The sequence below is a fragment of the Rosa rugosa genome, chromosome 1 (genome assembly GCF_958449725.1).
Source record: "Rosa rugosa chromosome 1, drRosRugo1.1, whole genome shotgun sequence".
Classification (NCBI taxonomy): Eukaryota; Viridiplantae; Streptophyta; class Magnoliopsida; order Rosales; family Rosaceae; genus Rosa; species Rosa rugosa.
Window position 1 is genome coordinate 49,065,103 of NC_084820.1, and position 144,179 is coordinate 49,209,281.

General features: G+C 37.8%; 6 protein-coding genes, 4 long non-coding RNA genes and 2 pseudogenes across 20 annotated transcripts; 6 read left to right on the forward strand and 6 right to left on the reverse strand.

The window, feature by feature from the left end:
* Positions 1–1,852: 1,852 nt before the first annotated feature.
* Positions 1,853–2,680, reverse strand: LOC133739851 (uncharacterized). The gene is made up of 3 exons (XR_009860851.1): positions 2,339–2,680; positions 2,151–2,228; positions 1,853–1,978 (listed from the first exon to the last, which is right to left on the reverse strand). It is a non-coding gene; the product is annotated as an uncharacterized LOC133739851 (long non-coding RNA).
* Positions 2,681–15,944: 13,264 nt separating this feature from the next.
* Positions 15,945–18,464, forward strand: LOC133725242 (uncharacterized). Of its 4 annotated transcripts, XM_062152409.1 has the most exons (5): positions 15,945–16,147; positions 16,228–16,278; positions 16,453–16,572; positions 16,837–16,917; positions 17,711–18,464. In XM_062152409.1, the coding sequence occupies exons 1-5, from the start codon at positions 16,060–16,062 to the stop codon at positions 18,184–18,186; spliced, it is 816 nt and encodes a 271-aa protein (XP_062008393.1). In that variant the 5' UTR covers positions 15,945–16,059; the 3' UTR covers positions 18,187–18,464. The 4 variants fall into 4 exon arrangements, with proteins under 4 accessions (XP_062008393.1, XP_062008395.1, XP_062008394.1 ...); XM_062152411.1 differs by lacking the exon at positions 16,837–16,917; XM_062152410.1 differs by lacking the exon at positions 16,228–16,278 and having other exon boundaries at positions 15,947–16,147.
* Positions 18,465–32,227: 13,763 nt separating this feature from the next.
* LOC133739858 (uncharacterized) lies at positions 32,228–35,401 on the reverse strand. Of its 4 annotated transcripts, none has more exons than XR_009860854.1 (8): positions 34,871–35,401; positions 34,671–34,796; positions 34,146–34,223; positions 33,786–33,846; positions 33,493–33,582; positions 33,147–33,204; positions 32,958–33,022; positions 32,228–32,517 (listed from the first exon to the last, which is right to left on the reverse strand). It is a non-coding gene; the product is annotated as an uncharacterized LOC133739858 (long non-coding RNA). The 4 variants fall into 4 exon arrangements; XR_009860858.1 differs by having other exon boundaries at positions 32,958–33,032; XR_009860853.1 differs by having other exon boundaries at positions 32,958–33,040.
* Positions 35,402–55,736: 20,335 nt separating this feature from the next.
* LOC133718774 (uncharacterized) lies at positions 55,737–56,828 on the forward strand. 2 transcript variants are annotated; one of them, XR_009850567.1, is made up of 3 exons: positions 55,737–55,809; positions 56,452–56,527; positions 56,602–56,828. It is a non-coding gene; the product is annotated as an uncharacterized LOC133718774 (long non-coding RNA). The 2 variants fall into 2 exon arrangements; XR_009850575.1 differs by having other exon boundaries at positions 56,626–56,828.
* A 6,119-nt stretch (positions 56,829–62,947) lies between these two features.
* LOC133739866 (uncharacterized) lies at positions 62,948–66,811 on the forward strand. Its single transcript, XM_062167684.1, has 6 exons — positions 62,948–63,813; positions 64,895–64,997; positions 65,155–65,210; positions 65,302–65,637; positions 65,809–65,931; positions 66,172–66,811. The coding sequence occupies exons 1-6, from the start codon at positions 63,151–63,153 to the stop codon at positions 66,235–66,237; spliced, it is 1,347 nt and encodes a 448-aa protein (XP_062023668.1). The 5' UTR covers positions 62,948–63,150; the 3' UTR covers positions 66,238–66,811.
* A 19,497-nt stretch (positions 66,812–86,308) lies between these two features.
* Positions 86,309–95,159, forward strand: LOC133725244 (golgin candidate 5). Of its 2 annotated transcripts, none has more exons than XM_062152413.1 (20): positions 86,309–86,473; positions 86,588–86,796; positions 87,236–88,437; positions 88,827–88,898; positions 89,813–89,887; positions 90,069–90,183; positions 90,260–90,321; positions 90,421–90,468; positions 91,045–91,329; positions 91,446–91,505; positions 91,601–91,684; positions 91,793–91,858; positions 91,932–92,030; positions 92,112–92,330; positions 92,871–92,985; positions 93,103–93,323; positions 93,419–93,478; positions 93,585–93,698; positions 94,563–94,637; positions 94,740–95,159. In XM_062152413.1, exons 2-20 carry the CDS (start codon positions 86,643–86,645, stop codon positions 94,770–94,772), a joined length of 3,159 nt encoding a protein of 1,052 aa, XP_062008397.1. In that variant the 5' UTR covers positions 86,309–86,473; positions 86,588–86,642; the 3' UTR covers positions 94,773–95,159. The 2 variants fall into 2 exon arrangements, with proteins under 2 accessions (XP_062008397.1, XP_062008398.1); XM_062152414.1 differs by having other exon boundaries at positions 86,596–86,796.
* A 3,378-nt stretch (positions 95,160–98,537) lies between these two features.
* LOC133725245 (probable plastidic glucose transporter 3) lies at positions 98,538–106,093 on the forward strand. Of its 3 annotated transcripts, none has more exons than XM_062152417.1 (15): positions 98,538–98,745; positions 99,259–99,400; positions 99,634–99,739; positions 99,847–99,914; positions 100,001–100,133; positions 100,817–100,916; positions 101,019–101,131; positions 101,273–101,366; positions 102,045–102,198; positions 102,290–102,433; positions 102,536–102,609; positions 103,309–103,397; positions 103,854–103,968; positions 105,145–105,329; positions 105,898–106,093. In XM_062152417.1, the coding sequence occupies exons 2-14, from the start codon at positions 99,313–99,315 to the stop codon at positions 105,325–105,327; spliced, it is 1,461 nt and encodes a 486-aa protein (XP_062008401.1). In that variant the 5' UTR covers positions 98,538–98,745; positions 99,259–99,312; the 3' UTR covers positions 105,328–105,329; positions 105,898–106,093. The 3 variants fall into 3 exon arrangements, with proteins under 3 accessions (XP_062008401.1, XP_062008399.1, XP_062008400.1); XM_062152415.1 differs by lacking the exon at positions 98,538–98,745 and adding an exon at positions 98,775–98,922; XM_062152416.1 differs by lacking the exon at positions 98,538–98,745 and adding an exon at positions 98,775–98,922 and having other exon boundaries at positions 106,046–106,093.
* A 2,966-nt stretch (positions 106,094–109,059) lies between these two features.
* Positions 109,060–110,425, reverse strand: LOC133725246 ((R,S)-reticuline 7-O-methyltransferase-like). The gene is made up of 2 exons (XM_062152418.1): positions 109,508–110,425; positions 109,060–109,415 (listed from the first exon to the last, which is right to left on the reverse strand). The coding sequence occupies exons 1-2, from the start codon at positions 110,285–110,287 to the stop codon at positions 109,116–109,118; spliced, it is 1,080 nt and encodes a 359-aa protein (XP_062008402.1). The 5' UTR covers positions 110,288–110,425; the 3' UTR covers positions 109,060–109,115.
* A 13,555-nt stretch (positions 110,426–123,980) lies between these two features.
* On the reverse strand, positions 123,981–127,191 carry LOC133739880 (uncharacterized). Its single transcript, XR_009860872.1, has 4 exons — positions 127,049–127,191; positions 125,823–126,610; positions 125,588–125,720; positions 123,981–125,490 (listed from the first exon to the last, which is right to left on the reverse strand). It is a non-coding gene; the product is annotated as an uncharacterized LOC133739880 (long non-coding RNA).
* A 2,001-nt stretch (positions 127,192–129,192) lies between these two features.
* On the forward strand, positions 129,193–132,001 carry LOC133739886 (cytochrome c-type biogenesis CcmH-like mitochondrial protein). The gene is made up of 4 exons (XM_062167709.1): positions 129,193–129,349; positions 129,589–129,751; positions 131,280–131,411; positions 131,508–132,001. The coding sequence occupies exons 2-4, from the start codon at positions 129,608–129,610 to the stop codon at positions 131,709–131,711; spliced, it is 480 nt and encodes a 159-aa protein (XP_062023693.1). The 5' UTR covers positions 129,193–129,349; positions 129,589–129,607; the 3' UTR covers positions 131,712–132,001.
* Positions 132,002–132,462: 461 nt separating this feature from the next.
* On the reverse strand, positions 132,463–135,409 carry LOC133739897 (sulfite exporter TauE/SafE family protein 3-like; annotated as a pseudogene).
* Positions 135,410–141,739: 6,330 nt separating this feature from the next.
* LOC133729608 (probable jasmonic acid carboxyl methyltransferase 2) lies at positions 141,740–142,613 on the reverse strand (annotated as a pseudogene).
* Between the last annotated feature and the right edge of the window lie 1,566 nt (positions 142,614–144,179).

Below are 144,179 nucleotides of genomic sequence, written 5' to 3' on the forward strand. Positions count from 1 at the left end.
CAAGCTATTTGTGGTTTCGAAAAAGAAGTTGAAAGTCTGTTTGTGATGCAGGAGACCTAGACAAGCTGAAATTGACAATCTATATCAGTTTTGCTATTTCTGCTCAGAATTTAGCATCCCGGCAGCTTTTGATGCAAAGCTACCTGGACAAGCTCGCCGCGCAACTCGATCTGAATTACAGAGATTAAATGTTGAATGGTTGGTTCAGTTTGTGGAGTGAAATGTCAAATTTAGCCCTTTAAGTGGGCCTATATATGGCAGCAGTTTGTCAGTGCTAACTCATCACTTAACGTCCAATTTGGATGCCTGAGAAAATTTTAGGCACGGTTGATGGAAATTGAAAGCACAAGGGTGTTGCTGATGAAATTAAAAGAGGAGGGACTAACATGATGTCGAGGTCAAACATAAGGGTAGTAAACTGAAAATTTTCCTTATTTGAAATATGAAGCATAAATTCGTCTATGGGCTTCTCGATGTGATTTGGGCCTCAAAACAAAAATTACCGTCAAAAGTCAGATTCACGGGCAGTTTGACCTTCTTCTACTAAATCGACAATAGCTTCTTCTAGAAAAATGATATTGATAAGCGGTAAAAAGCTCTGGAGACTAGATATTAGAGGCTTTCCATATAAAGATCATCATCTAGTTCGTGCTGAGCTGCTCTCAATGCTCTGTCGAAGTTGACTGACTTGCACATGCAGATTTCCTAATTTGGCCTTTCATGCGTCTTTTCTGCTAGTGCTCTCAGGTTTCCTAGCCCTATTAGGACTCCTTATGTCTTCAAGAGTCGTAGTCAAACAAGGACTCTTCACATGAAATGTTCTTGAACCTTCCACAATCTTCTTATGATTTCCTAGTTCAACTGGGACTCCACTACACCAATTTTTCAATCAGACGACAGTTTTTCACTGTCGTCTGATTATAGAGTTTGCTGTTGTCTATCTCAATGCCGTCTGATACATAATCAGACAATACCAAAAAACTGTCGTCTGATAAAGTTTACTACAACAGCGACTACTATATTGTCTGTTGTCTGAATACCACGAAGAACAACAGCAATAATACTAAAAACTGTCGTCTGATAAAGTTTACTACAACAGCGACTACTATATTATCTGTTGTCTGAACACCACAAAGAACAACAGCAATTTGTACCAGAACTCTTGTGCAAAGTAATTTCAGTTGGCAGACCCTGGAAGAATGTTGACGTGTAATGAATATTTAGAGAACATTGATTTGTACAAAAACTGTTGTCTGAATGAAGCTTGTAGATCAGCAATGTAATTGAATACTATTGTCTGACTTTGAACAAGACAACAGGAAAACTATTAAAGCTATTGTGTGTCATTGCTTCAGACAACAGTTTTTTCTTTCTTTTTTCTTTATGTTCGTTTGTTAGACAATGGTTTGCGATTGGTATTGAATTGTCTGAGATAGAAAAGAAGATATACACAATTGAACAACATATCCTTGATTCCAAAAACCATTTCATTCCAGTATTCGTCCCAACATTTACACAGGAATTAACCTTGCCCAAGTGCCTATATCTTTTTCATTAGCTTAACAAGCTTTCAAGTTTCATGAGCTTTACATGATAATAAAAAAGAATACAATTTGCTCGATCTCTCAAGATATAGTTGTAAGCAAAATCACTGCAAGCTTGAAGCCTATTCCTTTGGTGTTGTACCACTAAGATAGTTGTAAGCAAAATCACTGCAAGGAAAGAAAAGTAGATGCAATTAATAAATTGTCAAGGTATTGAGAGCATCATGATCAAATACTAAAGCTCTTATAAAAAGTAGATTGACACAAGTCAATCAAATAGTTTACGTGCACTCGGGACTGATAAACTGGAAAACCCGGAATTGTTATAAACTACTCAGAGAAAGACAGGAGCCATGACCAGCATTTTTGTAGCAAGCATTTTAATAAGGACATGAAGTGAAGGTCCAGCTGTGTCTTTGAATGGGTCTCCCACTCTGCAAAACAAACAAGAGGATATCATTTTTGAGAATTCAGAGACTGGTAAATGATTGACAGAATATTAGATAAATCATAATGACGAAAACAATAAGAACTTGGTCAAATCTACTGCCACAGTACCACTAGACATCTCCAAATTAACAGAAAAAGGAGGACAGCAGGACTTACATGTCTCCTGTAATTGCAGCCTTATGACAATCACTTCCTTTGCCTCCGGATAGTATCCAAATATCCGGAACGCAATACCTGCAAGGGATTCAAGCAATAATTATTCCTTCATGATCTAATTAATATGGAAGCAACAACAAACTTATCTCCACTCCATGCCCAAATTTATAAAAACATAATTGACCCACCAACTGCTATAGGTGAAATAATAGCCAAGGCACCAGGTTTTATCATCTCCCTCAAAGATGCATATGCTACAATAGCAACACAACGTGCATAATCTGGCTTCTCCTTATATTCCTGCAGCAACATGTTAGAAAAGGCATTACTAAAAGGAATGCAAAACATCAAAAATTCACACTGTACCTTGAGCAATAGGTGAATAGGCAATCAAAGTGATCCCAAGTTCGTCACAGGTAGCCTTACCTCCATTCTCCTCTGGTGCCTTGTATATGAGACTGTAATTCACTTGCTTTGATGCTAGTGGGATACCTCTCTTTTTGAGTTTCTCGTATGCATCACGCAATCTCTTTTCTAAAATAAGGAACTTTATGCATCATGTTCTAATTAATTAAGGAGGGCATGCAGTTTCGTAAAATTGATATCTTTTCAGTGTGCCAATATCTTCTATACTTACTAAACTAAAGAAGAAAATAAAATAGACAAGATGCTTATAATGTAGAGAAAGTATTTCATTGTTCGTTCTGCTAACTTATATCAATAAGAACAAAACAATAGACTTGTCTTTCTTTGGAAGAAGCACAAGATAATATATAGAAGTCATAGAACCATGACAACTACCAAGAGCACTACCGTCAAATTCAATCAATCTAATGCTTTTATACATCAACAAACCCTGAAAATTTCACACAGCCACTCATCAATATCAACCCGATTATAAGAAAATAAAGGGGAGAGAATACCAACATTAACAATCAGAACCAGCACAAAATCTAAATCAGGAAGGAAGAGAAAGAGGGATTGGGTACTTTTTCGTGGATTTTCCCTGGCTTCCACTGCCTTTATCCTTCTTCTGAAGGAATTGTTGAAGCTGATGATAAATGTACAGGGACCAAATATTAAAAATCAGATCGATCATTTGTCTCTCTCTAGTCGTTTCTATAACAGTTAACAAAATGAAAGAAAACACCTACAGGCATTACAGGATTTCCCTATCTATCTAAACTATACCTAATAAAAAATATACCTCGACAAGTTACAGTTCAAGTGTGTGGCAAATGAATTAAACCCTTGAGCTCTATTTGCTAACACAGCAGCCGAATTACGAAAGCTAGTGTGCTATGAGCCAATGTGTATGTACCTTTTTACGGCCAGCAGCGAGCAGATCGGTACGGCTCTTGTCCTTGTCCATCCGATCCACTCCATTCTTGCTCCCCACTGTGACTCCCCAGAATCACCGCGGCCACGTCTCAATCACCATTAAACTCCGCTTTCTCCACCTTCAACACAAACACCATTACATTTGCATAAACACTCGATTTGTTCATTCATAAAAATGCACAGAAATAGCAGACAACCATAACTTAAGCTGAGCTTCGTGCTCAAAATCACAACAAATTAGGTTTCAATTCGATTGGAACGTAGCATCAATATGAAATCTGATTCAGAAGATCTAGAACCTGATTCGCAAACTGAATCAAGGAGAAAGGTGTACCTGGATTTAGCACCAGCTCGATCTCGTGGTTTTGGTGCGAATTGCTTAATTGCTAGTCTCTTAGGCCCTTCTCTCTTTCTCTTCTCTCTTGTCTCTGGTTGGGACTGTGGGGACGTGTGGTTGCTTCCCTTGGATCCAACGCAACCTTCGTTTTCCCTTGGTCCGATGATCTCGATCGATGGAGGGGTGGCTGGGGTTTTATTCTTCATCGCTTGGGCTATCTTTTGGTGGTGGCGGTGTCAATAGTCGACGACCGGAAGTCGAGCTTTCCGGTGTGACGGATAGAAGGTGAGAGGAAGAGAGAGAGCAGAGAGAAAGAGGCATGTGCGGCTGAAAGAGGAAGAAGGAGAAAATGAAAAAGCCTAGGGTTCTTTTCTTTAAATACTAAGTCGTGAAATGCAAAATTTGGTAGAATGGAGGGAAGTGAAAATTGAAACTTTGGCCAAGTCTTGAAGTCAATTAATTAGGGCGCCAACATGTTGAATCCTAAGGGGAGCGGCACCATGCGCGGATAAACGTTGCAGAATTTTGACATCCGTAAGTAGACCCCCTACCCATGAGAGTGTGGGAGCTGAAAGATCGAAAAAATTGAATTGCCAAGGACCGGTTAAGAGCATATTTGTTTTATGTTCTATTTAGGGTATTGAGTTGACCGGGTAGATCGAGGTCCAACCGAATGCGGAAATTGCTGAAATTTCTACCACTAACATATATTCATATGAAAACAACATCTAGCGGTTCATTTTAAAAAATTCCATTTCGTCCCCCATTTTGCTCATGGAGGGTAACAAGTCTAATAAACTAGTTATACTACATTACAAGACATATAAGGATTATGTGCGATCCAAAAATTTTGAAATGAAAATCGATCAATCGGAAAATTCTTATATGTTTATACAATAGTGATAGGTATTGTGTAAAGAAATTAGGCCGATCCGCCGTGAATAAGCCACCTAACGGAGCGGTCAACGCTTTGCACAAGCAAACTTCCCTAAGGGGAGCGGCACCATGCGCGGACAAACGTTGCGGAATTTTGACATCCATAAGTAGACCCCCTACCCATGAGAGTGTGGGAGCTGAAAGATCGAAAAAAGTGAATTGCCAAGGACCGGTTAAGAGCATATTTATTTTATGTTCTATTTAGGGTATTGAGTTGACCGGGTAGATCGAGGTCCAAAAGAAGGAGGAAATTGCTGAAATTTCTACCACTAACATATATTCATATGCAAATAACATCCAGCGGTGCATTTTAAAAAATTCCATTTCGTCCCCCATTTTGCTCATTAAGAAGTTAACATTACATTGGTAAAAAGGTTTCAACTCGACCAATTGATTATTTTTAGTTATGTTGATTACTTGATTTATTTCAAAATTGGTATTACATGAATATATTGTCCAATTTGAAATAATAGCTTTGTAATTATCACAGTTAATTAGTTAACAGTAATTATTGGTAAATATTAAAATACCCATAAGATTATATTAAAACGGCGGCGTTTTTGCCGAATTAACGGTTAATTCTTTAAAAAAAATTTATTTTTTTATTCTCAAAATATGGCTCAATTTAAAAGACTCATTTCCTAATATGGCAGATTGAAATAATTTTCTACACTTCCATAGTTTTATACATATAACACATGTAATAGAAAATAACAAAAATAAAATATAAATTTTAGGGCCGGGCTTTAAGGGCCGGGCCGGGCCGGGCCTAGCCCTTACAGGCTCAATCGGGCGAGGCCGTAGGGTAGGGCCGGGCTTTATTTGTGTGACCCATACCCTACCCTAAACGGGCCGGGCGGGCTTAGGGCCCAAGGGCCATATGATGAGGCCTAGGGGAATCTAACTTCAGACAACAGCATTTAGGGTGCATTGTCTGAAGATAATGTGACAACAGATGAATAAAAACAGTTGTGTGAAACCAAATCAGACAATATCTTTTAGCAAGTATTGACTTAAAAGTTATTGCACAACAGACAATGAATAACAGTTGTGTGATTGAACAATCAGACAACATCAAAAATCAACCATTGTCTGAATAAACCTTGGACAACATTGAAATAATAACTGTTGTCTGAATTGATCCATTCAGACAACATCAAAAATCAACCATTGTCTGAATAAACCTTGGACAACATTGAAATAATAACTGTTGTCTGAATTGATCCATTCAGACAACAGCAAAAAAATCAACCATTGTCTGAAATGCTATTGCACAAGAGCCAAGAAAAAACTGTTGTCTGATTCAAAAACTCAGACGACATAATATTTCTTGCTGTCGTCTGATTAAATCAGACAACAGTTAAAATGTTTGCTGTCGTCTGATATGTGTTGTCTGATTCCGAAATTGGTGTAGTGCTCCTTGTATCATTAGGATTCCTTTTCCTGACATGAACAGCCTAGTCCAACTAGGACTCTGCATTTTTTGCCATTTTTCTTCATTTTTCCGAACATGCATCCTAATTGACCCACGATTCCTACTTTGACTGGGATTCTTAGTTGGACCAGGAATTCTTGGTTGGACAAGGAATACTTCATTTCAGCTCATTTCTGCATCCCTTGTACCTTACCTATGTCATTTCTAAATTTTCCTTTGCTTCTCATGCTCTTTTAAGCTCATTTCTTCTTCATCTTCTCCAATGTACCTAAAAATAGAAACTAAGTTTTTGTACCTTACCTTTGTCATTTCTAAATTTTCCTTTGCTTCTCATGCTCTTTTAAGCTCATTTCTTCTTCATCTGCTCCAATGTACCTAAAAATAGAAACTACGTTTTTTTTTTAGACAAAAAATAGAAACTAAGTTAAAAACCGATTTAGTTAAGGAAATAACTAAGCAAAATATGAGGAATTGACTATTAAAACGTTGCATTAAAATTCTCCTATCTTCTCGGTCAAACAGGTATGGTGATGTGGATTTTGTGTTCAATTTTGACTAGTGGTTATTTGGTGAAAATAAGAATTGTTATTCATCGACATGTGTGCTTATCATCTCAAAATGAAACCTTCTTTACATGATGAATTACTCATAATAAATTAAGAAAGTTTAAAACAAACTATTATATCAAAAAAGAAAAAATATATTGTTTTGGAAACTAATAAAGAGATAAGAAGAAACTTTTGCAGGATATTCTTTTTTTTTGAAGGGGTTTCTGCAGGATATTCAAAATGACACCAATTGGGATGGATATTGAAGTGAGGAATTCAGACAATTAATTCGTTCATTTTTTTTCCACAAAGAAATTTATAATTTTCATGTTTAGAATGCCAACCGATGTAATTAATGTTTAGGAATTATGAATACCTCATGTTCGTGTTTAGGCATTTAAATATTTGGTAGATAGATAGACAAAATATATGCACAAAATAAGGAAAGAAAACTTTGATTAAATTATCAAAAAGATTTTGATATTCCATCACTAGAACCTTTATTGATAAAAATACTAGATACAATAGGGTTGTCTCTAAAGCATTTGTGGCATAACTCCATGATCCCACTAGATTTTTTACTCACATTGCATTATCGTTAAAAGAATCAATATATCATCTAATTTTATATGTAAACATTAATATTAGTATGTACATGCATGATTGAGTGATTAATAATAAGAAATTACGACGGTGATTGATACTAAGAATACGGTCCAGTAACTAATATTACAAATATTATGTATGTATTAAGGAGAATATCCAAGAAGTCGATCAAGATTAGTGCAATGGAATGGATGCTGATGGTATATACTTAATTAGATATAGAGATTACTAGACTTAATTTTATTGTACATTAATTTCTTTACGTGTTGAATTTATCGGTATAAAGTCTTTATCCTTGTCATATGATCTTTATTGGTTCGAGCATAGTGTCTATGTACTATATAGAATTATGTTTTAAGGTGAACAGTGTTTTAGCACTAGGTAGGTCACCGACTTTATGTGGATACATATTTGAACATCAGTCCTGATCACTGACCGTCCGATTGAGATCGGACGGTTGACAGCTCTCATCTTAAATCTCATTACTTAGCTGTCAACCGTCTGATCTCAATCGGACGGTCAGTGACCAGAAAATCCATGGTCAGCAACTGACCATGTGATCAGGATCGTTTGAACATATAATACTACATTAGAATTATGTTTTAAGGTGGACGGTGTTTTAGCACTAGGTAAGTGAACGACTTTATGTGAATATATATTTGAACATATAATACTACAATGACGTACTATATCATGGTTGTGGCTATAAATATCTCATTTCAAATAACAAATCTTATGTGTGATTAATTTTGAGGGTGAATGGGAACCACGGCGACCAATTCTTTGTCCAGAATCACCGTTCTTCCCAAACGCTTGCGCTTTCTAGTTTTTCTAGCTTGAGATTTTTTGCGAAGGCTTCCCCCAAAGCCAATGATTCTTCCTCAGACTTGTTTTCAATCTGCATGCTCGCTAAGCACGTACTCCTATTGGCAGATGGGCTACAATGTGATCTTTTCTAGAGCTGCTGTCAAAGCAAAATGTGTATATGTTTGAAGATAAACCAGAACATGTGCCTGAAGCAAAAAGTGGAATGTCACATCTTCCTTATATTTTGAATTCTGTTTATTTGATGGGATGCGGCAAATGGATTGTGATAAGCTTGTGGAGTTTGTCCATCAGATGAACTGTGTCTGTCAGACTGAGTGTTTGAAGTTTAGGGAGTGTTTGAATCTTAAGGAAAGTTTGCAGATCAATGAAATTTTTAAGCAGAAGAAAGTTATGGAGTGTCTTAATCCCATAAGGTGTGTGTAGAGGAAGGAGTGTTATAGAATGGTGGATTGTATGTTTCAGAAGATAACTACTGAAAAGAAGAGTTTTTCTTTAAGGAATTGGTTAAAGGGAGTCTTTGTCTCAATGTTGACTGCTCTGGAGCCTGTTACATAGGCAATTATATTTGTCATATCCTCTGCTTTGACGTTACCTGTTGGTATTTTTTTTTCTATTGGCTTCTAAGGGTGTGATGAATGTATTGTGGTTTTGGTATAAGCCCACTATGTTTACATCTAACTAGTGTGGGAGGAAATTTCGGGATTATTGTGAGTTTTTGATGAGATTAGGCAGGAAGTATGCTCCTTACTTTCTTGAGATGGTTGTGACTTGATTTGATTTTGTTAGACTTAATCCTGCTAGGGTTGTTGTGTTGATTGGATGGTTTTTGACTCTATGATCATCAGTCACATTCGCTGCATTAGTTTGGACCTTTACCTTTAGGTCAGTGAGGTCACTACTATTTTGGTTGGCCAACATAATGATTTGATTCTACATCTTGCTTCAAAGACTCTATTGTTTGCTTCCACGATCCTATTGACATGACTAAACTTGACGGAGAAGCAATGGTCTATTTTAGAAGCATCATCATTATCTTCTACAACGCTTTACTACCCTTCACCTATGAAACGGGAAATATGATCTTGAGAGTTTCTCTTTTCTTTATGTTTGTAGGATGTTCAAGAAACAATTTTGAATTGTTCCTCTCATGCGCACAATCATTAGTTGAAACTTTGTTTAATTTAGTTTAACATTGTAATGTCTACTATCGCAAGCTCCAATTTGTCAAATTTTCTATAGGCACTTGAGATAGTGTTGATTGGAATAAAGGAAAAAAAATATATATATATATATATATATATATATATATATATATATATATATATATTTGAGGGTGAATGGAACTAGAATATTGAACTAGGTTTTACTTGCAAATTAAGTTGCATGTAAATTAATTAAAGTCACAACGATGATTAGTTTGATGAAATTAATTTCCTATTCATCGAATTGAAAATGTAAAAAAGTACATAAATTAAGCCGTTCTATTTTTTGGTTGGAACGGAAAAAAAAATTATTATGGTACTCCATGTATAGAAATATCAGAATCCATCAAACTGAACAAATAAACCAACCGCTACTAGGATGACTAAATACTCAATGGAAATACAAATTACACTTTCTAGCCATGAAAGGACTAGGGTTGTAATTGGCCGTTGTGATCAACGAAATCCTTTTTTAAGTTACATGTGAACTGAGAATACGTTCCTTATCCAATTTACTCAGAATCTTGTCATAGAGTTTGAGATTGTGGTATTTTAATGATAGAGTCGGAAAAGAATATTGTAATCAGATGATGATCTAACATCGTTGTTGTAGTTGATGCCATCATTGTCAATATGCATACATTTAGGGCTGCACACGAATTGGGTTGGATCAGTTTTGACTCCAAACCGTCTCTATGCCAAAGTGAGCGGTTTAGGCATTTTGGAAAACCGGTCATAAAAAAAAAAACTCAATCCAACCCAATCCAATCTAATTAAAGATGGTTTGGTTTGGTCGGTTAGGCGGTTTTCACCTATATAATATTAACATGCTATTTATGAAAAAATTCATAGTAAAAATTCAATCTCAAGAATTGAAATTATGTTAAATTATCTAAATTTAAAATTCAATAATTAAAATCCAAAACATATAGTCCAAAACTAAAACCTAAATTAGATTCAAAGTGATTCGGTTATTTAACGACTTAGCCATCAATACTAGCTTAATATGATAGTATTAAAGGTCAAGGAATGAGAGATTGAGATATTAGAGATGTGATATGAAAGGATCAAAAAAAATTGTAGCGATTATATACTAAGGTTTTAGGCCTTTGGGCCTTGAATTCAATATGATAGTATATCATTTGAGAATAAAGTTATAATTGGAGATTTAGAACTTACTTAGAACAAACCTGACAAATGAATATATTTTTATTATGTGTGTATATATATAAAAAAAAAAACTTTTTCTCTTATATTTCAAACATATCGGTCGGTTCGGGTTCCACGGTTTAAGTACAAGAGGAACCAAACCAACCCAGTTCATAAATGGTTTGGTTCGGTATTGAACTAATTTTCAATTTTTAAAGTTAAAAATTAACCAAACCATATTTATCGGTCGATTTTGGCCGGTTTGTACCATATTTTGCACACCCCTACATACATTACTTATGTTCCTGCTTGTAGTATTTTGATGATAGAGCTAGAGAAGGATATCATAATTAGATGATGATCTAACATCGTTGTTGTAGTTGACGCCATCATTGTCGACATGCATACATTGCTTATGCTCCTGCTTATGATTCTTTTTCTCGATTTACATTTGATTGAATTACACATACCTCACCATTTCATAACTCCTCATTCAACATTGCTTTAGAAACATATTTTTGTTTTTACTCTTATGCGTTAGGTAAGCCCGTAGAACATCGAGGATGACAGATTAGCAATAAAGAGTTGATCAGTAACATCATCTAAATTGAAGCATTGGTACTATTACCCAATTGGTAATTTGACATGAGTTGACAAAGTCAACTATAGCTTTAAAAAAAAAAAATCCAAATATCAATTTTGAAGGTATGAATAGAAACCCCTTATTTAAATGGGTATTTTTGTTAAATTGCTCTTGAATATAGGTCATGTATCATGCACATGTTAGTTTTTAACAGAAGTTAGTGATTGATACAATTTAAAATGAAATCGAAAAGTTTAGGTACCGGTTGGGATTATAATTAAAGTTCGTGCACCATTAATTAGATATAGGATAAGTTTAGGTACCATTAATGATAACTAGACAGGTCTCACACACTTTGTGTGTGAAAATGTATATTTTTTTATACAGTGAGTGGGAATTTTTTATATAAGAGTTGGTACGTAGATTTTTCTACATACTTATCTGTTTCTTACTTTCACCATTTTTTCAATTTATTTTTTAAATGACTATATTACCCTTATATATTATATGAGTTTTAATTTTTTTTAATATTTCATGGTCATTTCGGTATATTTCGGTATATTATATGAGTTTAGGGGGCGCGAAGGTTGACTTTTTATACGTTGAGTTTCTCCGAAAAATTCCTTCATGTTAATGCTCAAAGTCCGGCTGTAGCCGAACCTTCGTTTAACGCGGGTCCGGTGGGCGGACCGCTACTCTGTAGACTCGGTGATCTCCGCTAGCTGTCAAATGAAAGACAGGGCGTCAGAGGGAGACCGCGTTGGGCGGTCTTCACTTCTCCGATACCTAAGTCAGTCAATGCATATAGACAGCATAACAATAAATGAGTAGTAAATGCGTAATTAATGAGAAGAGAGGAGAGAACCTTTTATAGGTGAGGAGAAGGCTGATCTTCTCCTTGTTTTCGATGTGGGACTGATGTGCTTCAGCGTCAGGAGCTTCTGATGCTATCTTGGCACGGCGCATGGCGGCGCGTCGGCGGCCATTTGGGGGTGATCCGAGGCTCAGGCGGTAGCTCGCCTGGCTGTGTATCCGTAGGCTACTCCTTTGGCGGGAATCAGTACCTCTGGCGGTACCATGAGCGTAGCCCAATATAGCTAATTATGCTTGTAAATGTACATGTATGTACACTTCACGAAAGTCGTAGAGCGCGTCAATATGAGTTAGTGGACATGCGGTACGCAGAAATCGGAGTTCGTATGTGAAAGTTATGGTCAGCGGAAAATCTACTATTTTCGGAAATTTACTATAAATAGGGGTTTTTTGAAAAAGGAAATTACTTTCCTTTTTCGTCAGTTTCCAGAAATTTCTAGAAGCTCTGTTCTCTCTCTTCTTTTCGCTCGACTCAACCTGAACCCGCAAAACTCGACCTGGCCGAAACTTGTAACTCTGGCGACAACAGACCACAGGACCAACCCAGAACCATTCAAAGCTACGTCGCCTACCTCCCTTTGGTGGTGGTTTGCTCCGATTCTTACGCACGGCGGCGGATCAAAGCTCCAAAGTTTGGCAGCGGTGAGATCTAACCAGAACTTTCTCCTTGGGCGACGGCAGCGGCACAAACTTGGCTTATTGAGCTCGCAGCAGCCTCCTCCTTCGACCTATGGTGGTAGTTTTGATCGATTCACGTTGGAATCGGATCAACTCACGGTGAATAGTGCGTGGGAGCTTATGATTGCGATAGGCGGCGATCTAGGCCGAGTTGGCTTGAACCCCAAGTATTAAAGTTTCTCTACTTGGTATTCTTGACATTTTGGACGGTTGGATTAATGTGGTTTTCAGTTTTGGCTGGTAGTGGTTGTGCAACCGCCTGTGGCAGTGCTTTGACGGCATTCCGGCCATGTAAGGGACAATTTCTGATTTAATATATCATTTACTCGTCGATACGAGCGTTTTGATATATAATACGTAATATTTGGAGATCGTATGAATATGTTATGATTTTTACGGTTTCGAACCGTTCGATTATTCGATCCGTGAGGATTTGAGTGTTCGATAGACTTGTGGTTTTGACATATTGATCGTAGAGGTATTCCAGAGACTTTGGGTGGTCTCGGATGTGGTTTCGCCTCGATTTGCGTCACTTTTGTGGTTTTAGTTCAAAACGGGGGTTTCATACTTTAATCGCTTGTGATTCGTGTACTAAGTTGGAACCGTATGTGATTAGATACTTGACAGAGTTGTGTTGAGCGGATTGGGACGATTGTTCTTATCTTGGTTAGTGTGTGAAGACGCAGCGGGATTCAGAGGTGAGTAAATCTCACGATATTCGTTATGAGTAGAGTTAATTACCATATTGTCTTGGAGTTATTAGTTTAACTGTGACAATAGTTGGTATTAGTGGCATTCCTGAGTGAATGACTACGTGTGTGTGTGTGTGTGTGTGTGTATATATATATATATATTTACGTGAAATGTATTGGTGGCTTCGTTGTGATGTGAACAATATTTTGAAATCAATTTATTATTGTTCGAGAATGGTGAAAATTGTGTATTAAGTTATGATTGTAGAATCTCATTTGTTGAGATACCATGAGTCTAGTATGACCATCTTAATTGGTGCTTTAATATATAGTAGATTGTGTAGGAATATTTGTGTAATGATCGGTGAAATCAGTGTGATGAATCTTTGTGATGATTGTCACGTAAAGCTTGTGTAGGAATATCTGTGTAATGAATCGGTGGCATCAGTATGATGATTTTTGTAATGATTGTTGTGTAAAGCATGTGAGAATATATGGGTGATGACCGGTGAAATCTGTGTGATGATCAGTAGGACGATTGCTATCTGTTTGATGACCGATGGAATCTGTGTGATGATCAGTAGGATGATTTCTATCTGTGTGATGACCAGTGTGATAACTGCTCTGTAGAGGAATTTAATTGTTATTAAGTTAACAACGATCGAGAGGACTGCTATGATGGTCGGAGCTACCTACAAATGTCAGAGTATGGGGTTGTGATGATTTCGATGACTTGAATTGTTTGTTTTAATGTAACCTCCTGAACTAAAACTATACGCAGGGGTTACTATGAATTGTTCCACATTGTTTTGAATTGTGATTGCCTTATTTTCTTCTTAGTTTTATTTGTTGATGGTTTGATTGATCTTAAAGGTCATAGTGGTGACGATTGTACTCTGTGGTAAGGATCGGAAGGTGATTCATTCATTTTCACATTTGATGTCATGTTGATGACAAAGGCTTCTAGTGGGGAGGAAATGAGTGTGATTTTGGAATTCGCCGTAGTGCGTTAAAATGGTATCAAATATTGCTCGAGGAAGTTTTGTTTGACTGAAATTTGTGTAATTGGATGCTAGGTTGAGAATCTGAGCATGTGGTTTTAGTCATGAGTTGACGTATGTAAGCATGATATGGAAGGATATGAAATTGATGGTTGTAGGTGTGAGTTATATATGTGCTTAACGTTGTTTAGGATGAGGTGACTTAAGAATGTGTTTCTGCTTTTTGGTTTTGAGTTTACTTATACAAGCTTTCATAAGCTTACCGGGTTTGCTGTGTGACAACCTGGTGCACTATTCTATGGTGTAGGGGTTAATCTTGCAGATCAGGGTAATCGTGGCTGAAGCTGAGGTAGCGTGCTGGCAGCTTTACGGTAGGAAGCCAATTTTGTGACTTTACCTTTGTTAAGACTTCCGCTTGTAGTAAGCTTTGAGGAGCATTTACTTATTATTTTGTTGTGGCAATTTAATTTGTAAACTTGTGTAATATATGACTCTGCGTAACGAGTATATATTGACATTGTGGTTCAGGACATCAATATGTACTTGGTTTAAAAAGAAAAAGTTTTCTAGGTATTTTGTATTGATGGCTGAATCATCACGCATGTATAATTATGAGATTATATATTGATTTTTAATTCTGCGTAATGTTTTGGAACGACCTGGAGGATGTAGCCTTTTCTGATCACTTTCATTCAGACTCCCATCACCATCTGCATTACAATTTTCATTATTTCTAAAAAAAGGAAAACACAATTGAGTATATAAGAATTCACGAAAGGCAAAACATGCAGGTACTGAATCCATTACGCTCTTCCTCATACCAAAATCCATTACAGCTGGTTTCAACATTATAACAAAAAATTAAGTTTGAAGTCTGATTCAACCGAGAGTGAACAAAAACAAAAAAACTTCAACAAAACATTACAGCTGCATGAAGGCTCAAACCCGGAAAATCAATCAAAAAACCTGACGACATGAAAAAAAAAAAAAAAAAACACCGAAAGTGATCAAATTGAAATGGGTCAAAATACCTGAAAACATAACCAAAGAGAGCGTAGCTTAGCGGAAGTCGAAACGGATCGAATTGAAATGGGTCTTCTCTCCCTATTGTTCTTCACCTCTCACCCTCTCTGTACTTCTCCGGAGCAAAGACGCAAAGCCTTTGAATATCACCTCTCTCTCGATCGTTCTTGAACTCTCTTTGCTCTCTGTTCGTGCAGCAAAGAAACAGAGCCACGCGGAGTCCAACAGGAGACGAACACCTGTCTGAGCCTCTGAGGTACTCAAGTAGAAAGGCATCGAATGGAAGGGCAAAAGAGTCACGACACTGTATTACTGTTCATCACTATTCATTGAACAGTGACAATCCCATTTTACTTTTGTATATTTATAATAATGATGAGAAAAGAGAGAAATTTAAATGAGGGTATTTGAGACTTTTAATTCCTTTATATGGTTATTTTTCAACTTTTTTGAAAAACGTAGTTAAAAGTCAGTTTGAATTTGAATGGTTAAAAGTTAAAACAGGTTATTTATCAAAATTTTGCATAAATAACCCTCCGTGAAAAATGAAAATATCTCAAAAAGAAAACCGGCCCAACGCCACAACTAAATAAAGTGAAATCGACGATACACACAAAAAGCGAGACCGAGACGGCGGAAGAAACCCTAAATCCCTATCCGATTCGATCTCTGAAGACATGGATAGCAATTTCTCAGGGGCGATTGCAAAATTGAGAGGAGCGTCGGACGATGAGATCTCGATGGGGCAGCCCAATAGCTCCGAGGGTATGAAAACTCCTTCCTCTTCTCTTTAATCTTGTGGTTTATTTCGTTGCCGCAATCAGTAATTTTGTGCTATCCATCAGCCAAAACAAAGGTCTCACCGATCACCGATCATACTGATTTGGTCCTGGAGGGTATGCAAATTGCTTCGTTTCTATTGTAATATTGAAAATATATTTACTTAGCATGTTGTTTATTATGTTGTAGAATTTCGTTCCTCAAGCGCTACAATATTTTCGTTTCCCAGAAAACCCCCTAATCCTGTGCAACACACACTTGATTTATGTAGTAGAATTTTGTTGTTGCAGAGCCAGATCGCCTAGGGAAAAAACCCGGCAAGGACATTGCACACCCCGCAAAACCAGACATCAGTGCTGCTGCAGCCAGTCTCAACCCTAAATTAGCCGCCCTTTCTCTGGGAAACAAAGGTACTTCCTTCTCTTTTTATAGTAAAAATATGTATGATGCTTTTGGTTTATGTAGTAGACTTGGTTTCTGGGAGATATGTTATGCCTAGAGAGCCGAAGCTCTAGCTTTTTCTAAGAATGTTGCATATATTGTAATTTTATTAGTTTCTAAGAATAAGTACGGGCAGATTTGAGAATTTTACGTCTTTGACTTTGTTGCCCATGATTATGTTTATATCATTTAAGCTTCCTTCCTATTAATTTTGAAGTTCATCTCAAATAAAGGGAAACGGTTGTGCTCTGGACCAAAAGGTCGTATTTCTCGAAGGCGCAATCGAAAAGATAAGGGAGCGTCCATTGGTCTAGGTATTATCAATGGACTGAGATTTCAATATAGTGTTATGTTTTTCACTATTTTGTTGGCTATGAGTGATAGATAAAGATTGACAATGAAAAAGTCCCATATCTATATGTTTTACTTTATCTTTGGCCATTATTGATGGTTCAAAATTTCTGTGTATTCCTTGCTTCATTTTTGTCCTTGATCAATGACTTGAGTTAAGAAAGCTTGTTGATCCATTTGGTTATTCAAGTATAATTCTCGATCAAACATTGTTTTTGTAAGTTCCTTTCGCACATCTGGACAAACTAAAGTTATAATTGAGTTCTCTTGTTTGTACAAATTGATTCATAGCTTTGCCATTAATAACCTTGAGGTAGTACTGTCTCTGTTTGCATTATTTGAATGAGAAAGAACAATTCGTAAAAGGGCCTTTATTTAAATGGGTGAGATGACATACTTGGCAGTGTATGGATCATTAATAACATGTGCTCTCCAGCCGGGGGATTATTTCCCAGTATTTCTCTAATTGGCCTATGTTTTATAAATGTATACCAGTATACGTGCAATTGGTTTGATTTCTTGGGCAGTTTCTGTTTTCATTTATACTGGGTGTAGATGTAACATTACTTTGATTTTTTTTTTTTTTTTGTTTGGGGGGGGGGGGGGGTGGGAGATGTGTTCTTTGATGTCATTTTTATATCCAGCAAAATTAACAATTTATGATAAATCAAGTTGCTAGTAGGTACTGTTAGCAGCATCAGAATTCTTTCTTTTATTTATTATTTGGTATCTAACAATAGAACCTCAAATTAGCAGGCATCAAGTCCAAAGAACCAAAGGCTACTGGAGTGTCAGACAAAAACAATAAAAAAGTGGCTGCAGTTGCTTCTTCTACTTCTGTCGTCACCGAAAGAGGAGGATGTCAGATCTGCGGTCATGATCACCAGCACATTCGTTGCCCATACTTGGAGTTGGTTCCACCTGGCGGAACTGTTGGCCCTGACTATCTAGTAGTATGTGGCGAATGTGGTTATGAGTTAAAGCAGCCTATTCCGGCTTGTTGTTGGTCGTGCGGTTATTGGGGAGGACGTGTGGTGGGGGTGTCTACCTTTGATTATAGATTTCGTTACTACCTAGATGAATTTTATATAGAAGAACCAGTTACGGCAGAGTACATGGACCCAGACAAGTACCCAGAACAAAAACCTGAAGAACCAGTTACGGCAGAGTACATGGACCCAGACAAGTACACACAACAAAAACCTGTAATGGCACAGTCCTCCTCATTGTAAGTTATTTGTGCAAGTAAATTTGCTTCACTAGTGATATGACTCATGACAAGTTATTTATGCGGGCATGTAATTAAGTTTCACCAGTGGGAGGATGCCAAGAGAACATGGCCTCTGTTTTAGTTGAGCTTTTAACGATGTGTTGGTTGCTCTGGTTAAAGATATTGGCTCCAGAAGGGGATTTGGTTGCAGTAACTTAAACACTACTTGATGGATGGACCCTTCATGTAGTTTTTATTTTTTACTCTTTCTATAATGGTTGCAGGATTTCATTTTTTGCCTATGCAGTTTTTCTGTTTTCGTACACATGTTTTGTCTTGATATATCTTTTTCTTTTATCTTTGGTTTGACTTTGGTCTGAAATTCATTCATTGAACGAAGTTCAAAGGCACAAGTCACTGTGCAATTGAAATATGAAATGAAAAATAGCCAGGGTTGAATGTCCTCCTTTTAGTTTGAAATTCACTCGTTAAGAGAAGTTGAAAGGTAGAAGGCTGTTATACAACTGAATTCTAAAGAGAAATCCGTGATCTAGACTATGTTATAGGTTAAGCTGCTACGTCTGAAAGAAAGAGAAAAAAGCACGAAAAAAAAGGGACACTAAAAAATAAAAATAAAACTTCCACTGTAGGGGGGAAAAGAAACGTCTTCTACTGTTCAACGTAGTTCGCACTTGTAGTAAGGGAGGTTGAAAGTTGCAAATTGCCAAATCAAATTGAAAACTGGAGGTTACGGTACAGCTGAGATTTGGAGATTACAGTTCAATAAAAATAAGCTTTTCCTCCCAAAGTTGTTGAAGCCTTTGAACGTGAGAATTAAGAAAGCTTGAGCAGAATCTCCAGCCAATGGTTGAATTCGAAAGAGGGAGAGTCCAGTGGCGGATTCATAAACTTTTAGCAGGATGGGCGAGACTAAAATTAAACGGTCATTCAATAGCAAAAGAATATTACTCTTATAGGTGAAGATCAATAAAAATTCATTGATCACAACATATATATATATACAGATCATATCCAGAGCGGAGCTCCGCTTTGAAATTAACGTGTGAAGTTCGAGTTTTTGGTCACTTTTCGGTCGCATATCCACATCTCGACCGTTCAGTTTTTAGGTACTATTGTATAGATCATCTCTGCAAATTTTCAGCTAAATTGATGATCGTTAAGGTATCTAAATCGCTTAAACCAATTGACAGACTGAATCTGTCAACCTGAACCGTACTAGCTTTAAGGGAGTTATCAATGCCTTAATGATCATCATTTTGGCTGAAAATTTGCAGAGATGATCTATACAATAGTACCTAAAAACTTAACGGTCGAGATGTGGATGTGCGACCGAAAAGTGACCAAAAACTCGAACTTCACACGTTAATATAGGATATGTATATACATATACAGATCCTATCTAGAGCGAGGCCTCGCTCTGAAATTAAAGTGCGAGGTTAGAGTTTAGGGTCACTTTTCGGTCTCATATCCACATCTCAACCGTTCAGTTTTTAGGTACTAATGTATAGATCATCTTTGCAAAATTTCAGCCAAATTGATGATCTTTAAAGTATCTAACTCGCTTAAACCAGTGGACGAACTGAATATGTCCAACCTGAACCGTACTAGCTATAAGGTAGTTATCAATGCCTTAACGACCATCAATTTGGCTGAAATTTTGCAGAGATGATCTATACATTAGTACCTAAAAACTGAAAGGTCAAGATGTGGATATGAGACCGAAAAGTGGCCCTAAACTCCAACCTCGCACTTTAATTCCAGAACGGCCTCACTCTGGATAGGATCTGTATATATTTATATATATATAATTTACAAATAAATATTATTTACTATAATTCAAAAAATTCTTTAAGAACAAAAAAATAAGGGTGCGGCTATTGCCACCCTACCATTTTCTTTGTTTACCCTACAAACATTTGAATTATTGAAAGACTATATTACCCAAGTGCAAAATGACTAATAAGTACACTAATTTTCTAAATCTAAATATGTAAGAAAAAAAATAAATGTATAAGTAATTAATTAAATACAAAAACTACTTAATTTCTCATTGGATAGCATTAATCTTTATCTTCTCAATCCAAATTTGAATTTATTACTATTTTTTTGTCTTTTTGTTGCCTCGTCATCGTTAATTCGTTATTCAACTCACAAAACCATTATCTTTAACTTCATCAAAATCTTTGCAAAATTCTTTATGAACACCGAAAATAAAAATTTAAAACACGAAGAAAAAAAAATCAATCTCTTCTTCATTGATCATAGTTGTAAATTTACTAATCTTTTTACATAAATTGAAATAGAGAACATTGAAATTCCTGATAAAAAAAAAATAAAAAAAACATTGAAATTGAAAGAAATTTTTTTTTTTAAATGGGAGTAAATTAGATTATGATTTTATTAGGAAACTTTAATAAATTTTAATTTTTTATGAGTATAAATTAAATGAGAGATTTTCGTTAAAAATATTTATTTTTTAATTGGATATGTCATATAAGGATATTTTTGGAAAGAGAAATGAGTTAAATAAGTAAATTTAATAACTGAAATTAAAATGTAGGGTGTAATGAGCAAGTAGGGTGAACAAAGAAAATAATATGTTGGCAATAGCCGCGCCCAAAAATAATCAATGAATCTCGATGAGTTGATGAACATCCATCAGCTTCACTTGATTCATTAATTAGGATAAGAAAATAAATTTGATAAATGAAACCTGCGCACTTGGAAGGAAGAAAAATAAAAACCAATAGCAATAGAGAGAGATAGACTGTGCCTTTGAATTTTTTTATAATTAATTTTTCAAACAGTCCAAAACGACATTGTTTTGTTTAATGAAACTATTTCTAAACGGCATCGTTTCGAGGATCTCTTTTCCAGGAAAAGAAGAGAAAAATTCAGGTACCCTCCCCAAACTATTCTGCCAAAGCCAATTTGATACCCGAACTCTCAAAAGTATCAATGTGATACCCGAAGACCTAAATTGGCATCAACGTGATACTTCCGTCCAAAATCTCTAACGGCTCCGTCTGTTTGCTGACGTGACAAGCACATGGGCCCAAAAAAAAGGGCTAAATAGACTTTTTATCCTCTCTTTTTTGGCTAATTCATTTTTTTTTTCTTTTCATTTTTTTTTCTTCTTTTTCTTCTTCTCTTATTCTTCTTCTTCTGGGATTTTCTTCTAGCCCAAATCAGGCAAATCCAGACTCGCAAAGAACCATTTATTAGAGATTGGTATCTTTGTTTGAAACTCATCCAAGCATTAGCAATCCTACAAATCTCAATGAGGAAATGAATAAAGAACCTGGAATTGGAATGATTGTACCATAAATGGAACAGCCAGAGCAATTAGCAGAGGGAATCAACCCAAACAAGCAATTCCATGAATCCTTAATGCCCAAGTAAATAAGCACCCAACTCTCTCATTATCGAATCGATTCAGACAATTTGTGCGCCGGTATCACCTGCCAATCCAACAAATCAACAACAACATTCTCAGCCACCCCCTTTTCCTGATACTACCACATTATCTTCATCAGCTGCTGTCATCTCAATATCCATCTTTTCGGGTACAGTTCCTCCATTATCAATTGTTTCCTGGACTTGTCCAGATTCCACAGAATGAAAAGAATCATCCTGCCCACTATTCTCGGTTTTTCGAGCACTATCTGAACCATAAACTGCTATATCCTCTCCAGTATCCTCCTTTTCCTTGGGAGGAGCAGAAAATCACCACTGTGAAGCTAAAAGCAAAGAAAGCAAACTACATTACTCACAAACTAGAATTTCACCCCTGTTTTGTTCTAAAGCTTTAATCTTTATCACAAAAATTCGAAGCAATACAGAATGAACATAATTGGGGGCTGAAATTAGGGAATTTGGAAAGCTCCATACCTGGTTTGGAATCAGAGAAGACGAAGGCTTGAAATCGTGGCCTGATGATCGTATACGTACGATATGAAATTTGGTGATTTATCGTTTACCGCCGGTTTTGAAAATCCCTCCCTCTTTGATCAAAAGAGGATCTATCAAAGCAATTGAAGACCAGTCATCGGCAAGTTTCTGACTTTGAAACACGAAGGTGATCCAGCCTCTCTCCATGGAAGCCGTCGCTTGCTCTCCGTCCAAACCCACACCGTCTCTTCGAGCTCCCAAATGAAGTCGTAGAAGAAGCAACTGATGAACTCTGGGTGGCTTTAGTTTCCATTGGGTGTTTATTATGTAAAGAAATCAATCTGCAAATGTTACTCCAATGATCTGTACGGGTAGAGAAGCAGCGGATTCCGGCCAAAGAAGCAGAGTGCGGCAGAGCCATAGTGAGAGAGAGAGAGAGATTGGTTGAGAAATTCAATTTAAAAAGAAAAAAAAGAAAAAAAAAAAAGAGAAGAGGTTATTTTGGTCTTTTACCTCTTTTTTTTATCTCCATGTACTTGCCACGTCATCAATTTGACGGGACCGTCACGGAAATTGTACGGAGGTACCTCGTTGATATCAATATAAGAATTTAGGTATCACATTGATACGTCTGAGAGTTTGGGTATCAAATTGGCCTTGGCATCATCTTCTTCTTCCTCAACGCTGTTATTCATTTCTGCCTAATTTCTGCCATTTTTAACAGACCCAAAGGTCTTCTTCGCCTTAAGCTTCTTAACCAGCTCAAAAGATTGAGGTTGGGCAACTGCCAAACCTTGCCACCCCTTGAATCCACCCCTGGGAGAGTCTGAGAGTTGTCTGTTAGATAGGGGTAAAGAGATAAATTTTACTACTTTTATGTTGAATGGAGCGACGGAACACCTGTTTTTCTTTTTTTTTTAATAAGGTTAACTTTTAAGGAAAATTTGAGGGATTTTGATCCTTGTACAGTTAGTTTATTTCATATAAATGAGTGACCAAAAAGGTCTCCAATTATAAATGGTTGAACTGCATGTGATGAAAATTTACGCATGAATTGCAAGGGAGAGAATTCTTAAGTTCACCAGAATTCAAAGAGAGAAAAATGAAATAGCAAGCAAAAGAAACTAGTATTTTCAATGATGATGGCTGAGAGCTAGAAAGCCAGCTCATATACGCAAGCTGATCGAGTAGCTGGATAAGAACACGCACGTGTCCCTAAATGAGGGACCATTTAATAGAAACCCTAGCGCATATCTGTAGGGTTTGGATGAGACAGAGAGAGGTTTGGCGGGATTTAATGATATGATATTATGATATAAATTTTTTAATTTAAAAATAAAAAGTACATGTTTTTTTTTTTTTTTTTTTTTTCAATAGAAAAGAAGCAAAGAAAAAAGAATAAAACATTAAAAATAAAAAAGACCTACATGTTCTAGTTTGATTAGGATTTCCAGTTCTAGTTTGATTAGGATTTCTAGTTCTAGTTTGATTAGGATTTCTATTCCTAATAGGATATATAGTGTTATGTTTTGTCATATTCTTGTCTATAAATACCTACCTCCAAGACAGGAGGGAAACAAATCATATTGCAAGAGACATTCACCCGAGCACCAAGCCCTTAGATATGGACATTTCTGGAATCACAGCGAGATCAGCAGCCGGCGGTAAGGAGAAGGCGAAGGAGAAGCCAGAAGAAGGGTGTCGGATTTGTGGTGATGACCACCAACACATTCGTTGCCCGTACTTGGAGTGTGTTCCACCTGGTGCAACTGTTGGCCCTGACTATCTAGTAATATGTGACTTGTGTCGTTATGAGTTATTGCAGCCTACTGCGACTCATTGTTGGATGTGCGGTAAGTGGGGAGGACGTGCGGTGGAGGCGTCTACCTTCGATGAGAGCTATCGTAACCACCTAGAAGAAGATTACATAGCAGAACCAATTGTCTATGCAGAGTACATAGACTTTGACAATTACACAGCACCAGAACCAGAGCAAGTTCAGAAGACAGAACATCAGGATCGCATAAAGAAACATCATACAAAAATTAAAAGTCGGACTCAGAGGAAACACAAAAATAAAAGCCAGACTCTGAAGAAAAAGAAATGATATTATGCCGGAGATCGACGTTGCCACTTGAAGATCATTGCCTTTCTTTGACTCAGAAGATCTTTGCTATTGTTCTATTCTATATATATGTATATATATGGTCTTGTATTGCGTGGGTTCTATATATATTTTATACTAGCAAGGAAACCCGCGCGATGCTGCAGGATTGACATGTTTTTCTGAATTTATACGTAATAGAGTAATTCATAATCTAATGAAAAAAAAAAAAAAACGCTTTATCATTGATCTAAGAACCATTCTAAGAGTCTCCAAAACATGCTGCAACTGTAAGACCTAATTTCGATTTTCTATACCAAAGAGAACGAACATTGACAGGATCATAAAATATTAAATCTGAAAGTGAATTCAAGCTATTCAAATCCAGTGTACAGAAGAATGTGAAATAGCTAAATAATCGCATGCAACAAAAAGTTCTCTATCATTCCCATAAATGAATGCCATCTTCATGTGAATCCCACCTTCAGGTACTGCTATATCTAGAGTCTTTATCTGCTCTCCAGTAGTTTCATTATCTTCACCATATTGCTTTTTGAGGTTTTTTCACAATGTTAACAACTTTATCAATGTTAGCACATTCTTCTTGAGAGAACCCATATATGCCATTGGAGCTGGTCTACAATTTCTTCCGAGTCTGCATTAGATTACATCTCCCAAAAGTCACAATATCAGTGTGCTTACCTTTGTTTTCTTATATTTGGAATCTGATTTTATCATGTAAGAGCAAAGTTTCAAGTAAAATTTTTACATTACTTCAACTCCAACATATAAGCTATCATATGAAGATAAACTTGCAGTCAATACTTCCTATCAATCTATCGATACAGTATTTATGTTACATTATGTTACTTGAACACACTCGATAACCAAAAGTTTGCATATATAATTGAATTTTGTATACCAAAAGAATAACTGCATTATCCACTCAAACTGACAGACATACTTTTTCCAAGAAAAAAGATTAATCATGTTCAATCAAGATCTTAGCCATTCATTAAAATTTAAAAAAAAAAGTACAAAAGAAAAGAAAAATCACACAAATGGTTGAAATCAAAGCTTAATTTGAATTGAGAATTTACCATTCTCCACATGAAAATGTCCCAGGCAATAGTAAATTGGCATTCAGCTGATGAAATGAAAATTCTCAAAAAAGGACTAAAACACACAATTACAGCATCAACAAAGCAGATTTGTTACATGATAGACTAAATCTTCCATTATGCCTCTTTAGGTTTTATTATGAAGTTAACTACTCTATGCTTTCACATTACATCTAGTGGTTTGTGTTCTATGGCAGAGTAATGATACGAATAATAATTCAGATCCGGTGATGGCAGGGGGAATGGAGGCTGTTTTGGGGGTTGTTAATCCCGATCCGGTATTCAGTTGTTCGGATCGGGTAGTCTGGGCAGCCATCGAATAGATCGGATTTCCTTTTGTTTTGGATCTCGATCTATGTCGACGGCTTGTCCCATTAGTGTTTGCGTTAGGAGGAGAGGCCGCGGGTCTGTTGTGGTCCATCGACGGCGTTGTCGGCTCTTGTTCGGGGATCAGAAGGCTAGCAGCAAAGGTTGGAGGAAGGTGATGGCAGATCCGGATTGCGGCAGGGGTTTGAAGCGAGTTTAGGCCGATGTTTGGGTTAGGTTTAGCTGATTTTGGATCTGGACTCTTCTTTGGATTCGGTTTCTGGAATTAGCTTGGCTCTGATCTAACTTGGGTCTGGACCTGGCGTGTGCGTTTTTTTTTTTTTTTTTAGTTTCTAGTTTAGTTTAGTTTTCTGTTGTTGTTCGTGGTGACCCTTTTTGGGTCTTGTTGTGCTTCAATGTGTCCATACACCAACGCCTATTGTGATGATGATCCTCTAAACATATTATATTCCTTCTTGGGTCTGAGTCATGACACTAGCGGACGAGGCCGAGATGACTGGTGCTCATTCTTCCTTCTTGGGTCTGAGTCATGACTCAATTGGTATGCCGGCGTTGGCTCGAACCATGCTGTGGCCCATTTTGCTGGATTGTGGTCATTTGTCTTATTGGTGTTTTGGAGAGTTTTAGCTCCATTTTTTGTTTTTAGAATTTGGAAGGTATGTCTAGATCAGTTGAACGGACTTGAGTTAGAAGTAGGTCTTTTGGCTGTTGTACTATATTGCATTCCTGCTTGTAACTTTTCTTTTGCTGGAATGAAGTATGGATGATGATTTGATCCAAAAAAAAAAACTCATATCCTTCATATGATGACGGCTGATTTAGATTGCTGATACAGTATCAATCCTTTAATGGGATTTGGTATATAGATTGATCGAATTTATTGTTATGCATCATTCTGCTGGTAAATACCTTATGTAGCTCTTTCTTGATTCCCAGTTTGCAGTGTGCTAGGGTTCAGAACTAAAAGTACAAAAGAATACTTCAATTCAGGGTTAATTCGATAATTCTATTCATCCCACAATGAGGGTATATATACAAGTACAAAGGAGTAGTCTAACTCTAATAGGAAACAAATTTTCCATAATTACAGGATATCCTAATTAAATAAAATCCTAATTACATACAGATTTACAGCGATTCTACACTCCCCCTCAAGTTGGTGCATAGATGTCTATCATGCCCAACTTGTCAACCGAGCTGTCAAATACCTTCTTGGACACTCCTTTAGTAAGAACATCAGCTAATTGCTCCTTTGAGTTTACAAATGGAGAGTGAATAACTTTTCTGTCTAGATTTTCTTTAATAAAATGACTGTCAACCTCCACATGCTTTGTTCTATCATGCTGAACTGGATTATGTGCAATCTCAATGGCAAGTGTATTATCACAATACAAATCCATAGGCTTTTTATGCTTGTAACCTGGGTCTTTCAAGACATTACAAATCCACAACATTTCACAGACTCCATGTGCCATACCTCGGAACTCAGCTTCTGCACTTGATTTGGCAATGACTTTCTGCTTTTTGCTACACCAAGTGATAAGGTTCCCTCTAACAAAAGTAAAGTACCCAGATGTAGACGTCTGTCAGTTTTATCACAAGCCCAATCTGCATCTGTGTACCCAACAACTTCCAATTCATCTTTTTTCTGAAACAATAACCTTTTACCTGGCGCCATCTTCAAGTACCTCAAAATACGAAAGACTGCATTCATATGTTCTTCACTAGGAAAATGCATAAATTGACTAACAACACTCACAACATAAGCAATATCAGGTCTAGTATGTGAAAGATAAATCAACCTTCCTACAAGATGTTGATACCTCCCTATATCAGTTGGAACTTGATCAGGATAAATAGCAAGTCTGTGATTCATCTCAATGGGTGTCTCCATTGGTCTGCAGTCCAGGATCCCCGTTTCAGCAAGTAAATCAAGGACATACTTCCTTTGTGAAAGCAAAATCCCCTTCTTAGACCTTGCAACTTCAATACCCAGAAAATACTTCAGTTGTCCCAGATCCTTCATTTCAAAATCCTTTGACAGATACTTTTGCAATTCATTCATCACTTTCAGATCATCCCCTGTAATAATCATGTCATCAACATACACAATAAGAGCTGTAATCTTACCATTCTTACGTTTGATAAACAAGGTATGGTCAGAATTGCTCTGTCTGCATCCAAAGACTTTCATGGACTTTGAAAATCTTCCAAACCAAGCTCTTGGAGACTGCTTCAAGCCATACAAAGACTTATTCAATTTACACACCTTGCCAACGTCACTTGGGTAATTCTTAACACCTGGGGGCACATCCATGTACACTTCTTCCTCCAAATTCCCGTTAAGAAACGCATTCTTCAAATCAAACTGGTGCAAGGGCCAATCTTTGTTTGCTGCAAGTGAGATTAGAATCCGGACAGTATTAATCTTTGCCACAGGTGCAAAAGTCTCCTCATATATAATCAATCCCATAGCGTTGCGTATATCCTTTGCCAACCAATTAACCTCGCCTTATATCCATTAATAGTTCCATCTGCATTATGCTTCATAGTAAATACCCAACGACATCCTACATTCTTCTTTCCAACTGGCATAGGTACTAGCTCCCATGTTGCATTCTTTTGAAGAGCTTCCAATTCTTCATTCATCGCCTTGGTCTATTTTGGATCGGTCAATGCATCCTGCACGTTACTAGGAATAGATACAGTAGATAATTGATCAACAACAAGTGCATGTGACCCAGAAATCCTATGGTTAGACATAAAATTAGCTATAGGGTATTTTGCTTTGGCTTCGATATTTGGTTCATATTGTTTCTTAGGAATTCCCTTGGTAACCCTTTGTGATTTCCTAGGTCCGACACTCTCTAACCCAGAAGACTCATTAAAGTTTAGGGGTACCTGAGGTGGATCATTCTGACCGGGATCTTCAGTTGGTGATGCAGAAGAGGGAATATCTTGTGTGTGAGCTTCAAATACGTCTTGATTTTGATTCAAACTATCCAGAAAAGTCGTCTCTTCTGTCTCAGAATTCACAACGCTCTGTTCGGCAATTGCATTTTCTATTTTGGAATTCACAACACTCTATTCGGCAACTGCATTTTCTGTTTCAGAATTTCTACCTTTAAATCGTTCCTCCAAATTTTCCAAGTCTTCAAAGTCATCAAAATCAATAATAGAACGAGGATTTTCTTCACAACCTCTATCCCCCTGAAGGGAAGACTGAGAAGCTCCCCCTGAGTAATAAGGCTCGGATTCACGAAAAGCAACATCAAGAAAGACATGTATAGTGCCAGTAAGAGGATCATAACATCGATAACCCTTCTGGAATTCAGCATAACCAACAAATATACACTTACGGGCATGGGGATCAAGCTTACTGCGTTGAGGCTTGGGAATATGAACATAAGTTGTGCACTCAAACACCCGGGGCTCCAAATTAGGCATAGAAGGGATGGTCAAAAGTGTATGAAGCTTCTGATGAGGATTCTGAAACTCAAGCACCCGTGAAGGAGTACGGTTGGTAAGATATGCTGCTGATTTCACTGCTTCTCCCCAACAAGACCGAGGTACATTCATGCCAAACAAGGAAGCACGAACAACTTCCATCAACTGCCTGTTCTTCCGTTCTGCTAAACCATTCTGTTGAGGATTATAAGAATTGGAGGTTTGATGACTAATTCCATGTGACCGACAAAACTCAATCATAGGGCCATTCACAAACTCTCCACCATTGTCAGACTGAAACACTCTGATGGATTGTTGATACTGAGTTGCCACCATTTTGTGAAATTCAGTAAACGTTCCAAATACATCACTCTTATTCTTCAGTAATGACACCCATGTCATGCGAGTGCAATCATCAATAAACGTCATAGAATACCGAGCTCCAAAAAGAGAAGGAATTTTCGCAGGACCCCAAACATCAGAGTGAATCTTCATAAAAGGAACATGACTTTTATTAAGACTTGGTGAATATGAAATACAGTGACTCTTGGCCAGTTCACAAATGTCACCGTGGAAATCCAAATCACTAACAACTAAAAACAAATGGGGTTGCAGCTTCTTAAGATAACTAAAGGATAGATGACCTAAACGGCGATGCCATAACCATACAGCTTCCTTCGTATTCTCTACCCCGTTGATCTGATTAGCTTGTCCCAAAAGATGCTTCTGTTTCTTTCCAGTCTCTGTCAGATCCATATAGTATAATTTCCCCCTTCTAACACCATAACCAAGAATCTGCCGAGTCAGAATGTCCTGAAACACACAGAAAGACCGATATAAGGTCACAATACATGCAAGAGCTAAAATAATTTGACCAACAGACAGGAGATTATAATCTAGTGATGGAACAACTAAGATAGATTCAAGGGTTAAGGTATCAGATAAAGCAATAGAACCTTCTCCAGTGACAGGAGTTGGAGTACCATCAGCAGTAGAGACAACGTTTTGAGGGGAACGTCTAAGGTTTTTCACAACACTAGGGTCATTGGTCATATGGTCAGATGTACTTGTATCAATTATCCATGTACTATTAAAAGTAACCTTACCCTTCATATCTGACTGCGCTACATTAGCGGAGGCATTGTCTAGGTAAACTTCCTCTGTAGTAGTAACAGCGGCCTTGCCCAGATTCTTTCGCGGTTTATTGGTGAAGTCCCACCAATCAGGGTAACCAATCACTTCATAGCACCGTTCCTTGCTATGACCTAATTCCCCACAGATAATGCACTTTTTGTTTGCATATGGATTTGGTTTACCTAGAGGACGGCGTGGAGAAGGTCCTGAGAAGCCTAGAGGAGGACCCTGTTTGCGTTGAGCCATAACAGAAAATTCGGTAGTTACCCAATGCCCCATAGCCTGTTTCTCTGATTGCCCCATTGAGGAATTCAGGATTTTCTAGGGTTTCAAGATGGATATGAATGTTTTGGAAAAAAAAGTTTTTTTTTTTTTTTTTTTTTTTTTTTCTGCTTTTTCTGAAAAAAGGTAGAGTGATGGTGGTTTGAAATTCAGGATGGTTTGATTTCAACGGTGGTGATACGCAACGGTTTGTGGTGTTCTTCGGGATTCAAGATTCAAAGGATGCAGTGCAAGTTCAAAGGATTGAACCTGCTCTGATACCAAGTAGAAAAGAATACTTCAATTCAGGGTTAATTCGATTATTCTATTCATCCCACAATGAGGGTATATATACAAGTACAGAGGAGTAGTCTAACTCTAATAGGAAACAAACTTTCCATAATTACAGGATATCCCAATTAAATAAAATCTAATTACATACAAATTTACAGCGATTCTACACTAAATATTAACAGAAAGGAAAAGTAGAGAACTTGGAATACCGGGATGATTCTAGAAATGTTATTGTTAAAACAATAATGCACATTGGAGTTCTCTAAACCATTTTGTAGCTATCTAGATTAGTCTAGACCATGTTTTGAAGTACTCGGTCAAGATTAGTCTAAAATGATCATGTAATTATACATCTAGAGTGTTCTAGTGTTATGTGCTAATGTGTGGTTAGCAATTAACCACATGAAATAAGGTTGGTGGTGCAAGTCGGTTATTAAGTTGTATTATTATTATTATTATTTTAAAACCCTTAGGCCTCGTTTGGTTCACGGAAGGGAAATCAATTCCCTTGTCTTTCCTGTGGGGAAGGGAAACTAAAGTTCCTGTCAGATTTCATTTCCTGTGTTTGGTAAAGCAGGGAAAACATCCAAGAAATACCATTTGATTTCCCTTCCGATGTTTGGTTGGTGCAGGAAAGGAAAGTAAAAATATATCAATGTTTCAATAATATACCCTTCTATTTTAAAATAAAAACAACATAGAATGAATTTTCAACACTACCAAGAGTACTCAAGCAATTAATGTTGGGGTATTATTGTCCAAAATTATTGTAATTAATGCTGGGAAATGGGATGGGAAACTCAATCCCATGAAGTTTGAGTGGAATGAGTTTACCCCCAACTTTCCCTTATGTCAGGAAAGCATTTCCGGACTTTGTGGTTACCAAACAAAGGAAAGGAATAACTTTCCTTTCCCAAGTCCTCAAATCCACGAAACAAACGAGGCCTTAGTCCACCCCTTCCATACATAGTAAGAATCACTATGCCAAAAACCTTATCAAACGACAGAAGAAAACTGTTGTGTGATTTGGAGTGCCACCGTTGTAGAGCGAGCCGTTGTCTGTTGAAAATTCAGACAACGGTGGAACACAGTTGTCTGTTGAAAATTCAGACAACGGTGGAACACAGTTGTCTGAGAAACACATAGGCAACGGTTATGTGTTATAACTGTTGTGTGATAGCTCGACAGATGCCAGGTGCAGCCCTGCGCGGCACTTGAGATGCTATCTTCAGACAACAGAACTTGTTTAAATCCGTTGTTTGTTAAGACTTGTCAGACAACGGAGTTCTAGCGTTTTCTGTTGTGTGAGAGTAAAGTAGAAGACTTATTTTTTGAAAAAACCATTGTCTGATATACGAGAAATCTGTTGTATGATCATTTAAACATCCATTTTACCTAATGAACAGTAGTGATCAAATGGAAATAAAATTTGATGCAAACAATCAAATGAAGATAATACTCCAACCCATATTTTAAAATTCAAAAATACATTGGAACCACCAAGATACAACTCGTATTAGTCATTGTTCCACAAAATCATGAATCGGTGACAATTTATTGTCTAACATTGCATCAGGGACAAAAACATTAGTGTGCTAGAAATGGATTAGTGTTTATTGGACTATTTATGATTGCTTGCCCACTTTGGCCATGACTAATGCTTGCTCTTGCTGCTCTTTTTTTTTTTTTTTTTTTTTTTTTTTCTGCTTCTGCCACCACATCAACTTGTTTCAAGAAGCTGTATACAGTACTCCTACATAAAAAGCCACAGTGCCACACTGTCCATGAGTAACATAACAATATAGTCATGCCTTGACAGCATACCTGAATTGATAAGTTAAAGTAGATGCGAAACAAGATATATACTAGAAAATTGTTACTCTTATGAAAGTTTTTGAAAAATGTAATTAATAGTCTGCTACACTCAAGTACTTAGGCATTGCTATTTAGATTTGGCTTGGAATGTAATCTAGTCTATTGAATAATAGAAACCAAGTTTCCAATCTCATACCAAAAAAAAAAAGCAATAACAACAATACCATTTGTGCAGCTGGATACTTGTAAGATGTTACTGTTGAAATGTAAAATCCCATGATTTCAATTAGTTGAGCTGTTTACTTGTGGGAAAATGCATTTATCACTCACTCAAACCCCAAATATCATGCAAAATATCTCAATTAGGATGAGACTTACTTTGATACCAGAAGCATGACAGAAAAAAGCTTCAGGAGATTGTGAGTGGTAATGTCCACCATGGCCTACAACACCCTAGGGCACTGTTATGGTTAAGCCTAAGAAGTTATACAAGGAACTGATCATGAACAATAACAAGAGGACTGGCGTAAGTAAGCTTCAAAGCAATGAAACAAGTGAAGTTTTCACCTCCACAGTTAAATTGGTTTCCACTTGGGTATCTGAATTTTGTAGCTTCATTGACAATCTGCAAAGTTTGAGTCCCTCAATTAGTCATCAATGTGAGTGTATATGATAAAACCTAGTATAGGAACTTAGGAAGTGATTCATGACTGATCAAAAGCAGGAAAAATATAATCTGCAAATTGGATTTCTACAACAGCTCGATTGCCCTATCAAAATGAAACCAAGAATTCATGAGGCTTGTAGGTATCAAGACATTAAAACTAAAGTAAAATCTAAATCTACTCAGTAATCCCAAATTTCCAATACTAATCATTTGTAATAACAGAAAGCTAATTGGCTCACTAAATACCTCTGTGTTATCCCTTGCTTGCATTTCAGCAGTCAGCTTCTATTTTGGACAGGGGAGATGCACATTATAGGATTAATCAAGTCATAGTATCTGCATAGATAAATTCCACAGTTTTGGTTCCAGAAACTTTATGAAAGTGTGAATACAAAAGCCAACACTAGAATAACAGCACCCAACATATACAACTACTTATTTGTTTAAGCTCTGGTGCCCATTAATTAGGTTCCCTAAGATGAGATAAACAAAAGGAAAACTGACTCATACCCAATCAATTATAAAGCCGCAATTTTTACCTGTGGTGGAGATGAAGATCAATGTTGGTGCTCCAAAATTCCTTTACTTGCATATTGGTGCCTAACATAAATTCAAGAAATTTACAGAGGTCAAACAAGCACCCTAAAAATACTTGCTATGATATTTTCAGACTCTTTCCAAGACAAAAACAAAGACAGCTCAAGTTATAGCAGAATCCATTTAACAACGATTGGAAACAAATTTAGCATACATTTTTAAAATAACATATGTCCTGGATACATTTTTTCAATAACATATGTTTCTTCATTGATGCATATTAACAAATTATTATAATTCAGAAAGCATCAAAGCTAATACAATCCTATTTAGGCACCTAAATGGTTGGAAGTGTTACTGACCTTATCATTGAACTTCACAATAACCTCGTTTCTTTCATCTGAGGCTGACCTTGACAAACTGATCAGATTTTCCATGCTCTAAATGGCAATTAAAAGTAAATAAAAAAAACGTCCTTGATTAGAAGCACTTATATGTGAATACAACTTGCCAATGTGTAGCAGCTACAAAAATGAATGGTATATCATTAGGAAAAACTTAAGAAATTATTTTACTGAATAGCTTGAATATGAAAGAGTCTTGAGAAAAGAGAAAAGAACAAAAAAAAAACAAAGCAAAACAGACAAAGAAAGCCACAAAAGTGTTAATAAACTGCCTTTGGGCTAAATTGCTGCCAACCTAATCAACTATCTGCAACGAAAAGCACTAGAATCCAGAATTCTAAATTAACTAAAACACAGCTTCAGTATCATTTCCTGTCAATTCCATTAATTATAACACAAACTCCAAAACGAAGCACACATCAATTAAAACTTGACAAAAAAAGCATCAAATTTCGAAAAGGAAGGAAGAGAGCTAGTATATACCGGCGGGTTTGGACAGTGGTGGCAGGTGAATTGGGTGAGGCAAACGACAGAGCCCTTCTAAACTAGTCCTCCCTGTGATCTTCAATATTGGCCCCTCCGTTAGGCTCATGTCCATCGCTGGAGAAACTGAAGGAAAAATTGTAACTGAAATTGAATATGAAGACAGAGAATTGAAAGATAAATTGAGTGGAGAACCTTACGGTGTCATTTCGCTCCTTTTCCCAAATTGAGCGCCGCCGTCTTGATCTCGTCGAATTTCTTGGATGCCCCGGCCAGTGACTCGTGAGATCTATTGGAGGTTTCGAAGACCTAACCTTCACATTCCTTGATCAGCTTCTTCTTCCCAGTGAACCAGCAGATCGAAGAACCTCCTTTTTTCAGTATTAAGAACCCTAATCTCAAGTCTAAATAGCGGAGAGAGGAGAATTACATGCCTCTTGAAATTCAAAAATCGGAAATCGAAGAAAAGAGGGCTTAGGGTTTGTGAGTCAAAGAATCGCAGAGAGGGGAATGAAATGAGAAAGAGGGGAATTGTGGAAGTTCTTTTTGGCTGAAAAGTTTCGAGAAGAAGATGGGTTCGATTCTTTAAGAGAAAAGACGGGTTCTGCTTTCAGATGCTAGAAGAAGATGAGTTTTGCTGTTTTTCTCGAAGACCAGCTACCCAAGTGTTGAAAATGGCCAAGTACGTGGGAGACAATATGCTATTAAGTTTGTCAGAGCGGCAGACTGTGTGCATTTAAGTTTAGTTTTTGATTTGTATAACCAATTCCGACAACATATAAATTACTTTTGGTTGTCTGATAGTATACACTGAAACTTCAACATAGGGATCCAACAAGCAAATCTCCCACCTAGTGCAAATCACAAACTTATTTTTCCCGCCTAGGATTACCATCACACATTCATACAACAAAAATAAGTCATTCCGTTGTAGGAGCTTCTAATCATTTACTAGCATTTTACCCAAAAATTGGCCTTTTTGGGGCTAATCACTCTCATTTTGAAGTACATCTGATTTTCTTCCAACCTTGCACAACGGAAACAAAAAATGTGTTGTTTGTTATTTTGCAACTTACTCTCATACAACATATACAACTGCACTGTTGTGCAATGTGAGTCAAAATTTCGACCCACATTTGAGCAAGGTGAGGGGGGAATTTTTTTCTCATTCAGACAACAGACAAATCCTTATAACTGTTGTACAATAATCTTGGACCCAAAAAAAATTGATTCATGACCTCCTTATACAACTAAATCTCATTAAACCTGTTGTGTGAAGCAGTTTTAGTGATCACACGACGGAAATTTTTTTTTCGTTGTCTAAAAAGTGTAGTGTGATAAGGATTTTGGCATAGTGAATTGAACCTATGACCTTTACAATGTCGTAGTTATAACTTACCAACAAGTCACAGTACTCTTGTAATGATGACTGAATTAAGAAGTATCAAGAAGAAACAATTAAGCTAGAAGTGCAAAGCTTTCTCTCTGCTGTTCCAATCTCTTCTCCTTTTTTTCAAAGTTGTTGTCATACTAAACTCCTTCTCCCAAACTCTAGGTCCAAAATAATTTGTCCTAGAAACATTGTCGTAGCCCATCACAACTAGGGGTGGGTTCGGTTTGTTTCAGTTCGGTATTGAGCCTAAACCGAGCACCGAACCGAACTTGAATTTCAGTTCGGTTTTGCTTTTTTCAGACTCCAAAATTGAAACCGAATCTATCAGTTCTGTCCGGCCCAATTTCAGTTTTTTTTTTTTAGGACAAATTTCAGTTTACTACCCTCTGGTTTGCACTCAACATCATGTCAGGCTCTTTCAATTTGATCAGCAACACCCCCATGCTTTCAATTTCAATCAGCCGTGCCCAAATTTTTCCGAGACATCCAAATCAGACGTTAAGTGATGAGCTGGCAGCGACAAAGTCAGCGAGTGGGCCCACAGAAAGGGGCAAACTAGACATTTCACTTAATTTCCACCCAAACTCAAAAAAAAAAAAAAAACCCAAATTTCCACCCAAACTCATAACATCAAGAAATTTCCAGGATTCCACTCAAACCAAATAAAAATAATTACAATTAACAACTATAAATTTAAGCTTGCTAATCAATCATCTCAGACCAAACAAAAAAGCTATTATTAGATCAATTATGCAACATAGTTGGAACAAGAAGAGATAGAGAGAAATGGGTGGGATTGCTATGATATATATGGGCTTTGGCAGAAAGACTCAGAGCCAAGAAGGTGCAGAAGAACAGATGGTAAAAAGTGGAGGTGTTCAAATGAAGCATACCCAGATTTCAAGTACTGTGAGAGGCATATACACCAAGCGAATTGCCGAATAGTAGACTTCTTCCCATCTTCTCCAATTGATGAGTTTTGAAACAAGACCTGTAACTTTCTTTTGAAAGAAATACCTAGATTTCAAGTATTGCGAGAGGCATATACACCAAGCAATTCTCATGAACCAATTAACCAGGAACAAATTGAGTTTCAAAATTTTGAATTTAGGTATACAGTGAAGAACCCATATTAGGTGTAGAAGATGGCTATATCTGACAAAACTCAAACAACCCAAATCCAAATGAACAGCACAGAGCATAATTTATTCATACGAACTCTGATTTTAGGTTCGGTTTTAGGTTAATTACTACCCTGAGGGTTCGGTTTTAGGTTTATGAAAATTATGTCCTTGTTCACAAATTTCCCAAAAACTTTTATACTAAAATGGAAATGTCTTCTAAAGTTCATAATTTATTCATACGAACTCTGATTTTTGTGTTCTGCATATGCACGAACTCATATCGACGAGCTCTACGTCTTTCATGAAGAACGTTTTCCCAATTTCCATACGTAGAAAAAGTCGATTTCTAAAAATTGACCGTTTCGAGCTTTTTGTTATTTCAAAAAATTTCTATTCCTTTATAAATCTGAAAGAGCAAGTCATCGAGACTAAAATTCGTTCAATTGAACTTTATTGATTCCACACAAAAAACATGAAATTAAATTGAAAATCGAGGTCATTACAAGCAATTCTTTCTCATGAGTTCTATACATATTCAATTTCCATATTAGAAAATTTAGTTGCCGAGCCTTTCAATCAATATGACTATTTCACCTATTCAATTCTTTCTAGACATTCACTTACAGTATACACCTACAAAACATAAGGCAACCAAAATATTATCTAAGAACAATAAAGTAAGAAGTTTGGCATGAGATCAGAGCGCTTGAAGAACGCCTTACTTAAAAGATTTAATAATTTGCCTACTTTGAAGAGAAACTAAACCAATGGCATTTAGTACAAAATATGTGGCAATTTGCCTATTACATCTCTTGGAAAAATAAAAACTTAAATAGAATTGGCGATCTATTGATCCCAGCCAGATTTGAAATCTTCAACCCTTCACTCCAAAGGTGTAGCTACATACAGGCTCCGGTGGGCTACAGCCCACCCCAAATTTTGAAACAAAACATTAATTTGTAGCTTAATTTTAGTTTAACAAATTAAATATTAAAAATCAGCTCAACCCAAATTTTTTAAACTTAGCCCATATGTGGTTTATTTTTTATTTTTTTGGTCAGATATATGCTATTTCTTTTGAGAAGCAAGTTGATTATTTATGAGTCTGATGTACCTCATCATGATGTGCAAATACTACTCTTTCTGAGTTATGTTGAGAATTTTTTGAAACAAAAAAAATCACAGAGATATGAAATTATTGATCAGTTGATCCATTTTGTTTTGACTTTGCTGGTTTCTACAACAACTATAGAAAGAGCATTTTCAATTATGAAACATATCAAAATAACATTGCGCAATAAGATGGAGAATGACTTTTTGGCAGGTAACATGATTGTCCACATTGAAAAAGAGTTGGCCGAGAATTATGATATAGATTCAATAATTAAAGATTTCGCTTCTAGTCAAGAGCGCAGTGTACAATTTGAGTATATGTTCTTTTGTGTTAGACTTTTGTTATCGAATTTTTATCTTATCAGTTAGCTATATGATTATTTGATATGTGTTCAATTTATGATGTAGTTTAACAAGTTACTTGTAAAACGTAAAAAAAAAAAAGATTAGTGAACTTTTTATAAATTTTTTTTTAGCCAACCCCAATCTAAAATCCTAACTCCGCCATTGCTTCACTCTAGATGATCTTCTTGATGTTCTTGTTCTACATAGTGAGCTTCTCTTGCTTCACAATATGCTTTGTAGGCGGTGACAATATCTCATGAGCTTTACAAATGTGTGACACTTCGCATCGAGAACATACATCTCTATGCTCAAACTCCATTGATTGAGGCGCTTTGAGAGCGTCATTTGGATGGCTCTTAGTGTTGGTGGCGCCACCAACATGGCCAGAGGCATTGCCTCCCTCTCTCTTTCCATGTTGACCTCTTCGGTTCTGTGTCCGCCTATTTTGGCGATTCCTTCCTCATTAGAGCGAGACTATGGAATAGAAAGTCCCGAATTATCCCTGGATTTAAAGTTTTGCTCTTGGCACCCTCCTTTAGGGGCGCGACTATAATTGGACTCCGGAATAGTCAGCACGAGTCTCGAATTATAGTTCTTCACAAGTATGTTGTCATGCTTTTCAACAACATTCATGGCACTAATTAGCTCATGAAACCTTGTGATCCATCATACAATAACATCGATTCGATAGTTCTTGGTAACCATCAAAGCAGAGACGGGGAAGGTAGAGAGAGTCTTCTCAATCAACATCGCATCTGTGATATCTTTTCCACAGAATTCCATTAAGGATTTAATATGAAGTGCTTTCAAGTTGTAGTCAAAAACTGACATGAAATCACAGAAGCGAAGGCTATGCCATCTCACTTCTAGGTCAGGAAGCAGGGAGTCACATACATTGCCAAATCTTTCTTTGAGTGAGACCCACAGCCTTCTAGGGTCTTCTTCATTCATATACTCGTTCTAGAGCGAATCATCTATATGATAAGTCATTAGGATGATGGTTTTCGCCATATTTGCCTCCAAGGCTGCGCTATTTGCTTCCAAAGCTTGAGCTTTAACACATCCTGGCTAGGCTCAAGAATCATATCCAAGATTCCTTGGGCCTTGAGATGCTGGCGGACATCACGAACCCACCTCTGATATCCAGAGTTAATTGTTCCCAATGGAGCAAAATCCAGTTTGTTCAGGTTATTGATCCTAAAAGAGAACAAGAAAAAGTCTTAGTTTCGGAGCGGAAAAGGCTACCATAAAAACAATAAAAATTTCTGAGTGTAGTTGCTTCCAAGAAATTAAGAATTTTCGAGCGTAGTCGCTTCTAAGAAATTTGATTCCAATAGGGATTGGATTAGATCAAAACAATGATGTGTGTGGTTGATCATATATTCTCTACAAACTTTAAGTTTGGAGATCTCAACAAGTTCCAAGCTTAGAGGTAGCATGAACCCCCATAGTTCGGCTAAGGTCTCCCGATGAAAAAGAAAGGGGGGTAGAAAAAGGGAGGTTGCAAGTCCTCGAGAAAAAGAAGAGAAATTGAAAAAACTCAAAAACGGAAACTTTTAGTAAAAAATACCTCTAAATAGTGGTCGGAAAGTTGTTGGAAAAAGTCATCAAAAAAGTCTGCCGGAGGTGGCCGGAAATTAGTGACGATCGGTGGTGACCGAAGGTTGGCTGAGGATGGCTGCAAGCGAGGCTAACAGAGCTATTGGTGAGGCTAATATGCTCGGCAGCATGTGCGGGTGATGTGTAGGGCTGCGTGGGGGAGGCTACTAGGCGTGGGCGAGAGCTGCCAGCAGGTGTCGACAACAAATGAGGCTAATTTGTCGATTCTTAGGTGAAGAAAACTGAAGGCAGGCTACAAGGCTGTTGCGCAGGTGCTAGACGTGTGCGCGCGGGGGGAGGGGGGGGGGTTGCACAACTGCTACACTGGCAAGGCTAACAGGCTAGCACGCAGGGGGCGTTGCGCGCTGTCGAAGAGAGGGCGAGCGAGGCTAAAAGAGGGCTAGCGAGGCTAACCGAACCTGCTCAGATCTTCCAGTGGCCGGTTCAATGCTTTTCCAGCCAGCTCCAGCGGTTCCGCCACCGCTTCTGGAATCCTTGGACTGAGGGTTTCGATATATCCAACGGTGGTGCTAGGGTTTGAAGGCTACGGTTTTAGAGTTTCAAGGATAGGGCTTCGTGCTGATAACGTGTTTAAAGAAAACTGAAATTGAGATAAAATTGAGTCGTGTTTTCTTTGATAATAGGGACCTATTTATATAGAGAATTACAAGCAGAGATTTAGAGTTGTATAAGGAAACATAATCGTGCATGGATTGGATATCTACGAATATATCTCTGAGAATATCTCTAATATTAACCCTATTACAACTAGAGTAAGTAACCTCAAGTTTGAATCAGACACATATTCAGAATTTATTTGATCCCATTTGGACTGCATTGGTTGTGTTTTTTGTTTTTTATTTTTATTTACTTGAAAATCTTTAGAAGTCATTCATAATAAAAGTATATAGATTTTCTAGAATCAATAAAAAGTCTGTTGCTAATATCAATGGTTTTAAGATATCAATAGCAATCTATCAACTTTTTAAAGACACTACTAGAAAAAACCCCCATCACACACGGATGAGAATCCATGTGAAATCATAGTATTGCACATGGAAATCCGTGTGAATATGTCAATACAAGCGGTACAACGACGGATAAAAAATCCGTACGTATTACTGGCGTTGCTAATACTACTTACACACAGATTTTTTGAATCCGTGTGAATGCATTTAATGGGTCCCACTTAAATCACAACTCCAGCAATTATATCCCATGACCGAAAAGATCCGTGTGTACCAAATATAATATATTTGATTGAATTTTATTAAATTATTTACAATTACATATTTATTTTTTGGTCCCTCAGTTTATTGTCCTTTCAATTCCCAATACCACTACATCTCCTGTCACCAATACCACTAAATCTCTGGTCCATTTGAATTCTTTATACCACCAAATCCATGGGGCAGAGCCAACTCGTCCGATTCAAATACTAATCTCACAGAAGAAGCAAAACAGATATACTCGCAAGTCTGTAATGCATGAGCTGATATACAAGTTTTCGAGACAGGAAATCTAGTACCCAAAAAGCAGGAAATTGACCAAATCTAGAAGCAGAACCGAAGTGAGTGGGTTCGATTTTGATCTGTTACGGATTCTTCTGCAGGCACCAAATCGGGAAAAATAACAAATCTGGATCAGAGAAGTAGTAAGAAGTGCAAAAAATCTAGGAAGGCAATCACAATACTGTAAATTGGGGAGAGATGGAGAAAGAGAGACTTACAGTGTGTTTAATTTGTTGAGAAATATCGAAACTTCTTGGCTCAATTTTCTGCTGGGTTTGAAAGATCCTATAACAACCAACAACATCAGGCTGATCTACAAGATTTATTAAAGAGAGAAAATTGAAACCCATGTTACCTGGGGATTTGGCATCACGAGTTCATATATGAGGTTAACTGAGGGAGAGAGCGATCTGAGCATTTTCCATCAGTTCTCCTTTTTTTTCTTCTCATAGCTCCTACTTGCGGTGGTGACGGAGGAGATGAGGAGTCTGGCGGTGGGGGTTGAGAAAGGAGGGGTTGGGAGAGAGAGGGAGACTGGGAATAGGTGATTGGAGTGAAAAGAGAAGAAATGGAAATAGGGACTGGAAGTGCATTTGATAGTCTGCAACCCAGTTTTTGAGTCTCTGTTTGGCAGAATTTGAACTTCGAAGGAGCCAAAGAGATATTTCCCTCTTTGGCAACAATTGTTTACAGCCCCTTCTTAGCCACTAGTAAACGATAATATATACCAACCTAAGCAGTAAACGATAAGAAGGAAGTATGAAGCTCTTTATCAAATAATATAGGGTTTTTTACTTCAACAGTGTCTGAACTCTTCGAGGACTTTTAAAAAGATACCTGAACTTTCAAAGTTATCAATGTGATACCTGGACTCATTTTTTTGTATCAACGTCATACCTACGGGCAATTTCCGTCACGAAACCGTTAAATTTTGCACGTGTGACCCACGTGAGTCACTTAATGAGGGTAAAAAGACTGATTTGCCCTAAAAAAAAAAAATTTTGTTTTTTTTTTTAATTGTTTGTTTTTTTAATTTTTTTTTCTCTCTCTCTTCTTCCTCACTAGTTTTGCCTGTACGTTTCGCCGGAGAGAATCATCTCCCAAGTTGAACAAGTTTCCTCTGTTGCCATGGCCGACCTGAAATCCATAGCCGAATGCATAATCTCCTCCGATTACGCAAAGGTGTGCGTTCATATTTACAAAATCATCAGAAGCTCGGAGTGGAAGGATTCGCCTCTTCTCGGATCCATAAGGAGGTCCTCGAGCTTTAGAATCTAAAGAACCCTAATTTTCTAATCTTGTTCAAGAATTCAAGGTCACAACTATTCAATTGTCTATAGAGAATTGAATGTCAAACCAGAATTGTGACAATGAAATCAAAGAACCTTAATTTGAAGATTTGCCCAAATTTTTTTCACTCACCGAATGTAATTGCTCAACCCCAAAACTGCACAAGCCACCATTAATCCAATTGGAACTGAACGCAGAGGCTCGGAATCGTCGCACCAGACTTCCACCCCGTGATGTTGACGCCGGCAAGCATAACTGCTCTAGAAATGGATAGGTGCTGTGGTGTTAGTTTTATATCCCGAGTTAGTCACTCCCTTCGTTCGAACCTCGGAGCAATCGCGTAACACAAAGCTCCCAATTTGAACTAGCACGGCGATCTAAGCTTGAACGGGCACCAGCTCATGTTTTAAGATGTCAGCGATGCATCGATGAAGCCAGGAAATCCGCCGGCGACGGTGGTTCCGACAGAACCCGTAAACACCCAAAAAAACTGTTGGCCTTCGATTTCCTCTCCACGGTCGATGAATGGACGAACCACGACCACAGAGATGTCTGCGATGGCGAGACAAAGAGATTGGGACCGGTGCGTTGCCGTGCGGTTGCCGGAATCCCCAGTTACGATCGGGTTATGCTTTCGCGTATTTGGGTAGTCAACCGGATCGAAGATCCCAGAACATCTCCGGCAAGCTGCACAAGAAGGTCTGGATCGCCGCCGGCGATATTCTCCTCTCTCTCTCTCTCTCAGAGATCCATCTGTGTGGAATCTCAGGTGGTATAGTCTGAGGTCTCGATCTCTCTCTCTCAGAGATCCATCTGTGTGGAATCTCATGTGGTATAGTCTGAGGTCTCGATCTCTGTTCCAGTTCATGGCTGAAGGGCTTGTGCAAAAGTCATTTTTACCCTTATTTTTTGCCTCACGTGCGGGACACGTGGTCACAGTTAATGGTTCCATGACGGAAATTGCCCGTAGGTATGACGTTGATACAAAAAAATAAGTCCAGGTATTACATTGATAACTTTGAAAGTTCAGGTATCTTTTTAAAAGTCCTCGAAGAGTTCGGACACTGTTGAAGTAAAAAACCCAATAATATATACCAACCTAAACTCTATCCACTCATGCTTTAAAGAGAAAAACAATAAAATTCAAAAATTCAAAAGAAGTTAGGAAGTTGATAAATTCAAGTTAAATAATGAGGAATATTGAAATTTGCAGGAAAAAAATTCCCCCAAAGAAAGAGAGAAAGGTGTTCAATTATGAGATAATGAGAAAATATTGAAATTTGCAGAAAAAAAAAATTTACACAAATATCTGTGTAAAATCAAATACATTTATTAAATTTTATGTATTTAATTTGTTTTAGTTTTATTTTGAAATACAATTCACACAGATTTTTGTGTGTTAATTTTAATTTCACACGGATATCCGTGTGAATTTTTGCGGTCCCACTTTTAGAATTTTTTTCACACGGATGACTGTGTGAATATAGTTTTCACACAGACATCTGTATGTATTGTAGTGTTTCTCACACAGATTTCTACCCGTGTGAATATCTGTGTGGACTTCATCTGTGTGAATTGGCTAGTTTTTCTAGTAGTGAGAGTCTGTGTACTTTTCAAAAAGTCTGTCATTTAAAAAAGTCTGTCACAAATTCAAATCCAATACACCCTCGAAAAGCGAGACCAGGACGGCGGAAGAAACCTTATCCGATTCGATCTCCGAAGACATGGACCAAAATTTCTCAGGGTCGACTGCAAAATTGAGAGGAGCGTCGAACGATGAGATCTCGATGGGGCAGCACGGGGATTTGATGAAGCCCAATAGCTCTGAGGGTATGAAAACTCCTTCCTCTTCTCTTGTCTACTTTAATCTTGTGGTTTATTTTGTTGCCGCAATCAGTAATTTTGTGCTATCCATCAGCCAAAACAAAGGTCTCATCGATCACCGATCATACTGATTTGGTCCTGGAGGGTATGCAAATTGCTTAGTGTCTATTGTAATATTGAAAATATATTTACTTAACATGTTGTTTATTATGTTGTAGAATTTCGTTCCTCAAGCGCTACAATATTTTCGTTTCTCATAAAACCCCCTATCCTGTGCAACACACACTTGATTTATGTAGTAGAATTTTGTTGTTGCAGAGCCAGATCGCCTCGGGAAAAAACCCGGCAAGGACATTGCACACCCCGCAAAACCAGACATCAGTGCTGCTGCAGCCAGTCTCAACCCCAAATTAGCCGCCCTTTCTCTGGGAAACAAAGGAACTTCTCTTTTTATAGTAAAAATATGTACGATGCTTTTGGTTTATGTAGTAGACTTGGTTTCTGGGAGATATGTTATGCCTAGAGAGCCGAAGCTCTAGCTTTTTCCTTTTTCCTGCCAGAATTGAATTTTATTCCCAAAATCTGTGTAATCTTTTCTTTTATCTTTTTTTTTTTATCAAGAAGAAACTTCATTACTAATGAACTGGATACAATGAGTTTTGGTAACATCTCATACATAGAGATAGCCACTGGACTTTACACTCGAACTCCAAAATGACTGACTGATGGAGCCAAAAAAGGCCCCAACTTAACTAAAGACTAAATACTTGCACAACAATTAAATAGCAGAGACAAAATGCGCAAGAGCAGTGAATCCATGACACACAACTTTGTCAACACTAACTCGCCACTCAGAGTCCTCCTGATCTGCCTTTGATCAACCAAGTCGACACTCGTTGTGACTTTGAACCCGACCATGGTGAAATGCTGGACCGTTAGACCTGAGACTAAATGTTGGACCCTAATGTCAACATCGTCAATCCACAAATGCTCCAAATCGCCATCACCTTTGAACCAAGATCAGACAGGAACAACCCACTAGAAGGCCAAGGATGATGGTCTGTGCCAGTATGCCACCGCCAGACATTCTCGCCACCACTGCTGACCCAACTCCAGAACAGGAACGCCCACGATATCGCCGAAAAGAAGATTGTTTATGCTAAAATTGCAATGCACCCGACCCAACAACTAATACTTAAAACAGTACCTTGAAAGTGACTTATTGCTGAAAAACAAAACAAAAGAAACCCAACCCTAAAAACTAGTAAAACAGCCCACCAACAAACATTAAACCCGGCCCAACCCCCCTTCGTCCCAGCAAGGGACAACGTCGCACCATCAAGCCCACCTCGCCGCCACCACTTCCAGACCCCAACCGCCGTCAACCAACATCGCTAGCCAATCCACCCAACCCTCTCGACCCATGTTAGCAGTTGCACCGTCGCCGATGCACGAGTCCCGACGTCAGACCCTCACCACCCTGTCGCCGACGGGACACCAGAGAAAGGTCTCAAATCTCATCCTAGCCCCAAGTCTGCGTGGCTAGAGACCAGATCGAAAGTCCAATCTGATAATCCGGCCAGCACGATCTTCTTCCTCCAACCCACCACCAAACAAATATCCGGATCTACCGATCTGAAATTGTACTGTTGCTCCCAATCCACCGCCATGCATCCACACTCCGGTCCGGCGAAAATCAGCTTCCACTCCGTTTCTCCCACCAATCCACCGACCCAGCGATTCGATCCCTCTTTCGATTCCGCCCCATCCTCCGGCCACCATAAAACATCACCATTAAATCCCACTCGTCGTCCACGATCAGATCTAAGGCGGAAAGATCCCGATCTCGCCATCCTCCCTCCAAGCCGCATCTGTCTTACCCCAACAAAGCCTGCACTCACTCGGAACAAAGTCGGCGGTGATAGATCTTCAACCTGACCTCTGCAATCCTCCTTCCAACCCCAAAACCTATTAAGAAGGCAAAATAACTAGAGAGACTAAGAAAAATTGAGGAAAACAAAGCACCCCTCCCAGACCGAGACGCAGTGGCAGAGTCGCCGGCTACGTCCGGCCGGGAGAGCACGAAGGCTAGTTTTCTTTTTTTCTCTGGCGCGTGAGGCGCGTTCTTTTTTCTTAGGGTTTTTTTTCTTTTCTTTTATCTTTGTAGTGAACATATTTCATTTATCGGCATATTACAATGTTGCATATAATGTAATTTTTTTAGTTTCTAAGAATAAGTACGGGCAGATTTGAGGATTTTACGTCTTTGACTTTGTTGCCCATGATTATGTTTATATCATTTAAGCTTTCTTCCTATTAATTTTGAAGTTCATCTCAAATACAGGGAAACGGTTGTGCTCTGGACCAAAAGGTCGTATTTCTCGAAGGCGCAATCGAAAAGATAGGGGAGCGTCCATTGGTCTAGGTATTGTCAATGGACTGAGATTTCAATATAGTGTTATGTTTTTCACTATTTTGTTGGCTATGAGTGATAGATAAAGATTGACAATGAAAAAGTCCCATATCTATATGTTTTACTTTATCTTTGGCCATTATTGATGGTTCAAAATTTACTTTATCTTGCTTCATTTCTGTCCTTGATCAATGACTTGAGTTAAGAAAGTGGTTGATCCATTGATCAAACATTGCTTTTGTAAGTTCCTTACGTACATCTGGACAAACTAAAGCTATCATTGAGTTCTCTTGTTTTTACAAATTGATTCATAGCTTTGCCATTAATAAGCTCGAGTTAGTACTGTCTCTGTTTGCATTATTTGAATGAGAGAGAACAATTAATAACATGTGCTCTCTAGCCGGGGATTATTTCCCAGTATTTCTGTAATTGGCTTATGTTTTTTAAATGCATACGTGCAATTCGTTTGATGTATACTGGGTGTAGATGGAACTTTACATGTAAAATTACTTCGACATTTTTTTTGGGGGGGGGGGGGGGGGGGGGGGGGGTGAAGGAAGATGTGTTCTTTGATGTCATTTTTATATCCAGCAAAATTAACAATTTATGATCAAATCAAGTTGCCGGTAGGTACTGTTAGCAGCATCAGAGTTCTTTCTTTTATTTATTATTTGGTATCTAACAATAGAACCTCAAATTAGCAGGCATCAAGTCCAAAGAACCAAAGGCTACTGGAGTATCAGACAAAAACAATAAAGGATTAAATTATGTTTAGTCCCTGTACTATGACCTTTTTTTTTTGTTTCAGTCCCTGACATTCTCAATTAATCTGAAAAGTCCTTAACGTCAAAATTTTCGTCTGATTAGGCCCTCCCGCGTCAAATTAGAAGTTGGCTTTAGGTGAAATGTCCAATATACCCCTATGTTATTTCCTTTTCCTTTTCTCCTTTTTTTTTCTTTTTCCTTTTTAATTTCTGTTTTTTCCTTTTTTTCTTTTTTCTTTTTCCTTTTTAATTTCTTTTTTACTTTTTTATTTTTCATTTTTCCTTTTTAATTTCTTTTTTTTCCTTTTTTCTTTTTTCTTTTTCCTTTTTAATGACCATCGTATCCTGTTGCATCGGTAGCGCCACGTCGGCGAACCAATCCAGATCGACCTAAAACCCCAATTTTTGTTCTCCACGCCGGCGACCCTTTTTTTTTCTTTTTTCTTTTTCCTTTTTAATGACCATCGTATCCTGCTGCATCGATAGCGCCACGTTGGCGAACCAATCCAAATCGACCCGAAACCTCAATTATTGTTCTCCACGCTGGCGGCCATTTTTCTTTTCCATCACTATTCTTCTTCTTCACTTCTGGTTTTGGTCAACTTGGCCATCAAAAACCATCATTTCAACCAGACCCAAAATCCAAATTACCATTTTGAGCAAGACCCAAAAACCTCAGGGTCTGAAAAAATGGTAGTTTTCAGTGAAAAGTTTCCAAATTGAGGTTTGATGTGGAGAGAGAAAGTGAGATTTGAGTGGAAGAGAGAGAAGTAGGTTGTGAAAACAAGAGGGAAGTGGTTAAGCGGCAAATTTTCGAGCTGATTGGGATTTGCTTGTGTTTGGGAGATGGCGTCGGCGACGATGGAGGCGAGGGCGGATCCCAACAGAGGAAGATGGCTTCAGAAAAGGTGAAGAAGTGATCAATCAGCTCCTACCCTCTTGCTTTTGCTCGATGTCCATCTCTGCACCGCCAAGCTAGGTCTTTGCTGGTTTGGTTTCAATTTGGGGAGAGAAACAGATGGGTTGTGGAGTTTGATCGGAATGGGATTGGTGGGTTGAGGAAGGAGAAAATAGACAAAACGAAAAGAAAAAAAAAATTAAAAAGGAACAACAAAAAAAGAAGAAAAAGCAAAAAAGAAATTAAAAAGGAAAAAAAAAATTAAAAAGGAACAAGAAAAAAAGAAGAAAAGGCAAAAAATAAATTAAAAAGAAAAAAAATTAAAAAGGAAAAAGAAAAAAAAAAGGAGAAAAAGAAATAACAGAAGGGGTATATTGGACATTTCACCTAATGCCAACTCCTAATTTGACGCGGGAGGGACCAATCAGACGGAAATTTTGACGTTAGGGACTTTTCAGATTAATTGAGAATGTCAGGGACTGAAACGAAAAAATGGTCATAGTACAGGGACTAAACATAATTTAATCCAACAATAAAAAAGTGGCTGCAGTTGCTTCTCTCGTCACCGAAAGAGGAGGATGTCAGATCTGCGGTCATGATCACCAGCACATTTTTTTCTTCTTCTTATTTTTAAAGAGGATCAAAGGGTTTCACTCCTGCCCCCATGGTGACTCAAACCCATGACTTCGTACATAGGTAATGAGTGCTCTAACCACTGAGCTAACACCACTTCGTCAAAAATAATTGCCCATACTTGAAGTTGGTTCCACCTGACGGAACTGTTGACCCTGACTATCTAGTAGTATGTGGCGAAGGCCAATTCTTAGGTCTGGGTAGCCGCACCACGTGTACAGTGCGGCTGCCCAATCAAATCTCAGAAATTTTTGTCTTTGTTTCGAAATTGTCCCTGATTTTTAATGTAAAATACTCAAAATACCCCCTACTTGGACACTGATTGGTCAGCCGCACCACCACACGCAAGAATCACTCATGTGGCGAATGTGGTTATGAGTTAAAGCAGCCTATCCCGGCTTGTTGTTGGTCGTGCGGTTATTGGGGAGGACGTGTGATGGAGGCGTCTACCTTTAATTATAGCTTTCGTTACTACCGAGATGAATTTTATATAGAAGAACCAGTTACGGCAGAGTACATGGATCCAGACTAGGGGTCGTCATTTGGCCCGCGAGCCTAAAAGCCCATGGGCGCCCGCCCGGCCCAGTGGGCAAAAGCCCGGCCCGCAGCAAAGCCCATCTCGACCCTGCCCATTGGGCACGAGGCAGGGCTAGGGCGGAGGGTTCATAGCCCAGGCCCGGCCCGTTATATGCCCATTAAAGCCCGCCCGACCCGGCCTTATAAGCCCGCCCGAAAGCCCATTCAATTTTTGTATTAATATATTTTTATGTAGTTATATTGAACTAATTATTGCATTAGGCCATATGTTTTTTTAATTTTGTATTTTATTTTGTTCAATCATTAACATATCATCATTTTTTCTTAGCTTTTTGTATTTTTTTTTAACAAAATAATATGACATATAAATATAATGGGCTCGGCCCTGCCCGGCCCTAAAAAACCCGTAAGGCCCTGGGCCGATGGGCGGCCCTGGGCCTTGATTTTTAAGAGAAGCCCGGTCCTACCCGATCCGAAAAATAAAAAAAAAATGTTTTGGCCCTGCCCGGCCCGAGCCCATTAATTTTGGGCAGGGCTGCCCATTGACGACCCCTAATCCAGACAAGTACACAGAAGAAAAACCTGTAATGGCACAGTCCTCATTATAAGTTATTTGTGCAAGTAAATTTGCTTCACTAGTGATTTGACTCGTGACAAGTTATTTATGCGGGCATGTAATTAAGTTTCACCAGTGGGAGGATGCCAAGAGAACATGGCCTCTGTTTTAGTTGAGCTTTTAACAATGTGTTGATTGCTCTGGTTAAAGATATTGGCTCCAGAAGGGATTTGGTTGCAGTGACTTGAACACTACTTGATGGACCCTTCATGTAGTTTTTATTTTTTACTCTTTCTATAATGGTTGTAGGATTTCATTTTTTGCCTATGCAGTTTTTCTGTTTTCGTACACATGTTTTGTCTTGATATATCTTTTATCTTTGGTTTGACTTTGGTCTGAAATTCATTCATTGAACGAAGTTCAAAGGCACAAGTCACTGTGCAATTATGAAATGAAAAATAGCCAGAGTTGAATTTCAACTGAATACACTCGTTAAGAGAAGTTGAAAGGTAGAAGGCTGTTATACAACTGAATTCTAAAGAGAAATATGTGAACTAGACTATAGTTAACATAAAGTTAGTTAAGCTGCTACGTTTGAGAGAGAAAAAAAAACACGAAAAAAAAAAAAAACTTCCATTGTAGGGGAAAAGAAATGTCTTCTACTATTCAACGTAGATCACACTTGTAGTAAGGGAGGTTGAAAGTTGCAAATTGCCAAATTGAAAACTGGAGGTTACCGTACAGCTGAGATTTGGAGATTACAGTTCAATAAAAATTATAGTAATTGTTAGAATGATTAACAAATACCACAAAACGCTAGCAAAACACTTCTAATATCTAAAATTCTAATGAATTTAAAAATTGAGGAACACCCACCATCCAAAAGACTTCTTATATCTTTATCGAAAAGAAAAGACTTCTAATATCCAAAATTCTGATGAACTTAAAAATTGAAGAACATCTACCATTAAAAAAGAAAAAGAAAACTGAAAAACACTCAAGTTAATTATACTGATCAAACCGCAACCTGCATCGATGGAATGCCAAAAATTGATTCTGATCACCATAGAAGAAGAGAAGAATATAGGAGAGAGATTTGAGAAGAGGTAATAGGTGATGAAAATGAATTGCTTGATTGGATAAACATTATAATCCCAAATTTGAATAGAAAATTTGTTTGTTTTCAAAGTTTTGGAGAAAGTTAAGAGACTCTTAAGATTTTTTTTGATATAATTGTGTATACAATTTTCAAAGTGAGGAGAAGAAAAGACAGTTCTAGAAGACATGACTTTATTACAATCGAGGAAGTTGAAACACTACGTTTCGTGTAGGTAGCGACACAATCTCTTCCTTTGGCCCAACCATGTAGGCAACGCCGGAACTATACTAGAAGGAGGAGTTAGCATTTTGTGCTTTAGAGTGGCTGGGATGAGGATCTGATGACGATGACTTACCCGGTTGGTTGTGGGAGCATGTGATTTGGGGCGGCATTCTTCTAGGTTTCCGGATTTGCAGAGGCGATCAAGTGATGTTGTGAGCCCAGGAAAATATTTGAGTGGAAGTGTAATTAGTTGAGATTGAGTTTATGGTCTCGGTAATTATTATAAGGCTTGGGAATAATTTTTGAAATTTTTACAAAGTGGAATCTTCAAGTTAAGAGTCCTTTAATAAAATACGCGCCACGACGAGTTTGTGAGAATTTTTAGGGAATTTTTCTAACTCCCAAGCTATAAATAGTGACTTTCGGAAGTTTTGAAAATATTTAAAATATTATGGAAAAAGTAAAGAAATTGGACGGTAAGATCTAAGCCGTGTAAAGCTGCACCACTTCATCTAGGCCGTCAAAAATTAATTGGGAAGAGGCAATAAATGGGGCCAGATCGAGATCGACGCCCCAAATCAATCGAGAAATCTTGATGCGGAGACCCGATCGCGATACCCGGAAACGCAGCGACCGAACCCGGCCACCTCAGCTAGGGGGGCCACAGGCGTTCGAACCCTCTCCTTAGCGCAGACGTCATCCTGGAAACGTATTATCCAATCGACGACGGACGACGACGAAACGAGGTATCGTCAGAGAAGCTTCTACTGCTCCGGCGGATTTTCTGGCGAGACCGGCGATCGATTGAGCTGCATGTGGTATGAAAATCGATCCCCTCGTTATGCTCTACACGATTATGTAATTGGTTTTCAAATTTGGTTGGGTTTTGATAATTTGTGTTTCTGGGTCGGACTCGGGTTCGACGTCATTGTTGCCGCCGGCGACTTTTCTGGTTTCATCTGGTTCACCTACCGCCTTGCTACCACCTGTTGATGCACGTTGACCTCGGCTGGAGTTAGAATTGGAATTTCTGGGTTGTGGACGTCGAGGCTTGGATTACCGGTTCATCGTCGGGTTTTAGAAAGCTATTTCCGAGGCTTGCGTTACACTACTGAAGGTAAATTCGAGATTTGGACAGAATGTTGTTGATTTATTTATGTCTTGGAAACTTGGTTAGTTGAAATTGGAATCTTCTCGTTGTATGTTAAGTGATATCAAATGACCTTCGTCGTGATAGCTTGAGATCGATGTTTAAAATTTAAATTAAAAGACGAAAATGGTTTGGAAAGGGTTGCCTGTGTTGCATATGCTTACTGCAACTTCGTGTTTTTGAGAATGGTGAATCTGTGTTGAAGACTAGTGTTTGGTATTATAGCTTGAATTGGAATTATGTCGTGGAAATTGGAATTAAGGACACCTATGAGTTTTTTTTTTTTGACTTGAAATGACCATAAAAGACTTCAAAGTGGGTTAGATCGTCAGAATTAACGTCCAATTTGGACGGAATCTGAGAAATTGGACATGATTGATTGAAATTGAAAAGTTTGGGGGATAAAAATTCAAAATTGAGAGTCAAGGAGGTGACATGATAACACCTCCAAATCTCAGGGGGGTAAACTGAAATTAATCCAAAAACTTTTGATTTTTGATTTTTTTTTTTTGGGCAATCAAGTTGAATACAATAAAAAAACATTTTTTCTTTTATCTGCTACAAAGTTGAATGCTCCAACCACAACATGATTTCCTTTTTACTTTGTCTCAAATGTCGTATGCTTCATACAATGAAATACCATCACTACTACAAAAATCGAAACACACAACACTCATCACACAACGGAACAGAAATCCGCTGTTGTGTGTTAACACAAACTCTGTCAGACAACGGTACAATTCTGTTTCTGTTGTGTGAATGTAAGCAAATTGAAAAAAAAAAATTAGGAAGATATCACACAACTGAGTTAAGACGTTTTTGTTGTGTAAATGGGAAGCTGATTTCCCTCCATTCTGAGCTCATAATTCCCTCTCAGAACAAGCTCACCAACATGGAATTTGAACTCTACACACAACAGTTTTTTCTTATTCGTTGTGTGATTGAATGTTGTATGAAGTTCGAAAAATCCTACTAGGTGTACCTTGTGCAAGATGCACAAATTTGTACAACAGATTGTTAAAGATCTGTTGTCTGATCATGGAACTTGGTTGCAGAGCGCGGCAAAGTTTCACTCAAATCAAACATATGTAGGCATAGGCGGCAATTTTCCCTCCCCTTGTTTGTCTAAATTTTTACCTATATACATTCACACAACAGATTCTTAACCATACATTGTCTGACAGACTTCTCTGTTTCAATAAAAATCACTAGCTTACCCACGACCACGTTTCAATAAACTTCTCTGTCTTCCCCGACTCTCTCTCTCTCTTGCCCTCTCTCTCAATACTCCATTATCTCTCACTCTATCCTTTCCCTCACACCTTCGCCACCTTCCTCTCCAGGAAGATGTCGTCGCTAGCCAAGCCTTCTCTCACCGCCTCCTCCACTCCTAGGTCCGCCTACCCCAACTTCCTTGCTTCTATTCTTTATCTCCTGAAATCCAAATCCTCTTTAGCGATGGAGGAGATAGAGTGCCCTAGATCCACTTTCTCTCTCCTCCTCGCCTCCAAATCCAAAGATATGCAGAAGACTCTTCAGTTTCTCCGATTCTATAGAAAGAAAGAAAACAAAACCTCTCTCGACCATCTCTTAACCCTCTCAGTCATCTGCTTCACCACTTTCTCTTCCGCTTCTTATACAAAATGAAATTCCTGTGCCCTCCTCACTTCTAATCCAAACCACTAATTCAATCCCTCAATTTTCCCCATTTTCCTCTCAATTTTTCGAAATCCATACCAAATTTTTCCTGAATTGAAAAAATTGGATTGCAAATTGAACATTCTAGGGTTCCAAGTAATCGAGCAACAGTGAGATGAGCAACAACCCGGAGAGTTTAAATTTTCGATTCTGGCGTTGAGACGGGTTGAGTCTAGCCATTCGCTACTCGACTCGTTTGGGGAATCTTGAGCCTCTGGTCGTCTTCGTCGAAGACCTCGATGTGCAGCAACAGATTCATTCCGTGTCGGTCGTCGTCCAGGCTCCACCAGTTTGGGCTGAACGACAAGGCGTCGCCGGTGAAGGACGGCGGGAACGAGGCCTACGAGAGTATTTTGATGCCGAATCTGGATCAGCAAGGCCACCTCCAGAAGGTATGTACTAGCTTATCTCTTCCTTCTTTTTCGAAGTATGGTGCTTTTTTGGTCAAGTTTTAATTGATGTGTTAATTTTGGATTTTGTGTTGTGATTAATGGAATTGAGAGGAAATGATACTGAAGATGTGTTTTAGTTAATCTAGAATTCACCTTCAGTCTTGCGCTTCCCTCATCAAGCTTCGTCACTCTTCCTCTTCTGGGCACTCACTCTTTTTCTTTAATGTCGTGTTTAATTGCCAATAATTGCAGGAAAAGAAAAAAGTCTAGACTTAAAATTTTAATTTGATTTCAGTGTTGCTATAGAGAAGCAGAGCTTGATGCCTGGAAAGCATTCAATAGATGGTGATGTCTCTTCATTTTTGTCCTCTGTTTAGTTTATATATGAGTATCTGGAGCAGTCGTAGTTTCATTAACCAAAAAGCTGATCATATATACATTATCAGAACTGATTGCAGTTACTTGAATTGAGATTGTATCTGAATACTTAATGAGCTTTTGTTCTATTGGTCAAGGACATGTTGAAAACTCAACGAAATCACAGGGCTCTTCTCCTTGCAATGGTTCTTCGGATGATGGTACCTCTCTTTTTCTTTTTTGTTTTACTTTTTATGAGGGTCAATTGTAGTTTTTTGTGTCAAATAACTTGTGTTTGATCGTTCTGCCATTGTAGGAGAGGTAGATTGGAATTGTTTAATCAATTGCATAAATTTGAATTGTTGGAGCTTTACTTAGGAATTGCATTCAATCTAGTTGTTAAGCTTTTAGGGTTTGTTTCAAACTATATTACCTCATTTCCATTCAGGCCCTTAGGTTGCAGTGATAATTTGATACTTTACATTGCAGAAAACACAAATGAAAGCTGTATGATTTTGCCACATAACTATATAAGAGTATTAATGATATGGGCCATTAAAATTTGTGTGAGAGTTCTATCTTTAAACTATATTATAGTTTTACATGAATTTACATAGAATGTGCTATCTAGCAAAAGGAGTCTAGTGCTTTTCGTTGTCCATAGTTGACTAGGTTGGCAGAAATTTACCCCAAAGGCAGTTTCTTGACACCTTTTGTGGCTTTGTTTGTTTGTTTTCTTTTCTTTTTTTGTTTCTAATGAGATGGACTGGATATTAGATCCAACTATTACCTTGTTACTGTAGTTTTATTTACCCTTTTTCTATCATTCAAATGGTTCAATGTGTAAATGGCTTTGATTGCAGCTTGACTTAGAAGCAAGTTAAATATGTTCAAGAACACATTCCAATCTGGGTTTCTCTCCATTCTATGCAGCCTTGGGTATGCCTCATCGTCTTTCGCTCTTGTGTTTTTAGCTTTCGTTTATCATACTTGTTGTAATTTTGATGCTTAAGCTGTGCATTTTTCTGGATAATTAGGAGCAAACCTTTGCAGATATGGGATAAAGAATGTGAGTCCGGACAACCTAGTAATCAACTTCTGAGATGCTTTTTAAATTTCAAGTACTTTTATTTGTTGTTCTTGTCTCTCGAGTATGGTCTGGACTGAAGAAGCAACTCCTTAGTTTCTTTTTTTGCTTGGTCTGAGCTTCTTTGAATCTGAAATAAGTCTTAAGGCCTTGTGCTGCCATTTAAAACTTATATGGGCTTCTATAGCTCAAGGATTAAAGTGGTATGTTTTTTCTATTGGGTTTACATTAAGCTTCTTCTTTGTCCATTACAATATGTGTGCATAGAAACTACACGTAAGATAATATCTTAATGCGTGAGCTCGTTTGTTTTCCTTCCTCTGTTTTGTTGGAAGTGCATGTCCAGCTTGTGTCAATTCCTGACATGTTGCTATATGTGCAGATATCTCCTAGGTCAAGAAGCTATGCAACTGGTATATCAAATGGTAATTTTCTGTTGGAGATGTTCCTTTTCAACTCAGAGAAATTTCTTTAGGTAATGGATTGTGGCATCTCGTGAGGTGGTATATAGACATTTTGTGTTCCTATTTGATTTCAAGGATTTCATTCTTTTAGTGTTGTGTTTGTGTTTGTGTTCCTGTTGAGTTCATCATTCAGCTCTCTAATAAATGATTGGATGCCATGGCCTTAGCTTCTTTTTTTGCAAGTGCAGGTGCCAAATATGTAGATGAGACTAATGACCTGTTTGTCTTAGTAGCTCCTCAAAATGCTGTCGAGAATTGTCTTAGTAGTATTATTTCAAATGGCTAATTACTTTTCAATCTTGTTATTTCAGCATCCTTGAAGTCCAAGGTGCAGAGGAATAAAATGAAAACTGCTGGTCAAGATAGTGATCGATATACAGATGTCTTATCCATGCAACTTAAGGGATCAAGACAATATCTACTTCGGTATGTATTTTTGTCTCTTCATGTGTATATGATTTTGTTGTGCTTCTTTTGTCATGAAACATGGACCTAGACATGCTTTTGAAATAGGGTTATAGATTATTTTTTTGTTGTTGTGTGCCTTCCCTTCTGGTATTGGATGTGTGATATATATGAAAGACTGCTAAATATCAGGCTCTTATTCTCTTGAAGTTTAGTAGTTTAGTCTATTAGTTGGGTAGTGAAATTGTTCTAGTTGCTAATGTTGGGTAAAACTATGAGTTTAATTGATGCCCTTGTGTTGTTGTCCTACTGGATTGGTATGAGTAGTTAAACCTGAGATTACTAGCCAAAGTCTCCATGCTCACATGTTTTTACTGTTAAGCAATATATTTACTAGCCAAATATATTTAATTTTAAGCAACTGGATACATAGTGATGCATTCACTTTGAGGAGCAGCAACAACTCTTATAGGAGAGTTAGTTTGACCTTTCATAAAGCTGTGAACTAACCCCCCTCCCCTCTTCTCCTTTCCTTTGTGGCCCTTAAAATTTTGTATTTGATTTCTATTTATCAGTGTATTTCACCTGTTTTTTTTTTTTTTTATTCCTTGGACTCTAGAGTTTGAATCTCAAATTATTGAAATAACTATTTGAATCTTGGCTTGTTGCAGGGATATCAAACTAGACAACATTTACAAGTGATGTACGTTGTCTTCGACATGTAAATTAAACTGATGTTTGGTAAATAATCTATGTTAAGTTCTGGATAAAGATATATTATTGATCTCCCCTCACTAGGTGTTATAGTTTTACAGCTAGCTTATGGTTGATGGAGTCACTAATGGTCTGTTTAAAATATTAAAGGCTCATTAGTATATGCATATGATTGTCATTTCCTTAGTGACAGAATGAATGAAACTTGTTGGAGTCTATTGGCCTATGTATGTGATAGGAACTCTTATAAATACTCTTATGTAAAATTACTCCTTGGAGCTTATAGCTAGTGGATTTTTGGCATTTTGTTAATAAGCTGCAGTTAATGTCACGTTTTTACATGCGTCATTAATCTTTAAATGTTCAGCAGCAGATTATGTTGCCAAATTTACATAATCTTTATTTTGCTTGTATATCAATAAAAAATCTCATGATGGCACTTTCCCTTTACATTGCTTTACGTCAATATTTCCCACTTTTCTGATTGGTTAGGGTATAGTTGACAAATTGACTGATTGCAATTCTAAGTTTTTGGTTAATCTGATAGTTATCTAGTCTGCCTCTTCTACCAACTCTCAAGACCTCATTACATGTTTTATTGATCTGCCATTTTCTGGGTTTCATCTTTTGCAAGTGTGCTGCCAAAGTATTTTAGCTCAGAATGGTCAGTGGCCAAATTTCACTTGCAGGAAGGTCTGCAGCATATTGTTGCCTTTGGCAAGCAGAAGAATACCATCATGATCATTGGCATGGATGGAAGATACCCAAAATTGCTTCCTGGTTTCCTCACTTTTGTTCATGTCTTGATTCGTGATTTCAATTTTGTAACAAGAATAAAGTGAATCAATTGAAATTTATTGCAATGCTTATAAAATTGTATATGGTGAATCAATTGAAGTTTGTTTGATGTATCAAAATGGCTTATTCCATGTCATTTTGGCATCTTATAGCAGAAAATGATGCAAAAAATGAAGATGCTGATATTGAGGGACTCAGTTGCAGATCAGGTCGCCAAGTAGTTGTCAGTTGAACAGCAGTTGGAATGATATCTAGGAATAATTTTATATCAGCTTTTGATTCAAGTGTACGCAGCTAGGAATGATTTCTTGTTTGGTACATTATCTAGTTACTTGAATGTATGGATGTTTGAAAAATGGTAATGGAATGATATGAATTAGAGTATTGTTTTTGTGGTAATTACTACCCAATTTGATTACAATATTCACATCACAGCTAACCAAATAGAGTAGTTGTGTGAACTAACAACCAACAACAAAAGAAAACAAAGTTCTGTTGTGTGAGATTCATAACACACAACAGAAATGAAATCATATCTGTTGTCTGAGTAATCAACAGACAAGGGAGATAATTTCACTTCAGTTGTGTGTTATTAATATCAGACAACAAAGGATGAGTAATATCGGTTGTGTGTTACATATCTCAGACAACAAAGAATGAGTAATATCTGTTGTGTGTTATGAACCTCAGACAACAAAGAATGAGTTATATCTGTTGTGTGTTATGAATCTCACACAACGGTGAATTCCTTCTTCTGTTGTCTGAATGTACCGACACATCCCCGTGCATGCCATGCTAGGCACATGCCTGCGCATAATTCACACAACGGAAACAGATATTCTGTTGAGCAAAGTATTGTCACACAACGGTGAAATCACCGTTGTCTGATTTTTCAATCACACAACACTCGTTTAGACCACAGTGAGGCTGGTCATCACACAACTACAAATACCCGTCGTCTGATTAACTTATTGTAGTAGTGCATATTGGGTAATTTCATAATATCCGATATATAGATAGCATCTAGGAAGAGATCAATACATATACAATACCTATGTGATGAAGTACCAAAATCATTTCCAAAATTCATATACTTGGGAGCAGTATTGTATGCTACTAAATTGAAGCAGTTCAACTTGCTAGATCGAATCACATCGTAGTAGTTTTTATATTCTTTTTGTTGTACTTGTTCATCTTCATTCACAGGGTTTTGGTATTACGTCCCCCTCCTCCCGAGTCCTATCCCGTTGTAAATTTCTAATTGTTAGTGAAAAAGGGGGGATGGCCAATATACAGTACATTTACAATTACATTCACAGTATCAATAAAAAAAAGAAAAGTAAATCACACTCACATTATCAATATATAGTACATTTATAATTACACATAGATAAAAACACTAATTTAGCAACCTACTACAGTACTAGTTAATTACTCGTCTATATTAAACATCATATGTATATTTTTAGAGATGTTACATTGTAAATAAATTTATTATAGATTAGTTTAGTCTATGCAAAAGTTTTGTTCAAAAATATCGTTTTATAAATGCAATTAATGTGATTTATTTATTTGTAACTGAAATCAAAACTTTCTCTGAAATTTCCTTAAATTTGAAGTACCGAAACCGGAACTGAAATTTGAATCCTTGGTTATTCATGAATGTTGAGGTGAATAAAATTGCATCAATTCCATTGAGTCTTCGTCAGACGAAGGATAGGATGGTTTGGCACTTTTGTATTTGATACAAAAGGGGTGTTTAACGTTATGAGTGGGTACCACATCCATGTTAATTCTTTGAAGATGGAGGAAACGGCCTCAACGTCGTCTCGTATTGCTGAGGGAAGCCTTCGTGCTTATTGGAGTGAACTCTGGAAGTCAACTGTGCTTCTAAGAGTCAAGGTGTTCATTTGGCGTTTACTGTATGGTGCACTACCTACCAGGTCAGCTTTATTTTCACCTAACATTCCCATGCATGATGTTAGGGATGGCAATGGGGAGGGTAGGGTAAGGGGATTAAATTACCATCCTCATACCCGACTTCATTCTTCATCCCCTTACCCTCCCCAATCCTCGTAATAAGAAACTGGGGATTCCCCGTCCCCGTCTCCATTGGGGATTAGGTCCCCGTACCCGCCCAAATCCCCGTTAACAATATTACTAATTTATTATATAAAAATTCATACAAATAATTATTGATTGTAAAGTATGAAGTTAAAATAAAAAATCAACATAAAATAAATTCTTTATTTCAATCAAACAAAAACAAATACAAGTCTCGCGTAAAAAAGAACAATAAAAGTCTGCATTCGACAAAAAAATTCCACAATCAACTGCATAGTGTAACCTAACAACTTACTCATTCACTCCAACGAGGTGAATTGAATAATATCAATAAATATATTGACAAAATTTAAATATTGACAAAAAGATGAAGTTTACATAGATATTTATTTATAAATAATATAAAAAAAATGTTTATTATATATATATATATATATATATATATATATATATATATATATATATATATATTAGATAATTCTTATTGGGTGAGTATGGGGATGGAGATCAAAATACCATCCCCGCCCCTTACTCGATTTCAGAATTCGAATACTGGGGATCCCCATCCCCGTTACCCGATTTCGCCCGAATTTTTCCCCATTAGGGTCGAATACTCGATGAGTACCCTACTCGATGAGGATTATTGCCATCCCAATGATGTTAAGTGTAAGTTTTGTTGCAAAGAAGTGGAAACAGGGAAACATGTTTGTAAGGATTGTGAAGCCCTCTAGTGCTTTTGGGCTTTTAGTCCTTTAAAACTGAAGACAAGGAATCATGCAGCCAGTGGCTTGAAAGAATGAGTTTTTGATGTACTGGACGTACTAAGTTGTGAACATGTTGATTATTTTTTTATGGCACTTTGGTTGGTATGGTGTGAGAGAAACGACATGGTGTTTATGGCAATTTGGTTGGTATGGTGTGAGAGAAACAACTTGGTGTGGAAGGGAGGGCATTTTCAACCTATGCATATGATTGAATGGTACAAACAGAAGTTGGAGGACTTCCAAAAATACCATCCTCAGGCAACTAGAAAGAAGAAGAGGCCCGTGGATAAATGGGAAGTCCTTCGCGTGGTAGACTGAAATTAAATATTGATGGTGCTTTTATACTAGGGATTGAATGGAGAGTAGGGATTAAATATCCTATAAGCACCATCAATACTTGCAAAGGAGGTTAGTGGTAGACAATCTAAATTCTAACTTTCATAAATTTGAACATTAGTTTAGCTTAGAGTAATATAGTTTTCATTTGAGCCTCTATTTGTACCCCTTATACTTGAGGGTGACTATTTAACTAACAAGTAGAAACTAAGGCCCCGTTTGGGATTGCTTCGCTTTTAAAAAAATCAGCTTTTGTTCAAAATTTTAGATTTTATTGTGTTTGGTAAATAAATAAAAAGCAGCTTTAATTGAAAGTTATAGGTCACTGGCAGCAGATTTTAGAAGCAAACTAAAGCTGATGTGGATCAAAACACACTCTGCAGTTATTTTATGTACTGACAACACTTTTAAAAATATTATTTACCAAACACAAAACTGTTTTAATTCACAGCTGATTATTCTCACAATACAGCAGCAACAATTTTTTTTTAAAGTCACAGCAATCCCAAACTAGCTCTAAATTGATTTTGTACTCAAACCACAAGGTAGTAACTCATATTTAACCTTAAAAAATGCTAGGAGGAAGAGAAGAGTTTTTGCAACTTGAATTTTTTTTTTTTGTGAAATAAAAATGGTAGGTATTTATGGAAACTTTTTGCAATTTTTTTGAAATTTATTTTGTGCCATTGGGGGTTCAAATCACTGTGAGATCAAAGGCCCAGTAGATTCGACAGAAATCAGCTGACGCCCCCAGGTCTCCTCAAACAGATCGGGCTTCTCATTATCGGTGGAAGCTGGGTTTTTCTCACCGGCGCCTGGGCTAGACAGCCATCAGTGGACTTGCTCTTCTACGTACCCTCTTCTCAAAAGAAAAATCCCTAACTAAGTGTTCACCCTTTGGAACTCGATTCATGCATACAAACAGATTTGATGGCAACGGCGACTACTAATCTGCTCTTCCAAACAAACCCATTGAAGTGGAAGCAATGCTACCCAAATCGGTTCCGCCTCCTTCGTCCTCTCTCGGCCCAACCAGTCAAGCTCAGTGCAACCTTCAACCAAATTAAGCTTCAATCCTTGGAGAAGAGCCGCTTGATCGCAACCAACCCGAAATCAAAATCAGCGGCCGAATCTCTGCAGTACCGTCCAGCAGAAAACCCTGAAACATGTGTCGTCAATAAACTATGGAAATATGCTCGGAAACCCGTGACCACCGCGGCTGTGCTTTTGGGTGTGTTGTTGCTCATGTACAGACCCAAACCGGCACTGGCTTCCTCAGTTGGGCGGGTCCGTGCAACCTGCTCGCCCTACGATTCCGCTGATACGGAGTCGCAGCTCCGGTACATTGACGCGCGAGACTATAGTATGTCGCGTACGAGTGTGGATACTATGGGGTGGGTGTTATATCCTTATGCGCTATACTATGGGGCACTTGCTGCGCTATTCGTAATGTGCCGATTGCTAAAATGTCTCGACCCTTCTGTGCTCGAATGGTTTAAGCGCCAAGTCAAATTCTTATTCTTGATCGTTATTATTCATCGTATGTGGGCAACACGCCATAATCCATCAACTGTTGTCAAGCTTCAGCTCCAGGTATGTATGTACTTATTGTATATCTGTAATTGAATACTTTTGTTAAAACATATTGCCATACAAAATCCAGAGACACAAATGGAAATTCCTAAGCAATTTGTTCCACACCTTCAAGCTATAAGCTTCATACTAAACACACTAGAGGATAAATCAACAAACCAACTGATACTCCTAGGTAGGTTAAACGCTGCAAATATGGTCCCCAATATGCCAATCCTATCAGAAATTCTCTATTTCCCCAAGATGGATTAACCTTTTAATGGAGTCTCACTCTGTGGAGTTTGCTTACATCATACACTCCTCATCCTTGGCTCTCTGCACTAGCTCCTCATCTAGATGGGCCTTCCTGCTCATATCCAATGGTACTTTGCTGCACCATTGAACACCTTACTCCGTCAATCCAGGTCTCACTGAACACATTCACAGTCTCATCTTCTCTCAGAGTGTAGGTTGCCCCATGTTTATCTCCCTTCTTGGGCTGAAATCTTGATGGGAACGAAGCAATTCCATACCAGCGCCCCATGTACCTCTGCAAATTTGAGACCTTTCCATTGTTTCTTCTCCATGTTAAAGAGTGGAGTCAACACTGGTAATGTCAGTACAGAAGCAACAACTGTTTGCCCATTAGGAGGAAATTAACTATGAATTATGAAATATATAGATCACCAATTTTCTTCAACTGAAATCGGAAAATTCATGAGAAAATAAGGAGAAATACAAGATATCTTAGAATTGGTGTCTTCTAACTGAACATCGAGCACATAAAGTAACTTTGCTTAATGGTTGTAAACCCAACTTGAATGACTTTTAGTAAGAATGATGCCTTCAATTTGGACCTGAAAAATGGATGGTTCGAATAATTGGATATAAATGTGTCATGTGAAAACTTATATATATGATAGACGGGCCCTCATTTATTTTTACTTTTATAATTTCTTCTAGTTTATGTTGGTAATTGGGTGATGATGCATTTAATTTATAGACCGGCTTCATTTTCAGTCAGGTTAATTTTGAATGTACACAATATTAATTGTTTCAATCACCATCTGTTGATTTCATCCCCTTTCATCCGATTTCTTAGGTTAATTTATCGAATGCTGGACGAGCACTCCAAACGGATCTTAATCGGATTGCTGAAACTGCAAATACTTCTACCTATACGGGTGTAAACAGTATTTTGACAGGTAAACTAACCTTAATTCAGTTAATTGTTACCTATTCTCTATGATCTCATTGGTTTCATAGGGGAAAGAGGAGCTAGTATTATTTTGTATAAACACTGTTATTATTAGTTTTGTTTAGGTATTCTGATGGGATTTTTCACTGCATCTTTGGTTGCAGAGACAGCAGGAACTTTTCTCAGGCATCCTGATTGTTTCATCTCAGCCAGTTCATATGTACGTAAGTTCAACATCATTGATCACCTAGATTGGAGTACCTGCTAATTTGAATTATATTGTGCCTTATTACATCGATGCTTAATTGTAGGTGGCTGGGAAATATGGTAGGGATGGGGCACAAAATTACTTGGATCAACTATCTCTTGAAGAGAGGATTAAATTAAGCGAAAAGCCACTTGTCAATGTGAAGAACTTAAAAGCAGAAAGCTCAACAAGCCAAAAATCACCAAATGAAATCCAAGATGAATATATGGAGGTAAATGAGAATCAACTTGATATAAAAGCAGAAAGCTCAACAAGCCAAAAATCAGCAAATGAAATCCAAGATGAATATATGGAGGTAAATGACAATCAACTTGATATAAATGCGGAAAGCTCAACAAGCCAAAAATCAGCAAATGATATCCAAGATGGATGTATGAAGGTAAATGCCAATCAACTCGATATTAGCAAATTGTATATTAGCAACTTGATATCTATGGCCTGTATATAAGCTAATTGTATAATTTTATGATTGAGTTGCTTAGTTATCATGCACAAAGAATTAATCAAGTATTCCGTAGATTTAAATTTTTTACCGTATTTCAATTGTTAGGTTATAATATTGGTGGCTGTTGTCGGGAAGCATGAGTTTCCCACCATCAATTCCTGGGATGACTTGAAGGAAGTTTTGCAACTGCTTACATCCATAGATCCTGATGACGGTATATATGCATATGTAAGACATTCCTACTTTTTTATTTTTCATTTTATTTATTTTTAATCTTTATTACACAACAATTGATCGTTCGGAGTTGATATAAGGATCTTCCACTTATAAAGGAAAGACTTAGCTCACTAGACCAAATGGTCATGGCCAATACGATTCCACTTTCAGTAATACGTAAACTTCTCTTTTTAGATATCCATATAGGATACAAATATTAATAATTTTAATTTTTTTTTTTTGGGTGTGCAGGGAGTAGAAGTGTTGTGGAGTCCTCAATCCTCTTCCTCATGGGGCTGGAGAAGATGGTTCAAATGAGAAAAACATTCTTTAATTTCGCAAAAAAGTTGCTCAGAAAGTTTGTTTACAGAACAATATTTTCTAGGAAGTTATTCAGAAATGTTATGTATTATTAGTTTCTCTTAATAGTAAATATTAATTTGAAAGAAATATTTCTCCAAATTTCAAGAGAATTTTGTCTTCTAGTTTGATTTATATTAAAGTGAAACAGAATGGCATACATTATAGTCGCACTCAGCTGATGATTACTCACTCGCCTTGCTTGCATGCTTATTATGGAGATTGTATTTGTCCACTGGCTCGAGAGGAATCATTTCTGCCCCTCGTGCCGATACCCACTGCTTACTGTGGAGGTGGAAATGGAAGCAGGTGAACCATCAGACCATTCAAGGCCGCCCCCGGCATTGGGATATGCTTATGACGTCTGCCGGTGGTATAATAAATACTGCTTCATGCATTGGTTTGCAGATGATTGAAGCCAAGTTAAAGATGAAAATATCAGATAACCTTGTGTATGTTCTGCCATAAGTGGCCGCGTATTCTTCAAAGTTTTTGTAAATGCCTTTTGAATATAAAACTAGATGCAGACAGAATTAAGCTTGTATATTTATGCAATTGAAGTTGGATTTGTAATTGCTGCAACCATAGAAATAGTACTTTTTTGTTTAACCTTCATTTGTTTTTTTTTTTTTTTTTTTTTGAGAAAAACCTTCATTTGTTAAAGAATGAAAAACAACTAGCCTCGTAATTGTTTCCATTTAGTTAGTTAGCTGAGCAGATTGTAACAGTACCCACTGGCTGGAATGGAGTAGAGCCCTTGGTATGCTTCACAAACCATTGTTCTGTGCGAGGAAGTTAATTACTATTGAGCTTTGCTGCAAAGTCATGCTTTGATGGTTTGGATCAGGGGCATGTCAAGGACCCATATTTCGATAAATAATTTATATAATATCTGCTTCTGATGGAAACCGTTCTTGGTTCAATTGGCAAAGCATTATGCTAATTTCACTTCTGACCATGGTTCAAATCTCTGTTCTCCCGTGTCCATCCCATTTTTCATTCTTTTGTTCCTGTTTTCTTTTTCATGAGGTTCTTTTCCCCATTTTCTCTTCACTTTTTCTCTTCCTTTTTTTTTTCTTGTATTACAATATTCTATTGGTACTTTTTAAAAATTTCTTCCTTAAAAGTAAATATTTATATATATATATATATATATATATATATATATATTTTTTTTTTTTTTTTTTTCTTTTTTCTTTTTCTCTTTCTCCATTTTCTTCTACCTTTTTTGTCTTTAGTTACAAGATTTTCTGTTAATCTTAAAATTTCTTATAAAACCTAGTCTTAAAATTCTTGAAAGTATTATTGACAACAACAAAAAATTTCTTAAAGCACAGCCCACCCTAAATTTGCATCTTGGATCCGCCACTGGTTTTGGAGAATATGAGATTTGATAGTTTGGAAGATAATGTTAGACTAACGCCATGTGCTATTTGTAGGGAAGCCCTCGATCACCTTGCTGTGAACAAGGGACTGATGGTCAACTGATGATAGGGCAAGCGAGTAGCTTACATCTTTATCATGAAGATTGACAGGACCCGCCCCAGATTTCACTCTGAAACCCGAAAAGACCCTGTGGGGCCTACTTTAGAAGAAATTCTATCAAACATTTGGCTGAATTTCCCCCAAAAAGTGGACTATCCAAAAATCCGTAGAAGGACATTTATACTTCTAAACAATCATCCTTATTCTCCTGGAGCTACCCTGCTCCCCAAATTCCAACAACTCCACTTTCACATTATACAAGTCTCAACTTAACAATATTAATCTCACTGGTTATCAGAGCAATTCTAAAATAAAAGTAAAGAGAATAAAGGATCGATAGATCTTACAATGCGGAAGCAGTGACAACTATGCTTCAACTCCATGTACACCCGACCTCAACTAATCTTGCTTGCAAACTGGGCATTTGAAACCGAAGGGCCCAGGGGAAAATAATTGAAAAACACGTTAGAGTGAGTGGATAAAAATAAATAATCGAGATAATTTAAATTAAGTAAGCTTTGATACTTTCCCACAAATTGAAATATTCACAAAAATCTCGATGCATGCAACGTTTATAAAATATATTTCTCGCGACACTAAAACTCGTGAAAACATACCAGCCCCGCTGGGTAAAAGAATCGGACTAGCCCAGCTAGTCAGATAATAATTAAATATGGGGAAGAAATTATCACCATACATAGAGTACGTGAGGAGGAAAACTAATAACCTCAACTACCACCCACGTGAGGAGAATAACAAATCACCTCGACTGCCACTCACAAACACCAAGTAAGTGAGGAGGAGACACTAATAGAACGACCCAAGTATGGTGAAGAAAACATTCAAAATCCAGTGAATCCATAAATCCATAAAGCTTCCCCATAAATCTCACAAAAAAGCATGAGTACGATTCCCATCCATACTCGGAAAAAATATATGTGTATTCCAATGACATGTCTCACATGCCAAAATATTCCCGAATCCAAAATAAATAGGCGAGCAATAATAGATAATTATAATTCCCTCGAAAATCCCATTTTCGATAATAATCTAGAAATCTCAAAATCGACGAATAAAATATATTATTAAATTCCGGAAATCACCTCGGAAAATAATTCATCGAAAATCAATATAAATCATGAAAAATAATAATCATATAGCGGAGATAAACCATCGAAAACTCAATATCAATGAAATAGTATCATAAATCCATTTCCCAAATCATAATCGAGATAAATCATAGTCAATCTCCGAAAATCATTATTGCAAGTAAAATCTGTGAGATAAATCGATATCAAATTCCCGAAAATAAATCATAAGCCAAAACTGTGATAAAATGATAAAAAAATCATTAATTCGGGAAAATAATCGCATGCATCATTGCTTAAAAAAAAGTCCACTCATAGTACTATTTAGGCGACCATGCGTATGAGTTTTTTGTCGAGCAGTAGCTCGGTACGTCGCCCTGTACACAATTATATTCCGCGAACAACAATTCGACAATTAAATATGATTCCAAAATCAAATCCTCATAATTCCATGTCTCCATTTCTTCTTGGATTCAACCCAAACTTTACCACTAACACCAATTTGTTAATTTAAAGGTTCTAAGGTAGAACCGAGAGAAATCCGATGGTCGGATTCTCATAAATTGATAATCAAAATATCAAACTTCGGAAATTCATAATCGATGTCAAACTTCTCCGATTCTCACCAAAATCATATCTACATGTTTTACAACTCACAATTAAATTTTCTAGCCAAAAAAGGAATTTAAAACCAGCCCACGCGCCGCCAGCCAACCTCCGAATTTGATCCCAAATTTCATCAACATGATCATCTCAATATTCCCAACAACTTTCTCAACTATTGCAAAGTCCAGAAATACCTTGAATGGCTGGAAATCAACCCAAAAGCAAAAACTCCGGCAAAGCTACTGTTCACTTCGAGTTGACTTTGCTCCGGTGAAATTCGTCCAACACCACCACCATGGATTGAAAAAGGAAGCTTCCATGAACACAACAAGACCGGTTTCGTCGCCGATGGTGACCAGAAAACCTCAATCTGCTACAGTAACTTTCTTGGCTTCGATTCTCTCTTCTCCGGCCAAAATACCATAACCCACAGCCACAGGCTTGTAGAGGAAGAGAAGGCGGTTCCAACAAGACTGGTGGCCGGACGGTGAGGAATCGCCTGAAAATCAGAAAACTCGAAGAAAGGCTCTGCAGTCCTCTTCTTCTCCTTGATGCACCTTCCACAGTCCAAAATAAATCACCAAACCACTATAGAATTGAAGAGGAGGAAGAAAGCTTTCCAACGATATCTATTGCGTCAAAATCTATCGCCAGACAGAGGAGATATGGCTGGAAGAAGGTGAAAGGGTCGGGGTCGGGGTCGGGGAGAGAGAGAGGGGCTCGGGTTACCACAGTAACTCATCAGTTTTTATAGAAAAATTATTATGAACAATAATTTTAGTATTTTGGCCATATCTTTCGCGTATGAACTCTGATTTAAGTGAACCACATGTCCACGAACTCAATTTAACGTCCCCTACAACTTTAATAAAGAAAATTTTCTCAAATGACCAACGATACAAAAAGTCAACTTTTAGGGCCCCCATAAAAAGTCGAAACGGAGTCGAAAGTAAAAATAAATGTTGTTTACCGTCCGAAAGACTAGTAAACCGGTAACTTCAGATTCGGGACGTAACAAAGATTGTATTGTTCAATGGCTTGAGATGAATCACTTGTGTCCCTTATGCCGATAGCCAATGCCAACTGGCGAAGTTGGCGAACCATCAAACCCTTCAAGGCCGCGACATGGGGATTTGCTCATGATGTCTAATGGTAGTATACTAACTGCTGCTGCATGTGTTGGTTTGCTCATCAAGCTTGTCAAAAGACAGCATAAGAGATGCAAGAAAAGATTGTAGAGAGAATTGTGTCTATTCATTGATAATAGGAGTCCTATATATAGGGATTATAAAGTACAATTTCTTGAAGTACAAGGATTCTTATTCTAACTTGAAGTAGGAAATTTTTCTTATTACAACTATAGAACTAATCTTAGTTTGACAAAACACACTAAAGTCAACATTCTTCAACACAGACTGCATTTTTTCCATAGCAATTAATATAATCATCAAAATAGTAATATAAAAAAAAAATTAGTAAAGTGTGAGAAACAAAATAGATAATAAAAATATTTTAAACATTATGACAGAAATTTAAGATCAGTACTGAAATATTTATAAGCTGATAGACTAAAGAAAACAATTGACAGATCAACATAGCCTCTCCTTCTTATTCTCCCCCAACTTGACAGAGGCATTTTGAAATAGAGGCTCAATTTCTCGCTCTCTCTTCTTCTTCTTGCATGGCTCATCTCCAGGTTCGATCTACCATTGGGCTTTTGTTTCTCTTTGTATTCTAGTGTTTGATGGTTGAGTTTTTCCTTCACCACTGTTCTTTATCTTCAGGTGAAATTCTCTATCCAAAGTGTAGCTACTGTATAGTTTGTTTTGTAATTACTTCAGTCCCTTTTGGCTGCTATCTATAGCTAAGTTGCCCACAATGTCAGAACATATCAACCATCAGAAACCAATGACATTCCTGATGGGTTATCTGAGTTTTGTTATAGAAATACTCCATCAGTTCAAACTTTTTTTTTTCATTCTCTATCATAGATGTTTTGTAGTTTCCGTAATTGAAAGATGAGCTTTAATCAATGGTTGTGATTCTTCAATGCTAAAGCTTCCATCTTTACTTAAAGTTCTGTAATTAGTTGTGTCTGTTGATTTTATCCTACTATACCCATTAAATGAGTTCCATATGCAAATAAAATTGTGCATGAAAGGTTCACGTATACGTGCATTATCTGTTTGCATATGTCCAGAGGTCAATATTATTTCAATTCTTTAACTGTTTATTTGGACTGCAGGTTTGAGATTTTGAAGTGAGGACTGGCAGGATTTTTGTGGCTATATATCATCTGGTTATTCTTGTATGTGAGAGAAACTGGAGTTTTAGTGCTAAATCATCCATGGACTGCGAAAAAGAGGCAATCACGGCAATGGAGTTGTCAAAAGAAAAGATGCAGAATAATGATTTTGCAGGAGCAAGGAAGATGGCTCAAACAACTCAATGCCTCTTCCCTCAGCTTCAGAACATTTCTCAGGTACTAACAGTTTGTGAGGTTCATTGTTCAGCAGAAAACAAGATAGCTGGATCCCAAATGGACTGGTATGGGATTCTTTAGGTCCACCAATCTGATAAAGGTGAAAGCATTAAGAAACAATACAGAAAACTAGCGCTATTACTTCATCCTGATAAGAATAAATATGTTGGTACTGAGACTATTTTTAAGCTGATTTCGGAAGCAAACAGTGTGCTGGAGAACCAAACAAGTGTTCCAAGTATGACAAGAAGTATAGAAAAGCTCTTGCAAAAGCTGGTAGAACTAATAATTACAAAAGCTCTAACAAAAGAAGTGCTGGTGGCTTCTCTAGAGATCAAAACATCCAAAAAATTATAGCTCTACATAGAGCTAATAATTGCAAATTGAAGTCTAGCCGCCTTTCTTATGTGATTCCCCTGTGTAGCACATATGCTCGAACTTATCTGGTAAACTTTCTATATCCATGACAATTTGCGAGTTTCTATATGTTGATATGATTATATATATCAGGGTCACAAGATTAAGGCAACATAAAACATCCATTTTCAAAAGTTTTCTTATATGTATTTTTTTTTTCAGAATCTTTAAAAGAGTTTTGCTGAGACACTTCTTAAGAAGCGCCCTAGTCATGTCACCCTTCGGGTTGGGAAGACAGATTGGCATGTCAAGGTCAATTATCTTCGAACTTATACCGGATTCACAGATGGTTGGCAAGATTTTTGGAGCGGAAATAATGTCAAAGTGGGCAATGGTTTATTCATTGAGTTGACCAACGACAATAAATTTGAATGGTCTGTGCAGATTTTCCACTTGATCGATGATGTTCCTCTCAGCATGATCGATCATGATTTCACCTAATCACATGTACATTGGTTTGTAAATGCCGAGAGTTTCTATTGAGACCTCCAAATTTGCTCATTTGACCTCTCATACTCTTTACACCTCTTTTGCGCTTTTAAATACAAATATTTGCTCACTAAACCTCCTTTTGAATTCCTCAAATAACCTTAGTTATATTATTCACATACAAAAAAATAAAATACTCATTATACCTCAATTCACTAACTACACCTCCATTCCTTTTTTTGTTCTTTTTTGCATGCAAACCTAAAAAATGCCCAAAATAAATTTCTAGAACTTTAAATCATGAATCAAACGGTCATAACACAGAAATTGATCAAGCAGTCGTAAATCAAACGGTTAGACATGATTCCTATGTTTCTAACCCTTATAAAAAATGAAAGGTTATTCAAAAATAAAAATGAAAGGTTACAAAAATTGATATAAAAAAAATAAAAATAAAAAATAACACGCAACTCATGAAGGTAGAAAAAAAAAAAAAAAAATTAAAAACCACCGTCTCCCACCCAAAGTTCATCCTCCAACCAAACCTTAAACGAAGTCTAGACTAGGAACTCAATAAAAGTTTGAAACAATTTCTTAGTCTTTAATTTGTGTTAAAACTAGGTAGAGAAGTTTGTAAATAAAATATATACCAGTTGATTATAATTCATTGTCTATAATTGTCATTTTACAAGAGGATATATATGTAATTCATTAATTCAAAAGATATAGAGGTCAAATGAGCGAATTTGGAGGTCCCAATAGAAATCCTCTTTGTAAATCTATGCTCCATTAGATTGACTGTGAGTACTTTCCTTATCCAATTTACTCGAAATCTTGCCCTAGGATTTGAGATTGTGGTATTTTGATGATAGAGCCGGACGAGAATATGGTAATCAGACATGCATACATTGCTTATAATTCTTATCATCATTGATAGGAGCATTTTAATGTGGTATTTTAATAGTTAATTCCTCACATTTTGCTTAGTTAATTCCTTAACGAATCGATTTTTAACTCAATTTCTATTTTCTTAGGTACATTGGAGTAAATGATGGTGAAATAAGCATTAGGTCCACACTTACCTATAAATGGTGGAGAAAAATGGAAATGTACTAAAATGTCAATTTTACACATTTTCCTACTCCGGCTAGGAGAAACCAAGCCAAGCAAGGAAGAAGGAGCGGCCGCCGGACCAAATGAACTTCAAATGAGCTGAAACTTTCCAGATCCATTCTAGACAGCCCAAGGATCATTTCTTATGAAGAGTGCAAGAACTTTTGTTGAGTGGAAGACCTTCAAACAATCAGCCCAATTTTCTACAGAAGCAAAACTGGAAAACTGGACCTGTAAGAGGTCCAGCAGCATTTTCGGCCCAACCACATGGAATAAAAATCTGAAATTTTACCAGGGTGATCTACACTCATAATGGAACATTTTTTATGAAGAGGTCATAGTGAAATTGGGAATGCTTGTTGGAGAAATAATTGAAGGAATAAAGGGGCAGAAACTGATCTAAAAAACAGCTCAACATCACATGTTCATGTTTCCTACCCACATGAAGAAAGCTAGATGCTTTTCTCTTTTTCCTTGGATATATTTTTCTGCTCCAATAGATCATCATCACTTCCATACTTCTACACCTTCATGCCTTGCTTTCATTTCATCATTACTCCATCTTTTCCATATTTTACAAACCACTTTCATTATTTTTCTTCCATTTATCATTTCACTCTTCTTTTTCTTCCCTATATAAACACCTTCTCCTCTCACTCTAAACACATTCCTTCATCCATTTCATCTTCTTTGTCTCTCCATTTCCATTCCATTTTTCTCTCCATTCTCTAGTTGCAAAATTCTGCGTTTTCAAGTAAGAAGAAGAAGAAGAAGAAGGAGCCGGGAATATCATATCCTCCATTGTCCACCTTGAAGGCTTGCTTCCAAGATTCAAGATTTCAACGTTTCAAGCACTCCATCTCCATCTCCAACTCACGGTGTAATTTATTCTTTTTCCTTATTTAATTTCGTAGGAATTTGTTTCTAGTTAACAATAACATTAAGGGCAAAGTTTAAGCCCAATTTCTATGTTTGAATAAAAATTGTGATTTCTTTATGTTGATTTTTATGTTGCTTATGTGAGATTGCTTAATTGATTTTGGATTATGGAAAACTTTTATATATATGTGTTCTTTGATGGCCAACTTAGGATATATGCATGTAATTGGTGCTAGATTTAAGTAGTAAAGGCTTTGGACAAAAGTCGAAATCAATTAAGGAGGATTGCAAATAGATGGACTTTTTCATACTAGGTTGTGCACTTTGGTTGACATCCTTTCTTTGTTCTTCATGCATTGAATGTGTTCTTGATTAGCTAGTTTTCTAGACTATGATTGCATGTTCAATAGGTTTAATTTAGGTGCTTTCACTTAGATTAAATATTCAAGGAAAGTAAAATATGGGAAATCATTTGCTTCGAATGTTTCACATGGTCAACTTATTTCTCATGACATAGATAATCAACTATAGGAATTGTAATTGGATTTCATTCATATGATTGTAGTTTTGATCTTTGTTTCTTGTGTTCCACCCTTATATATGTGTTTTTACACTTTCTTTATTTCATTTAATTTTAATTCCAATTCTATAATCTCAAAACCCCCCTTTTTATATTAACTTGTATATATTTTTATTCTTTATTTTATTTTTGTACATAATACTTTTTACTTTATTATTTTAATTCTTTATTTGTTTTTTTTGACAATGACAGGTGTACCCTCAATCCCCGGAATAGAACGATCCCTATTTGCTTATACTACTAACGATGTTTTCAGGGTTAAATTATGCGCTTGCTTTGAGCGTATCAATTTTTGGCGCCGTTGCCGGGGATTGAAAAATCACTTGTTTTTGTTTATAATTGTTGTATATAAACTGTTTGATACTTAGTTTAAATTAACTAGGTTGTTTTTTTTTATTGTTGAATACGAGTTTAATTGTGAGTTGTAAATAAAAGAAGGAATAGGTGAAGTCGTGTTTATTAATATTGGCCTAAACCCCTTATTGGTACCTAGTTCAGGTCCCTTAAGGTTGAGGGCGGCCTTTATTAACATTCATTGAACTGTCTAACACACTTAGGACCTTTTACATCCTAGTAAGAATATCCTATGTGAGATGGTGTCTAGGAAGGGGATAACGTTCATGACGGGTTTTTGAATCCAGAAGTGCTTATAAATGGGCTTAGCTCATGCCAAAATGGATTTTTCCTCTCGTGTTCACCCTCCCCTACCTGGCCATTTCAGTAAGGTTGCCCAACGGATGTAGGAGGGACTTTGTGTCTAGACGACTATACTTGGGCCGCACGTCCACTTGATTTACCGCTTGGAATTAGATTTGATATCAATAATGTTTATAACAAAAGAAATACTTGTACATACTCTTTACGTGTAAATTATTTTGTTGTTTCACACTTTATACTTGTAAAAATACTTTTTACGTTTTATACTCACTTGTGTACTTAACTTGTGTCTTATGTACAAAATACTTGTTAATTATACTTGTAGTTTGTAATTCATAGTTACTTGTTTATTTTTTTTGTATTTCTTTGTTAATATTAAGTTACTAACTTTATTTAATGTAGGTACCGTCTGGCTGCAAGACGTAAAATACAAGCGCTGCTTGGGAGGCAACCCAATTCAGAATATAATCAGATTTGCTTTCTCTTCCCCTTTTACTCCTCCATTTTCTTTTTGTTTTAGTAGTTATTTTCGTAAATTCCATCCCTATATGCTTACTTATTTCATTGCATGCTTTTAATTGATTACATTGAGGATAATGCAATATTTAAGTGTGGGGGAAGGGATTTATATTTTTGTCTTTCATTTTGAATCCTATAAATATTTTTGTCTTTCATTTTGTGTCCTATAAATATTTTTGAGTCCTATATTTTTTAATAATAATAAAAAAAAATAAAAAAAAATAAAAATAAAATAAAAATAAAAATAAAAATAAAAATAAAAATAAAATAAAATGCATTCATTCAGTCTTATTAAATTCAGCTTTTTACAAAAAAAAAAAAAAATTTTAAAAAAAAATAATAATAAAAAAAATAAAAAATAAAAAAATGCATTCATTCAGTCTTATTAATTTCAGCTATTTACAAAAAAAAAAAATAATAATAATAATAATAATAATAATAATAAAAAAAAATAATAATAATAATAATAATAATAATACTCTATACTAAGCCATGTCTGCATCTCTGTAGGAGTTGAGGCTGAGCTCAAGGGAAATGTGAGAGCCACCGCCATAACCGCTACCTCCCTCGGAAGTAGTCTTCATGATGCCCAAGATGTCCTCACCATGCATGGGGAACAATGGAAGAGTTTCAATCTCCTGGTGATCTCCTCCTCGTTGTTGCAGGGATGTTTGTCCTCCTGTTGTGCCAAAAGAGTTGTACTGGTATTAGTGTTGAAGTGTGAGGAAGAATATGAAACAAAATTTAAATCAAGAAATCCTTCATTACCAGTAGAATCGGTGGAACCAAAGTTGAGATTAATGGATCTACCATCATCAGTAGAACTAGTGGACCCAAAATTGATGTCAATGGATCCACCAGCTGGCCCAAAATTGATGTCGATGGATCCACCAGCACCAGTAGAACCAGTGGACCCAAAATTGAGATCAATGGATCCACCAGTACCAGGAGAACTAGTTCCCATGGGCACTTGAGCAGCCTGATTGCACCTCTTCATCTGCTTCTCTCGAGCCCTGACATTCTGGAACCAAAAATAAATGTTCTTGCCCTCAACATGTCCATACTGGTTCAGCTGGAGACAGATCTCGTGAATATGCTCTGTAGTTGGGCGCTTAACTCCCTTGTCGTAGTAAAGATCCTTGAGGATCCTTATTTGATCTGGAGTAGGAACCCACCTGGCACGGCTTCGCCAGAAATCTGTGTTGGCACTACTCCCGGCTGCTTGGTTGTTTCCTCCATCCTCGATTTGTTGCTGGGTTTGTAGCTCCATCAGTTGCAGAGTTCGTGGTTCCATGGTGATGGGTTGAGGGGATGTGAAGATCGAAGAGTAAAGTTGTCAAGTGTTTGAAGGAGTTGTTGTTAAAGGGATTAAGGATGATGATGGTGTGTTGGAGATCTGAAAGTTCAGAGGAAAGATGGGATTGAATCAACTAGATGGGAGAGAAGATCAGAAGAGAAGGATTGAATCGAAGAAGAAATATTTTGAGTTTTGAAAGAAGAGGAAAAGCTGAAGAGTTGGGAGAGAGGGGCTGGAACTCAGGAGAGATTTTCGTTCCTTTGGAGTGAACAGTTGCGCCCTCAGAATGCACCTATTTATAGAGCGAGGTGAGCAGATCTCCACCGTTGGATGGACGATTCCTGTGATTCATTCTACGCGTTGGATTAAAGTCGCCCTGAAACCCGGAAAAGTTGTTGGCGCGTGGAGAGCGTGTAAGGGGACCGAGGGAATCTCGAGGCGCTGTGGCGGACAGCTGTAGCCGAAAGCAGATTTGACTGCCGTAAATCACGGAAGGGATAAGCCGTGACACAAGTGGGCCGTACTTGGGCCTGTCTCGGATCAAGGCATCACTGTAGCTATGGGTGGAGGCCTGATGGGCCGAGTTTCTGAAACAGTTTTGGATGAGTTGGGCCGGATTTCTGTAACAGTTTTGGATACGTTGGGCCGAGTTTCTGAAACAGTCTTGGATGTTTTGTGCCGAATTGTTGAAACAGTTGAAACAGTTGGTTTAAATAAAAGGATTGGTATGGATAATAACGTGAGCAGCCGTGCTCGAGTGGTTGAGTGTAAAGTTCGTGTACAAGAGGTCTGAGGTTCGAACCTCGCCTCTCGTTTATTTTTATTATGTTCGTTTATGACATAATAAGTATAAAATTTGTACACATTATATTAAGCACAGCTTGTGCTCCAGTGGTTGGGGACAAAGGTTTCGTGTAGCAGGTTAAGGTTTCGAACCTTGCCTCCCCCGTTTTTTTTTTTTTTATTTATGTCACTCCATCAGAACCCTCCTCCGAAGGCTGAAACCAGCAAGAAGGCTGCCACTCGCCCGCATACCGCTCCTCCAAAGGAGTAAATGGAGGTACAAGTCTAGGCTGAAAGACTTTAAACATTAAGCGCTGCATGGGAGGCAACCCATTTCAACCGTAGCTGTGGAGGAGCCATCAACGCAGATTTGCTCTCTTAAACTCTATCTCCTCTATTACTATTTTCTGATTGTATCTTTGTTATTTGCGTTTTTAGTTTTTGTTTTTAGGTTTTCTTGAGTTAATCATTCCATTCACATGATAATTGTTCATTGCATGCTCTAACTTGTTTAACATTGAGGACAATGTATGATTTAAGTGTGGGGGGAAGGATTAATGCTTGTAGTTAGTTTTTGTCATAAAAAGAAAACAAAACAAAAAAATCGAAAAATGTCAGAAATATAAAAAATTTTGTTGCTTTTGTTTTTGTTTTGAGTCTTAGGATGCCTTTCAACTGTCTGGGATGATTCTATATCTCTGAAATCATGACTAAAAGAGGATCACAACATTGAGATGATTTTAAACATGGTATTCTTTGGTTAATTGAGATATATGAAAAATGTGTGCCTTGTAGTGGATATGGATTGCATGACCTTGGTACAGAATATGAGCATGTTAAGATGAGTTGTGATTCATAAAGCCATGTGAGATAATTGAACCATGTCCCTTTTTCTTGGAGTGAAATGAAAAATATATTCTTAATTTCTTGGCGATGTTTTGATGATCTCATTATTCTTTCATCTTGATTGACTGCTTGCCATAGATTAAGTTTAATGGACTAGAGAATGCTAGAATTCGCTCTTGTGCTTGTTGAGACGTGATATCAATACATGGCCCTGATTCTGGAAGGGATAGAGGTTCTCTAGGAATTACCACCATTGCCAAATAAACTTGTGTCCCCATTTGTGCCCGTCGTGGGACCCCCCTAGATAAGCCCCTTTGAGCCTACTTTGAGCCTTTTCGTTCATCACCCTTAAAATCCTTAACCATGAAGCTTAGTATAGTTACAACCCTACCCTTGGTTCTAAGGACTTAGTGGAGCTATCTTTTGAGACATACTACATGGGTTTGGTGCTAAGGATGAAGATTGAGAAGAGGTGAAAGTTCAAGTGTAGGGATAGACTTGTCCATAAAGAAAAAGATATGTTGAAGCCGTGAAAAATGAAAAGAAAATAGAAAAATTGTGTACGGCTAAAAAGAAAAAGAAAAAAAATATATATATATGTTTATGGACTTTCATCCCCCATACTTAGTGATTTTGGAGTTTGCTTTGAATTGAAGGCCCACTACAGAAAAATTTGGCCTTTGTCCATTTCACTAGAGTTCAAGGGAAGTTTATATTGAAGATTGGGCCCAACATGAAGACATTTGGCCCTCTTATATTACCTCTATGGGGAAGTGACGTTTTTGCAATGCCTTGGTGAAATATTTCGAGATCTCTACATTCATATGAGCTCTACTAGGTTTTTAGGACACTTTGATAATCCTTACCTTTCATTTCTTTAAACCTTGAGCCTTAGCCCCATTACAACCTTTGAGAGGACCTTCTTGATCCTTAAGATGGGACAGCCTTTGATGTGGAGATGAGTTACAAGAGTTGAACCTATGGCTTGGGTCCATTCGTGCAAGTAGTTGATATCCTTCATGAGATCTTTTGAAAAAAAAAAATTATATTCACAAAGTGCTTTTCGTTTCTTATATATGTGAGCTATTTGACTGCCTTAAAATATGTTCTCTCACATATAAATGAGTGATTATAAGCTTTTAAGCATTGCCTTGATCTGAGAGAAGAAAAAGTGGATATACCTTGTGAGGATATGAATCATACTTGTCTGAAGCATGCTAAGCTAAACCCCAATCACCATTATTACAACCAAGTCCTACTTGTGTATGTGTGGATCATATGTTTTAATTAACTCTCGAATGCTTAACATTGATTCTTGGTTGAGTGCTAATCTTGGTGTTGTGAAAGTAAGAGATTTCTGAGACAATATGTTAAAGGGCAATAGAGGTCTTTGTGATGTCAACATCTTGGTCTTTGTCTTTGAATTTACTCTTTTATGTGTGACGTTTTTTTTTTCTTTGTGTTTTGCTTTGTGTTTTACGTTTTTGGTTTCTTTGAGTCTTTGTGTTTTTGTTTCCATACTTAGTCATTTTTTTCGTTGGTTTCTTTGTTTTGTGTCATAGTCTTTTTGGTTTGTTAGTTTTTGATTTTGCTAAGGGACTAGCAAAAGCTAAGTGTGGGGGAATTTGATAGGAGCATTTTAATGTGGTATTTTAATAGTTAATTCCTCACATTTTGCTTAGTTAATTCCTTAACGAATCGATTTTTAACTCAATTTCTATTTTCTTAGGTACATTGGAGTAAATGATGGTGAAATAAGCATTAGGTCCACACTTACCTATAAATGGTGGAGAAAAATGGAAATGTACTAAAATGTCAATTTTACACATTTTCCTACTCCGGCTAGGAGAAACCAAGCCAAGCAAGGAAGAAGGAGCGGCCGCCGGACCAAATGAACTTCAAATGAGCTGAAACTTTCCAGATCCATTCTAGACAGCCCAAGGATCATTTCTTATGAAGAGTGCAAGAACTTTTGTTGAGTGGAAGACCTTCAAACAATCAGCCCAATTTTCTACAGAAGCAAAACTGGAAAACTGGACCTGTAAGAGGTCCAGCAGCATTTTCGGCCCAACCACATGGAATAAAAATCTGAAATTTTACCAGGGTGATCTACACTCATAATGGAACATTTTTTATGAAGAGGTCATAGTGAAATTGGGAATGCTTGTTGGAGAAATAATTGAAGGAATAAAGGGGCAGAAACTGATCTAAAAAACAGCTCAACATCACATGTTCATGTTTCCTACCCACATGAAGAAAGCTAGATGCTTTTCTCTTTTTCCTTGGATATATTTTTCTGCTCCAATAGATCATCATCACTTCCATACTTCTACACCTTCATGCCTTGCTTTCATTTCATCATTACTCCATCTTTTCCATATTTTACAAACCACTTTCATTATTTTTCTTCCATTTATCATTTCACTCTTCTTTTTCTTCCCTATATAAACACCTTCTCCTCTCACTCTAAACACATTCCTTCATCCATTTCATCTTCTTTGTCTCTCCATTTCCATTCCATTTTTCTCTCCATTCTCTAGTTGCAAAATTCTGCGTTTTCAAGTAAGAAGAAGAAGAAGAAGAAGGAGCCGGGAATATCATATCCTCCATTGTCCACCTTGAAGGCTTGCTTCCAAGATTCAAGATTTCAACGTTTCAAGCACTCCATCTCCATCTCCAACTCACGGTGTAATTTATTCTTTTTCCTTATTTAATTTCGTAGGAATTTGTTTCTAGTTAACAATAACATTAAGGGCAAAGTTTAAGCCCAATTTCTATGTTTGAATAAAAATTGTGATTTCTTTATGTTGATTTTTATGTTGCTTATGTGAGATTGCTTAATTGATTTTGGATTATGGAAAACTTTTATATATATGTGTTCTTTGATGGCCAACTTAGGATATATGCATGTAATTGGTGCTAGATTTAAGTAGTAAAGGCTTTGGACAAAAGTCGAAATCAATTAAGGAGGATTGCAAATAGATGGACTTTTTCATACTAGGTTGTGCACTTTGGTTGACATCCTTTCTTTGTTCTTCATGCATTGAATGTGTTCTTGATTAGCTAGTTTTCTAGACTATGATTGCATGTTCAATAGGTTTAATTTAGGTGCTTTCACTTAGATTAAATATTCAAGGAAAGTAAAATATGGGAAATCATTTGCTTCGAATGTTTCACATGGTCAACTTATTTCTCATGACATAGATAATCAACTATAGGAATTGTAATTGGATTTCATTCATATGATTGTAGTTTTGATCTTTGTTTCTTGTGTTCCACCCTTATATATGTGTTTTTACACTTTCTTTATTTCATTTAATTTTAATTCCAATTCTATAATCTCAAAACCCCCCTTTTTATATTAACTTGTATATATTTTTATTCTTTATTTTATTTTTGTACATAATACTTTTTACTTTATTATTTTAATTCTTTATTTGTTTTTTTTGACAATGACAGGTGTACCCTCAATCCCCGGAATAGAACGATCCCTATTTGCTTATACTACTAACGATGTTTTCAGGGTTAAATTATGCGCTTGCTTTGAGCGTATCAATCATTCGATTGAGAGGAAGAATTATTATCGTGGTGGATGCAAGATCCGTTTGTAACTCGATTTGTTTGTCTTTGTTACTAGGACAAAAGTTAATAAAATAGTTGATGATGACAGGATGAAGTTCATACAAGTAACGTCAGGAGTCTACATAACTACTTATGGAGTAACATAATAATTTTTTGGTCGGAACAAGAAAAAATTATTATGGTACTCGATCCATATATAAAAATATTAGAATCCATCAAACCGGACAAATAAATCAACCTCTACAAGGATGATTTTTTTTTGAAAAAGAGTTGGTGCAGCGACCCTTACACCTTATCCATTAATGAAACCATAGAATACATGGGCATACGAATTGCATAATCAATGGATAATCAATGGAAATACGAATTGCATAATCTAGCGGTAATTGGGCATTGTGAAAGTTGTGATCAACGAAATCCTTTTTAAGTTACATGTGAACTGAGAATACGTTTCTTATTTAATTTGTTCGGAATCTTTTCCTAGGGTTTGAGATTGTAGTATTTTGATGACAGAGCCGGACAAGAATATTGTAATCAAATAATGGTTTAACATTGTTGTTATAGTTGACGCCATCATTGTCGACATGCATACATTGCTTATGCTTCTGTTTATGATTCTTGTCGTCATTCGATTGAGAAGGAGAATTATTATCGTGGTGTTTCAAGAGCCGTTTGTAACTCTTTTTTTTTTTTTTTTTTGTATTAGGACAAAAGTTAATAAAATAGTTGATGATAACAGAATGAAGTTTATACAAATAACATCGGAAGTCTACGTAACTACTTATGAAATTCAGATAGAAACAAAGAACTGTGGAAGTATATGACAAGATTGGTTATCCAATGGGTGTGCACTAAGATGAATTCACTCCGGTGAGGAATCAAGCACACTTTTATTTGAAAGAGCACTTTTTGCCTTCAAATGCACATGGTTGAACAATTTAATTGTTCATGGTTGGATGGATTCCTCGAAAACATGAGTTTGTAGTTTATCGTATTGGAGATATATATCGTAAGACGTTTACACCAAGATTCGTGCGAGAGTGGATGTCTACCCTTATGTGAGAGACATACTATGACTATGATAAAAGATTCGCGCGAGAGCACTATTCTGATGAACGAGTTATATATCGTCATTGAGAGGTTGAATAACAATGATTTGTTTGATCTTTTGTGCGCATTGATACTCGAGATTGATTGTGATGTTCGTGTTCAATACTTAGGTGCTGCACGATGGATATGGTTTTTTAACATATAGTATTTGACTCTACGGAAAAGGCAAGAAAAATGTTCTCCAGCTGTCAATGCGATTGTTCACTCTCTTTTAGATTCGGGTGAAACAATTTTATGCATCCCTGGAGGAAGGACACTGGTTACGTAGGGTTTGCTTCTCATGTGTTGAACCGAGCACAACATGCGTAATGTCAGGCCTTGTAGAGTTACTGATTCTAGTTTAGATTAAGGGCCCTTAGATTAACTATAGTTTAGATCGCAGATTTCTTTTTATAATTCGGCTGTATGATATCTTTTTGCTTTTGAATTTATTTGAACGATTGAAATTCAAACCAAAAAGTGGAAATTTAACTTAATGGCTCTTTTCTCTTCATAGTTTTGTTGTATGGCCTTCTGCCTTTGAACTAAAAAAAAAATCTTCATAATTTCCCTTTCTGAACTACCTCAATGATATATATATATATATATATTTGGATATATGGGGCCAAAAGGCCCAAAGAACAAAGACAAAGAAAACAATTAGGAATATGAAGTAACAAATACATTCCTAGTTCTAACAGTTTCACACAAGTCCTCAAAAGCAGCATTCACAACTTGTGGAGGAGGTTGCTGAAATTACTGCACTCCAAAGTCAATGATAATTGCCCATATTCTATTGTCTTTTAAAAGACAACATTAGAAGAGTTGTATCGTTTTTCTCTTGGTAAATTGTAGGGGAATAGTTCTCTATAACCCCTATGCTTTCGATAATAAGCCATAAATAAAATGTTATCGTAATAAATGACAAAATCTTTGTTGGGGTTTTGGTGGTTGATGTGGAGGACTAGATTACAGTGGAGGGTGGTGATGGCGATGGAATTCGGGCAAATGAAGTTAAGTAGTTAATTAAGGTTATTCGTTAGACTCTTATTTGCAAAATGTTGTTACATTATTATTTATTTTTTCTTCATTCATTTTTTTTTTCGCTTAATAAAAGATAGACTACAAGGAGGTTTCTTCTTTTTCTTTAGTAGAACATAAGTTATTCTTTGAGAAATTATATATACATACACCCATTTGCTTAATACCCATCTCATTCCTCTCTTACTTTTTTGAACTTTTCATAATTTGAAAATGTCTTTCTATCCTATGAATTAAATATAAAAAAAAAATTAAAACAACGTAAATTGAGGGAGCACTTCTCATGAAACTATCTCACATCAGACATTTGTTTTTTCCTTTTCTATTAATTTGATGAATATTAATACATAGGGAGGATGTGACGACAAAGTTGAAGCGAAGGAGAGAGGCTCAACTTCATAAGATAGTTCAATAGGAACAAATTCTTACTCTCCACCACCATCATTGTTAATTTCTTTCATAAAGGTCAATACATTATTACAAATAGTCTCATTCTTCTGAGAATTTCATAAGAATCACAAGGGGGAAAACCCTAATAATTATAGGTCGTGAGTTAAACTCCCCATGGACCAAGAATTGTGAAGTGAAGAACCTTAAACATTGAAGGCAGAAAACTCAGTATTCATGAACTACTCGAATTTCTTAAAGAGCTCAATTCGGATAGCAAGAACAAGAGTTTGGAAGCATAGTTTGAGAGTAAACTAATGCCCAGATTTTTATTTTTTTAAATAATAAAAAGGGGCATAAAAGAAAATTTAAAATAAAAATTTAACAAAAACAAAAAAAAAACAATTTGGGTTGTGTGTACTAAGTAGGTAGGGATGTGCACATAAAATTTATCTTCATCTTTTTATATATGTAAACATGTTTAGATCCATGAATCGGGATCCTAATGCATATAGACACAAATGGTCCAATGAGAGCAAGAAGTTACAGGAACATTTGGAACATTTCATTTCTGAACAGTAGAGCCATTTTCATTTTCAAGTAGTCGATCGAAGAAACATCGGCTAAAGAAAATAAAAGAAAAGACAAAAACCAAAACGGCATCGTTGCGTCTGTCATCAAACTCATTTACCCAATATCCAATAAACAAAAAAAAAAAAAAAAAACGTTTTCATAATTCTACAAATATAACAGAACAATCACCGTCTCTTCGCACCAAAATAGGTAGTCTTTCCTCCGTGAAATCACCTTTCCGATTTCTAAAACCCGACGCGATCCAACGCCGACTTATATCTCTAGCTCAACAAACCACAACGCGCCATGATTTGAGTCCCAAATCTCTGGGCTTTCGCCAGGTTTATTTCTGTTTTTTAATCTCTTCGGATTCCAAATCGGATCTTGCATCCGCTATACAATTGCAATTCGATTCTGATCGGCCTTCGATTCGTCTTTCAATGTCTCGTTGTTAGGTTTTTAGGTTGGTCATTGCAAAACTGAATGTGAATCGAATCGGATTTTGGAAGAATGGCGTGGTTCAGTGGGAAAGTCTCGTTGGGGAACTTCCCCGATCTCGCCGGCGCTGTAAATAAGCTCCAGGAGAGCGTCAAGAACATCGAGAAGAATTTCGATACCGCCCTCGGGTTTGAAGAGAAGGAGAAGCTTGAATCCGCCAATGAAGGTACTTTTCCAGCTCACACATTCCTCACATTGCTCCTACTCTCTCTCTATATCTTCCTTTGCTTTTTAGAATTCTGTTTAGAATGAGCTACATTATTTTATGCTTAATAAAGTAGAGCAGTGTTTCGATTCTTGGGTAGAAACTCGACCAAGCTAGAAGGAAAAAACTATGTTTTGAGCTTATTAATGGGGGTTATATATATATAAGTAGCATCTTCTTTTGTTACATTACGGAACTTGCATTTTCGGTAGCTGTGGATTATGATTTTGCTTTAGTGTATTATGATTGCAGTTTCTTAGGATAGGTTGTATTTTACTTTCTTGGGGTAGGATAGGTTTGTAAGAATTGCGGGAAAATGAGTTATGCTATGCTTGTATATTGCAGAAGTTGCAATGCAAGATTTAGAGTTTTCTAAACATGATATCCTCTCTATGTTCAGCTTCAGGATTATGGCCTTCATCTACAGAAAGGAAAGCACTATTTGATCCTGTTATGTCCTTTATGGGGCAAAAGAATGAGGATGACACTGTTGAATCATCACAGAAAGCTGAGTCTTCTGAGGCTCCACCTAAGGTTGAGAAATCACCAGCAGAGCTTGAATCTTCACCGAAGGTTGAGATATCATCAGTGGAGCCTAAATCTCCACCTAAGGTTGAGAAATCGTCAGTGGAGCCTGAATCTCTACCTAAGGTTGAGAAATCATCAGTGGAGCCTGAATCTTCACCTAAGGTTGAGAAATCATCAGTGGAGCCTGAACCTCCACAATGTTCATCTGCGGTTGACGAAAAAGATGGGGTGAGTGAAACGTTACCACATTCTGCAACTGAACAGACTGCTGCTAAGGAGGAAAATGACGTTGCCAAGGAAAAAAAAGATGAAAATCATGCTGAGACTGCAGAAGAAACAAAGACTTTGTCATCAGAGCCTGAGAGATCAGAGTCTCAATCGCCCTCAGTGCCAGTTGAGGCAACTGAGCCTACCATGAGTGCCTCATCATCAGATTTTGTTGGTTCTCAAGAAGAAGACAATAAGATTTCAGTAGGGGGACCCTCAGAACTTTCAGAATCAGCTCAAGGAATGTCAGGAGCTGTTAATGTAGGTGAAGTAGAGGTGGGTAGTACTGCTCTGCACAGTGAGTCACATGATCATGCTGATGTGCATGAGAATGCGGATGCCCAGAAGGCACACAAAGAGAATGATAATGAAATTGTGACTCAGGCTGGAGATATTGCTGAAGTGGTTTCTATGGTCGAACCTGAAGAATCAACTGAGAGCCTGCCTCGAGATGTTGAGCCATCTGCTATTCACTCCGTTTCCACTGAGGTGACTCATAGCGCTGGTGGATCTCCTACCAACCAATTACCTAGTGTTTATACTTCCAATGAGGCTTCGGATGCGTCTTCCGAGTTAGTTTTCAAACAAAAGGATGCTATCATTGAGGAACCTGGAATTGGTCATCGAGTTGATGAGAATGAAACCAACTATAATGAGCAACGTCTGAGCTCAGGACAGAAGTCAGACTCTTCAGACACAGGAGCAAATGTCTCTGATGCTTCCAACGCTTTGCTTGAATTAGAGAAGGTGAAGAAGGAGATGAAAATGATGGAAGCTGCATTGCAAGGTGCTGCAAGACAGGCTCAGGTACACAATGAAATGACTATGCATCATCTTATTCCAGAACTAGTTAAGACTTCGACCGTTTGCCGTCTTTGTCATTTTTGTGGTCAGACACTCGGGCGCTGCTGAACTTCCTGACTGGATTTTATTTTTCTAATTCAGTAGTGCCACCTAGATATAATTTAGGTTTATGTAGGCTTCTAAGTTGATTTGACCATTTCAGATTATATGTTATTGTTGATTTATGTAAAAGCAAAATGCTTTTTCTATTTCTTTACGATATTAAATTAAATTGGCTTTTAAGGTGAATTAGATTAAAGTAGTGAGATATGCATAAAATTTCATATGCTTTGCCTACTGTCATTGTGTATCTACATTTCTCTACTTCTGATCTATTTGATCCTTTTTTCCAGGCAAAAGCCGATGAGATTGCCAAGTTCATGAACGAAAATGAGCAATTAAAAACTGTGGTTGAGGATTTGAAGGTTCGTATGTTTATCTACAATCTATAGGATTTGAGTCTGCCAAGCTGATGATAGAGTATTGAATATTTCATGTATTCATCGATTTTTCTTCACTCTTGATTTATATTGCACAAGTATTTATTTCCATCTTCCAAAAATAAACTTCTCTTTACCTGTAGTTTGTCCTAGGGATGGATAAAGTGCCGATTTGGGTATCTGCAACCACCAATTGCCTTCCTTCTCCCTCTCTTACTCTCAATTGTTTTTTTTGGGGGGGGGGGGGGGGGGGGGATGGAAGATTGATGGTGACTTGTCAGTACCCAATGGGTATAATGTCCCGTTAAAGGAAAAACAAAGAAAATTCTTTGATAAAGGCAGTTGGCTCCCTGGCTTACCACTTAAACATTTCTTATTAAATGCTGGATGAAATATCTTGGCAAAATTAACGCTAATTTTTCTTATAGGTGGCTTATGTTGAGTTAATGCTTACTGTGCAGTACTCTTCTTTCAATTAATCTATCATTATTTTTTCTTACAAAAGGAATGGAGGTGGACATATTCCGATCTGACTTCTTTGATGCTTAATCTTTGTCAATGTAATTATCATGTCATGAAACTATGGATTGGCACTTTGCTCATTCAATCTGATGGTTGCCTTCACTCCATATTTTATCTTTCGTCAATCTTCTTTCATGAAACTATGGCTTGGCACTTTGCTCATTCAATCTGATGGTTGCCTTCACTCCATATTTTATCTTTTGTCAATCTTCTCTCTTTGAAACCCGCCAAACCCACCATACCCACCGTGGTTGAGAGGCTCATCTTCACAATTACTAAGTAACCCTAAATGTGGTTTACCAGGAATATAGAACTGCATTAATAAATAATTGTTCATATAGATGTTCACCCTTTAACTAGTGAAATTAATTGAACAGAGAAAATCCAGTGAAGCAGAAGTTGAGTCTCTGCGGGAGGAGTACCATAAAAGGGTTGCAACACTTGAAAGGAAGGTAAGGCATCTCAGAATCTCATAAATGCTTGTTTATAGTTGTGCTTTGATTCATTTTTTAATTTTTTCCATGTCCATTATGTTTCAATGAATTATTACTATTGGTGTAGTTTTAGGTATGCTAGTTTAGCCTATCTATTTTCTTTAAAATTCTTACTGAATTTTTATTTTCAACATTTCAGGTTTACGCTCTTACTAAGGAAAGGGACACGCTTCGAAGGGAGCAGAATAAGAAAAGTGATGCAGCTGCACTTTTGAAGGAAAAGGATGAAATAATTACTCAAGTTATGGCTGAAGGTATAAATGTGAATTTCCTCCTTCACATTTCGTGTAGTGTAAAGTATCCTCCATTTATGCATTTTTTGTCTACCAGGTGAAGAGCTTTCAAAAAAACAGGCTACTCAAGAAGGTCTCATTAGGAAACTAAGGGCTCAGGTACACTTGCGGGTTTACTGTTTGTCTGATTTTGCCATTCTTCAGTCCTTTCACTCCTAGTAATTCTTATATTTTTGTTCCAAATCACCTGGTTAATAGATTAGAGAGTTCGAAGAAGAGAAGAAAGGGCTGACTACCAAGCTCCAGGTAATTGAATTATGTTACCATCGTTTTCAATTATGATTAGCTAATTTTATGTTCTGAAGCTCTTCTAGTCATTATATATTTTGAAATGACATGAAACCAAGCTCTTCTAGTGGCTTGCTTGTTTTTTTTTTTTTTTTTTTCCTGCAAGCTTGGCTGAAAGTTTCTATAGTAGAGAAGGTTATATAATAAAACGATCTTTCAATCACATTTCTGTTTTACAATGCTTAATGTTATGTAGCAGTCAAAGATGATGTAATCCATGGAACGTTATTGTTCTCTTCTAATTACAATACTTATACATTACCTTCCGGCATACTATTTAAATCTAGTTGTATATTGCCTTATGGCTTATTCTAATTACTGAATATTATTGTTCTCTTCTAATTATAATGCTTATACATTACCTTCCGGCATATTGTATAAATTTGGTTGTATATTACCTTACAGCATCTTCTAATTTAGGAATTATTGCAAAGGACATATATATACATACAGATTGATAAGTTCACATCTTTTGAAATACTGTTTCATCCGTCTTTTTAATAGCAATATGTAAGTACGTGATTCTATCTTCAGGTAGAAGAGAATAAAGTAGAGAGTATCAAGAGGGACAAGACAGCTACAGAAAAGTTGCTGCAGGAAACTATAGAAAAGCACCAAACAGAACTTGCAGCGCAGAAAGAGTATTATACTAATGCTTTGGCTGCTGCCAAGGAGGCAGAAGCAATGGCCGAGGCACGTGCTAACGATGAAGCCAGATCTGAACTGGAGAGTCGTCTAAGAGACGCTCAGGAGCGTGAAGCTATGCTAGTTCAGGCACTCGAAGAATTACGACAAACTCTAACTAGAACAGAACAGCAGGTTTGTAATTTGTGTGTTTTTATAGTTGGTTTTAGCCGCCTGCTAGAATAGAGGAAAAATTTCAACTGGCCTGCCAAAAGTCATGGCCTGAGTTACTTTGTCAATTGTTTTTTCAGGCAGTATTTAAAGAAGACATGCTTCGCCGGGACGTTGAGGATCTTCAAAAACGTTATCAAGTACGTAAAGCTTCCTTTGTTTTTATTCAACTGCCTTTCCTTTCTAAAATTTTTGATGATTCAATTTCTTACAAATGTCATCTGTTCTCTTGTAGGCAAGTGAGCGGCGATGTGAGGAGTTGATCACGCAAGTACCAGAATCTACCAGGCCTCTTCTTAGGCAAATCGAAGCAATGCAGGTGAATTGATATTCTTATGCATTGTCCAGGAGAATATTTGGATACTTACTTGACTGAACTCAGGTGTAGGAAGTTTGATTTAATTTGTAATTGTTTTCTTGGTTACAGGAAACAACTTCCAGAAGGGCAGAAGCTTGGGCAGCTGTTGAGAGGTCTCTTACCAATCGACTACAGGTTTGTAGAGTGTTTTAGCAAGTTATGGTTTAAGATTTGAAAACTGTGTCATTTATCTTTCATTCTTCTACAGGAAGCAGAGGCCAAAGCTGCTGCTGCTGAGGAAAGAGAGCGATCGGTGAATGAACGCTTGTCTCAAACCTTATCTCGTATTAACGTTCTTGAGGCTCAGGTTGGCTTTTATGAGCTTTACAACTGTGCTTTTGGGAATATGGTTATTTTTTCACTAACTTGAACTAAATATATTCTACAGATTTCATGTCTTAGAGCCGAGCAATCCCAATTAAGTAAGTCTCTTGAAAAGGAGAGACAAAGAGCAGCTGAAAATAGGCAGGAGTACCTTGCTGCAAAGGAAGAAGCTGATACTCAAGAAGGCCGTGCAAACCAGCTTGAAGAAGAAATTCGTGAACTCAGGCGAAAACATAAGCAGGAGTTACAAGATGCTTTGATGCACAGGGAACTGCTACAGCAGGTAGTGCTCCTGGTTCCTTTGTATCTTGATTTCCAGTTAATAGTGTTTATTATGTTTCATCACCATAAACATAAGTGGTTGCCTTGTCATATTCATTTGTCTTTTTGCTAAGTGAAGTTTTCCCTTCCATATATGTCTAGTGCTAGAGTTCTTTGAGGCATATGAACTCTGAAGTAAGCAATAAACCAATTGAAAGTGGAAGCGGTCGAACCATGTTGTTCTTGTAAAATTGCTTAGAGAACTCCCTTTGCTTTTGTTTGATTGGTTTCTCTCCTCAGTCATGGTCTTTCAGTTATTCATAGTAAGAAATAGGAACTTTGTCTTGGTAGTGTTAACAAGCCTAGTCTCTACATTAGCTCATGTTAGATGTAACAGAAAAGCCTTTCCTACTCCAAAGTATTTGTACAAGACACAAGCAATTTATAGAGAACTTCTCTGAGCATATTCAAAATTGAATTCCTTTTTCATGGGTAAAATAATAGGTTCAATTGACATCATTTGTGATCATTAGCTTCCCTGAATCAAGCTTTTGATTGACAGGAGGTAGAAAGGGAGAAAGCTGCTAGGTTGGATTTGGAAAGGACATCTCGTGTCCGTTCTGCTACTGTATCTGATCAGACAACTATAACAAGGCAGAGTTCTGCTTTTGAGAATGGTATGATGCTTTTGTTTGTGTAAAATCTCTCCAAATCCAAAAAAATAAAAATGAAAAATAAAGAAAGAATCTTTCCATTGTCTGTCACTTATGCTATACGTTTTTAACTTTCTACAGGAAGCTTGAACCGGAAACTTTCAAGTGCTAGCAGCCTAGGGAGCATGGAGGAAAGCTATTTTCTACAAGCATCTCTGGACTCGTCTGATAGTTTCTCTGAGAGGAGAAATGCTGGGGAAGCAACCATGACTCCATACTATATGAAGAGCATGACGCCTAGTGCTTTTGAAGCTTCCCTTCGTCAGAAGGAGGGTGAACTTGCATCTTACATGTCTCGTTTGGTGAGGAATATTTCTAAGCTCCTTATATACAAAAATGTCATTTGGGTATTTAGTAACTATGTTGTCTTACAAATGATTTGTCCATTTTACTATAGGCATCCATGGAATCTATTCGCGATTCTCTCGCAGAGGAGTTGGTCAAAATGACAGAACAGGTGATTTTCAGTCTGTAGTACCTATTTTTCATTTTTTTTTATTATTTTATTTTTGTGGAGGTGTCTTCTTTGAAATTGAGCTTGAGAATTGATTATGTTGCTGCAGTGTGAAAAGTTACGAGCAGAGGCTGGCATGTTACCTGGCATCAGAGCAGAGCTAGATGCACTAAGGAGGAGGCATTCTGCTGCACTGGAGCTGATGGGTGAACGAGATGAGGAGGTATCTATATGTCTCCATTTTGGTTTGCGTTGAAGTGAATAATTCAACTAAAATTGTTGTGTAACACACGTGTTATGAACTCTGATGCCATGATTTTTTATTCTAAGCTAATTAACCTCGTGGAAAAGTCATTTAAAACTTAACAAGAAGCCATTATTGTGTTAACAAGTCAATAAGTTTTGACAAATGCATTAGTTTTATTTTGGGTTTTAGCACAGATTTGGCAGTATATTTCCTGAATTACATTGTGGATTTTAGTTAAGTATTTTTATTTATTTTTTTATCTTTTGATTCTTATTTTGGGTAAAGGATGTGAATTTTTATACTTATGATTGGAGTGCTTTGGGCTTCAGCCTATTTTCTGTTTACTGTTTTATTGTAGTATCTTGTTTTTTGTTGTCTTTGGTTAGATTTTGTGTGTTAGTCGCTGCAGTGGACTCCTGGCCTCCTGTTTTGCAACTTTCTTCTCTTTTTTTAAATGAAAGCCTGTTTCATAAAAGGAAAAAAAGGGGCCCTGCCAATCACGGTTCACAATTAGGATAGGAGGATGTGTAGGTTTTGGTAAGCAGTTTATTAGTCTCTTCTGCTATAGTATGATCTTCTCCCTGTTTCTCTGACCAGAATATGATTAGGAAATTATAAAGAGAAACCTCCTTTTGTATTTAGAGTTTGAGATGCTTGACAGTAGTTCACATGGACCTACTTGCTTTAGCATCTGTGACCAGTTGACCAAGTGAAGGAATTCTCTTTTCTTTCTCCTCCTTATTTTCTTTTGTGTTCTATTCATTTACTTATGTTCGGAAAATGCAAAAGTTGTCATTTTATGTCGATTCCTGATAATTTAAAGTGGATGCCTGTCTGTAGCTGGAGGAACTTCGTGCGGATATTGTAGACTTGAAGGAGATGTACAGAGAGCAAGTAAACTTGCTTGTGAACAAGGTAAACATTTTGTTTAAAAATTCTGCTTTTTGTTTCTTGAAATCTTACTAGTATCCTTCTCTCATCTTACTCATACGATTATATCTGCTCACGTGTCTACAGATACAGATAATGAGTTCAGCAGTTGGAAGCTAACCTCATATTATAATATACTCATCTATCAATTCATGATGTTCATGGTATATATAAGCCGTTGTATACTAGTAAATGCCATTGTTTTGATTCAATCTTTATTATGGGTTTGCTCAAGTTTGTCTTTGCCAAAGTGTTTGGAAAGGGTGGCATGCCCTTGTTTTAGTTTTGCATTTTTGATGATGCCCGTGTTAAAGTTAAACATGTATGTAATTCAGGGGAATTGTTGTATACCATGCTCTTCCGCAGACAGTTTTCAAGGTCATACGCAATTTATAGATACAAGTCATACAACTAAGAGCCTTATTAAACAGTATGACCCTATTGTAACATCAACAACACTTTCCACTGCTGTTCTAATAATGTTTACTCATCTTTTCTTTCTTTTTAGATACAGTAGTGGATCAGGTTCTCATCCTCATTCTTCGTAAGCACACTGCTTCACTTCAGAAAATGAACCTTTTGACGGGATGCAAGTCTCATGGTCATGTAGAATTGATTTCTTGTGTAAACACTCAGCAGATGTAGCCTTACCCTAAAAAAAAAAAGAGGCTGTCATTAGCGAACAACAGATGATGGATACTAGGGGCTTATATAGACAAACCAAAATACCTTGTACACACTCCTCGTGACACTGCCTGAAACACCGGCTTTATAGTCAAAAGGCCCCTCCACCTCCAAACTCCGGTCAACCAAGGATGGTCACTGACCTAGCAACGGTTGCAGGGCATACGCCCTCACTGCTCGGACGGTCGTATAGAGCGAGGAAAGTCGATTAAAAAACGAGAAATTTAAAGGTGCGAATATAAAATTGACTGTTTGCATGAAGTGTGAGCAATCTATTGGGCAGGGAGGACTAACGCGCCAAAACACAGGATCCAATTAACCCGCAATTGATTGGGCAACCCGCCAAAAGAACAGGTGTTGGTCTCTCCGGGCACAAGCTTCGCTTTGCGTAATCACCAAACCAGTCCAAAAAGCATGTGAAACAACACCCAACATCGTTTAATTAATAGAAAATTACATAGTAGCACATCACCAAAAATATAAACACAGAAAACCCACCTTCAATTTGTTTTATATAAATAAGGACATAAGCCCAAACCCAAAACCAAATGAAGCAGGCCTGGCTTCAAATTTTAATAGAAAATGACTAAAATGCTCGAGTTTCATCACAATTTACGGGCATTGCCACTGACCCAATTTCCACCGTCCAAAAACAGAAAACCCAAAACCCCATCCATGTCCGTCGCGTTTTTTCTCTACTGCCACCGAGTCAAGCACCAATCGGAGACTCAGAAACTTGTGAATGGCGGAGGAAGCAGCTCGCAGTGGTTCGCCAACGATTCCAGAGCAGCGCCTTCGAGCTTCCATGAGTAGCGACGCCATGGGCGGAGCAACGCCGGAAGTGAATCGGTCACCGTACCGGAAACTCAACAGATTGGATCGCTGGAGCCACTCGCCGCACTTGTACCCGCCGGACATCGACCGCGGCGGGATTTTGTACACAGCGACCTCGCGCACCACCAGCAGCGTGTGCTCGAACGACTCCTCCTCGTCCTTGAACGGCATCGTTTTGGACCTTATTAGATTCCGGTTATCAAATGCGGTGGCTGTGGTGATAGCTAGGAAAGAAAGAATGTAGTTTTTGGAAATTGAATTGTGGTCGGAGGTGAGAGAATTGAAATTTAGAGGTGCGTTTCACGTGGATTTGAAGTAATGGGAAGAAGGTGAGGGGAAGGTCTCAGCTTTGCTGTGTGTGAAGGAAACGTGGGTTGCTTCAAATGTCAAAACATTCTCTGTGCTATTATTATGGGTGGTGGTGGTAGGGACTGTGGAGGCTGAGATGGAAGGTGACGGGGCTAGGGATGAGGAGCAGGCATTATGGGATTTATGTCAAGTGTGATGTGCTGGATGGGTTGAACTTTGAAGAAAGGGTTCGTGGGTCAAGTTCCATTGCTGGGTTCTCCTGATTGTAAAGTTGATATATGATCGAGTAGATTTTTGGTTGTTGTAGTTGAGTTGCTTGTTAATTTTTGTTTGATGAAATTCCCGTTTGTTTAATTAATAAGTACCTGAGCATGAAGAAGAACAAAGATAATGAAAGGTTTATAGTTCTTCTTCTTCATTTTGAGTTCATACTACTGCTATATAGGAGTTGATTAAGTTTCACTAACATGGCTTTCTTAATTTTTTTAAATGGTGATCCCAATTTGATCAGAATTTGTGAAGGGATGATGGAGATGAAGAGGTGGCAAATGACACATGGCTATAGAAGTGATGTTCGTGACAACGGAGGTGGCATGTATTGGGTGGTTTTGACACGGCATTTGTAGCTTTCCACATATAGTAGCCTCGTAATTAATTCTTGATTAGTATAACAACTGCTGCGTTCTTTTACTGAGCATTTTGATACTGTATTGGGGGAGAGATGGCAGAGGTATCATTATTACTATCTATCTGAGTGTTATTTACTTATTTTCCTTGTCCAGATGTAGCAGAACTGGACGAGTATGAGTGTAGCGAGTGCAGTAGCAGGATTGACGAGTGCAGTAGCAGAACACGAGTAGCATAACTGGACGAGTATGAGTGCAACGAGTGCAGTAGCAGGATTAGGCGATGACAAGTGCAGTAGCAGAACACGAGTACAAATGCAGTAGCAGAACTGGACGAGTATGAGTGCAGCAAGTGTAGTAGCAGGATTGGATGAGTGCAGTAGCAGGATTAGGCGATGACAAGTGCAGTAGCAGAACACGAGTACAAGTGCAGTAGCAGAACTGGACGAGTATGAGTGCAGCAAGTGTAGTAGAAGGATTGGACGAGTGCAGTAGCAGGATTAGGTGATGGCGAGTGCAATACAACAGAACACGAGTACAAGTGTAGTAGCAGAACACGAGTACAAGTACAGTAGCAGGATTAGGCGAGTATGAGTGCAGTAGCAGGATTAGGCGATGACGAGTGCAGTACAGCAGAACACGAGTACAAGTACAGTAGCAGGATTAGGCGATAACGAATGCAGTACAGCAGAACACGAGTACAAGTGTAGTAGCAGAACACGAGTACAAGTGCCGTAGCAGAACACGAGTATAAGTACAGTAGGAGAACTGGACGAGTATGAGTATAGCGAGTGCAGTAACAGAACACGAGTAGCAGATCTGGATGAATATGAGTGCAGCAGTAGGATTGGACGGGTCTAGTAGCAAGATTAGGCGATGAGATGAGAGTAGTAGGAGAGTGAGGTTTTGTGAAGTAACATAAAGGGATTATTCTCAAGAAGAAAAAAAAAAAAAAAAAAAGGTAACATAAACAAATTATTCTCAGAAAAAAAAAAAAAAAAGTAACATTAACGAATTATTCTCAGGAAAAAAAAAGTAACATAAGTGGATTATTCTAAAAAAAAAAAGAGGTGGCACAAAGGGATTAGAAGTCAAAAGAAGTATTTAAGAGTAAAAAAGTAAATTAACTCATGACATGAGGCAAGTTGAGAGCATATTGTCCTTATTTGTATAATTTAATTCTTATAAAGATATTAGAAGTCAAAAGAAGCAGTTAAGGGTAAAAAAGTAAATTAACTCATGACATATGGCAAGTGGAGAGCACATTGTCCTTATTTGTAAGATTTATTCCTTATATGTTTAATTCAATCTTTAAAGGATGTATTTGTTAAGTCATCTTTTGTCAATAACTTATATGTAATTTGTTATTTAATTAAATTATTAAGTTTAAACTTTAAACCACACCACCCCGCACGCGCACGTTAGCATGGACCCCTCTGTGTTTCCTAAGAAACAGGAACGGTTTCGAAATGCTCGCTTAGATTTCCTCGTCTTCAGTCCTCACAGGCACAGCTGACACTAGCCTCCACTCACGGCGCATTTTAGCAATCTTCTCTTCTCCGCCATCGTCTTCAATCTCTCTCTTTTTTCTCTCTCTGTCGCCATCATCAGATCGTTTTCCGCCTCCGCATTTTCCACAGGTACTCTTCTTTCTCTTTCTCTCGCATTTTCCACAGGGGTATGTATGTACATGTGTGCTTTGTAGTATGAAGCTGGATTCCTTAGCCCCAGCGGAATCGCAAACAATTCTTCTTTAATTCCTCTGCACTCTAAACCTCAAAGATTTCTTTTCTTTTCTCTCTGATTTGAAGACAATGGTGAGTTGAGAAAACGGCTGCGTTTTTGCATCTGAAGCTGAACCTCAGTTTCTATTTCATGGATTCTGATCTGGTTTTCTCACCTTTTTTTTTTGTTAATTATTTTGCTGTAAAATGTATTGCCTCTGCATCTGAATCATAATGCAATTACGGGATCTATTGTGATAGCATTTTTGTCATTCAATTCAGCAGTGTAGTTTCCAGATTGGTTCAGAGTTGAAAAATAATGGAGAACAACTTGGGAATGGACTAGGATATGAATAAACAAGTTGCAAGTTAATGATGGTCGAATCGGTTAGGAATTAATTGGTTAGTGTTTTTGTCTGGTGTTTGCAGTCTGCTGGAAAGTTCTCTGCGTCCAGTTTTGGACAAGGTTTCTATAAGTTTGCTATGCGGGGTCGTCATGTTGATGCCTACTCGGCGTACAAGCGTGTCACGTCGAGGGATGCTGAGGCTTATGATAGAGAAGAAGACTCAGGTGCGCTTCTCCATTGCTCTTTCACCAATTTTTTCAGCGTTCTACTTTTGCTATGTCTGGACTATTGCTCTAGCATTTTCTGCTAGGTTGGGATTTACAAGTCGTACATTGTTCGAATATAATTCTTTACAAGTTTCGTTCAGAAGGGGGTTCAAGTCGTTAAATAATGTGGTCTAAAAGTAGCACAGGTGATCATAAATTTTGTTGTAGCTGATTCCTTGTATGGGTTTTAGAACAACTATTGAGTGGCAAAGATCTTGGAAACCCTTCATGGAGACGTTCTTTTCCCCATATGCTTGTAGCGGCTCTTTCTTCATTCTTATTTGGCTACCATCTCGGGTAACAGCGTCTTATTCCTCAAACTTACAAATATTTTTCTGTTTTTCATTTTTAAATGTTATCCTAACTTTAATGATACTTTCTTTCTCTTGTTTTTGCTAATGCAGAGTGGTTAATGAAACACTAGATAGCATTTCTCTTGACCTTGGCTTTAGTGGGAATCCCTTCGCTAAGGGTACTTATTGTTATTGGATTTCCAATCTTTTTCTTAGCTAAATGCATGTCATAATCTAATCTCATGTTTTTCTTATGTCAATACAGGTTTAGTAGTCAGTACGTGTTTAGGGGCTGCTTTTGTTGGATCTCTATTTAGTGGCTGGATTCTAGATGGAGTTGGGCATCGAAGGGCATTCCAACTGTGTGCGCTTCCGATGATAATCGGTGCATCGATGAGGTACCTTCATTTTGAATCTATGACAGTATCACGTATGCATAACTCCTTCTTTCAAATAAAAATGGAATTATGAAGACACTAGATGGATTAATATCAAGGCAATAAAACAAAACTAAGGAAAGAATGAAGTGTCATATTGCTGTTGTCGATTATTGCTAGGTAGGAGGAAAGTAGATGACTGCCAGAATGAAACCATTACGGTTTATGTCCACCCTAACTGTCGAACTTAATTGTAAGATTGAAATCATGAACTGCTTATGAGCAGCTTTTTCATGCCTTTCACTCAAAATCTTCTAGCTAAACAAAACCATATATTCCCTGCTTCAGATATTCTTATGACCAGCATGATTACTTAAAACCAGCAGGAGGAAATCATGGCGGTTTATGTGCACATTAATCTAAATTAATCACCAAGATTTTTTTGAATAGAAAATATGAGTGCAGTTTATTAAAAACCAATCTAAAGAAATTACTAGGAACAAAATTATGAGTTTATGGTCCAAGGCTTTCATGTATTTCCTCCATATAGCTCTCTCTCTTGAACGTTTCCAAATAAATAGAAGTGTTTGCTTACAGAAAAAATAAAAGTTCTTGCACATTCATTACAATCCGAGAAAAGGTGCATGCCACAGTCATATGGCTAACTACATGAGCTTTACTAAACAATTTATGTGACTTTGCAGTGCAACGACTCGCAGCCTATGGGGCATGATTCTAGGGCGGATATTTGTTGGAACTGGGATGGGCATTGGTCCTCCTGTTGCTGCTCTCTATGTGTCAGAGGTATAAGATTATCTTAATGTTTTCTCTGCAACTTTTTGTTGACACAGCATAGTCTCTAGCGCTATCCTTACATATTTAAGTATAATTTTCCCGCACAAGCAGATTTCACCAGCTTTTGTAAGGGGTACATTTGGTAGCGTCACACAAATTGCTACATGTCTTGGATTGATGGGGGCTCTATTCATTGGACTTCCTTCCAAGGATATAGTGGGCTGGTAAGATAAAATTTATGGGGTGATGATAATCTAGAAAATTTGGTTTTTAATGTTCCAAGTCTTTCTTACGTTAAGCATCTTTCTTATTTTCTGATGGTTGTCTAAAAGACTATTTTTTGTATTAACATTGTCAATGTTTAGGTGGCGGGTTTGTTTTTGGGTATCTACTGTTCCTGCTGCAGTGCTTGCTATTTGCATGGAGTTCTGTGCAGAGAGTCCTCACTGGCTTTTCAAGGTTATCTACTTGCAGACCTTTAAAGTCGGTCAAATTAGTGTCATGTGTTTGGATTCAATATTAATTTCCTATCTGTTGGTCTTCAATTGGATGAGGTGAACTGGGATCTTGATATGTAAATACGAAGTTGAAAAATTGTTAATTTGCCCTGCCAAAGAAGTTAATATATAATGAATGTTAGTGGTATGAATGGACCATTGTGTAGTATAATGGACTTGCCTATAATGTATGTCATCTCCTAGTCCAGTTTTTATTTTAGTACTTAGGTCGGCGGTGATATGATTGCTCAAAGGAGGATCTGAAATATTTTCTGTTACTTTTCTTTTTCCTTCTTGTTCTTTGTTGTTTCCAGTAGATGAAAGATCATTCTTATTTTTATTTGGAGGATTTGAATGTTAGTGCTTAGAATTGTTTGCTGGTGCAATGTCCTTAGATCTCTTTGGATCTCCACTCTGCTTTTGTTTTATTGTGAATCATATGTACATGGATAATAGATGAACTATACAAGGATCATAATAACTCTCATAATTTACACCATCCCCTCCTCTTTTTTTCCCCCTTCTGATACCGTACAGAAATTAGATAATGTACGTGTTTCATCTTACTGTTGACCCCATGGAAGGCTATTGATTATCATTGATGCTAAGTTGCTAACAGTTTTTTTTTTACTTCATTCAGAGAGGAAGAGCCATTGAAGCTGAAGCTGAATTTGAGAAACTTTTAGGAGGAGCACATGTTAAATTTGCAATGGCAGAATTGTCAAAGTCTGAAAGAGGGGATGAATTGGATACAGTAAAGTTCTCAGAGCTACTGTATGGCCGCCATTTCAAAAGTATGATCTCTATTCAGTTGTACATGAGTTAAGATATGACATTTCTATGCTTCTTTCTCTGTAATTACCTTATTACCTCCAAATTTTGCAGTGGTTTTCATTGGGTCTACCATTTTTGCTTTACAACAGCTGTCAGGCATAAATGCTGTATTCTATTTCTCCTCAACGGTCTTTAAAAGCTTCGGTGTGCCTTCAGATATTGCAAATGTATGTGTCGGAGTTGCAAATCTATCAGGTATGGTTGGGTTTACTATTGTTTTTAAGATTATGCCTATGTTTGTTTATAAATTATTTATGTTCATTTTCTCTTTTGGTTGATTTGTTTATACTAATCTAGGGTCAATTGTTGCAATGATATTGATGGATAAGCTTGGAAGAAGGGTGCTTCTTCTTGGAAGTTTTACTGGCATGGTAAGCTCCTAAAAAGTACCTTGAATATGGTATGCAGACTTTGAGTTGAGATATTGGTATCAAACCCACTTTGTATTTTTTAACTGGACAATAGGCAAAGGCACTGTGTGAAGGTCACTTGATATTGTCCACCGTGGGACTTTTCTGAGTAGAATGGGACTTTTCTGAGTAGATCTTGATCAAATCATTGAATTTTATTTCAATAGATGACATTACTTTTTGGTATGTCCAAAAGTAAACTCTAATAGGTCAACATATATTTGTTTATTGAAAAAAAAAAATTATTAATGAAAAGAAGTCAAGAGTTAGAGATTTTGCTTACTTGCTTGATGTTTTGAATTGGCCCCTCAAAAAAAACTCCAGTTTGGCAATTCATGGTAGTGTTTAGTTATTATCTATTGATTGGCTTGAGTTTAGTTATATACTTATGCATGAACTGATATGCATATAAAGAGAAAATACTGAAATTACAGTATTGCCGTATGTTGTATCTGGTAATTAAAAAGTAAACAGTGATAAAGATGTAAAGATAGTCCTAAATATGTGTTTCAAAGTGGGGTCCATCAGGGTAAGTTATGTCTGTTTTGTGGAATCTGCCAATATTGCATTTGCTTTTGCTGAGGTTCCTTCTTTTTCCTTGTATTAAAAAGACTAAAACTGATATACTATCTGACCATTTTTATTCATGTCTTGGTTTAGGCAGTGTCAATGAGTCTTCAAGTAAGTGGAGCAAGTTCTTATACTTCAGGATCTGGAGCACTGAGTCTATCTGTTGGTGGCATGCTGCTGTGAGTACTGAATCTTCTTCAACCCTTTTTGTAAAGAACACAGAAAAAAATATATACTGCATATAAAAACTTAATAACATAAGGATGCTATTTTTATCTTTAATCTGAAATAATGTTGGTTGTGGGAGCTCATTCAATGGCTGAGATCTATTTGAAATTAGTATTTCAGATTCTAGGATTATAAAAGCATATATATGAATACATGTCAGTAAGTCAGTCATTTGAGTCTTATTCTTGCGTGACAAGATATGATATTATCAACCATAGCTATGAAGTCATGAGATATGATATAGCATATAGCATATAGCGTAAGTTCTGAGATAAATGCGCATATACAAATCCTCATTGCATCACTTAAGTTATACAACAAGCTTTTGATGTGTAAATATCATGACATTTACACATAATTTAGAATATCATGACATTTACACAAAAATTATGTAACGGATAATGCAGGTTTGTTTTGATGTTTTCTCTTGGAGCTGGTCCAGTGCCTAGTCTCCTACTATCAGAAATTCTTCCCAGCCGTATTAGAGCGAAGGCCATGGCAGTTTGCATGGCTGTGCATTGGGTAATTGTCTTCTTTATTTCTTCAAGATCTGGCTTGTTGCACCTCTTATTTCTTTTTCATTGTGAGAGCTAAGATAAAACCGCTTTGCTCACATGCAAACTTTGCTATTTGATGATCACTTTCAATCTATAAAAGTGGTATTAACACTTGGTCAAGAAATTATATGCAAAAAAATAGAAAGCTTACATGTTTAGCCTATACAACTCATCCCCAGTCCACACCACTTCATCTAAAACTAATTTTGATAACCCACACTTTGTATACTGAATATAATTATCTAAAAGATTGTTTCTTTTGATCTATTTGAGTATGCAATTTCATCAACGGTTTCTCTAGTATTCCAGCAATAAGACTTCTCTTATCTTGTTCTTAAATCTTAATTAAATCACTTGGCTCAAGTTTTTAGTCAAAAACTTTTGAACTTTTAAACTTAAAGAATCAAGACACTGTTATTAATAAGGAATCAGAGACTAGCTATTGTAGTGATACTTTTTATTTTCTTAATGCCAACGTCGCTCAGGTAATTTAAATAGGAAAATGTCAATACTGAAATTTTTTAAAGTAATGAATGCTGATTTCATTATGGCTTGCTGCAATTTTATTTCCTTAATGTGACTGAAGCAGATATAACACACTCGTCACAAATCTAAGTTTTCATTTGGATAATTAAACAAGTGTTTGCATGTGAGAAGGCTGAGTTTGTTGAAAAAGACATCAGATACAATGCATGTGACATAACTAATGCTTTTCACATTGATTTAAAGTTACTATATGCAAGGATTCATTTGAATTCAACGTGATGTATTAATTCGCAAGAAGTTATGTATTTGACATAATTCCTTCTTTATCCCCTTGTTTTGAAATCGTTCCAATCAAATGGACCTAAGTTAAGATATACTTTGGTGGGTGGTGGCTACTTTTTTTAATTTTTTGTGAGAATCCTTTTTTGGAGCCTCATAATCACTCCTAAGAATATCATACTTGCTATTCCTATGAAAAACATAAAGAAGTTAAAAGAAGCTTGGCATAGAGTGCAGACTTGAGGCTTTTACATCATCTCCATTTTTATTTCAGCATCCCCAACATAATAAGATAGTAGAAGACGAGACCTCGTACTCCTATTCTCCACATTTATATAATGTAATGTCATCTCACTGATATGGCTGTCTGCAACAGGTGGTAAACTTCTTTGTTGGTCTATTCTTTTTGCCCTTGCTGGAGAAAATCGGGCCACAACTTCTGTATACAATCTTTGGTATTTTTTGTGTATTGGCTGTGATATTTGTGAAGAGAAATGTAGTGGAAACAAAAGGAAAGTCACTCCAAGAAATTGAAATTGCACTTATTCCACCACAGTAAAGGTATTAATTTCCATATTTCTTTACACCAATCTTGTTAGTTTTGGAAAGATTTAGTGGAGAAAACAGTTTTGATTTAGCTTTAGTATCAAAAATGAGTTTGATTTAGCTTTCGCTTTGTATATACATACTGCTAAGTTATAACTTGAAAGGTAGGCTTTTATACTGAATAAGCATACTTGGAAATGGACTGGGTTAAACTGAATACAGGTGAGCAAAGTATGGCCCCAATATTGGATACTCTAACATTCTTTAGAAATTATCCTAAATAGGGTTCCATTTGGAAGCAACTCTTGAATCTGGGGTTATAGAGTGCGAGCATAGAATGAGTGCCTTGAGAAGTGGAAGTCCAAAATTCAAAACCAACTTGCACGATGAGATTCAACCCCCCTCTGATCTGTATTTTAACTTTTAAGCATACGAAAGTGTATGTCTGTATGATGTGTGTGCATACTGTGCGACTTTTTGGGTACAGTATGTAACCTGAAGTCCAGTAACTTTAGTATGTTTCATTTGATGTATGAGTGAAAAACTAATTAAAGACCCTTTATTGTTTGCTTTGTCTCTGTAGGTTCTTCAACAAAATTAGATTACTTGTTTACACAAAGCTGAAGTCCTTTTGTATTGATGGAATCCAAGCCCACTAGTTATTGGTGTTCCTATATAAGCTGTTGCTCTTTTGCTTGTCTGAATTCATGGATGAGGATGTTCAATTGCAGGGATATAATGCACAATAAGGTAGTATGGAGATTCTCAAATCTGGTATACCCTCCCCAATTCGGACTCAAAGTTATCATCATGCTGCAGCTGGGGAATTTGGACACTAGTTGTCAAGTGCTCACCCCGGAAGGCCTATGTATATTCTTAGAGAATTTGTATTGTGAGCACATTGATGTCATAGACTAATGAAACAACTAATGTAATACAAGCACCTGATTCTCGGAATAATATGTTCGAAATTCATAAACTGGTTTAGAATTGTTTCGTGAAAGTTATTATTTGGTCTGAATTACTCTTTTTTAGGGAAGACAGCAATATGTTTAGAGCCAAAAGATACACACGATGTCTTACTCTTTTTTGATACAACAAGAAAACAACACGTAAGCAGAAACCTTATTAAAATACTGAACTTAGGGTTTACCACAAACTCTTTTTTTTTTTTTTTTGAATAATACCACACTTTTTTTTTTTTTTTTTTGAAAGGTACCACAAACTCTTTATCTACTCATAGATGGTAAAGAGAGGATATGCAATTGTCTTTTCTGGCCTGAGTATTAATATATCGACATGATATTCTTCAAAAAGAAAAGAAAAAACAAAGATACACTGACATGACAAAGATATGAAATTCTACATGAGAATTCTCAAAAATGATTTAAATAGGAGATTAGGAGAGTTAATTATTAATTATAATAATATCTTACAATTAAATAAATATGTTAAAAAAAATCGGTCTTCAAATAAACAGAAAAGAAGTAGAAAATGGTCCATTGGAATACATAGAAAAGTTTTTTTTTTTTTTTTAATAGAGCCAAATGTTTACTGGTTAGAAGATTTATAAGCATGGAGGGAAAAGACATAAAAGAGCAATACATGACCCTATAAATTTTTAAAGTTTTTCTCTTTAGATGTTATCCGTACAGTCGGATTGGATAAGGACAAGTGCTAGTTTTCACGAGCCACATATCACGAGAGGTGGCGATAATCTCGGAATTTAGCGAAAATTTTGAATATTTCCGAAAATATAGCAAAAATTTCAAATATTTCCGGAAATTTCAAAAATTTCTCTCAATATTCTCTTGGTAAGTCAAAGATATATCGAGACCCTAAAAAAAGAGAAATATCGCTGAAATTTCGAGGATATTATCGATTTTTCAGTCCTTAATTTAAAAGGCATATTACCAACAAGAGCTGCTCTTTCCCACAAGGTTAGTCTCCCTGATGATCATTGTGTTTTTTGCAATCAATCAATTGAAGATGTTCTCCATTTGTTTATAGATTGTGATGTCACGTCCTATTTTTGGCTGCTCACTGCTCTGGGATTAAAAGCTAAGAGCATCTTTAGCAATGCTAGCTATTTTTGAGTTAAATTTTAGCTAAAGTAGCTAAAAAGTCATTTTGGCTAGCCATTTTAGAAATACGTCTGCATCAGTGCTCTCTATTCTAGCTAGTTTTGAATTTATATTATTTTTTAAATGAAGATTAAATAGTTTAAATATATTTATATGTTATATAAAATAACTCAATAGGAATGTTTTAAATTATAGAGAGCCTCATCTCGCTCTCTATATTTAGGAGCGAGATAGCTAAAAGTGATAATAGAGAGCCACTTAAGAGTCTAGTGCAGCAGCTAAAATATATAAAAAGCTAAACATGCTCTCCAAAATAGCTAAGGAGCAAAAATAAAGAGTCTGCTAAAGATGCTCTAAGAAGGTGGCTGGTGCTAATGTGGTTGATTGGGCACTGAATGTGATTGACATACTCAATTGTAGCCAAAGATGCGTCTTTTTCATGGCTCTTTGGGTTATCTGGTCTGAGCGTAATAATGTACTATGGAAGGGCAGTTTCTTTTGTGCATCTAATGCAACTCAATGGATAGTTAAGCTCCTTGAGGAATACCAATCAGTACATATCGTTGGAGGTACTAAAGCAAGGAGGGAAAAGACGAAATGGGAGAACCCCCCTAGTGGGAGACTGAAGGTGAATATTGATGGCAGTTATAAGGCTGACCATGGTAATGGTGGTGTGAGGGTAGTAATACGTGATGAACATGGTGTCTGTTTGGCAAATTTTGCACACTATTTACCGCATGCTTCTTCCACTTTACATATGGAGGCGGAGGCATGTCGGTCAGGTTTGTTGTTGGCTATCCATCAGAACATGACTGCTCTTGAGTTGGAGAGTGAATTGCTCCCTAATTGTTGCGGCTTTGCAGCAAAACATTTTCTGATATTGGGTGCATTATGGATAATTGTAAGTCATATTTGACATCTTTTCATCCTTTTCAGGTTAGACACATATTCCGTGAAGCAAATGGTGCGGCTAATAGATTGGCGCACCTTGCTAGCTTTAATTTATTGTCTGATGTTTCGTTAGATGAGTTTCCTGTTATTATTCGGGATGTACTCTATGAATATTTTTGTACAGATGCTCGAGGTCAAGATATTATGTCTCACTCGACGCATTTTAATCATTCTATTATAATAAGTCAAGTGTGGGACTGAGGGGACTGAGGCTTCCAACTTGGCTGGATTCCAAATCCCTTTAAAAAAAATTATATAAAAAAAAACCTCCTAAACAATATATGAGTCTCCAATTTTAATCACTCAGTCTCTTCAATAAATATTGATGCCTACCTTAATTCGGGTTTAATGTGAGGAAGATAGAGATAAAATGTCACAACTCAGGGTGAAATAAAACTTTGGCCAAAACTTAATTAATTTCTTTTCTTCATAAACATTATCGGGGTGCAATAAGTCCATAGCTTTTTGGATAGGAATCTTTTAGTTATTTGATATTATGCAGTACTAGATTATTCAAAAACTTACGATTGATGCCTGTGGAATATAGTTTCTGAAATAATGTTTTAGTTTTCTTTGCAATTCTATTATTATATAATATTGTTGCAAAGAAAAGTTTTTTCAACTTGGCTTTTAGGTTATGATTGCACGAGTACTTGCGACCATTTTATGATCAATTACTTAATTGTCTAATTGATCTCGGGCAAACACTGTAATATAACCACACATCTTATTAATTCAGCTAGCTTCTATGGTAAGATTTAATTTTTCACACAGGGTAGGCCTCGATAATGGACGGTAAAGTTGGAATTTTGATGATTTTGTAGCGAGGGAAGCCTGCTTGTTCCAACATTTTCTTCCATTCACTCTCGCTCCTCTCCTTTCCACCTGTGGTATGAGCAATCATTAGCAGATCAAAAACTACGCCTGTGTCGTCGAACATGCCATCACCATTTGGCTCCAGAACAACGTCCACTATAATCACCTTGCCACTTCTCTCCGGTATTGCCTTCCGACAGTTCTTCAATATCTTGATGCAATCGCTGTCGCTCCAGTCGTGCAAAACCCACTGTAATTTTAATCCAAGAGTAACATAATGTTAGTGTAATAAACAAATACTAGTTCCAACCATTTTCATACTTCATTCGACTTTTAAATTACCTTCATGAAAATTGCATCAGCATTTGGAATATTGCCCTCATCAAACATGTCACCTCCGACATGTGACACGCCATGGTACGCCGGCGCTGTTGCAACCACATATGGTAGATCAAAGTTGATCCCCTTAATGCTGGGATACGCCTTCACAATCTCCGCCACCGCGGTTCCTGTCCCACCACCAACATCCACCAGTTTTGCCACGTCATCAAACCCACCCTTATATTTGGCAAGTATCACTTTCATTATAATCTTAGAGGTACACGCCATGGCATCGTTGAACAATCGGTTGATCTCAAGGTTTTCGGAGAAGAATTGCACAATGTCGCGCCCATGCGCTTTCTCAAAGGCACATGTGGCACCTTGCTCGACGCATTGGCTGAAATAGTGCATTGGAGCCATTAGAATAGGATTTGTCTCCGAGAGAACCATCGGAGCGAGAGTGAGCTCCGAGTCATACAAGAGCCATCTAGACGAAGGAGTCAACCCGTAAAGGGTTTCTCCGGAATCTCCACCGCCATGATGTGCGGTGAAGATGTTTCTGCGGACCAGCAACCGCATGATCCGAGAGAGGCATGTGATGTCTGGAGAGGGTGATGCAAAATCGATGGATGAGGCTATTTCAGACAAAGTCAATGCATGACCATGAGAGTGTATGATATCTGGTATGCGGAGCTCCACAACAGATTTCAAAGCCATGGAATCTGCAAAGCCGAGCATGTACTTCCATACATCTGCTTGGCCTCTTAGAGTTGCTTCATCCAATTCTGTAACTGCTTCCATTTTAAGTTTTCGATCTCCGTTAGAACCAAGTGTTCTAACATCTATTTATGTAAAGAGAGAGCTGGGGACCTGACCTAATCAGTGACCTAAGGCCATCTCCAGTAGGAGGGCCAAATTGGGCCTTGTAGCCTCCTTGACCTATTTTTGGACTCCATCAATTTGGTGGGACCATGTCATTAAGGGAGGGGAGAGAGCTACATATAGCTCTTCGGGTGACTCTTTAGCTCTGATGAGACCCACCACAAAATGGCTTAAGGTAAATAGAATTGGGCTGATTGCATTCGCCCTGAAGCAAATCAAATGCCACAAATATATCATCGTTGGAATCGAACTGTGGTGCTTAATTAATAGGCACATACATACATTCATTTGGACAGTTGTGAATTTGTGATTTAATGTGTTTGATTGTGCTTAATTTATAAGCACATACATACAATATATATATATATTTTTTTTTCTTTTTTCTTTTTAAGGACTAAATACTCGTTACTCCTCATACTTTTGCATGAAAAACAGTTTAGTCCAAAATTTTAAAATTAAACAATTTAGTCCTTATTCTTTCTAATTCTCACACAACAGGTCATAAAATGACTATTATACCCCTCACTTTTTATTTTTTTTTTATTTTTCTCTCTTTTTATTTTTTATTTTTTCTGCCTCTCTCTCTCTCTATATACACACACACACACACACACACACACACACACATATATATATATATGTGTGTGTGTGTGTGTATGAAGATACCGATATTTAAAACCTTGATTTTGAAGGTAGGTAGGGTGGTGATATCCTAGCCATAGACTTAAGACTTGGACCAAGAATAGTGGTGGTGAGGGGTAGTCTCTGCAAGGAGACACGTAAAAGTGGTCCTAGTTGAATTTGGACAGAAGAGGTGGCAGCAAAGGGTTCACATGGGCAACCTCTTAGAATCTTGCCAGCTTTGCTTGCTTTCTTTCTTATCTGCCAAAGTGAATTATTATTGTTTTTAAAATTATTATTATTATTATTATTATTATTTTTTTTTTTATCAAATAGGTTCATTCATATGGAAGTGTTACAAGTGGTATGAATGATACAATCAGGAGCCACTAATGGCCCACTTATAACGTCAGACCAACAGGCCCGAACATAGTTTCCTAATAGAGTTACTAAATCTCCGGTACACCATGAGATTGGAACAATGGTCACAAAAACCAAGGAGACTCCTAATCCGACAAAGTGCCAACAATGTTGGTAAGGCAACATCGGCATACCAACCGGGTAGCGGCTCTGAACTTGTGAAGGATTAACATAAACTCAAGTCAACTCCGCCTCCTGAGTAGTGAATTCACGTGATATATGCGGGTGAAAAACGTCATCACTCGATCAGCGGTGTTTTGTAATACGTTACTAGCACGACCACAAAGGACCAGAATTAATCTAAAACAGAACACCAAAGCTACCTACAAACAAGCTAAAAGAAAATAGTAAAAACAAAATAAAAGGAGATACAACAATTAATCCTCCTGGAGCACCATGGCCAGGTCCAAGACTGAGAAGGCCCATCGCAACATGATTGAGGCCTAACCCAGATCAAGCCCAGACCAAACCCAGGGGCACTCCAGCTTCTGCTACCGTCAAACCCGCCGAAGACCATCCCAAAGCGCCTCTACCAATCTACCTTCAGTTGCTGATTAAAGCCATCACACTAGCCTACACCGCCGTCGCCGGTGAAGCCTCCTATACCAGATTCACAGCCCACCACACTTGACGAACACACATGTAATACCCTGAAAATTCATTATTATTTTCTGAGGATTTTTCTGGAATTTAATTAGTAGTTGTCGGACAATTTTGTGGTTCGTGGGTGAGGCGGAAGTATTTCGGACGAATAATTACTCGAAACGTTTTATTTTCAGGGTTCAAAATGTTGACTTTTTATTCGTTGAGTTTCTCTAAAAACTTCCTTCATAAAAGTTGTAGAGCGCGTCGATACGAGTTCGTGGACATGCGGCACGTCAAAATCGGAGTTCGTATGAGAAAGTTACGGTCAGCGGAAGTTTCTACTAAATTTGGAAATTGCTATAAATAGGAATTTCTGTTTTGGGAAATTCATTATTTATATTTTTGGAAACCTTTCGGAAATAGAAAGTCAGAAATCTCTATTCTCTCTCCTAAACCCTGATCGACCGGACCCGGACCCGCAATTCCAACCTGACCGGCGTTTCGTTAAGGCAAATCTGGTTGAGAAGTAATTCAAAAGGTTGTGCAATTAGATGAATCATTTCGTACTGTGTACGTACGTAGTCTGTGACTGTAGTCTGTAGTTGAATAATAGAAAGAAGATAAATGTTCAATTATTCAAATGAGGCCAAGTGACTTTGCAGAAGGAACCATATATGGATGACAAGATGAGTTCAGAGTACAAACAATGCGTCATGAAGAAGTGAGGAATCTCATGAAGGCAACAATCAATTTGGCTATGATGCTTATGGATATAATCAATATGGAGAAGTACATGATCAGTCATCCAGTTGGATTCATCCTTATTATCCATTTATAGGGGAAACAGTCGGCAGCTCTAAAGAGATATATAACTATCATGTTCATCACTACAAAATTCACACTATATGGGTCATATGTCTTGGTATGATTATTGCATTTTCGTAGATCAGCAAGCGGCTTTTCAACCATCTAGAGTCTCTTTTTTGTTGTAGATGAGGTTGACATTCATATATATGTTTATGTAATTCCAATAAATTGACTATTCCAAAAACGATATTTGTTATCATTTATCCCCGATATTTCTGATATCTCCATTTTTCAAAGTTCCAATAGATATGTAGATACAGATATTTTAATTCTTGCCGACAGAGTGTTGGTTCTGGAACAATATTGGTTCTGGAACAAAGCATTGCTAGCAGCTGGACTCTCATACAGGCCAGCCCTTCAGCACTAATGCAAGCTTTTTTGCCACTGGTTTTGAACAAGGTTTTAAATATCTGCGATATTTCCGATATATCCCCCGATATCTCCTTTTTTCGACGGACCGATATATCTTGGGGGGTAAATATCTTATCTTCTACCGTTTCTGCAAAATTTCTCCGACTTCGTCAAATATCCCCGATATATTAGATATTTGCGATATATCCCTGATAAAGTGAAGAAATATCTGTAAAATTTGATATATATAAAAATAAAAATAAAAACTCAGAAATTCTCTAAATGAAAATCTGTGTGAAGAGAGATCGCCCCAAGGCAAATCTGAGTGAGTAGAAAATCCCCTCAAGGCGAATCTAGGTGAGGAAAAATACCCTCAAGGCGATTTTGGGTGAGAAGTAATTCTCTAAATGCAAATCTGTGTGAGGAAAGAATAATGTGGTCAATGAAAACAACTATATATATCTACTTCATATTGCAAGCGAGCCGCTTGATAATGGCATTGATCCACTTCATGATTGGATTATTCCTGCACACCTCGATGATGAAGCTGGAAGACCTCTTCCACAAGTTGTAGAAACTGCAACTAATGCTGGAATCAACGTAGAGAGAGTCTTATCTGAAGAAGTTGTTAAAAACTCAGAAGATAATTCAGATAGTGATGATGTGTGGGGTGATACAGCAACTCCACATAGTTCTGATGATGGTGGAGAGGGTGGAAGCGGAACAGGTGGTGGAGGTGAAAGATATGAATATGGACAATCTTCTGTGGATGGAGGATTAAACTAATTTACTTGTGAAGGTAATTTTGATCATACCACCCAAGATGAAGACCACGGAGTGAGAACAGCTGGTCATGGTGCTCAAGAGAAGACCCGATATGGGAGGAGGATTAGAGGTGCGACTGATGATCAAAGTACCCCATCTGATGTTTCTTCAATTGCCTTAAGTTTTGACTCTATCAATTTAGGCACAGAGCGCAGTAGGATCTCAAATGAGTCTCATGAAGGCAACAATCAATTTGGTTATGATGCTTATGGATATAATCAATATGGAGAAAGTATATGATCAGTCATCCAGTTGGGTTCATCCTTATTATCCCCTTATAGGGGAAACAGTCGGCAGCTCTAAAGAGATCTATAACTATCATGTTCCTCACTACAATTCGCACTATATCGGTCATATGTCTTGATTTGATTATTGCATTTTCATAGACCAGCGAGCAGCTTTTCAACCGCCTAGAGTCTCTTTTTGGATGTAGATGAAGTTGACATTCATATGTATTTATATGTAATTCTAAATTTCTAATAAATTGACTTTTTTCAAAAACGATATATTTTCTCCTCTATCCCCGATATTTTCCGATATCTCCCTTTTTCAAAGTACCAATAAATATGAAGATACCGATATTTAAAACCTTGATTTTGAAGGTAGGTAGGATGGTGATATCCTAGCCATAGACTTAAGACCTGGACCAAGAATAGTGGTGGTGAGGGGTAGTCTCTGCAAGGAGACACGTAAAAGTGGTCCTAGTTGAATTTGGACAGAAGAGGTGGCAGCAAAGGGTTCACATGGGCAACCTCTTAGAATCTTGCCAGCTTTGCTTGCTTTCTTTCTTATCTGCCAAAGTGAATTATTATTGTTTTTAAAATTATTATTATTATTATTATTATTATTATTATTTTTATCAAATAGGTTCATTCATATGGAAGTGTTACAAGTGGTATGAATGATACAATCAGGAGCCACTAATGGCCCACTTATAACGTCAGACCAACAGGCCCGAACATAGTTTCCTAATAGAGTTACTAAATCTCCGGTACACCATGAGATTGGAACAATGGTCACAAAAACCAAGGAGACTCCTAATCCGACAAAGTGCCAACAATGTTGGTAAGGCAACATCGGCATACCAACCGGGTAGCGGCTCTGAACTTGTGAAGGATTAACATAAACTCAAGTCAACTCCGCCTCCTGAGTAGTGAATTCACGTGATATATGCGGGTGAAAAACGTCATCACTCGATCAGCGGTGTTTTGTAATACGTTACTAGCACGACCACAAAGGACCAGAATTAATCTAAAACAGAACACCAAAGCTACCTACAAACAAGCTAAAAGAAAATAGTAAAAACAAAATAAAAGGAGATACAACAATTAATCCTCCTGGAGCACCATGGCCAGGTCCAAGACTAAGAAGGCCCATCGCAACATGATTGAGGCCTAACCCAGATCAAGCCCAGACCAAACCCAGGGGCACTCCAGCTTCTGCTACCGTCAAACCCGCCGAAGACCATCCCAAAGCGCCTCTACCAATCTACCTTCAGTTGCTGATTAAAGCCATCACACTAGCCTACACCGCCGTCGCCGGTGAAGCCTCCTTTACCAGATTCACAGCCCACCACACTTGACGAACACACATGTAATACCCTGAAAATTCATTATTATTTTCTGAGGATTTTTCTGGAATTTAATTAGTAGTTGTCGGACAATTTTGTGGTTCGTGGGTGAGGCGGAAGTATTTCGGACGAATAATTACTCGAAACGTTTTATTTTCAGGGTTCAAAATGTTGACTTTTTATTAGTTGAGTTTCTCTAAAAACTTCCTTCATAAAAGTTGTAGAGCGCGTCGATACGAGTTCGTGGACATGCGGCACGTCAAAATCGGAGTTCGTATGAGAAAGTTACGGTCAGCGGAAGTTTCTACTAAATTTGGAAATTGCTATAAATAGGAATTTCTGTTTTGGGAAATTCATTATTTATATTTTTGGAAACCTTTCGGAAATAGAAAGTCAGAAATCTCTATTCTCTCTCCTAAACCCTGATCGACCGGACCCGGACCCGCAATTCCAACCTGACCGGCGTTTCGTTAAGGCAAATCTGGTTGAGAAGTAATTCAAAAGGTTGTGCAATTAGATGAATCATTTCGTACTGTGTACGTACGTAGTCTGTGACTGTAGTCTGTAGTTGAATAATAGAAAGAAGATAAATGTTCAATTATTCAAATGAGGCCAAGTGACTTTGCAGAAGGAACCATATATGGATGACAAGATGAGTTCAGAGTACAAACAATGCGTCATGAAGAAGTGAGGAATCTCATGAAGGCAACAATCAATTTGGCTATGATGCTTATGGATATAATCAATATGGAGAAGTACATGATCAGTCATCCAGTTGGATTCATCCTTATTATCCATTTATAGGGGAAACAGTCGGCAGCTCTAAAGAGATATATAACTATCATGTTCATCACTACAAAATTCACACTATATGGGTCATATGTCTTGGTATGATTATTGCATTTTCGTAGATCAGCAAGCGGCTTTTCAACCATCTAGAGTCTCTTTTTTGTTGTAGATGAGGTTGACATTCATATATATGTTTATGTAATTCCAATAAATTGACTATTCCAAAAACGATATTTGTTATCATTTATCCCCGATATTTCTGATATCTCCATTTTTCAAAGTTCCAATAGATATGTAGATACAGATATTTTAATTCTTGCCGACAGAGTGTTGGTTCTGGAACAATATTGGTTCTGGAACAAAGCATTGCTAGCAGCTGGACTCTCATACAGGCCAGCCCTTCAGCACTAATGCAAGCTTTTTTGCCACTGGTTTTGAACAAGGTTTTAAATATCTGCGATATTTCCGATATATCCCCCGATATCTCCTTTTTTCGACGGACCGATATATCTTGGGGGGTAAATATCTTATCTTCTACCGTTTCTGCAAAATTTCTCCGACTTCGTCAAATATCCCCGATATATTAGATATTTGCGATATATCCCTGATAAAGTGAAGAAATATCTGTAAAATTTGATATATATAAAAATAAAAATAAAAACTCAGTAATTAATACTCTAAATGAAAATCTGTGTGAAGAGAGATCGCCCCAAGGCAAATCTGAGTGAGTAGAAAATCCCCTCAAGGGAATCTAGGTGAGGAAAAAAATCCCCTCAAGGCAAATCTAGGTGAGGAAAAATACCCTCAAGGCGATTTTGGGTGGGAAGTAATTCTCTAAATGCAAATCTGTGTGAGGAAAGAATAATGTGGTCAATGAAAACAACTATATATATCTACTTCATATTGCAAGCGAGCCGCTTGATAATGGCATTGATCCACTTCATGATTGGATTATTCCTGCACACCTCGATGATGAAGCTGGAAGACCTCTTCCACAAGTTGTAGAAACTGCAACTAATGCTGGAATCAACGTAGAGAGAGTCTTATCTGAAGAAGTTGTTAAAAACTCAGAAGATAATTCAGATAGTGATGATGTGTGGGGTGATACAGCAACTCCACATAGTTCTGATGATGGTGGAGAGGGTGGAGGCGGAACAGGTGGTGGAGGTGAAAGATATGAATATGGACAATCTTCTGTGGATGGAGGATTAAACTAATTTACTTGTGAAGGTAATTTTGATCATACCACCCAAGATGAAGACCACGGAGTGAGAACAGCTGGTCATGGTGCTCAAGAGAAGACCCGATATGGGAGGAGGATTAGAGGTGCGACTGATGATCAAAGTACCCCATCTGATGTTTCTTCAATTGCCTTAAGTTTTGACTCTATCAATTTAGGCACAGAGCGCAGTAGGATCTCAAATGAGTCTCATGAAGGCAACAATCAATTTGGTTATGATGCTTATGGATATAATCAATATGGAGAAAGTATATGATCAGTCATCCAGTTGGGTTCATCCTTATTATCCCCTTATAGGGGAAACAGTCGGCAGCTCTAAAGAGATCTATAACTATCATGTTCCTCACTACAATTCGCACTATATCGGTCATATGTCTTGATTTGATTATTGCATTTTCATAGACCAGCGAGCAGCTTTTCAACCGCCTAGAGTCTCTTTTTGGATGTAGATGAAGTTGACATTCATATGTATTTATATGTAATTCTAAATTTCTAATAAATTGACTTTTTTCAAAAACGATATATTTTCTCCTCTATCCCCGATATTTTCCGATATCTCCCTTTTTCAAAGTACCAATAAATATGAAGATACCGATATTTAAAACCTTGATTTTGAAGGTAGGTAGGATGGTGATATCCTAGCCATAGACTTAAGACCTGGACCAAGAATAGTGGTGGTGAGGGGTAGTCTCTGCAAGGAGACACGTAAAAGTGGTCCTAGTTGAATTTGGACAGAAGAGGTGGCAGCAAAGGGTTCACATGGGCAACCTCTTAGAATCTTGCCAGCTTTGCTTGCTTTCTTTCTTATCTGCCAAAGTGAATTATTATTGTTTTTAAAATTATTATTATTATTATTATTATTATTATTATTTTTATCAAATAGGTTCATTCATATGGAAGTGTTACAAGTGGTATGAATGATACAATCAGGAGCCACTAATGGCCCACTTATAACGTCAGACCAACAGGCCCGAACATAGTTTCCTAATAGAGTTACTAAATCTCCGGTACACCATGAGATTGGAACAATGGTCACAAAAACCAAGGAGACTCCTAATCCGACAAAGTGCCAACAATGTTGGTAAGGCAACATCGGCATACCAACCGGGTAGCGGCTCTGAACTTGTGAAGGATTAACATAAACTCAAGTCAACTCCGCCTCCTGAGTAGTGAATTCACGTGATATATGCGGGTGAAAAACGTCATCACTCGATCAGCGGTGTTTTGTAATACGTTACTAGCACGACCACAAAGGACCAGAATTAATCTAAAACAGAACACCAAAGCTACCTACAAACAAGCTAAAAGAAAATAGTAAAAACAAAATAAAAGGAGATACAACAATTAATCCTCCTGGAGCACCATGGCCAGGTCCAAGACTGAGAAGGCCCATCGCAACATGATTGAGGCCTAACCCAGATCAAGCCCAGACCAAACCCAGGGGCACTCCAGCTTCTGCTACCGTCAAACCCGCCGAAGACCATCCCAAAGCGCCTCTACCAATCTACCTTCAGTTGCTGATTAAAGCCATCACACTAGCCTACACCGCCGTCGCCTGTGAAGCCTCCTTTACCAGATTCACAGCCCACCACACTTGACGAACACACCTGTAATACCCTGAAAATTCATTATTATTTTCTGAGGTTTTTCTGGAATTTAATTAGTAGTTGTTGGACAATTTTGTGGTTCGTGGGTGAGGCAGAAGTATTTCGGACGAATAATTACTCGAAACGTTTTATTTTCAGGGTTCAAAATGTTGACTTTTTATTCGTTGAGTTTCTCTAAAAACTTCCTTCGTAAAAGTTGTAGAGCGCGTCGATACGAGTTCGTGGACATGCGGCACGTCAAAATCGGAGTTCGTATGAGAAAGTTACGGTCAGCGGAAGTTTCTACTAAATTTGGAAATTGCTATAAATAGGAATTTCTGTTTTGGGAAATTCATTATTTATATTTTTGGAAACCTTTCGGAAATAGAAAGTCAGAAATCTCTATTCTCTCTCCTAAACCCTGATCGACCGGATCCGGACCCGCAATTCCAACCTGACCGGCGTTTCGTTTTCCGGCGACCTCTACCGGTGAAACCTACACGGATCGGTTCGCCTCCTCCGTGCGCTCCTCCCTGTGGCATCCTCTAGTGAAGATTTACACCAAGTGCGGCGTTGCATGGCGGCAAAAACTTCAGCAGTCGAACCCGACTGGTTCTCTCTATTCCGACGACGGCGGAAGGTGAAACCAAGTTAGTTGAGTTCGTAGGAGCATCCATGTTCGATCCTTGGAGGTTGGGTTGATCGATTCTCTGTGGTTTGCAGCAACTCATGGTGAACAGTGATCGCCGGCTTTGGAGCTAGATTCCGGACGATCTAGGCCGAGTTGGCTTGAAACCCAGGTATTAAAGTTGCTCAACTCTTCATGATGAACATTTTTGCTGGTTTGATTGCTGAGGTTATGAGTTTTGGTCGGCAGTGATTGTGGTGGTTGTGCCACAGTCTGTGGCGGTGCTTTGGCGGCGTTACGGCCATGTAAGAGATAGTTTCTAGTTTCATATATCATCAACTCGTCGATACAAACATTTTGATATATAATACGCAATTTTTCGAGATCGTATGAATCTGTTATGATTTTTACGGTTTCGAACCGTTCGATTATTCGATCCGTGAGGATTCGAGCGTTCAATCGACTAGTGGTTTTGACATATCGATCATAGCAATATTTCGGAGACTTTGGGTGGTTTCAGATGTTGTTTCGCCTCGATTGGCGACACTTTTGTGGTTTCAGTTCAAAACGGGGGTTTCTGACTTTAATCACTTGTGATTCGTGTACTAAGTTGGGATCGTATGTGATTAGGTACTTGACAAAGTTGTGTTGAGTGGATTGAGACAATTGTGCTTATCTTGGTTAGTGTGTGAAGACGCAGCGGGATTCTGAGGTGAGTAAATCTCACAATATTCGTTATGAGCATAGTTACCATATTGTCTTGGAGTTATTAGGTTAACTATGACTATAGTTGGTATTAGTGGCATTCCTGAGTGGATGACTACATATATATATATATATATATATATATATATATATATATATATATATATATATATATATTTACGTGAAATATATATATGTATTGGTGGCTTCTTTGTGAAGTGAACAATATTTTGAAATGAGTTCATTATTGTTCGAGAATGTTGAAATTGTGTATTGAGTTGTGATTGTAGAATTTCATTTGTTGAGATACCATGAGTCTAGTATGACCATCTTAATTGGTGATTTAAGATATGGTATCTTGTGTAGGAATATATGTGTAATGAATTGATGACATCAGTAGGATGAATCTTTATGATGATTATCATGTAAACCTTGTATAGGAATATATGTATAATGAATCGGTGAAATCTGTGTGATGATCAATTGGATGATTGTTATCTGTGTGATGACCGGTGAAATCTGTGTGATGATTAGTTGGATGATTGCTATCTGTGTGATGATCAGTAGGACGATTGCCATCTGTATGATGACCGGTGAAATCTGTGTGATGATCAGTGTGATGACTGCTCTGTAGAGGAGTTGATTTGTTATTAAGTTAACAACGATCGAGAGGACTGCGATGATAGTCGGAGCTACCTATAGATGTCAGAGTATAGGGTTGTGATGATTTCGATGACTTGAATTGTTTTTTTTAATGTAACCTCTTGAACTAAAACTGTACGCAGCGGTTACTATGAACTGTTTCACTTTGGTTTGAATTGTGATTGCCTTGTTTTCTTCTTGGTTTTATTTGTTGATGGTTTGACTGATCATAAAGGCCATAGTGGTGATGATTGTGCTCTGTGGTGAGGATAGGAAGGTGATTCATTGATTTTCACCTTTGATGTCATGTTGATGACAAAGGCTTCCGGTTGGAAGGAAAGGAGTGTGATCTTTGTGATTCGCTGTTGTGCGTCTAAAAGATTTCCAAACATTACATGAGGAGGTTTTGTTTGACTGAAATTTGTGTAATTGGATGCCAGGTTGAGAATCTGAGCATGTGGTTTTAGTCACGAGTTGACCTACGTAAGCATGTTATGGAAGGTTATGAAACAGATGATTGTAGTTGTGAGTTATGTGCTTATCGATGTTTAGGTTGAGATGACTTAAGAATGTGTTTATGCCTTGTGGTTTTGAGTTTACTCATAAAGCTTGCATAAGCTTACCAGATTTGTTGTGTGGCAACCTGGTGCACTATTCAATGGTGTAGGAGTTGATCCTGCAGGTCAGAGAAATCGTGGTTGAAGCTGAGACCTTGTAGCAGCTGATCGGGTAGGAAGCTAATTTTGTGGCTTTACTGTTGTTAAGACTTCCACTGTGTAGTAGGCTCTTAGGAGCGATTTCTTATTATATTGTTAACGCAATTTAATTTGCAAACTCTGTGTAATGTAATATGTGACTCTAAAGAACGAGTCTGTATTCACATTGTGGGTTCGGGACATAGCTAGTTGCCATTGTTTAAAGGAAAATTTTCTTAGTTGTTTTATTCGATGTCCGAACCATCACACCAGGAGTTCTTGTGTTTGATTGATTTTGTAATTTTAATTGTGATTAAAATTCGGGGCGTGACAACACCGATGGGACAAGTAGCCAAAAAAACTTGATTGAGGATCCGATCTGACTTCAAACCACCAGAGAACCTCAATACAATCAACTACGCGCCCAACTGGCCCAATCCAAACAGCAAGTCACCTAATTGGGGTAACAACCTCCCTACACCAACACAAGCCAACGCTGATCTCGGATATACACCCTTCCTTCACGGGAGAAGGTAGATCTACAAACTGAACAACACTCCCCCTACCATACCCGACACCAACCCGAGAGAGTAAGCAGAGGCTGGAGCCAAGCAAAACTAGCTGCTCTCCATTCACCTCCTCTCCCGGTCTGAGACGCATGTTGACCTCTCACATGCACCAGTGGAACCCCTGTCAATCATCATCGATCCTTGGATCCACTCAACTTGGGGCCTTGACCTTGTTGGCAAGCTTCCAACCGTCAAAGGTCAATTCAAGTACATCATTGTTGCCATTGACTACAACAACAAGTGGATTGAGGATGAATTGCTAATAGCAATCACAACCGCCAAAGTGACTCATTTCCTCTGGAAAAATATTTACTGCGGCTATGGAGTATCCCACACCATTATCACCGATAATGGGGTACAATTCAACAACGAGGAGGTCATCAACTTCATCGCTAAATTGGGCACCAAGATGTGCTATGCATCTATGGTGCACCCCCAAACCAATGGTCAAGCCGAGAGGGAAAACAAGATCATAAAGAAACTACTCAAGAAGAATCTTGATGACGCCAAAGGTCATGGGCTGAAAAGCCCCCAGAGGTCCTGTGGGCCATCAGGACGATCCCAACGTCCTCCAACGGCAAAACACCGTTTTGCATGATGTTTGGCATGGAGGTAGTTCTCCCAATCGAGATTACATAACCAACCGCAAGGGTTGAGGGCTACAACACCAATACCAACGGTGACGACATCTTCCTCGATAAGGACTTGCTCGAGGAGAAACGACACAAGGCACACTTACACAATTTGCAAGATAAGCAACGAGTGTCGCATTTCTACAATGCTAGGGTCAAAGCTAGAAACCTCCAACTGGGGGACTGGGTCATGAAGGAAGTATTTCCTCCGCCAACCGCCCTTCACCCAACTTGGGAGGGCCCATACCAAATAGTAGACGACGACAACCCTGACACCTTCTACTTAAAGGACAAGGATGGCATCACATCCTCCCACCCTTGGAATACCGAGCACCTCCAGTATTACTACAAGTGATTACACCGCCAACCGGTGAGCTTCTTGACTTAGCTAAATTTTTGCAGAATATTTAGCTAAGAGAAGCTACTCTACAGGTACTCTCATCCTTTTGTAACGCTGAACAATCAATTATCAATGAAACGAGGAATTATTCAAACCATTGCTCTTACTTGCACAAACAGCCAACTGGCAACGCTAGTAAAGTCTAACAGACTATATCCGCTACATCGTGCAATAAGAACAATCTTAATTTCTTTAATATTTTCATTGAAAGAAAAAAGGATAACACAAAGGCTTTAGGAGGTTCAATCAAAAATAACATTCTATCACTATCGATTGTCCAACACTTGGAAAAATTACGAGAATCGAATTCAACAAAGACAACTTAGCATTAAATCAGGTTGGGACTCCCCAACCAAAGCAGTTCAAAAAAAGTTACAAAATCCAACGACACCTACACCGCTACAAATATATATATATATATATATATATATATATATATATATATATATATATATATAACAAACAAAGCGAAGAGCATTCAGCGGCAACTTCCTTCAGATCTTCGCAGCACCACTATCACCATCTAGCCCCGACTGTTGGCTTGTCTCCTCTGATCGCTGGCCATGAAAGTTGGGACTAGGTGTTTACATAGACCTGTCAAGCCTGGTATGGGTGGCAATGAATTGAATACGTGAAGCCTCAGAAGCAATCACCGACGGTGTTTGCTGCGGCGCAAGGTCAACACGTTGGGCAAATTCATCGCTGATGGAGTGGGCACCCTGCGAACCTACATTTTTCCCACCATCACCTTGCTGACTTTTAGTGGCACTAGAGGGTGCCGACAGCTGGGCATCCTTGTCTTAGTTGATGACACCCTCGGACTCCAGCCAGTGGAAGTTCTCTGCTCTACCCTCTTGGGCAGCCTCCGTCAACAGACCCTGAAAGTCTTCAGATTGCTTGAAGGAATCGACAGTAGCAACACTAATTTTCTTCCTCTCCTCCTTCGCCAGCTGAACCCCTTTAGCCTGCAGCCGTTTGATCCTTCAAGCCAGACACTTCCCTTGCCAACTCCGACATCTACGTGTTTCGCTCGACATCCCTGGAAACCACCACATCTAGCTTCCCCCTGGAGTCTATCAAATCCATCTCCGCCTTCGCCAGCCGGTGGTCGGTTTCATTATGCACTTTCTTCTCCTCTGCCAGTTCGCGACAGAGACTATCCACCTCATCCTGAAGACGAACCTCTGAAAGAGATGGCCTTGATGCCGCCAGAAACATCTCATTTAGCCCCGCTGCCAACTGCCCATAGGCAGAGCAAAACGGATACTGTTGCAGGGCCGTGAGGCGTACCACACCATCCAAGCCGCCAAACCTCAGGCGCTCACAAATGTGGAATAAAATTTTTTGTTGTTCAACCAACAGAAACGGCGCAAAATCCGTAAAGGAATCCAGTGCAGGCGGTGGCGTATTCTTCCCGCTGACAGCAACGGTGGCGGCAGGACCCTCTTTCTGTATTTTCTTCTGCAGGCGGACGCCAAGATGAATCTCGTCCACGGGTTCTAATCCATCTTCCGGATCATTCTACCGCCGCCGCTTCTCCAACATGCCCCCTTGTGTGCCGCCAGCGGCACTTGTTTTGCCCCCTAGAGAAACATCCGGAGCTATCTGCTGAACAACGGAACTCCAGCCAAATCCGGCCTTTCCTATCACCACCCCCCTCTCCTTTTGGGGTTGGCTTCCTTAGTGCATGCCAGCCACCCTATCCGAAGCTTTCTCTTGGCGATCGCCAAAACGATTCCCGCCAGCTTCTCGTTTTTTCGAAGCCGGTGCAATTGGTCGAACCAGGGTCTCCCCACCTGTCGCTAAGTGCGAGTGGTGCGGTATTTCAAGGACAGTCTCCTCCTCTGTAGGAGTAACCTCCTTAGTATACGGATCCACCGCCGTCTTGCGTGCATTCACGCCTTCGCTGAGCATGCCACGGAGATAGTCCTGAAGCTTAGTCTTATCCATTGTCTTTTTGAACGAGTCGTGACTCTTTCAATTAGCAGGCAGAAAGGCTAAAAAAAAAGAAAAAAATAAGAGAAAAAAAGGCATCAGCTTTCGGTCAAAGACAATCCTTCAAGGGACAACTTGCCGCCAGAGTAAGAAACATACCAGGATAGTGGCTCAACTTCAACTTTACCAACAGATCCCAACCCGTCAATAGGCAAATATCAAGAAAGTTCCGATTCCGCCAGCAACGAAGCACCCGCGCTATGCTGCAATACTCCTCGTTCGTCAATTCAAACTGCAAACCCGTTGACAAAAAAAAAAAAACAAATACAAAGCAAACATCAGCATACACACAAAACAACTACAAATGATCAAAGGCATAAGGCATAATAGTAACCTTGCAATGGTTGAAATTCTGATTTAATCCTATAGGTCGACGGTTCCTTATTCACTGTCGCATCATATTCCGAATCCTCAGTGGCGACGCAAACAGTCTTCTTCCTGTACGACATTGAATCTGGCGGGTTCTCTAACAACTGAGTGCTGCGGGTCAAATTCACTTGACCGCCACATCCACCCCGCTTAACATACACAAGCTCGTAGAAGTGAAGAACTTCCACCACCGTCGGACCTTCACACCCTGACAACTGCCACAAACTATTCAGCACCATCAAGATCTTCCACATGTTCCAGGAGACTTGCCCAAACGAAATTTCGAACTCACACAGAAGGATCTAGAGGTTCGGCAATAGTGGAAACCTAACCCTCTGGTGGAAAACAGCTTCATGTACGGCAGCAAAACCCTCTGACAAAAACGGAGTCATTGCACCTTTTTCTAGTGGTCTTAACTTCGTTACACCATGAAGCTTGTAAGTCCGCTTCAATTTCGCTATTACTGTCGGCCGACGTCATTGAACCCTTCGGTTCGTCGACCTCAGTGCCATCAGGCAATACCTATGAAGGCCCATCGCTGACCTCTCCTTCAGATTCCCCTTCATCCTCACGCGACTCACTAATTAACAGCGCTATTACTTTCTGCCCTATCCTTCCGCTGGCGCCTGGCCGCAGCTTCTTCCCCCATCGTCGAACTCTCTGCATACCCAGTACCACATGGCGCGTCTCCACCCATGTTAGCAAGAATAATTGGTAGCGGTTTAATGTCTAGCGGCTCTTGCAATGAGGTTCCTGCAGGGGCAGACGGACACAAGGAGTCAATAAAAATCTTATCGAGAGCGTCAAGCGACACATCAGACTCAGAATCCTCACTACTCGAGATCTCTATAATGTTAGCCATCCCAAACACCCTAAAACCTAAAACGTTAGTTTCATACAGATCTAAACTACCCCTGTGTTAGCATTTATTCAAGAACACCAACAACCCAAAAAACCCAGAAATTCAAGAACAACCAAAAAACCTAGATGCAAGAATCTCACACCTATTCACCAAAAACCTCCATCAATCCTCCATCAATTATCCAACACACAAATATCAATCCCTAACCCATGCTAGACCCTCACACACATGCTCTAGACATTATTGCAACTCGAAGGCAAGATTCATATAAAAAACACAGCAAACACAGGCTGAAAGCAAAACAAGAAAGTGGGAATAAAATCACCAACCTCGAGTACACGACGCAGAAACTAGTTGCAGCAACACAATCCTGGGAATCACCTCCGTCTACACCTTCCTGCCACTCAAATTGGGACAGTTCCTTTGACCTCTCTCTCTGTTACACGTTTTCAAGGTTGAAGACGAAGATGAAAAATTTGAAGTGCAAGCTAAAATAGAAGTCCCTCTAGTTCTCCCTCTGTTTTATGTTAACATCCACCAAATCTGAGCCGTTCGTTGCAAAGGAGTCACTCACAAGATGGTTACATGTGCCCCACTACCTCATAAATTAACCGTCCGAGTTAGCTGAGGCGTTGCCATGGTTACACAATCCATTATTACCCGCATTTATGATGAAGTGATGGGCATACTGAACAGATGCACACACACGCCAAACCAGTCAGCGACAGCTACGTGGCACCACATTGTCAGACGTAACACCTATCCACTCCAACCATCCAATATGAACCCAAAACGTTGAAAAACGAGCAAGTCTCCGCTACGCGGAACTTCTCACTTTCAAAACTTTTAACGCGAGCAAGTCTTCGCTAAGCGCAACTCCGCTAGTGGAAATTCTCACTTTCAAAACTGTCAATGCAAGCAAGTCTCCGTTAAGTGCAACTCTGCTAGCAGAACTTCTCACTTTCAAAGTTTTTCAAACTGGCTAAGATATTTAAGCGGAACTTATCAGTCAACTGTCAACCGATTAGGCAACGCCTCATAATGACAATGACCACTAAGCGGCATTGCAGTCAAGCATTTCTCCTCCGGAAAAGAGTAAAGTGACAAGTCAACAACGTCTAAGACGGCCACTGATCAGGCGGTTGATCTCCGACGCTTGGGTATCAAAGATTAGGTTCGCTACTTAACGCCCACTACTTAAGGCAGCTCCCCTCGTCAAACAATTAGCCGGCCAAAAGGAGGCCTATCTTAGCTGGGGAGTGGGGGACTCCCTAGGGGGCCTAGCAGGGGCCCACCCGAAAGGGCATAAAGCGTTTGCTCAGAACATGTCCATGGTTGACAATGCATTGATGCTAATTATGCTTGACAAGACTAGCTATAGTAACGTTTCAAACCGTTAGGCAACTCTCCAACCAAGATAGCCCTCCTTGAATGGAGACTTGGAGGACTTGTACTTACATAAACATTTGCCTAAGCATAATTAACTACGATGGACTATATCCAAGCTACTGCCAGTGGCGCCAGTACCGTCAAAGGTGTTACCCCCGGGAACACCATCAGACGGGCTGTCACCTAAGCTCATGCTCAGGCCAAGGCCATCTCTAACGAGCCTTCACGCGCCGCGCCAAGATCACCTCGCTGAAGCATCACAAGCTGTTGCCTGATGCATATCAGTCCCACATAGAAGACAAGGAAAAGATCAATCTCTCCCTCACCTATAAAAGGTCAACTCCTCTCTCCTCATTCATTACACATTTATTACTTACCAAACGATTAATCTGTCAACATAAATACATTGACTAACTTAGGCATCGGAGTAGAAAAGACTGCCAACCGCAGTCTCCCCTCTGACGTCCTTTGTATTTCACTTGACAGGTGACGCTAGTGCTACAACCATCTTAGTAGCGATCCGAGCTAGGACTAGCGTTATCGGGATTTAGCTACGGCCAAATCACCAGCATTAACGCACCAAATCAACATATTCTACATGGCAAATTTCATTTTACCTCCCTGATCTTTACACCCTAAATCATTTGTGCCTCCGCACTTTTAATTTCATCACGCGTGCTCCTGTACTTACCAAATTCAATCAATCTTGTCTAACCCTTGGCTTTTTTTGCCAATTGTTGTGTGATATATTTTGAAATTGTAGTTACATATGATATAATTTTATATGCCGCATTAGTGAACCGTTATCATATAAGGGAGTCCATTAGAGCCACATTTTTAATCTACAAAATACTTGACAAAAACATGAATTATTAAACATGATTGATTAAATTGGAGAGTACAGGGGTACATGTGATGAAAAATTAAAAGTGCAGGATCATAACTGATTTGACATGTAAATGTTAAGGAGTTAGAATGAAATTAGCTATTAAACGAATTAAAAAATGAAGTAATTTTGAATTGAGAATTCATTATATTAAAAGAAAAAAGGAGAAAAAAAAAGTAATATATGGAATGAAAATTTCGAGGTTCCAGATTACTTGGTCAGCTGGTAGCCGCACAGTACGTATATTTTCTATTTCAAGGTTCCAGATTACTTAGTCTTTACATTCACTCCTTCACTCAATCTTAATAGCTATAGTCGGAGAATTCCTTGATCACCAATTCGTACTCTCAGTCCCGTAAGTTTCAATTTTCAATTCTTTTTTGACTTGTGAATTTTCATTGTTAAGTCATCATGTTCGTGGTTCTATAAACTCTTTACAGTCTATAAAATCTTAGTTCTGTTCGTATAGCTTTTCGTCAAACAGGTGCTATGTTGTGCACAGCAACTGTTTGATAAAATGCCTCAGTGAGAGTAGAAATGTTCAGAGCTTTGAAAATGGCTTTGTTGTTTTTTTGGGTGTGTGTTGTATGATAGGTTTGAGAGGTTGAGGGTGATGGAAAGCGAAGAGGACCCTGTGAAGAAGACTCAAGTGGTGGATGCCCGGGCTAGAAATATCAGTCATAATGTTAGGTGCACTGAGTGTGGGAGTCAGTCCATTGAGGATTCACAAGCTGATATCGCCATTCTTCTTAGAAAGGTATTTCATTTATCGTTTCGCTTTGTTTCCCTCATGCATCTTTCATGGTTGTATTTAGCAAGTAATATCGTCAATCAGTTACTTGCCATATGGTTATCTAGAACATCATATTAGTTAGTAAAAAGTAGCAACTGATCACTTGGACGGCCAAGTTAGCAATGACTTAGATTGTTGTTTACTTGTTTATGTATTTATAAATGAAGTATGTAGAGCAATGTTCTTATGTATAATGTGACAACTAATCACTTGGATAGCCAACTTAGTGATGAATTAGATTGTTGTTTATTAGTTTATATATTCGTAAATGAAGTTTGAAGAGCAATGCTCTTATAAACGCGGAAAGTTGGACAAAGCATAACATTAAGTTTGGCACTATTGGGTAGCCAACTGGAAAGGATTCAATGGGCAACTTCACTGCTTGCATAGGTGTGAACTTTTATGTTTATAAGAGCAATTAGATGGCCAAGTTGTTGATGAATTATTATTATTGTTTATGTGTTTATATATTTATAAATGATGTAAAAGAGCAATGCTCTTATAAACGTGTGAAGATGGACAGAAGGTGACATTAAATTGGGCAGTGTTGCATTGCCAATTGGAAATGTGTTCAGTGAGTCAACTTCACTGCTTCCCTTAGCTGTGAACTTTCTGTTTTTAGAAGATAGTGCTTGATATTAGTCATAGTAGGTTGGTCGTCAGGTATTTTCAGAAATGGGAGGAAGCAAAGGGGAAAGGTATGAAAGTGATTGAAGGATTCTTTGTTGATGAGAATCATTCTATTTCATTCCAAAGAATTCAGAGTTTCCAATACTAGTTGATTTTAAGCCATCAGTGTGGTGGCAAGCTTACAAAAGTTTGTGGCAAAAGTGCTAGCATCCAGGATTAAGGGAGGTTTCGGAAAGGACTATTTCAACTGCAAATGGTGCTTTTGTGGAAGCACCACTGATTTCACGTGCAGTTTCAAAAGGGAGAAAGCTGTGGAAGAGGTGAGGAAGGGCTAGTATTCAAAGTTGATTTTTAAAAGCTTATAAAGGTTGGGAAGGATTAAAAAGGGGTCTAAATTGGGATGGAGAAGATGGATCGAAGGTTGTTGTATTCTGAAAAATTTTCCATCATTAAAAGAAGGCCTAGAGGTATATTTGGGGCATCAAACAGTTGAGGAAGAGTGATCCATAATCACCATTATTCTTCTCTGTTGTAGTTGATGTTGTGAGTAGGTTGCTAATAATGAGTCAAGAAAATCACTTGACTACTAAACTCTAACATAGATTTACACCAAAAACACTTCTTGTTACATAAACAGCATGTTAGCATGTTTTCATTGCTATACATATATGTTACTGTAGCCCGTTATCATTTTGAACTTCTGGTAGCATTACTTTTTCTCTATATCCTCATTAGTTTCTCGAATTGGTTGATTTTCAAGAGAAGGTCTCATAAATCCATCAACTACTTGGTATAAATGATAATCTACCAACTGTAACATAATGATTATGTAGTGGTTGTAATGCATTTGATAATTGTGCAGTTAATTCGTGACGAGATTCATGCTGGGAAGAGTGACAAGGAGATCTACAAGAAGCTTGAGGAGGATTTTGGGGAGACGGTCCTTTACGCCCCAAAATTTGATCTGCAGACTGCAGGCTTATGGCTATCACCGGTGAGTTGGCAGAGTCTTGAATAGAAAGGCCTAAAACTTTTTTATTGGGTTTTAAAGTTTATTTTGTGCTAATTTATTATTGGGTTCTGGAAACAGCTTGTGGTTGCCGGTGCTGCTGCAGGTATTTGGGCTTATAAGAAGCACAGACAAAGGACTAATGTCCACGTCATGGCTTTGAACCTTATTAGAGGTGTTCCACTGACCCCAAATGAGAAGCAAACCATGTTAGACCTCCTCACACCGCCACCTTCACGAGGAAATATACCTTCGTCTTGGTGGAGGAGGTGGAGAGAACAATGATGACCCCGTCTTCCATAGACTTTCTTTCTTGATTGTCCTTTGAATTATGGGTGAGCAATAGTCCACCAAGATGTAAATCAACTTCTGTCGTGGTTTATATTGGTTGAGTAAATTCTCATAGCAAAGAATTTTGGTCTCGCAAACTCATGATAAAGAATGTTAATTGTCACTCAATTTTGTACTATAGTGAGAAGCAGATTTTGACGTCATTCAATAATTGATGGCTTGTTTAGGTGACCGTGACTTCATTATATAAAACTCGTGTTCATGTTTTGGTTGGAACATGCTAATTGCCAGCCTTAAATTTTGTTGTCCAACTTGTCTGAATTGAATTTCCTCCCAATAGATGCCTCTTATCAACTTGTCTCAGAATTGTAATCAACTATATACTGATTGCACTAGACCTCAACTTCTTTTATCATCATAGAAGGACTTGATTGTGAGGGTAGATTGTCAAAATTCAGGTGTTAGTTTTTTTGCACTGCTAGTGCCCAAGTACTTGAGAACTAATTTGCTCTTGAATTCATCACATTCAGTAGCTGATTATTGAACTTCTTCAAGGATATTCAATTTCTTATAAAATCTGCTCTGTTATTGCCGGTCCTAATATTCATATTGCAAGTCTTTGTATGGCATGCCTAAGTTCCTTACACAGTTACACCTACTAAAGTATCCCTTTGGTCGACGATTCATGCATTATGAGAAGCCGCACTAACTATAAACTGAAGACATTCAATTGCTATGTTTCGGAACCATGCAAAGCTTTAATAATTTGGTTAGACCTTGAGAAACTTGCATATAATTCCCTCAGTTTGTCACTCTTTTCCAAACATGAGGGTACTTTGTAAGTACTTTGGCTCACAATGATACATTTAGAAATCTCTTCCACTAAAAGGTCCATAAGACTTAGGTTTTATAAGTGCAGATGTTCTGGAATCCCAAGGACTCCTTGTGTTGAATCTTCCTAATCATGTTTTCTATGCCGATCCCACCTGCTTAGAATCAAACAAAAGCCATTCATTATGAAAACAAAAATCCTCATTCTGATCATTTCAAGGGGGAAAAAAGAACACAGTAAATGTATGTAAGAATCATGCATACCTAGTGTTAGTGAACTCAAAAAAACTGTGAATGCCAGGATAAAGATAATCAAAGAAGCTCTTCCTAATTTCTTAACCACCTTTCCGGCCACATGTTGCCCCGCAAATGCAGAAATAGTTTTCAACACCCAGTAATTTGAAGTTGATCAAGGCATCTGATAGAACTTGAGAAAAGAATACCAATGTGCATTCTAGCATAACACAAAATTAAGCATAATAAATTAATATACCTGAGGAGGGATTCCCATCTCCAAAAATATCGGACCCAACAGAAATGCTCCACCAAGACCAAGTAATCCACCAAGCATACCAGCTGCTACTCCACATGCACAATAGGCAACTAGCTTGTACAGTGACCATTTCAGGTTTGCTTCTCCCTTCGATGCAATCACACTACGCCCTCTGTAGAGATTCATTGCCTGATATGAAGTTACTCCCACAGCCACCGGAATCTGATGTTCACAAATAGAAATTAAAGAAAAAATAAACATTTTAAGAGTCTTGTTCAGTTTATACATTTGCAGTCTCTAGTGAGTTCCAATATTATTTTGACATGAGGATGGAAGGTACCTGTAAGAGTTCTGTCAACCAATATGTCATTGAACATTTTCTCAGATAATTCTGTGCCAAACAAAACAAGTAATTTCCAGTCAATAATTGAATTCTTGATGCATACAAGTGAAGGGAATCCAAATTAAATCTTCTGATAAACAAGAAATAGCTACATGTATTACTAGATTTGATCATATAACCTTAGCAATTTGTAATGCAAGTATCATGAGCCAGACAACCACTATAACTCCAAGTTCCTTCCAGCAAACATTATCGAGAATAGAAACCTAGGAACGTCTAGAAGTCAGTCCCAAAAGCCATGCATAAAATAGTTTGAGCTTCAAAGATTTAACCTCCACTAGTTTAGCTTTCTTTGCCTCTGTTAAAGAGTCATTACTTGGACCTCCATGAGTACATTTGGCTTCAACATTTTCGGTACCTTCCCCATTTGAAGGCAAGTGTCTTGAAGTATCCAGTAGATACTACAGGTAATAAAGCAAGGTGTAGTATTAGATGGATTGAGTAAATGTAGCATAATATACAATCATTCTGGAAATCAAGCACGCAAAGTTGAAAGAGCACCTTTTCAGTCATAGTTTCTTTCTTCCATGTCTCAACACCCTTGACAAATGACTTGGCCGAAACACCTGCAAATCATGGTTGAAGATCTCTCAAGCAAGTTACCGATATTTGGGAAGAGAGAAGAATGAAATATTAGATAAAAAATTACTACTACCTAAGAGGACCACAAATAGTAGGATGGTGATCATCCAATCAGAAAGAACCACATTCAAAGAAACCCCAATGCTGATCCCCAGCACCAGTAATGGTTGGAAGAGAAGAGCCAAATCATAGTCAATAATGGGAAGCTCAAGTGTGGGATGCCTTCGCCGTAAGTTGTATAACACAGTAGCAGTTGATGTACCTGTGATCATACCTGAGTATCCAGACACAAGCAACTTAAATAAAATTTTGTCTCACCTGCCAGATGTAGAACAAAATCAGTCTTAAACTATACATGAACCAGTAAACAACTTGATCAAAATATGGTCTTGTATATAATGCGTCCTTACATTTGGATACTGCGATTGATGATTTCTGATCAAAACCAATGATGAGGGTGAGCATTGGAATGAAAAAGCCACCCCCACCAACACCTCCAACACTCCCAAATGCTGCCCCGAGGAAAGCGATTATCGTGCCCACCACAATTTTCCAATCAAATCTTATTTTCTGCAGCATGACATGCCTAACAAAGTTAATTTTTGAACTACATATTTCCAGGCACCAAGTAATTACTATGTCCATTGCATTTTAAAATTGAAATGTGAGTTCTTGTTTTTTTTTTTTTTTTTGGTTTTTACCTGTGCTGGTAATACCGTAATATACAACCTGTCTAGCTAATAGCTATCACCATGCTGCTCAAGTGATAGAAGAATGAATAATGTGACAAGAGTTGAAAAGGATGGCTTTTATAAAAGAAAGCAAGAAAGACAGAACAAGAGCTAACACAGAGTTTAATTTGCTGGGGATGTAAAGTTTTTACATAGAAAGTGAAAAAGTATTACATGCAGCAAGCCCTTACTAGTTTGGGGACTTAATACAATACATTAAGACAAACATGCATGCCCAACAAAGATATTTATATATAAAAAAAAAAATGGACTTACAGGCCAGACATGCTTATAAGTACCCAATTGATGATCGCTGGGATGTGTAGGTTCTTGTGGCTCCTCCAGTTCTTCATGTGCTGACCTGAAACTGCAGATATTGACAGCAACACCAGCAAACCAATCAAACCCCACCATCTGTTACCTGCAGCCATTTTCTCACACCCCCTAGCCTTCTTCTACCCAATGCAGTAAAGTTTAATCAAGTTTCTAGTTTCATGATAGGCATGGGTCGAGAGGGAGATTCTTGGATTGCTGTTTGATTTCTGGGTTGATTTGAGAGCTGATTTGGCTTTCAACTTTGAGATATTCTTACTTGACATCCAATATTCAAGCAACTCTAATGACATTAAGCTAGACAATTAAAATTAATAGGGCTGTCTGTCCTTATTGGGTCTTCTCAGTACTATATAGTCATAGATAATTGATGGTTGAATATATGTTCTCTACTGGCATATGCATATCTAACTGCATTGATTCCCAACTACTAATTGTTGGCCATTAATGTGTCTGCTGAAGCAAGCTTTAAAACACTTTTACGTACTGTTGTCAATTTTTTTTTTAAAATATTTTATTTTATAACAGCAGAGTATAAATGCACGGTCATTGTGTAAACTTGGCATAGAGTTCATATAGCTAGGTACACTTGCAGACCTTTAATCAAAATATAATTTTCAGAATTTAAACCGAGTGCTAAGAAGTGTTACACTCGTTACACTTGCACACAACAATAAGAAAGCTTATGTTACAAAACAATTAAACACGGAAACCACTAATACAAACAAAGCAATGAATCATAAATACTTACCTTATTTATGTAGATATTCTGTAATATTCTGTGATCTGTAATATTCTGTAATATCTGTAGTATTATTTGATTTACTACTTACCTTAGGAATAATACTTGTCTTATTAAGCACAATTGTAATTTGTATATAATTCCTTCTTGTAAGGTGAATGAATATAGAATTATTCAGCCAAAATTGTCTCTTGTTTCTTGTTATATTTTGACTTGGTATCAGAGCGGAGATCCGATCCTGGACTCTGACTCATTGTTCTTTGATCCTTGACCCTTGTTCATTGTGCTTGGATTTGTTCCTTGTCCTTTGATCCTTTCATCACCGTTGCCTTCTTATACTTCCAAGAACTTTGTTGTTTTTTCTTCCGCTACGTATTCACCATGGCTAAAGATCAAGATGTTTTGACCGTAATCAAGCAAGATGGAGATGGTGAGACGTCTCATGGTTCCAACCAAATTTCTGTCTCCGTTAAAGATGATTCAACTGGAAGTTATGGAGGTGTCAAGCTCAATGGCTCTAATCACCAAACCTGGAAGAAGATGATGGAGGCTCACCTCTGTGGAATCGATAAGGTGGGCTATGTTGATGGTTCAATTGTTGAACCACCAATTGCAGCCAACAATTATTCAAAATGGAAGACTGCAAATGGCTCGGTAACCTCTATTCTTTACAAATCCATGACTGAAGATGTTTCACAGATGATTATGAGATGTAATACAGCTGAAGAAATTTGGGAAAGCCTTAAGGAGATCTACTTTAACAGAACAGATTTTGCCGAGGTTTATGAGTTGAGCACTCAAGCCGCCGGTATGACACAAGATGGAAAACCAGTTGCCATGTATTTTGCAAAACTAAAGGGGATTTGGCAAGAAATTGATCAGATGCGTCCATGTCGCATGAAGTGCCCGGATGATGTCAAGATTTATAAGGAGGAGCAGGATCTCATGAGAGTTCATGTTTTTTTGGCTGGCCTAGATCCAATATTTGAGAATGCAAGGAGCCAATTACTTCGCCAGACTACCACACCAACCTTGTAGCAAGCCTTTGCTTATATTCGCAAAGATGAGACCCAGAGGGCTGGAACTAGAGCAGTTACTTCAGAAGTTGCAGGCCTTGCAATACAATCAAAGCCATCCAATTCCTCAAGTAATTGGTCACTCTCAGGCAATCGGCCTCCTTCTTCTCTGCGTCCCTCTCCTAAAGGTCCTCCTCCCGGGTTCTCCTCAAATCTGACTTGTAACTACTGTAAGAATCCAGGCCACATCAAAGCAAATTGTTACAGGTTGGTTGGTTTTCCAGCAGGCTACTTTGATAGGCCTCGACCTCAGGACAACAAACCCAAGGGTAAGGCTGCTGTTCATCTTGTTCAAGACCAAGATTACTATGCGGTGACAGAACCAGATCACACCAACTTGGCTGGTAAGGATACCGCATCAATAAGTCGCAGTGGTAATGGTAAGATTGGAATTGCTTTAAAAATTTCTAGCTTTACTGGTGGCAATACTTGGATAATTAATTCTGGAGCATCTGACCATATGACCTATGATCGTAGTTTCTTCCTTTTTCTCAATCCACCCTCTATTTCCTCTGTTGTCAATGCCAATGGTGATTCTTTGCCTGTTTTAGGCATAGGGTCTGTTCGTCTCACTCCTTCTTTGACACTACATAATGTTCTTTATGTCCCTGATCTCTCTCATCATCTCATATCTGTGCCTCAGCTTAATACTCAATCTCGGTGTTCTGTAACATTTTTTCCTTTGTATGTGATTTTTCAGGACCTCTTCACCAGGGAAATAATCGGCAGGGGTTATCTGAGGGGTCGACTATTTCATCTGGATTGCATGTTTGCCGGAATGAAGCCGGAGAAGGCAGTCCAAGCAGCTTTGATTTCAACTGGGGTTACTAATCAAGTTGAAGAATTATGGCTATGGCATCGGAGATTGGGACATCCCTCCTTTAGTGTCATGAAGAAATTTATGCCATCCTTGTTTCTGGGCATTGATGAGTCTAAGTTGCATTGTGAGTCATGTGTCTTAGCTAAAAGTCATCGTACTAGTTATCTTTTGAGTACTACTAGGAGTTCTTTTCCTTTTGAGCTTATTCATTATGATGTATGGGGACCTTCCCGTGAGTCAACCTTGTCTGGCAAACATTGGTTTGTTTTGTTTATCGATGATTATACCCATCTTACTTGGGTCTCTTTATTGAAACACAAATATGAAGTTTTCTCTGCTTTCCAAGAATTTTTTGCTCTTGTTCAAAATCAATTTGGAACCAATATTAAAGTCTTTCGTTCTGATAATGGGGGGGGGAGTTTGTCAATTCTCAGTTTCACCAATTCTTTCATTCTCATGGGATTGTTCATCAAACTACTTGCCCTCAAACCCCTGAACAAAATGGGGTGTCAGAAAGAAAGAATCGTCATGTTCTTGACATAGCTCGGTCTCTTCTATTTAGTGCTCATATGCCTAAGTATCTTTGGGGAGATGCAATTCTCACTGCTTGCCATCTCATCAATAGGCTACCTTCTTCTGTTCTCAATGGTCAAACCCCTTATGCTGCCCTTTCAAATCGTGTCTGTCCCTTCGTTTTCTAATCTCCCTGCTCATGTCTTTGGGTGTGTAGTGTTTGTCCATGTCCCTAAGAATCAACGGTACAAACTCGATGCCAGGGCATTAAAGTGTGTATTTGTGGGCTATGGTGTTAATCAGAAGGGCTACAAGTGTTTTCATCCTCCTACACAGAAAGTTTATGTTACCATGGATGTCACCTTTTATGAGGATGCATGTTATTTTTCTTCCACCAATCATTCACTTCAGGGGGAGAAACACACTTTTTTGGAAGAGAAGTCTTGTGGGATTAATATTCAGCCAATTGAAGATGATTCACGACCAATTGAAGATGATGGTCATGTAATTTCGGGTCCAATGATCGATCACCATAATGCCAGCGATCGATCACCAGACATGGTAATTGAAGAAGACAGTAGCCAAACGATCGATTGTTCCATTCCTGGCGATCGATCGTTCAGCGAGGCAGAAGCTCCCAGTAGCAAAACGATCGATCCTTCCATTCTTGACAATCGATCGCCAGCAGAACTAGAACACGATGACCGAAATTTAGCAGTCCAAGAAGGCCAAGCTCCTGCACCCCTCTCAGATACAGATAACCCTTGTCAACCAATCCCTGAGGAGCGTCCCAATCTTGAGGTTAGTGGTGTTTCTTCTAACTCTAATAATAGTGATAGTGTGTATGTTTTGCCTCCTAGGTCTACCCGTGGTAAACCACCTCGTCAATATGAACCAAGTTTAGATGTTAAGTCTAAGTATGCCATAGCTAACTTTGTATCCACCCATCGGTTATCCAAATCCCATGCTTCATTTGTGAATCAAATATCCTCTGTATGTGTTCCCAGTAAAGTGCAGGATGCTCTCAAGGATCCCAAATGGTGTCAAGCGATGAATGAAGAGATGGAGGCATTGGAGAAGAATAATACTTGGGAGTTGGTGCCACCTCCACAAGGAAAGAGAGTTGTTGGATGTAGATGGGTGTTCACTATCAAACACAATGCAGATGGCTCAGTGAACAGATATAAGGCAAGACTTGTTGCAAAGGGATATACTCAAACATATGGCATGGATTATGAGGAGACCTTTGCTCCAGTAGCAAAGATTAATATTGTTCGAGTGTTGATGTCTCTAGCAGCTAATCTAGATTGGCCTTTGCAACAGTTTGATGTGAAGAATGCCTTTTTACATGGAGAGCTATCTGAAGAAGTCTACATGGATCTACCACCAGGATATGAGGCAAGCACAAGAGGAAGATTTGTGTGTAAGTTGAATAAGTCCTTGTATGGACTCAAACAATCACCACGAGCTTGGTTTGGTAGATTCTCTCAAGCTATGCGTCGTTTTGGGTACAAACAGAGTAACTCTGACCATACATTGTTTCTGAAACGCCGTGAAGGTAAATTAACTGCCTTGATTATTTATGTTGATGATATGATAATTACTGGTGATAATTCAGAGGAGGTTGAAAGATTAAAAGACCTGCTTGCATCAGAGTTTGAGATGAAAGATCTTGGTGCTCTTAAATATTTTTTGGGGATTGAGGTCGCCAGGGGGAGTTCAGGAATTTTCTTGTGTCAGAGAAAATATGTGCTTGACTTGTTGACAAAGACAGGAATGCTAGGTTGTAGACCTGCTGGTGCTCCTATTGAGCAGAATCATAAACCGGCTGAGTACCCTAATCAAACTCTTACAGATAAGGCTCGCTATCAGAGGTTAGTTGGCAGATTAATCTATCTCTCTCACATACTCGGCCAGATATTGCATATGCAGTTAGTGTACGTTGTGAGTCAATTCATGCATAATCCAAGTGAAACTCATATGGAAGTTGTGATCCATATTCTGAGGTATTTAAAGTCTGCACCTGGAAAAGGCTTGATATTTTCAAAGCATAATCATCTGGATGTTAGTGGCCGGTTATACAGATGCAGACTGGACAGGTTGTGTTACGGATAGAAAATCCACTTCTGGTTACTTCACTTTTGTAGGTGGTAATCTTGTTACTTGGAGAAGTAAGAAACAAAAGGTTGTGGCCAGGTCGAGTGCTGAAGCAGAGTATAGAGGTATGGCTCATGGAGTTTGTGAGTTTGTGAGTTACTTTGGTTGAGAAATTTACTTCGTGATTTGGGATTTAAACCCAAACGAGCCATGGATTTGTATTGTGATAATAAGGCAGCGGTGGATATTGCTCACAACCCAGTACAACATGATAGAACTAAGCATGTTGAGGTTGACAGACATTTCATTAAAGAGAAGCTTGATGCTAAGCTTATCTCTTTTCCATTTGTCCACTCAGAAGAACAGTTGGCTGATGTTCTCACTAAGGCATTTCATGAATCACTTGACAAGTTGGGCATTCGTGATCTGTATGCGCCAACTTGAGGGGGAGTGTTGGCGTGAGTCATACTTACCTTATTTATGTAGATATTCTGTAATATTCTGTGATCTGTAATATTCTGAAATATCTGTAGTATTATTTGATTTACTACTTACCTTAGGAATAATACTTGTCTTATTAAGCACAATTGTAATTTGTATATAATTCCTTCTTGTAAGGTGAATGAATATAGAATTATTCAGCCAAAATTGTCTCTTGTTTCTTGTTATATTTTGACTGCACATTCACATTCAATGCTTCTTAGTTAACGATGTTGGAATTTACTTAGAATATTTCAAAATACTAGCTATATTTGAAACCTCCATTGGACTTTTAATTGCAGATGGCAATACTCATTAACTCTCTTTGATTGTGACTGACACAAAGATTTCATCAGTTTACTCATATACCATTCATTTAGTCAATGTCTGTAATTATAGTGGTTCATTCCTTATTTGTTTTCTTCCGTTTTGGTTTACTCATCAATGTCAAGATATATATTGCCTTTCTGTTACACAAGGTACAGAATTTAAATGTCATTCCTATTTTGACGTTTTGATTCTTCCTAATCAATGTCATAATATTCCTTTCAGTTACATAAGTTACATAGCTTAATTGCTATGGTTAAATTGTCATTGCATTGATCATTCCTGCCCTATATATAATCTCTAGCTTTCCAGATCAAAACACACAACAAAAACTCAATCCTTTTGTTCCTTTCCGAGCTCAAATTCCTCATGTGTTTCCTTTAATTTTTCTATTACACCAAAAGAAAGTTTCAAGTTATTCGATACGATTCAAGTATTGTGAGTGTACATCTACAAGGATCGAGGTTGTTGTATCCTGGATGGTAGGCCGTCAACACTTGCTACACCGAGATATAATCTCCGAAGGGCGAACATTTACTCTTAAGGGCAGTGTACCACACGCCTCAACCTACAAGTTCTTAATTACTCAAAGCATCATCCATCTCCGGAATTTCCAGCAAACGAGATAACCAGGTCAATGAACTGGCAGTTCTCCTTCTCCATGTGATGAAGAACATTTTCTTCAAGCCTGCAAAACAAATCATCCATGGCTTTTTCTCCGAATTCGCTGGCTAGAGAATAAGCTCCGCTCCCACAGCTCTTATGTCAGTGGATAGTATTGCTGTCCTTGCTTTCTTGTCAAAGCCACAGTTAACTTGTTTTATGTAAAAGTCCCTGTCATTTCTAAAAGTTCCGAGGTTTTGTAAAATAAAAGAATCTTCAGCCTCAATCACCTCTTTCATCTCATCCACTGTTGGCGCATAGTATGGCATATTAAATGTGTCCAATTTTTTCTCTTCAATCAAACCTTGAAAATTCGTCATATATAGTAACTTAGTAAGTTAGTGACATAAATTTTTATATCGTACCCTAAAAGAAGAAATTGTACATGCATACATCTAAAACCATGTCATGGAGTTTTAATCTGACAAATTTCGCCAAATGCTGAGGGGATCATTGCTCCGTATGCTGCCCATGGTTGTGAGGACCATACTAGCTCCCGAGACCAGCTATTGTGGCCGAGACCTCAGAAAGACAGTGAAGTCCCTTTTGAATTGCTCAAAGTATTCGTTAAACACAGCATGTGAGCTTGTCTTGGCTATGTATATGTTCCCCTTGTTCAGTCCTTCTCCTCCTTTCGTTACCAAACCTTTTGGAACCTGTGGATAGAGATCATGTTAAATATCCACTAATTAATCAATCATTGAGGCATATATTAGCATAATAGATTGATTTGAACTAGGATTTTTTGTTTCTAAATTCTAATATTTATGTTTACCACAATATCCATAATGTGATGTTGATCCATTACTTGGAAGTAAATTATGATACTCTAATTTTAAGGTATTTCATAGGAGACTGATTAACAAACGAATTAGGGTGGGAATATGTCGGGGCGGGTCGGTTTCAGGCCCAAACCGATTCCGACCCGAAACAGTCGGTTAGGCCCAAAGCCCAAACCGACAACCGACTTAAAAATGATTGGGCCGAATATTCGGTTGGGCCGAATTTTCGGGTCGGCCCATTTCGGTTCGGATCAGTTTAATGGGCCTTTTTTTTTTAGCAAATGTCCGTTTTCAATTGCCTTTACTATCTTCTTTTTAACTTATATTTTATATACAGATCAACCCAATTTCTTATATAGCAAAAAATTAAAAAATCTAACAAATAACTAACCAATTTTCTGAGCTTTATCTGTTCTTTTATATCCTTTTTTTGTTTCAAGGTGAAATTCATAAACTGATCGTGAGAATGTGAGAACAAGAATAAGTCAAGTAATAGCCCAGATTTGCAGATTACAAGATTACAAACAATAGATCATTTGCAAATCTGGGAGAATTAACAAATCATATCAATTGCGGAGTGCCAAAGTTCTTAAAAAAAAAACAATAATAACAACAACAAAATATCAAAGCTGTAAATATAGATTCTAAATTCCCAAATAGCATCACAAAACAAATTTCCGACTTCATCTCAACCCCTCCAGATCTGCTATGATTCCATATCCTGCAACACATAATTCAAAAATCATAAGCCATAATTTGAATCATATATTATATAAACCCAAATAAAAAAGATATGCAAGGGTTGAAGACGGTGAGAGAGAGAAAGATAGAAGCGCAGCTGCTGTGACGCGGTGGATGGATCTGATGACGCGGTGGACCTCATGTTGACGGCTTGATTTTGGTATGCAGACGGTGAGAGAGAAGAGGGTGAGAGAGGGTTGAGATGTGAGAGAAGAGGGTGAGAGACGGCAGAGGTGAGAAAATGAGAGAAGCTACTAGGGTTGTTAGTATTTATAATAGGTGTTAACATCATGTGTGGTAAGGTGCACGTGAAATAAGCCTTACCCACTAAAAATTCGACAGTGTAAAAGTAAATTGACAATTGAAATTGGTCTATTCATTTCATTTCATAGTCTTTTTATATAGGGAGAGAATTACAACGGAAATATCAATTACAACGATGACATTAAATGCTGATAGATCCGTAATTGTGCTGATTGATGGTAATCACTGATTCCTTGATTCCCTCTCCATCAGTCGCTTTGACGAAGGCACATTAATATGTTTTTCCTTTAACACTCCCCCTTGTGCCAAGTCAAAGACGAAATGGTGCATGAGTTGTTGCCTCACTAAAAACCTTGCCAAGTAACAATAAAAACCCTGTGGGACAAAAAATACACCTTGGTCGAAGGAAAAGAGCACAACGCACATTTTACATTTGAGGATGACATGTGTGTGTTAGACTCCCCTTAACGTCTACACCTCCCCCTGATCCTTACATTAATCAAGGGAGCTTGGAAAGTCTTTGCATTCCTATTCTTTTCACATGTTTCTCAAATGTGGCCTTAGGCAATGATTTGGTGAACAAA

Coding starts and splice junctions, on each gene's coding strand:
- LOC133739886 (XM_062167709.1), top strand. CDS start 129,608: ATGGAAAGCGAAGAGGACCCTGTGAAGAAGACTCAAGTGGTGGATGCC. Junction 129,752..131,279: donor TCGCCATTCTTCTTAGAAAG/GTATTTCATTTA, acceptor ATAATTGTGCAG/TTAATTCGTGACGAGATTCA. Junction 131,412..131,507: donor CAGGCTTATGGCTATCACCG/GTGAGTTGGCAG, acceptor TTCTGGAAACAG/CTTGTGGTTGCCGGTGCTGC.
- LOC133725246 (XM_062152418.1), bottom strand. CDS start 110,287: ATGGAAGCAGTTACAGAATTGGATGAAGCAACTCTAAGAGGCCAAGCA. Junction 109,416..109,507: donor CTGATGCAATTTTCATGAAG/GTAATTTAAAAG, acceptor TTAAAATTACAG/TGGGTTTTGCACGACTGGAG.
- LOC133725244 (XM_062152413.1), top strand. CDS start 86,643: ATGGCGTGGTTCAGTGGGAAAGTCTCGTTGGGGAACTTCCCCGATCTC. Junction 88,899..89,812: donor CTGTGGTTGAGGATTTGAAG/GTTCGTATGTTT, acceptor TTAATTGAACAG/AGAAAATCCAGTGAAGCAGA. Junction 93,699..94,562: donor TGGGTGAACGAGATGAGGAG/GTATCTATATGT, acceptor GCCTGTCTGTAG/CTGGAGGAACTTCGTGCGGA.
- LOC133739866 (XM_062167684.1), top strand. CDS start 63,151: ATGGCAACGGCGACTACTAATCTGCTCTTCCAAACAAACCCATTGAAG. Junction 65,211..65,301: donor TCATCTCAGCCAGTTCATAT/GTACGTAAGTTC, acceptor GCTTAATTGTAG/GTGGCTGGGAAATATGGTAG. Junction 65,638..65,808: donor TCCAAGATGGATGTATGAAG/GTAAATGCCAAT, acceptor TTCAATTGTTAG/GTTATAATATTGGTGGCTGT.
- LOC133725245 (XM_062152415.1), top strand. Junction 99,915..100,000: donor TGGGAATCCCTTCGCTAAGG/GTACTTATTGTT, acceptor ATGTCAATACAG/GTTTAGTAGTCAGTACGTGT. Junction 100,917..101,018: donor CTGCTCTCTATGTGTCAGAG/GTATAAGATTAT, acceptor CCGCACAAGCAG/ATTTCACCAGCTTTTGTAAG.
- LOC133725242 (XM_062152409.1), top strand. CDS start 16,060: ATGGATAGCAATTTCTCAGGGGCGATTGCAAAATTGAGAGGAGCGTCG. Junction 16,148..16,227: donor GCAGCCCAATAGCTCCGAGG/GTATGAAAACTC, acceptor GCTATCCATCAG/CCAAAACAAAGGTCTCACCG. Junction 16,279..16,452: donor TACTGATTTGGTCCTGGAGG/GTATGCAAATTG, acceptor TTGTTGTTGCAG/AGCCAGATCGCCTAGGGAAA.